The sequence below is a fragment of the Theropithecus gelada genome, chromosome 5 (genome assembly GCF_003255815.1).
Source record: "Theropithecus gelada isolate Dixy chromosome 5, Tgel_1.0, whole genome shotgun sequence".
Taxonomy (NCBI): domain Eukaryota; kingdom Metazoa; phylum Chordata; class Mammalia; order Primates; family Cercopithecidae; genus Theropithecus; species Theropithecus gelada.
This window is the reverse complement of record NC_037672.1, coordinates 105158068-105302246: the sequence shown is the minus strand read 5'-3', so window position 1 is coordinate 105302246 and position 144179 is coordinate 105158068. Positions and strand designations below refer to the sequence as shown.

Genomic DNA, 144179 nt, shown 5'->3' with positions numbered 1-144179 from the left:
CTTGATATATTCAGGTGCAGTACCTTTAATGAAATAATTCCTTCTAAGTAAATTTAGATTGAGTTATAGTGATCTGTTTCCTTTAATACAACAGTTTCTCTTAAGATTAGCATAGTAGAATCTAATTTATGATTAGAAGGTGAAGGAAAGTTAACACTAGGCACTGTATGTTAACCAATGAGATAACACAGAGTACTACTGTTCCTTGATAGAAATAAATTCTTATGGGAACCAGAGACATGCAAGTCTGCCTGAATTACAATACTTCCATTAAATATGTGTTATATGCCAGCATTTGTCCTGGAATTGTCAGATGAAAGAGAGATCAAAAGGTCAAAACTGAAAAGAGTGAAGCCAACATGTAAAAAGAAACACAAAACAAAGTAGGCAACCTCATGATAGCCTCCAAACACTTAGATGCAAGAAATAGGAAAAAAATGCCCTCTTTCTTCCAGTTTTTCCTTAAACAACATTATTAACTTTGCACTTCATTGGACATAATGTTATTTAGTACATCTTTTTGTATTCTCTTGAAATATGTTACTGTAATTCCAAAATTAAAACTTACGCTTAAATATTTAAATTCCTATTAAACAACTCTGCTTTAATCATTTGTATATACTAAAACATCCATATGAAATAATTTGTGTGAATATCAGAAAGTTATGCCCAGTAAAGTTAACCAAGAAGAATGCAGCTTTAATGTAAGGACTGAAGAACTGTTATTTAGGATCCTGTGCATCTTATGCTGCTAGGCTGCTCAGCCTAGAAAAGGGAAACTTCTAAAATGGGGAAGATTCTCACCATTATAACATAGTCTTGCAACATCTGGGCTTCTGAGTGGCTTGCTTGAAATAAATGTGTGCGTTTTTCAGGACTCTGCATCACAAAAACGCAGGATATTATAACCTACTCAGTATTTTGGACATCCAAGGAAAAAAGGACTAGAAGTTATGGGAAGGTTGAGAAAAGGGAACCAGAAAGGAAGAGGATGAGGAGGAGAAGGAGAAGAGAAGAGGAGGAAGAGCAGGAGGAGAAGGAGTACTGTATTCACTAGTGCATTTTACCTTCTGCAGGGTAAATAATTAGTACCCCCAAGCTTGTAAATAACAGGATGGTGTTCTCTGACTAAAATTGGGCTCATTTTTATGTTAGGAATTTATGATTTCCTAATTGCTATTGAGATTCGTTGCAGCATAAACAAACAGATGTGCTTTTAATTAGATTAGTCTCTTACAAACAAATGGATGTCTCAAGTTCAATCCAATTCTTTCTTAGTTACTTATCGTATGCAAGCATTTTAATGTGTTTACTGCAAAAATATGTACAATTAAATTGGTTTCTCTGTGATTAAATATTTTATAACTTCCTTTATTTGATCTTTAATTTTTACTGATAAAGAGGTACAAAAGTAAATGAAGGACAATTATTATAATAAACGGTGAAATTATTTAAGTCTCTGTAAAAAAATGATATTTAAAGTATTTCCTCTAAAATGGGTCATTTCTGAAATAGACATATGTGTTTATAAATGTAATCTAGGTGCAATACATTGTTTATGTAGTAATTTTTCCAGAATAGTTAATATATGTTTTGTTTAACTATTGCTGCCTAATAAACTACTTCAAAACTTAGTGGCTTAAAACAACAAGCATTTTCTCATCTCACACAATTTTGTGCATTGGGCATTTGGCTTGGACATACAGAGAGGGCTCATCTTGGATTTGCTTGATAGCTACTGGGACTGGAACATCCAAGAAGGCTTCTTTACTCCCATGTCTGTCACTTCAGCTAGGATGGCATGAATGATGGCGTCTGGCTAATGCTCAACAGGGTCATATATCTGGGACTTTGGTTCTTTCTGCAGGGTGGGTTCCGTGGTCTTTTCCAAATAGTTTGAGAATCCCTTTTTCTCCATGTGACCTCTTCATGCAGTTTTTCCAGCAAGGTAGCCATACTTCTTAAGAGGCTGTGAAGCTTGAGTCTGGAATTGACATACAGTCACTTCTGCCACATTCTGTTGGCTAATAAGTCGTCACAAGGTCAGCCTGGATTCAAAGTAGGTGAGGACTACACAGGAGTATGAATGCCAGGATGTGTGGCTCATCAGGGGTGGGGGGTAGCTGTGGAGACTAGCTACAATACATATGTCCCTTGACAGTGTGGTTTCCTGGATCCTCAACTATATACTTAAGTGTCTCTCAAGATGTATGTTTTATTTAATATGAGGCTTAAGAAATGTTTTTCAGAAAAAGAGCACTTGTATTATAAATTTGAGAGAGAGTATAATCTATAGCCCTTCACTTGGGCTCATTGGCATGCTAAAAGTGGTAAGAGTTTTGCAGCATAAAAATCTGTTTAATTTGTATAACACAGCATTCCTCAATTATTTAAGAGTATAGAACTGTGCCTGGCACTTAGTAATCGTTCATAAATATTTGTGGAATGAAATTTATAACAAGATCCTTTTTCACAAAATGCACACTGCATTCCCAATGAAGTGGTGTTTCCACTGAAGGAACTTTGGGAAAACTGGTCTACTATGGAATAGAGTAGTATGTGACTCGTTTTCTTCCTGACCCATGGCTTCTATCTGGGTGCTTCCTAGTGAATTGGTTGTTGCACTTTAAATGACATGATCCCATCTCCTGGTCCCAGGTGACAAGACCCAACTGAGCACCTGACCCAAAGGCAGCCCTCCTTAGCCCAGCCAGCAATGATAAGGAAGCCTAGCACAAGATCTTTCTAAAAGGGGGAAGATTCTCACCGTTATAAAATAGTAATACAACACCTGGGTTTCTGAGTGGCTTGCTTGAAATTAATGTGTGGATTTTTCAGGACTCTACATCACAAAAACTCAGGATACTATGACCTACTCAGTGTTTTGGACCCCCCAAGGAGAAAAGGACTAGACATTATAGGAAGGCTAAGCAAAAGAGAAGGAGAAAGAAAGAGGATGAGGAGGAGAAGGAGAAAACATGAGTAACTTAAATTGGAATGTGGTAGGGAGACCAAATTATATATTCTGTTTTGAGTAGTTTGAATTTGAGAAAATCAGTCAATTAGTTGGTAGGGGTAAGACCAATGGAAGCAGAAGCTAAGAGTAACTGAGTTTCCATTATATGCAGTCTTAGGGTGCTCTGCTTATTTTCTGGTTGTGTGGCTGCTGAAAACACCTCCTTTCCCCTTTTCTTCCCCCTATCTTTAGAATAAAACTCCATTAACTAACATAACCTGTCTCAAAATCTTATCATGGGAAAGAGTCTAACTGTACATAACGTCAGGAAAAGAGGTATATGCACTCTTATTCAGAGTGAAAAAACACTCCTTCAGTTGTTTAGCTCGGGGAGAAGTGCCAATATTACATGTCCCTTCACCAATGTGCAAGCCCAGTGGGGACTTTACTGGGAAACTCAACTACAAGTCATGCTGGTAAACCAGGTGGTTAGGCAGCTTTTTCAACTGCTGGAAGAAATGCTTTTGTCAACAGCTGTGGGAAAAAAAAAAAAATTGCTCTAGATGAGAATTTTTCTTTAAAGGATCTCTGAAATATATGCTGAAAATTGTAGTTTTGAGCATGTTACTTGCTCTAGATGACTGTCGGAAAATAATGAGAAAAGTATTTATTTATTTAATTAGAAGAAGGAGGTAAGGAGTGGAAAGAGAGAGCACATGGACACCCATGAAGCTGGAACTGTTGTGCCAATGTTAGCTAATTACCCAAAAAGAGCTATCTAGGGAACAATGGAAAACTGGGAGATAGGTTCTGCTGGCATGCTCCCTAGTCTGAGTCTATGGTGAAGTCAAAAAGCAACCACTCTCTAGGATATTTATTAGAAAAAGGGAGCAGGAAATATCACCCAGATAATTCATTTTAAGTCCACAGAAGAGAGAAGAAGCAATAGAATACTGATATAACACCATGTCAATCACTGGCAGGGCTGCATTAATGAAGTTGAGATACCAGAGGTAAACAGAATTTGCCAGCTGTTGTTGTTTGAAAAGGTTCAGTGGATGTTGAGCATTTGAGGATTTAACAAGAGAGAAGTGTATTTGCATTGGGCTGCCAGGATTCATTTTTTTTAAAAAAAGTAGTCTTTTTTTGGGACAATTTTAGATTTATAGAAAAATGAAGCAGACAGTACAGAATTAATACATACCCCCAAGCCCAATTTTTCCAATTTTTCCAAGACTAAATTACATTGTCTAAAGATACATATTTAAATGGTGAAACTTAAAAAATAAAGCAAGGAAATTATTACTATAAAAAGTAATAGTATTTAAAAAGGCAACTTCAATTTCTAGGCAGATAAAGAAAGTAGCAGGGATGGGACATACTCTTCCACCTGAAACAACTAAAATAACCTCAACAAAAATGCTATGTGGAACGATGGTTTTCAGACTTTGAATAACAGGCAATGAAGAACAATGATCCTTGAGAGATGAGAAAACAAATGAGGTAAGTCCTATAATTGCCCCAGCTTACTAGCTGCGGAGAGTTTTCAGGCCATTGCTATGGGAGGAGGAGCCTAGACAAAAACCAGCAGTTACCCTGAGTTAAGGATATGAAGCTGGGAGTCCAAGAGATAGGAGAAAGTACCAGCGAAGAGGGAGCTACCACAGAGAGAGCTCCAGAGATTACAGAAAGGCCACCTGAACACAGACAAGTGAGAAAACTAATGCAGGCCAGAGAAAACACCACCTAGAAGGAGCAGAAGGAAAATGTCTGGAGCTCACAACCAGCAGAAAGAGTTTGTGTTCCCACCAGCCAGAGTGCAAAACCTTGGCATTGGGCAAAGTACTCAAGAGGGTGTTCTGAGTAATAGAGAAAAATTAACCCTAAACAAAAAGCTGCTCTGGTACCACCTAATGATGCTACAAACAAGATATGAATGGATCAAACTATTTCCAAGTAACTTAACTGTGACCCAGAACACAGCTCAAGAATATATTTTTAATAGAGTACAGAAACACGCAGTGTTCAACAAGGTAAAATTCACAATATCAGGGGATTAATAAGGAGGAGGAAAGAAGAGAAGAAAAAGAGAAAGATATGACTCTAATGAGAAAAATGAATCAATACAAAAAGATGTAAACACGTATAATGAATAGATAATGACATTAACACAGTTATATTTCATAAATTCAAAAGGATGGGGAAAGATTGCTCATGTTAAATAGAGGCATGAAAGAGATTTTTAAAAAGACCCAAGTTGAACTTCTAGAGATAAAAAATAAAATGTCTGAGATGGGATGTGTAATTTAAAAAATCTAATAATAAGAGAATGAACTCAGTGAAAAATAGACAAAATATCTAATCAGACCCTTAACCAAAGAAGATATATAGATAGGAAATAAGCACATGAAAAGATGTTCAACATCATCAATTATTAGGGAAGTGCAAATTAAAACCATAGTGAGAAACTGTTGCATATGACTACAGTGAGTAAAAAGACCAACCATATCAAGTGTTGGTGAGGACTTGGAGCAACTACAGCTCTTATATGTCACTGTGAGGAATGTTAAATTGTACAACCACTTTGGAAAGCAGTTCTGTCAGTTTCTACAAAAATTAAACATACACCTATCATATGGCCCAGTGATTCCTCTCCTAGGTTTACCCAGGGAAAAGAAAGCCAATGTCCACACAAAGGTTTGTATGTGAATGTTCATGGCAACTCTATTTGCAATAGCCTCAAACTGAAATGACCCAAATGTCCATCAAAAGATGAAAGACTAAACAAATCATGGTATATCTGTAAAAATACTATTCAGCAATAAAATGGAATGAACTACTGATACACATGAAAAATATTGAATGAATCTCATAATTACGCTAAAAGAACCCAGGGAAAAGAAGACATGCTGCATCTCATTACTTACTACTCAGTTACTTTAACATATAGAAATTATTAATATTAAGACAATGTTTTATATAGAGTAAGGGGTACAAAGACCATTTGTGGTTTTGATTAAATTACTATTCTCAGATATTACTAGCACCTAAATTAAGAACCTAGAATAATTTTAGAGCAGAAAGAATATCCAGATAAATTGATCCACCTCCACCCCTTGATCTTACAGATTAGAAAGCTGAGGTTCATGGAAGTTACATGGTTTACTCAATGCCACATAATTGGTAGAAACCTAGAATTTTAGGAAGCTATTTCCACTCACAGTGAAGATCTCCTTTAAATTACAGGCAAGACATAATTTAAAAATACATTTTTTAGTAACCTGGCCTTATAAAATTCATTATTTGGGGAAATTTTTCTAAGAAAAAAAAAGTGACTATGTTAACCATAAGGAAATACTTCAGATGAAATTAATAAGTGATATTTCAGGTTTCCTTGAGCCCTATTCCTCTTACCTTGCTTTTATTCAAGTAAATTTCCTTGTTGGAGAAGATGTACCTCCACAGTTTTGCTGAGTCGTTGGTAAAATGAAACTGCTTGACTAGAGGGGTAATTTTCTCACAGATTGACCTAGAAATCTTCTGGCAAGTCCCAGAGACTTGAATGGGTAGGCCGCATCTCCTATTCCATCACTTTAGGCATGGAGTAGGATTTCAAGATATGAATCATAAGGTGACACAAACATTCAGACCTTAGAAGCATTTGTTATTGGTTTCTCACAACAGAAAGTGAAAATGTATTTCTCCTCTCCTACCAGCACCACCACACACACATACTTATTCTCATATCCCTTCAACTTTTCCATCTAGTTATATTGCAATCTTGTTAAGGTTTATATTCATAGTTTACATTATCATGACCATGTATGACTTAGAACTGAGCTATGCAGTAAAACCATTATTACCTTTCTTTTAGCAAAATATTTTTCCTCTGAATGTTTGTGTGTACATATACGCGTGTGTGTACGTATTTATAGTTTTCCTTGCGGAATTCTTTGTTGTTTTTTCTATTCTTAAGAAGTAGTAACTTCTTGTGTAAACAAAGAGAAACATTACAGAAATATACCCATGCTATTTTTTTTTTTTTAACAAATACTTCATGAGCGGTACAGGAAACACTGCTGGTGCCCACCTATACCCCCTTAATTCCTACTATCATGGCAAATATCATTCTGACTTCCACCTGTGAGTAGTTCCATTTCTTTGCATGAGGGTTTCCTTTGGGTCCAGAGTCTTCTTGACCTATGTGCATGCAATCCAAAAATACCAGGGAATGAATATTCCCTGAGAGTAGTCCTTGACTAACAACTGAAGAGCGTTGCATAAATACTCCAACTCCCTCTCCTCTTAGGTAATATACTCTGAGGCACATATTCAATGCTGTTTCTTAGTGTTCCCTAGTGGGATTAAGCTTCAGTTTCCTATGATGTCTTTTTCTTGAGTCAGTGTCTTGCTCGGCCCAGGCTGGAGTGCAGTGGCGTGAACTTGGCTCACTACAACCTCTGCCTCCTGGGTTCAAGCAATTCTCCTGCCTCAGCCTCCCGAGTAGCTGGGACTACAGGTGTGCACCACCATGCCCAGCTAATTTTTGCATATTTTGTAGAGAGGGGGTTTCTTCATGTTGGCCAGGTTGGTCTCCAACTTCTGGGCTCAAGCAATCCGCCTCCCAAAGTGCTGGGATTACGGGCCTAAGTCACAACGCCTGGCCCTAGGATGCCTCTTTGATGAAATGCTATTGGTTTCCTTCCTGTCCCTATATCACTTTCCTACTCCAATAGTGGAAACTTATAGGATCACCTCCCAAACAAATTATTGTACTAGAATTCTTCTCCCCAGGCCTGCTTCTTAAACAATCCAAACTAAGACAATTAATGCTGTGCACAGCTAATTATGTCACATTATAAGGCACAAGATATTTGGCATCTCAGTTTTAGAGATGCTAAGATTGATCAGTGGATGCAGGCAGTATCAGCCTGATCCCCTCATCATAAAATTCTCTTTCCTACCTTTCACCTAATACTTATTAGCACTCACTGATGATCATTGCCTATATCTGTTAATATTACTTCATAAGGTATTTTAAATGGTGTTTTTTAAATCCAGTATTTTTCAAAAAATTAGCCGACGTGGTGGTGGGCGCTTGTAGTCCCAGCTACTTGGGAGGCTGAGGCAGGAGAAAGGCGTGAACCCAGGAGGCGGAGCTTGCAGTGAGCCGAGATCGTGCCACTGCACTCCAGCCTGGGTGACAGAGCGAGACTCCGTCTCAAAAAAAATTTTTAAAACCCAATAAATAAAAATAATAAATCCAGTATTTTTTTCTGCATTAGCTAAAATTCTTCTGTCAGCACAAACTTTTCCTTTATCAACTATTTGATTCCCCTGAAATATAGTTTGTACAGAGAGGGTAGGATAAATGTGTCCTTTTTGATGACTTTAAGTAGTTACCATGAATTTAACCCTGAACTATTGCCTGTTGTCTCAATCATTTTTAATATGATTATTCCTAGTGAATACTCTATCAATTTCATTTTTTTTCAAACAAGGTTTCTGAGGGCTTCTGACCTCTCCGAGAGCCATCTCACTGATCACCCTCTAGAACTGGGACACAGAGTCATCCGGGGATTCCCTTCCATCAGTCTGTGGATTCCCTTCAGCTGTCTCCAGCGTAAAAATTCTTGTTTTCTGAATGCCTTGCTTTCATTTTTTGTGGAACATGTTCCTGGAACCAAGCCGGGTCAGGCTGTGTTTTCTCGCGGCCCAATAACGAGAAGCAGACAAACTAGGAAAGAAGGGAATTTATTGTTGTAACCAGATACAGGGAGAAGGCCGGAGATAATTCCACCAGACCAACTCAAAGTGTTACAATTTTCTTCGTGCTTATATAGGTTGGGGTTATGTGCCTACATGCAGTATAGCGTTTGCCTAAGTCTACTGGTAACTAATTTTGTTTCGACTAGAAGATCAGAGGCAAAAATGCTTGCTAAGTCTGATTAAAAGGGCCCCAGTACCTTCAAGGCCTGTCTACTATGGTACGACAGTGATGACTTCTATCTTATCTTTTTTACAGCTTAGTTTGGAGATCTGCCTTAGGCTCTCCAGTGAATTTATTCAAACAGCTGCCTCTCTTGCCTTGACTCGTCTCAGATTTCATCGACCCGAGATGGGTCCTGGCACTAGGAATGCAAGACTGTCTCTTTATTTTGGTTTGCTCTAGGTTAGGGAGAAGTCTTGACCGCATGTTTCATTTCTAGCTTTGATGTCTGGGCACTGATTTCCCTAGGCTTAACTATTTATTCAGTGTTAAGGCAGCTCTGTGGAAATTAGTCTGTGTAACTGAAGTGCTATGCAGGCCTGTCTGTGTGATTGTCATAGAGACTTTTCTGTGGGATTATCAGGGAGAATTGACCTGCCACAATCCCCACTGTCAATTTGTGCATGATTTTTGTCATGCTTGTGCCAGAGGAGCTGCTGGAGTGCTGGACGTTGTGATCATTCTGGCTCTTTCCTGCTGAGAGGGGTCGTCATCAGGGGTGCTTGAACTGGGGTTGGAGTGGAAGAGGTCCACCTGTCCTCTGTTCATTTCGGGGTCTTAGGGGCAGTGCCTGTTGAAACATAACTGCATGAGTCCAAGGAATGTTCTGAAACAGCACACAGTAGCAATACATTCCACAGCATAAAGTGACACCTATGCCTAGGATAATGGCTAAGAACGTCAGAATTTTCTGCCACCAAGAGGGCCTTCCACCAAATCATGATGCAAGAGATCACTTAGTGACAACTCTGGGCTGGAGACGACCTGAATTTGCTGGTGCATATCTTTTAATGCCAGGGAGATGTTCCCAGAGTTATCTGGAATATACACACAGCATTCAGTTTTGATGAGGGCACAAGTTTCCCCTTGAGCTACAGTAAGGATGTCCAAGGCCATTCAGTTTTGTAGAATAGCCTTCTGCATGTGACACATTTCAGGATTTATTAGAGAGATGCTCTGGAGGCTGTCATTCAGAGTCCTTTTGGTAAAGTTAGCTGGGGCTTCTATATGCCATATAACAGTTCCTAGCCCTACTGAGGGCGTGAATATTGCAGCTAGATGATCGTACTAATGAAAGACTGACTTAGTCCACCTATTAATCATATGTGGAAGACTGGCTGGATTTTTTTTTATTTTTTTTGTACCCACCAGCCTTGTGCTCATGGGAGGCCTAGAGTGCAGCATCCTAGCCAGCCTACAGGGAGCCATGGCCACAAATTGGTGCCACAAAGCCACTGAGTCCTGTTGGGAGCATACTGGGCTGTTGCTCCCAATATTTAGGCTGGGCAGTTGAGACCAGTCTGTGGCAAATACATCCCTTTGCTGGAGTGCTATAATATGTTGGCACCGATCTGGGAGAATCCATCCCATAACCCATGTGGCATTGGGCCAGTGGTCAAGGGAGTGGTTTCATTGTTCCCAACACAAGGGGGCTAGTTGACTCGAGTGCCCAGTAGAGGTGGTTAACCGTATGAGCCCATCCCAAATTTGGAGAAAGCCACTCTGGTATCAAACATTTTGGGGTTTAAAAGTTTGCATGGGCACTTTTGGTTCTAACAAGCTAGTGCTATAACTTTGTCTATTGTTTTGTTAATCAAGAATGACTTTTCATGTCCTGGGTCATTTAAAGTTATGTTTATGGGCCATTCTGACATGTTTGCCCTAGTCACTCCTATCATTTGTGACCCAGGCCAGTGTTTTAAATCCAGGAAGACTTGTAAACGTCTCTAATCTTTCCCTCGTGTAGGTGAGACCCACCACAGTAAACCTGTGGTGCTAGAAAGGGGTAACAGGCCACAGACCCAGTAGGAATCCTGCTGGAGGCTGTCTGCATAGTCCTGTGCCCATTGTGGAAAGAGGTTAGCAGTGTGTGCAGAAACAATACTAGGTATAAAGAGAAAGAATAGGATAAAAGAAATTCTTATCATTTTCTGAATAGAAACTTCAGGCCCTCTAGGGGCTCTGCCTCCCATTGAGTGGTTGCAGGTATTCCCATGGTGGAGTTCTCGGGTGACTGGAATTTCTTCACCCACACATGATGAACCCAAGGCTGGATGCCTGCTAGTGTCAGTGCCGAGTCAGTGGTGGACAGCCCGTCATAGGGCTCTTTCCCTTTCTCTTGTAGTTGTTGGGCAGGACCAGCTTCCTTCCATTTCTTCCGCAGCACGTGATCACCAGACTGGAGCGGGTGGCGGGCTTCCGCGAAGTCTATGACGTTTCTGTTAGAAGCAAAGTTATGCAAAGGGTTAAGAGTTTGTTCCAAGTGAGTGGCATAAGTTTTAACAGTTAGTTCCTTGTCTGGAGACATTCTAGCCACCCGGGACAAGTTGGCTGCAAAAGGCCTCCTGGAAAAGATTTCATAGGGACTTATTTTGATCCCACTTCTGGGAGCTATTCTTACCTGGAGCAGAGCAATCCCAAGCAACTGAAGCCACTTTAGCTGTGTTTCCTGACATAGCTTGGCGAGGGTTGTTTTTAAGGTATGATTTATTATTTCAGTTTGTCTGGAGGATTGAGGCCTCCAGGCTGTGTGTAGCTCCCATTTTTCCCCTAGTACTTTACTTACTTGTTGGGCTATTTCCTATGTGAATGAAGGTCCATTATCACTCTGGATAATGTCAGGAAACCCATATCGAGGAATGATTTCCTTTAGCAGTACCTTCACTACCTCCGTTGCCCACTCAGAGCAGGATGGGTATGCCTCTACCCAGCCTGAGAAGGCGTCCACCAGAACTAGGAGATATTTGTAACCTCCTGGGGCAGGTAGCATTTGAGTAAAGTCAATTTGCCAATTCTCTAGGGGTTGTTTCTCTCTCCCTTGCTGTCCAGGCTGTCCTGTATTATGGTCGTTGGGCTCATTTTTAACACAAAAGTGGCATCATAGGATTATACTTTCTAAATGGGCCCTCATTCCTTTTCTTTTCATATACTTCTATACAAAAGTTAACGAGACATCTTGCCCAAAAGGTGTGCCATCATGAATATATTTTAGTATCGGGTGAAGGAAAGACCCGTGTCCTAGGTCATTTAAAGTTGTGCAGCCATTCTGATATATTTGCCCTAGTCACTCCCATCATTTGTGACCCAGCCCAGTGTTTTAAATCCAGGAAGACTTGTATATGTCTCCAATCTTTCCCTTGCTTAGGTGAGACCCACCATGGTAAACCTGTGGTGCTAGAAAGGGGTAACAGGCCATAGGCCCAACAGGGATCCTGCTGGAGGCTGTCTGCATAGTCCTGTGCCCATTGTGGAAAGAGGTTAGCAGTGTGTGCAGAAACAATTCTAGGTATAAAGAGAAAGAATAGGATAAAAGAAATTTTATCTCTGACACCCAAACTAGGCCTTTGCCATTCAATTTCCAGCCATTTTTCATCCTGAATAAACCCTTTGTCTTTGGTAGTCTTTTAATCCTCAAGACTGTACCTGGGTTTGAAGGCTGCCAAATCTATTTGGGGAATTAAAGGAGCCCGGAGTTCAACATTGGAGCTGGCCAGGTGCCTGGCTGTGTAATCTAAGAAAGCATTTCCCCTAGCTACTTCAGAATTGTTGCGCTGATGGCCTGGGCAATGCATAACAGCTATTTCTCTTGGGGCCTTTATTGCCTCTGGTAGCTCTAACACTTGCTTTGTGTATTTGATTTCAGTATTGTCAGGCTTCGGTAGGCCCCTTTCTTTCCAGATAGCACCCTGTGCGTGGAGTATTATGAAGGCGTTTTTGGAATCAGTGTACATGTTGGCACTCTTACTTTGGGACAGTTGCAAGGCTCTAGTAAGGGCGATTAACCGAGCTTTCTGTGCAGAAGTCCCCGTTGGGAGATTTATTGCCTCTATTCCCTCCGAGACTCACTACAAAATAGGCAGTGTTCCTTCTTCCATTAATGGCTAAACTGTTCCTGTTCCTGAACAATGTCCGGTTTGCACATGAGAGGGCTGCGTCCTTCAAATCTGGGGGGCTAGAAAACACTTGATCAGTAGCTTCTAGGCAGTCATGTATTAGTTCCTTTGGTTCCCCAGTAGGTGGCAGCAAAGTGGTGGGGTTTCAGGTTCCAGGGGTCTGCAGTTTCACTGCAAGGTCATCAAGCAGGATAGCCTGATACTGGCCTAATCTGCCTGCCGTTAACCAATAACCACCTTTTGTTCTAACAACGCCAAGACTTAGTGTGGCACAGAAATCGTGGTGGGCTGACCTAGATCAGCTTCTCAGCTTCCTTGAGCAACAGGCAGGTGGTGGCTACTGCCCTAAAACAAGGGGGCCAGCCCCTAGCCACGGTATGGAGCTGCTTTGAAAAATAGGCCACTGGTTGTAGTATTTCTCCCAGGTTTTGTGTTAAGACCCAGAGTGCTAGACCTAGTCTTTCATGCACATAAAGTTGGAAAAGTTTGTGTGGGTTTGGCAGTCCCGGAGCCAGAGCAGATATTAATTTATGCTTAGTTGTTCAAATGTGATTTAGTGTTTGATTTCCCATGGTCTGCTCCTTTTAGATATAGCTGCTTTACTATTAACCCATAATTGGGACTCCAGATTTTACAAAATCCTGCCATTCCTAGGAAGCCCTTTAGTTGCTTCCTGGTTGTGAGCGTTGTGATGGAGGCAATTGCACTCGCCTTTCCACCGTCAGAGCTTTAGTTGATCTTGTAACAGAAACCCTAAGTATTCTACAGTTTGCTTACATATGTAGGCCTTCTTACTTGAAACTTTATACTCACAAGCTGCCAAGTGGTTTAGGGCCTTTACAGTGTTTTCTTGACATTCTTGTTTTGAGGTGCTAGAAATTAATAACTCATCCATATATTGAAGTAGCACCCCATTTTCTAATTGCAAGCCTCTCAAGGCTTGAATCAAAGTCTCTCCAAATACAGCTGGGGAGTTCTTAAACCCTTGAGTTTAAAATACAGTCCAGCAATATTGAAACTGTGCAGCTGTCTCCGGGTCTGTCCATTCGAAAGCAAACAATAGTTGGCTTTTTATTTCCACTGGTATGCAAAAGAAGGCATCCTTTAAGTCTAACACTATAAACCATTCGTTATACTTAGGTAGTAAAGCAAACATAGCATATGGGTTAGCCACAGTGGGGTGAATGCCTTCCACAATATCATTAATTGCTCTGATATCTTGCACAAACCTATACTTATGGGAATGAGGCCTCTTTAATGGCAGGAAAGGAGTATTGTATGAGGACTGACAAGGCCTTACTAAGCCATATTGCCAAAACCAGATGAATACCGGCTGGATAACTTCCAAGACTTCCTTCTTTAAGGGGTATTGCTTTTTTCCGGACAGGCTGGGCCCTTCCTTCAGTTTGTTTTTTATTGGACTCACATTAATTTCCCTCCCAGGTTGATCTGATACCCAGACCTCTGGCTTCACCTTGTCGAGGACTTCTTGAGGAATTGCCTTTGCCTCAGGGTATGGGGCCTCAGTGCTCGCCAGCAGTGCTTGCAGCCGCAGTCCATGCTCTGGAGGCATTTGAAGGCACAGCTGACGTTTCTCTGGGTGGAAGATGATCTGAGCTTCTAACTTGCATAGTAGATCTCTGCTAAGTAAAGGTATCAGGCAGTCTGGCACATAAGTGAATTGGTGAGTTATCAAATTGTTGCCCACTTTACATGAAAGGGGGTGCAGGAACTGTTCTGATTTCAATTGCCCACTTACTCTGACTATATTGACAGAAAGTATCAGAAAGCTTAGTGATTGGTGTATTAACTACTGAATAACGAGCACCAGTATCAACTTTACCCGAGGCTCCTTTGGGGAAATTTTGGTGTCAGTTAGAGTTGGAGCTGCTGGGAGTCTTGGGCACCCTCAATCTTCCTCGGATTCATTTTTGGGTTTGACAGCCATAAGTGACCTGGGTTCCTTCTGAGTTAACTTGGGGCAGTCTGTCTTCCAGTGTCCTATTTCCTGACAGCAAGGATACTGGTCCTTTTCTACTTTCCCTTTCTGCCTTGGGGGTCCTTTTTACTTTGGGTTTCCTCCTGCAGCTGCCAGGAGTACAGCTGCCTGCCGAAGTGCCTTGGTTTCCTCGGCCTCCCTGCTATTATGTACCTTGAATGCAATGTTGATTAATTGGGACGCTTCATTCCAATAGCCCCCTCCACTTTTTGTAGTTTCTTCCTAATATCTGGGGCACTTTGCCCTATAAAGGTCATATCCACCATTCTAATTCAGGGTCCTGCAGGTCTAACTCTGTATACTTTCTATATGTCTGAGAGATCTGTTCCGTAAATTCTGAGGGGTCCTCAATAGGTGTCTGCTAAAGTGCCTGTACTTTGTTCAGACTTTCAGGTCTTGGCACCCTTGATCCAATGCCCTTTAGGATGCACTTTCTATAGTGTTCCAGATGATTCATCCTAGCTCCACCTGCCTCATTAGGATCCCAATTTGGGTCAGTTGGGGGAGTTGCCTCTTTAGGGTCCGGGCTATCATTGGGGCTTTCATCATGAAGGCACCGTGCCTCCTCCTTTGCCTGTCTAACACTAGCCTTCTCTCATCTGTTGTGAGGGTGATGTTTAGGAGGGCTTGCACATCAGCCCATGTAAGGCGATGGGTGGCAAAGATAGCAGTACACAATTCGGTCATTTTCTGGGGATCCGCCCTGCAGGAGAATTGGAATTTTTCCAATTCAGTAAATCAGACATGGGAAAGGACTATATGCCAAATAATATCCTGCCGGCTCCTTGCTTATGAACTCCCACAGGATATTGTTGGAGGGAAAATTGCCCTACTCCAGGCTCAGTATCTCCCTGGTCAAATTTAGTGCCTTGTCTAGTTTGGGAGGAAGAGACTATTTTTGCAGCCTCCTCCTATTCCAAGGGTGAAGGTCCTTCCCCCCTTTGAGTGAATGGCGGGGCATTGACTCCCTCTGGGTCGTCACTTACTGGGTTAAGCACATTTAATACTTGTTGAGTATCTAATTCCTTTTCTCCCTCTCCCTGGGACTTGAGACAAACCTTGTCTGAGCGCTGCACCATTAGCTTATTCCCTTTGACTTCTTGATTATGCGGTAACACAAACGCTTGTGTATAAGGCTCCTCTGCCTGTCTTCCCTGACACTGACAAAACTGTTCTGATAGATAGTAAAGTAGCTTAAAGATCCAAAAATTGGCCACCATTCCCCAGATCCCAAAACACATGTTGGCTAAGCCATATTACAATAGTAAATCATTTTATTTTTAGTAATGGGAGAGTATCCATACTGTTTCCAATCTGACAGGATCTTTCCCAGAGGGCTCCCTGGGGGAAGGGAGCCGCATTCCCTATCTTAGATTCAACAAGGCTATGGGTACAGACACAGAGATAGTTTCAGATAGACACGGACACAGAGATAGTGTCAGAGAGACACAGAAGGAAGTGCACCTAGGTGAAAAAGGCCTGCAAACCAAGTAGCAAACGCGTGTACAAAAAAGACCTATTATCTTCCTAATGGTACTGAACAAAAGGCTTAATAGCCCAGATAAGGAAATAATAAATGGTCCGGTTTTCACTGACCCTTTGAGCATGTCTGCGCCTGCCAAACTTCCGTTCTATCCCAGTGATGAAAAGGATATGCGGTTTTGTCCACAGGACAGCCCTCAGTAGAGTCCCCAGGACAATCTTACCCAGTAACTGCTGGGAGTTTCCTCATGACTGTCTCCTCGCAAACTGCCAGTCACCAAACGCAGCACCATCCTGGCGGCCTCCTGGCTGGCTTGCCAAAATTTTTGTTCCTGGAACCAAGCTTGATCTGGCTGTGTTTTCTCGAGGCCCAATAATGAGAAGCAGACAAACTAAGGAAGAAGGGAATTTATTGCTGTAACTGGATACAGGGAGAAGGCCGGAGATAATTCCACCAGACCAATTCAAAGTGTTAACAACTTTCTTAGTGCTTATATAGGTTGGGGTTATGTGCCTACATGCAGTATAGCATTTGCCTAAGCCTATTGGTAACTTATTTTGTTTCCACTAGAAGGTCAGAGGCAAAAAATGCTTGCTAAGTCTGATTAAAAGGGCCCTAGTACCTTCAAGGCCTGTTTACTGTGGTACCAGAGTGATTATTTCTATCTTATCTTTTTTACAGCTTATTCTGGAGAGCTGCCTTAGACTCTCCAATGAATCTATTCAAACAGCTGCCTCTGTTACCTTGACTTGTCTGAGATATGGGTCCTGGCACTAGGAATGTAAGGCTGTCTCTATTATTTTGGTTTGCTCCAGGTTAGGGAGAAGCCCATGCAAGCCTCCTACTGACCATATGTTTCATTTCTAGCTTTGATGTCTGGGCACTGATTTCCCTAGGCTTAACTGTTTGCTCAGTGTTAAGGCAGCTCTATGGAAATTTGTCTGTGTGACTGAAGTGCTATGCAGGCCTGTCTGTGTGATTGTCAGGGAGAATTGGCCTGCCACAGAACATATCCTCCAGTATTTCCTTGAGAAAGCATAAATAGCAATTCCAAATTCTAACTGAAAATACTTTCAGAGCTCTGAAGGTATTGGTCCATTTGTCTTCTAACTTGCAGTATTTTTCTTGACAACTTCTAATTCATTTTTATTCCTGACTCTTTGTTCATGAACTCTTCCTCTCTTTGGAGCCTTGTAGAGTTTCCAAACAATTTCGAACTATTGTATAACAGTATTCTGAAACTTCATGGTGCTATGATTTTTCCATGCTTGATTTTATCTGCTGAGTTAGGCATTCAGGGAAGCATTTCAGTTCTAGGAAATTTCATTAAATAATTGCCATGGTGATTTCCTTCTGTGAGTTTTCTCTCTTTTTTTTTTCTTCCTAGAACTTCTAATACTTGGATGTTAGATTTCTTGGACTGTTCTTTTCTTTCTTTTCTAAAAAATTATACTGTATTTCCCATCTCTTGGGATTTTTGCTCTGCATTCTGAAAGACATATCAACAATTTCTCCCCATTCCTGCTATCATATTCGAGAACCCAATTTTGTTTACTGAATATTTATGGCATTGCCATTTCACTGATAAATCTTTCAGCATGTATCTCACTAATATGTTTTGGCTCTGTGTCCCTACCCAAATCTCATCTTGAATTGTAATCCTGACATGGAGGGAGGGAAGTGATTGCATCATGGTGGTAGTTTCCCCCATGCTGTTCTCATGATAGTGAGTTCTGACAAGATTTGGTGGTTTTATAAGTGGCGGTTTTTCCTGCTGTTTGTTCTCCTACCTCCATGTAAGACGTGCTTGCTTCCCCTTTCATCATGATTGTAAGTTTCCTGAGGCCTCCCCAGCCACGTGAAACTATGAGTCAATTAAACCTCTTTCCTTTATAAATTACCCAGTCTTGGGTATTTCTTTATAGCAGTGGGAAAATGGACTAATATACTCTCAAATGACTTGTTTAAAAAATATAATAACACTGCTGTTTCTCACACCAAAAAAGTAAGTCTTTTATATCGAGTTCAGAAACTTCAAATTTCCCATATAGTCTCATAAATTTTTTTAAAAAGTTTTTTTGTTTGGATCAGTGTTCAAATATGTTTCAAATGTTTCAATTGCTCCATTTTTATTTTATAATCTTATTTTGTTCTTTAGTTTTTCCTCATTTTTTTTTCCTATCTTTGAATTATTGAAAACTTAGGTCATTAATGATGTAGTTTTCCAGAGTTTGGGTTTGACTAATTGCATTTGTAGTGTTTTCACCTCTTCCTCTTTCCTCTGCATTAAATGTAAACCTATAAATTGTCCTGAAGACTTGATTAGAACCAGATTTGATTTGACTTTTTCATGATTTTCATCAGGAGACAAAAAGTTAGTGTTCTTTATTTTCATGATATTTGCAGCCATTGAGGCTGTGATGGTTAATACTGAGTGTCAGTGTGATTGGATGGAAGGATGCAACATTGATCATGGGAGTGTCTGTCAGGTTGTTGCCCAAGGAGATTAACATTTGAGTCAGTGGGCTGGGGGGAAGACAGATCTACCCTTAATTGAGTGGGCACCATCTAGTTAGCTGCCAGTGAATATAAAGCAGACAGAAAAACGTGAAGAGGCAAGATGGGCCTAGCCTCCCAGCCTACATCTTTCTCCCATGCTGGATGCTTCCTGCCCTTGAACATCAGACTCCAAGTTGTTCAGTTTTGGGACTTGGACTGGCTCTCCTTGTTCCTCAGCTTGCACACAGCCTATTGTGGGACCTTGTGATCGTGTAAGTTAATACTTAATAAGATCATATATATATGAGTTTATTAAGTACAAATATGTATATGTATATATATGTATATATCCTATTAGTTCTGTCCCTCTAAGAGAACCCTGACTAATACAGATTTTGGTACCAGGAGTGGTTCTAGAGGAACAGAATATTAAGGATGGAGTTCTTTCATTGGTTTTGGGGTTTCTGGAGTTGGCTGCTTAATATGATTCGACCCAAAAATGCTAAGGACTCTATTTCTAATAGTATGGAGAACACCAATAGTCCTTGGCAGAAACTGTTTAGAGAGTTATGCAAAATAAATGCATTTGACACTCCTCATTCACCACTTGTGAGAGGCAAGGAGTTCAGTGACTATACATAGTACCCATGACCATATGTGGAACACCAAGGAACATAATGAAACTGGCTGGTTGCTCCTAAGTTCAGTGGACAAAGTGATAAAAGAAAATGATAAACTCAGGGATTCTGTCTCCCAGCTTCAGAAGTAGATACTGAGCCTCAGATCTGCTAAGATTGCCCTGAGTGAGATTCTTATCTCCTACAGAGAAACAGCTGAAATTGTGGAAAAAGAGACATAAACTCTTATCATGCGAGTGGCTGACCTGCAACGAAAGATGCATGTAGAGCTTCGCCAGGTGCCTGCTGTTAAAGTGAGGGCATTGACTGGAAAAGAATGGGACCCTGCAACTTGGAATGGGGATGTGTTGGAGGGGCCCTGATGAAGCTGGGGACACTGAGTTTGTAAACTCTGATGAACCTTTTTTGCCAGAAGAAACAGCTTCCCCATCTCCAGTAGTGGCAACATTCCCTCTGTGACCTATGCTGCCATCAGCTTTTCCACCTTTGACTGAGGAGATAAATCCTGCGCTGCCTGAGGCAACAGTGATGGCCTCCCCTGAGGCAGTTGCCAGTCAAGATAATATTGGTTTTCCTCCGAAGCCACCCCCAGCACCTCTGTTTGCCTCTAGATCTGTAAATAGACTGAAGTCCCAGTGGCCCCCTAGAGGTGAGGTTGAGAGCGTGACTCATGGGGAGGTGCGCTACATTCGAAAAGAACTGTTTGAGTTCTCTTATTTATTTATGTATTTATTTATTTATTTTTATTTTGAGATGGAGTCTGGCTCTGTTGCCCCGGCTGGAGTGCAGTGGCACGATCTCGGCTCACTGCAAGCTCTGCCTCCCAGGTTCACGCCATTCTCCTACCTCAGCCCCCCAAGTAGCTGGGACTACAGGCACCTGCCACCACTCCTGGCTAATTTTTTTGTATTTTTTAGTAGAGATGGGGTTTCACCGTGATAGCCAGGATAGTGTGGGGAAAACAAAGAGAGATCAGACTGTTACTATGTCTGTGTAGAAAAAGGAAGACATAAGAAACTCCATTTTGATCTGTACAAAGAAAAATTGTTCTGCTTTGAGATGATGTTAACCTGTAACTTTAGCCCCAACCCTGTGCTCACAGAAATATGTGCTGTATTGAATAAAGTTTTATGGGATTTAGGGCTGTGCAGGATGTGCCTTGTTAACAGTACGTTTGCAGGCAGTATGCTTAGTAAAAGTCATCGCCATTCTCCAATCTCTATTAACCAGGGACACAATGCATTGAGGAAAGCCGCAGGGACCTCTGCCCAAGAAAGCCTGGGTATTGTCCAAGGTTCCCCCCACTGAGACAGCCTGAGATATGGCCTCATGGGAAGGGAAAGACGTTAGTGTCCCCCAGCCCGACACCCGTAAAGGGCCTGTGCTCAGGAGGAATAGTAAAAGAGAAAGGCCTTTTGCGGTTGAGATAAGAGGAAGGCCTCTGTTTCCCGCAGGTCCCTGGGAATGGAATGTCTCAGTGTAAAGCCGACCCTTTGTTCTATTCTGAGATAGGACAAAGCCACCCTGTGGCTAGAGGCGAGATATGCTGGCAGCAATACTGCTCTGCCACTCTTTGCCATACTGAGATGTTTGGGTAAAGAGAAACATAAATCTAGCCTACGTGCACATCTGGGCCCAGTACCTTCCCTTGAACTTATTTATGACGCAGATTCCTTTACTCACATGTTTTCCTGCTGACCTTCTCCACACATCACCCTGTTAACCCTGTTCTGCCACACTCCCCTTGCTGAGATAGTGAAAATAGTAATCAATAAATACTGAGGAAACTTGGAGACCGGTGCGGGTGCAGGTCCTCACATGCTGAATGTGCCGGTGCCCTGGGCCTACTGTTCTTTCTCTATAGTTTGTCTCTGTGTCTTGTTTCTTTTCTCAGTCTCTCATCTCCACCTGATGAGAAATACCCACAGGTGTGGAGGGGCAGGCCCCCTTCAGATGGTCTCGATCTCCTGACCTCGTGATCAGACCGCCTCAGCCTCCCAAAGTGCTGGGATTACAGGCATGAGTCACCACACCTGGCCTGAGTTCTCTAATTTATATAAACAGCAATCTGGAGAACAAGCATGGGAATGGATATTAAGGGTGTGGGATAATGGTGGAAGGAACATAGAGTTGGATCAGCCTGAATGTATTGATTTGGGCCCCCTAAGCAGAGATTCTGCATTCAATGTTGCAGTTCAGGGAGTTAAAAAAGTTCTAATAGTTTATTTGCTTGGTTAGCTGAAATATGGATTAAAAGATGGCCTACTGCCAGCGAGCTGGAAATGCCTGATCTCCCTTGGTTTAATGTAGTGGAAGGATCCAAAGATTTAGGGAGATTGGGATGGTGGAGTGGATTAGTCACTTTAGAACTACTCATCCCAGTTGGAAGGATCCGGAAGATATATTCTTGACCAATGCCTTGTGAAATAGATTTGTGAGGGCAGCGCCTGCATTTTTGAAGAGCCCTGTAATTGCTCTTCTCTGTATGTCAGATCTAACAGTGGGAACTGCAGTCACTCAATAACAAAATTTAAATGTAATGGAAATAATTGGATACTGAGGTGGCAGGGGCCAAGTGGTGGCACTCAACTGTCAAAGGCAAGGTGGGCATAGCTAACATAATGGATAGCAGAGGCAAAGTGGCAATCAGAATGCAGAATGGTCTGACGTGTGTAGAGCTCTGGCATTGGCTAGTTAATCATGGTGTTCCTAGAAGTGAAACCAATAGAAAGCCTACTGCATTCCTACTTAAATTATACAAACAGAAAACTTCTAGGTCGAATGGACAAAAGACTAATTTGAATTATAAAAACAGAGAATCATGCCCCTCAATCAATTTCCAGACTTGAGCCGGTTTACAGATCCAGAACCCCTTGAATGAGGGGGAGGCCGGGTCCCTTAAGGAAGGACCCCACTACATTACTGAGAAATTATACAGTGAATCTTTCTCCCATCCTTCCCCAGCGAGACTTCTGGCCTTTTACCAGGGTAATTGTGCATTGGGGAAAGGGAAATGATGAGATATTTGGGGGACTACTGGACACTGGCTCTGAGCTGACATTGACTCCAGGGGACCCAAAACATCACTGTGGTCCTCCAGTTAAAGTTGAGGCTTACAGACGTGTGGAGGAAAAGTTAAATATTAATCTGAACTCAATTGAACATGGACAGAAACAATGGTCACCAAGTCCCGGAACAGATTGCATGAACCTCTTGAGGCGTTTATCTAGCATTGTTTCAGACAAATCTGTTCCTGTATGTTAGTTATTGAAAAACAAAAGACAATCGCAAAAACAAGTTGACCTTTTTGTGTTTCTTGAAGCCAGGCACGAAGGGCCCTCGTGACTGGGCCTCATACCAAACAACTCGTTACAAATGAGCTAGGGTCCCAGACCACACTGAAGCTCCACAAGACCCCTCCTTGTCTGTGCATAGATGGGTGGCCAACTCTGGAGCCTAGGCTGTTGCTTCCCAGTCTGGTGATGATTTCTCCATAGTCTGGTGAGTGTGTGTGTGTATACACACATATATATACACACACAGTTATAGATACATATATGCATATGTATATGCCCTCTCCCTTTCCTGCTGTGATTTGTTTATTATAGCTGTATTGCCATATACTTGGAATAAAGGCTGTTTACACTTAAAAGTATTGTGTGTGCGTTTTCTTTTCCCCTCGTGCGTTTCCTGTAAAGAGCAGGAGGTTAGTAATTAATGGAGTTTTAGCTCAGGTCCAACTTACAGTGGGTCCAGTGGGTCCCTGGACTCATCCTGTGGTCATTTCCCCATGCCAGAATGCATAATTGGCATAGACATACTCAGTAGCTGGCAGAACCCCCACATTGGCTCCCTGATTGGAAGGGTGAGGGCTACTATGGTAGGAAAGGCCAAATGGAAGCCATCTGAGTTGCCTCTACCTAGAAAAATAGTAAATCAAACCAAAAAGTAAATTTAAAAACTAGTAAATCAAAAACAATATTGTATCTCTAGAGGGACTGCGGAGATTAGTGCCACCATCAAGGACTTGAAAGACACAGGGGTGATGATTCCTATGGCGTCCCCATTTAACTCTCCCATTTGGCCTGTGCAGAAGACAGATGGATCTTAAAGAATGACAGTGGATTACCGTAAGCTTTACCAAGTGGTGACTCCAATTGCAGTTGCTGTACCAGATGTGGTTTCATTGCTTGGGCAAATTAACACATCTCCTGGTACCTGGTATGCAGTCATTGACTTGGCAAATACCTTTTTCTCCATTTCTGTCCATAAGGCCCACCAGAAGCAACTTGCCTTCAGCTGGCAAGGCCTGCAATACACCATTACTGTTGCTACCTCAGTGGTGTATGAACCCTCCGACTTTGTGTCATAATTTTATTTGGAGAGCTCTTGAATGCTTTTCGATTCTGCAAGATATCACACTGGTCCATTACATTGATGACATTATGCTGAATGGATCAAGTGAGCAGGAAGTAGCAAACACACCAGACTTATTGGTGAGACATTTGTGTGCCAGAGGGTGGGAAACAAATCCAACTAAAATTCAGGGATCTTCTGCCTCAGTAAAATTTCTAGGGGTCCAGGGGTGTGGGGACTGTTAAGGTGTTCCTTCTAAAGTGAAGGATAAGTTGCTTCATTTGGCCCCTCCTACTACCAAGAAAGAGGCACAACACCTAATGGGCCTATTTGGATGTGAGAGGAAATACATTCCTCATTTGGATGTGTTACTCTGTCCCATTTATCGAGTGACTCGAAAGGCTGCCAGTTTTCGGTGGGATCCAGAAAAGGAGAAGGCTCTGCAATATGTCCAGGCTGTTGTGCAAGCTGCTCTGCCATTTGGGCCATATGACCCAGCAGGTCCATTGGTGCTTGAGGTGGCAGTGGAGCTGTTGACAGGTCTCACAGGTGACTCACAGTGGAGGCCTCTAGGATTTTGGAGCAAGGCCCTGACATCTTCTCCAGATAACTACTCTCCTTTTGAGAGACAGTTCGTGGCCTGTTACTGGGCTTTGGTGGAAACTGAGTGTTTGACTATGGGTCAAGTCATCATGTGACCTGAACTGCCTATCATGAACTGTGTGCTTTCTGACCCATCTAGCCATAAAGTGGGTCACGCACAGCAGCATTCCATCATTAAATGGAAGTGGTATATTTGTGATCGGGCTTGAGCAGGTCCCGAAGGCACAAGTAAATTACATGAGGAAGTGACTCAAATGCCAATGGTCCCCACTCCTGCCACCCTGCCTTCTCTCCCCCAGCCTGCACTGGTGGCCTCATGGGGCGTTCCCTATGATCAGCTGATAGAGGAAGAGAAGACCAGGGCTTGGTTCATAGATGGTTCTGCACGATATGCAGGCACCACCTGAAAGTGGACAGCTGCAGCACTACAGCTCCTTTCTAGGACATCGCTGAAGGACAGTGGTGAAGGAAAATACTCCCAGTGGGCGGGACTTCGAGCAGCGCACCTGGCTGTGCACTTTGCATGGAAGGAAAAATGGCCAGATACGTGATTATATACTAATTCATGGGCTGTAGCCAATGGTTTGGCTGGATGGTCAGGGACTTGGAAGAAGCATGATTGGAAACTTGGTGACAAAGAAATTTGGGGAAGAGGTATGTGGATGGACCTCTCTGAGTGGTCAAAAACTGTGAAGATATTTGTATCCCATGTGAGTGCTCACCAGTGGGTGACCTCAGTGCATGAGGATTTTAATAATCAAGTGGATAGGATGACCCATTCTGTAGACACCACTCAGCCTCTTTTTTCAGCCACCCCTGTCATTGCCCAATGGGCCCAAGAACAAAGTGGCTATCATGGCAGGGATGGAGGTTATGCATGGGATCGGCAACATGGACTTCCACTCACAAAGGCTGATCTGGCTACGGCCACCACTGAGTGCCCAATTTGCCAGCAGCAGAGACCAACACTGAGCCCGCGATATGGCACCATTCCTCAGGTGATCAGCCAGCTACCTGGTGGCAGGGTGATTACATTGGATCTCTTGCATCATGGAAAGGGCAGAGGTTTGTCCTCACTGGAATAGACATTTCCTCTGGATATGGGTTTGCCTATCCTGCATGCAATGCTTCTGCCAAGACTACCATCAGTGGACTCACGGAATGCCTTATCCACCATCATGGTATTCCACACTGCATTGCCTCTGACCAAGGCACTCACTTTACCACTAAAGAAGTGTGGCAGTGGGTTCATGCTCATGGAATTAACCAGTCTTACCATGTTCCCTATCATCCTGAAGCAGCTGGGTTGACAGAACGGTGGAATGGCCTTTTGAAATTACAACTACAACACCAACTAGGTGACAATAGTTTGCAGGGCTGGGGCAAAGATCTCCAGAAGGCCATGTAGGCTCTGAATCAGCATCCAATATATAGTACTGTTTCTCCCACAGCCAGGATTCACAGGTCCAGGAATCAAGGGGTGGAAGTGGAAGTGGCACCACTCACCATCACCCTAGTGATCCACTAGTAATATTTTTGCTTCCTGTTCCTATGGCATTACATTCTGCTGGCCTAGAGGTCTTAGTTCCAGAGGGAGGAATGCTGCCACCAGGAGACACAACAATTCCATTAAACTATAAGTTAAGATGGCCACCTGGACACTTTGGGCTCCTCCTACCTTTAAGTTAACAGACTAAGAAGGGAATTAGAATGTTAGCTGGGTGATTGACCCAGACTATCAATATGAAATCAGTCTACTATTCCACAGCAGAGGTAAGGAAGAGTACACATGGAACACAGGAGATCAATTAGGGTGAATCTTAGTATTACCCTGTGATTAAGGTCAATGGGAAACTACAACAGCCCAATCAAGGCAGGACTACAAATGGGCCAGACCTTTCAGGAATGAAGGTTTGGGTCACTCCACCAGGAAAAAAAAAAAAAAAAAAAAAAAAAAGCCACAACCTGTTCAGGTGCTTGTGTTCAGGTGCTTGCTGAAGGCAAAGGGAATACAGAATGGGTAGTAGAAAAAGGTAGTCATCAGTATCAGCTATGACCACGTGACCAGCTACAGGAACGAGGACTGTAATTGTTATGAGTATTTCCTCCTTCTTTTTTTAAAAACATGTTTGTGCATGTCCTTTTCCTTTATCATGTGACATAAGGTTTATTGACTTCATATCAGCATTTAAGTATTGCTAACTTTACGTAATAGTATGTGGGTTGGGGACTGCATTTCCAGTTGTACAAAGGATAGTTCAGTTATGTTAGACATAATTATGACCTTATTATTGTCTTATTTGAAGATTATGAATGATCTCAGGAGATGTGTATGGGTTCAAGTTGTCAAGGGGTGGACTTGTGATGGTTAATACTGAGTGTCAACTTGATTGAATTGAAGGATGCAATATTGATCGTGGCAGTGTCTGTCAGGTTGTTGCCCAAGGAGATTAACATTTGAGTCAGTGGGCTGGGGAAGGCAGATCCGCCCTTAATCTAGTGGGCACCATCTAATCAGCTAACAGTGAATATAAAGCAGGCAGAAAAACGTGAAGAGGCAAGATAGGCCTAGCCTCCCAGCCTGCATCTTTCTCTCATGCTGGATGCTTCCTGCCCTTGAACATCGGACTCCAGGTTTTTCAGTTTTGGAACTCGGGCTGGCTCTCCTTGCTCCTTAGCTTGCAGACAGCCTGTTGTAGGACCTTGTGATTGTGTAAGTTAATACTTAATAAACTCCCAAACTCCCATTCGCATGTATGTATCCTATTAGTTCTGTCCCTCTAAGAGAACCCTAATACAGAGGATCATTGTCTTTATCCATGACTTCAGTAGAAGATGAAAAGTGCTGTTATTAAAATTATATCACTTCTTCATTATTTATTAGTGGTACTTCTGTAAAGAGAAACGTCTCCTTATCAACTTTTTGAGTCCCTGACAGTCCAGGGAAAGCAGAGTGAAATGCTTAATTCATCCCCTTTATTTACCAGTTTTCAAAATAATGAGTTGGTTTCTTAGCATTCTCTAAGAGTGACAATAAATTTTTTTTAAAATCATCATCATTACAAACACCTAGGTTTAAACATATTTGATATGTTTTAATATTTTGTAGTTCTAGTCCATTTAGTGCTTTAATTCTCTCATCTTTGACATGGAAAAATTTCTTTAAATTGGTTTCTGAGTCCTTTTGACATAATCCAAGTAGCTTTTGATAGTCTTTTGTTATGTTTCCTGTTTGACAAGACGTTTCTGGTTCATTTGCATGACCCATATCTGGAATCACGAATTTGGATGGACAGTATCAATGTAAACTTATGATATATTTTACCTTAAAAAATAGTCTTTTAACTCTTAGGAGAAATAAGGTCAAACTCACAGCGGTGATCACTCCGAGGGCCAGATCGTTATAACTAAATACCATTTCCCTCTAATAAGAACCAGAACTCAGAGAAATCGCTAACTTCAGATGTGGCCCTATTTTCTCATATGAAACTTGAGATCTTCCAAGCTCATTCTTGTTATTGGTAGAATTTGGAATTACATTGAAATTCTGTTCTATATATGAACCCCAGATTAAAAATTCCCTAGAAAAAGCTGAAGGGAACCATTCACATTTCAAGTAGTCAAGTAACAAGCTCAGATTTCTGTTTCACAAATACCACTCTGACAGCAGGCGCAAGAATGGGGTGTGTGGCGGGGGTGTGGAGAGCAGCTGTACAGGTGGGAGGATGTCCAGTGAAGGGGCTTAGTGATAACTCAGATTGGATATGCGGCGGTGGGCTAATTTAAGACAGTAGCAGTGGGGTAAATAGATGGGGGGGCTGATTTGCTAGTCACTAACAGGCAGCAGCCTCGGGTCTTGGTGATGGTGGTTGATTTGCTAGTCACTAACAGGCAGCAGCAGCAGCCTCAGATCTTGGTGATGGGCGGGGGGCGGAGGGCGGCTGTGTCACAGAGGGGCAGAGCTGCAAGCAACTCTCTTGGTACCAGGGGCAAGCTGCGGAAAAGAGAACTCAGAGTTATGGGGGGTGAAGGGAAGACAGCACCTGGAGGAAACTCTCTCATGCCCCCAGCTCATCCTCCTACGAACTAGCCCTGGAATAATTAGGTAAATTTGAAAATGCCCTCCGTAGGCGGGCGTTCTATTCGGGGTTACCTGCGGCCTCCCCGGTCCTGGATTTCAGCCCTCCAGGGATTTCCTGAGTAGCTATTAATAATACAGAATCACCTTTCCGGCGTAGGTCGGTAAGAAGCACTGCACAGAAATCTGATGCGAAGGGAGGTCTCCAAGTGGAGAGGGAGGTACCTTATAAATAATCACTAATCCCGTTGAGATATTAATTATTGATGTCAAGAAATCGGGCTTTTACATCTTTTTAAAAACTGTATCCTGAGGCCAGGCGCGGTGACTCACGCCTGTAATCCCAGCACTTTGGGAAGCTGAGGCGGGCGGATCACGAGGTCAGGAATTCGAGACCAGCCTGGCCAACATGGTGAAACACCGTCTCTACTAAAAATACAAAAACTAGCCGGGCGTGGTGGCGCACGCCTGTAGTCCCAGCTACTCGGGAGGCTGAGGCAGGAGAATCGCTTGAATCCGGGAGGCAGAGGTTGCAGTGAGCCGAGATCCTACCACTGCCCTCCAGCCTGGGCGACAGTGCAAGACTCCGTTTCAAAAAAACAAACAAACAAAAAACGTGTCTTGAGTACAATTTTAAAGTGAAGCGTTAAAATGTGGAGACTGAGCTATTTAGTAAATCAATTCTTCCCTTTGCAAAGCTGTAAAACATTTAAAACATCTGGCCAGGGTGACAGGGGCACAGAACGGGCGGACAGGAGGCCGTCAGCCAGCCTATGGAGGAGTAGCCAAAGGGGCAGGAGCCCGCATCAGCATCCTCCCAACCAGCCTCTGCTGAGTGAGTGCCGCGCGTGGCGAGCTGCGCACTCCCCATGCCGCTCTCCTGGCTGCTGGTACTCCCTCTTAGAGTTCTGCGCTAGCTCAGAGATAGGCTGGGAGCCGCAGAGGTGCGTGGTTTCACCACTGCATCCCAGGCCCCGACCTTTCATCGGGATCTGGAAGGAGGAGCGCCGGGCGCGCTGGTGCCGGCGCGAGCGCTGAAGCTCCGCCCCCAGCTTCTACCTCCGGTTCTATCCCGGCGCTTCGCCCTTCCCCGCAGACCTCTGCCCCGGACCCATTTCCGAGGCGCGCCGCATGCGCCGCGCAACCCAGGCCACGAGCACGGGCGCGTGCGCACGTCAGCGCGCGCCCGCCCCGACGCGAGGAGGCCCCGCCCTCCAGCCCCGCCCCGCTCGCTGGCCTGCCGCCTTCTGCTACTCTCCCGGCGCAGAGAACCCCGGCTGCCCAGCGAGCTCCGCGGTCATGGAGATCCCCGGGAGCCTGTGCAAGAAAGTCAAGCTGAGCAATAACGCGCAGAACTGGGTAAGTGAGGGAGGAGGGCGAGACGGCGAGGAGCGGAGAGGCTGTGGGAGCAGCTCATTACGGAGCCGCCGCCTCTCTCTCGCCTCCTCCGCATCCTTCCAGGAGCGCGGAGGTGGGTGCCGGGACCGCGGCGCCTCCGGACTGGGGCCGTGAGTGGTTGTGAGGCAGAGGGGCCTGGCGCAGGGTGGGGGTCTCGCCCTGGCTTGGCGCAGCGTGCTGTCCGGGCCACCGTTCTTGGGAAGAACGCCTCCCCTCCCCAGCGCCTGCGCTCAGGTAAGACCCCCAGGAAAATCCTTCACACGTGAGCTGGCGGCTGCTGAAATCTCCGGGCGCTGAAACCTGCAGCTGCAGAAAGTGGAGCTTCCTGCATCCCTTGGAGTGGCCTGAAGATCTGCAGAGGAGGCGGAGGCGGGCGCCTTCGACGCGTTCTTGGTTTTTCTTGGCTTTGCCGGTGCGGTTGGCCCAGGTTTGGGTCCATCTCCATGTCTTTCCATTTCTGAGTTTCAGTGTGAAGGGAGAGTACCCAACAATGTGGTCATTCATGGGTTGAGACTGCCCTGAACTGAGGTTCTTTGTGTCTCTGTGTTAAATCGGAATGTTTAACAAGTAGGAGTGTTAAAGACTCCCTTCCTGGTGACAGTCAGGTGTGGGACCAGTCCTTTATAACGTTTAGTAACGACTGCCAGTTGACTTTGTAAAGTGCTGTGTCCTCATAACGTTGCTTACTTCCTTAATTTCTCTGTGATGAGAAACAGCCTTATCTTTCTTTGTAAGTGTGGAGCAGGGGAGGACCCATCTTTGGAGTCTGGAAAGGAACTGGTTTTAGGTTTAGATGGAAATGTAATTTCACAGTCCAATGAAATAATGAGGTTTAAATGCAATGTCTCCCAAAACGTTACTTGCCCTTGATGAATCAAAGAAAAAAAAAAAGCAATTTCAGGCAAATGTTCTTTGGAAGTCATTAATTTACCACATCTGTTGTTATTGTTATCAAGAATTGTCTGCTGGTTCCTCTCTCCTTTTATTTAACTCTATAGATGGTAAGGAGGGGAAGGAGATTTAAAAGATGAATTAGAACCGTGGAAAGAGCACTGGACTCCTGGCCTGGTCTCTCTTCCCAGCTTTGCCATTTACTGACTGTGTGATCTTGAAGAAAGTCACTACTTATTCCAACCTCAGTTGACTTAAGGGTATAATAGTATGTACTTCACGGGATTGTTCTGATGAACAAAGAAGACGGATCATGAATTTGAAAGTGCAGTGAAACCACTGCCTTGAAACTGAGACTCAGTTTCGCTCCTGTTACCTTAAGGTGTTTCATGGTTAGGGAAATAAGGTTGACTAACTTGGGGTATTTACAGATAATTTCTGTTACATTGTCCATTTATTTACTCATTTATTTATTAACATTTGCCACATGGTGCGTATTCTATGTAGAGACTTGTGCTAGACATGTGGTGAAAAATGTGGGACTTAAACTGCTTGCCTTCTGGTAGTTCATGGTCTGTGTTGGGGTTGTGACATTTGCCAACTGGTGACTATGTCTTTGTGGTCCACAGTGAGTGGCGTAAGACAGAAGTTTTATTGCAATTTAGAGGAGAGATTAGTTTCACCTGGGCGTTTTGGGAGGGTTTATGGAGGAGCTCAGATTTCTGAGTCAGAGGGGAACTTCGTGGAGAAGTGTTGGGAATAAAAATTACTATTTTTTTACTCCAGGAACATTGACGACACTTGTTTGACTGCTCTGGAGAGTTTTTGTTGGGAAGTGGAGGTAAGATTGAATAGGGAGGCTGGGGCTACGTGATGCTCTTATGTTTGGCTGCAGAGAAGACTTAATTCCATGGGAGATTTTTGATGGGGCTAGAATTTTAAATTTTCTGATCCTTGTAAATTTTTTCTCTCCCTCATGAAACACCCGTCGTCTCTCCCTCTCTCATACTTAAATCAGGTTAATAGGCACAAGTGTGAAGAACCCATACACCTTTAAAATTCCTATCACAGTATAAAATTGGTAATCCAGGAAGAATGTTCTGCTGAAGAAATCTAGACCCGGTAGGACCCAGATGGGGAAGCCCTGGAGACCAGACAAGGTTATAGTAAGGTTTAAATGAATTAATAGATTTGAAGCCTGCCTGGCACATGAGCACTATTTATGTTCTTGTTAATTCATCCAGTGTGAGGGGCTGAAGGGCTGGGGTAAGGTGGCAGTGGAACTAGAGGAGTAGCTGCATTAAAAACATTTAAGGAAGAGTAGAGAGGACCGACTAGATATAGGAGATGAAAAAGGGAGAAATTTTTTTTTTTTTTTTTTGAGACGGAGTCTTGCTCTGTTGCCTAAGCTGGAGTGCAGTGGCGCGATCCTGGCTCACTGCAAGCTCCGCCTCCTGAGTTCACGCCATTCTCCTGCCCCAGCCTCCCGAGTAGCTGGGACTACAGGCGCCCGCCACCGCGCCCGGCTCATTTTTTGTATTTTTAGTAGAGACGGGGTTTCACCGTGGTCTCGATCTCCTGACCTTGTGATCCGCCCGCCTCGGCCTCCCAAAGTGCTGGGATTACAAGCGTGAGCCACCGCGCCCGGCCTAAAAGGGAGAAATGTTAAAAGATGAACCTGAAGTTTTGGTCTGGGAAGTGGAGAGAAAGGTTGTTACCTGTGTGGAAATGGGGAAGTAGGTTGGGCATGGAGGTAAGGGTGATGTTAGTTAAACACAAAGGAGAGTTTAGTGTGTGCCAGGAACGGTTTGAAATGTTTTACCTATACTAACCCGTTGAGTTTTTGTTACATTTCTGAGGGTGAATATCATGAGAGAGTGATTAAAAGCTGGACCGTGGAGCTGACTGCCTGGGCTGACATCTGGACTCCACTATTTATTAACTATGTAACTTTTGGCTGGTCACTTAATTTCTCTGTGCCTCTGTGTGCTCATCTATAAAATGAAAATGATAGCCTCACAGAGATATTGTGGCAATTAGACTTAGCTCTTACTATTATCATCCTCTATTACAATTAGTATTTCCATTTTATAGATGACAAAACTGAGGCACAGAGGTGTCATGGAGCTTGTTAGTGGTGGACCCATTTTAAACCTATTGCATTTGAGGGACAGCCTTAGTAGAGATAGTTTTAGAGGAAATATGAGCCATGTGTATAATTCAGCATTTACTAGATACCACATTAAAAAGTATAAAGTAACAGGTGAAATAAATTTCAGTAATATGTTTAATCTACTGTATCCCAAATACTATCATTTCAGTATGTTTTTCAATGTTAGTGTAAGTTCAACACTATCATAATTAATAAAAAGTTATAAAAGTATGGAGTTTCTTTTTTTTTACAGTTAGTACACATTTCACTTCATACTATCCACATTTCAAATAGTAGGGACATGTGGATAACATAGTTACAGAAATGAGTTGTGCTGAGGTTGGAAGTAAAGGTTTCATGGTTAAATTTGAGTTAAAGAGTATTAGGAAAATAAATGGTGAGACCAAATATTAAGCTTTGAGTAATAGCTCCTGTTAAGGATTAGGTAAAGGAAATGTACTCATGGGAGACAATAGGCAAAGAGATGGGAAAATGTAGTCTTTCAGCTCTGGGAAACGGTTAGAATTATAGAAAGTTAAAGTTGTCCATATACCTGTGGGAATAGTGAAGAAAAACCAAGAAATTGACTTACTCTTGGAGCTGCCTCTTACTTCAGTCTGATAAAGCATCAGATATAATGAATATCATTTTCTATCCAATTGAATCTTTCTCCAGTGGGACCAGTTTTCATCTGCCCTTGGGGATGTGTTAGTTGGACTGAGGGAAGTTTGGGACACTCAGTTCAGGCCCAGATGTCATTTACCGATTTTGTAGAATCATATTGGGCTGAGTCCCTTGTTGGATCTGCCTTACAGTGGAGTAGGGTGCTAAGAGATGTTTTTGAAACCGGGCACGACATTAAGAAGCATATACAGTCTCTCTCTGGTTTGCTTTTCCATTCCCCTCTTACAACTCCCTGAATTTCCATAGCTCCAGCCCAACTTTCCATCCTATATCATACATCCTCATGGTTTTACACAAGCCTTTCCTTCTCCCTGGGATGCCTGTTACCCTTTATCAGGGGCTGAAATGTTAACAGCCTTGGACCATTTTACCTTAACTGTGTGAAATGTGTGGCCCTCATAGATACATATATTCACTTGCTCATGGGCTGAATTGTTTGTGCTCTTCTGCATTATGTTGCGTTCTCTCTGCTAATATGTATCTTGTAATCATATTTCATTATAGATGTTTTGTATCTATACCAAACTTTTCCTGATATAACAGAATTGGGGATAAGGGGCAGGATGCAAAGTAGCTCGGTAGCTCTGATATTGAAATCCTTAGATAATTCATTAGTATCTTAAAAAAGCTTAAGTAAGAGAATAAGCTCCGTATGTGGGAGGATTCAGATTACAGTTTTGTCACTTACCATCTGGGTGATCTTGGGAACATTATTTAACCCCTCCATCTCTCAATATCCTCGTCTGTAATGACATAATAAAACATACCTCACAGTGAGGCTAATGGTGCATACCATGTGGGATTATAGTGAGGTTTAAAGAAGTTAATATATTTATAAAACTATGGTTCCTGGCACATGAGTACTATTCTTGTTCTTATTATTTATTAGTTCATCAAATATTTAACATTTACTTTGTGCCTTTGTTCCAGGTCCTGAGGATGCAGTGGTAAAAAGACAGAGAAGGGTCCTGTTTTAAGGATATTACGTTCTACCTGAGAGAGAGTTAATTAAACCAAATAAATGAATGAAGTAATTCCCCCTTTTACCAATTCTATCTTTCCCAAACAGCTTGTCTCCTTATATGTGGATCTTTTTCATAGAAGGCCAGCAGCCCCTTGTGGATTTAGCTGAACACTCAGATGATACAAAAATGAAATAAGGACACCGAAGTGGAACACACAGCCAAACAAGAGGCCAATATACTTGTCCTTCAGAGGATTTGCCTGGGTGTGGTCAGGGGCAGGCATTGGTCTTTTATTTCCCCCACCCCCAGGTTTAACAGAGAATTATCTTTCTACCCTGGCAAGATGATACTAAAAAATTGCCTGATGAAAAGGGAAACTTAAACTTCTACCAACAACAGCAATAAGACGAATGATAGTAAGGTCTAGATCTGTGTTGTCCAGTTCACGATCCACTTGTGGCAATTGAAATTTAATGAACATTAAGTAAGTAAAAAATTCCGTTTGTTAGTTGCAATAACCACATTTCAAGAGCTGCATATGTGGTTAGTGGCCACAGGAATTGGACAGTGCAGTATAGAACATTTTCATCATCTCAGGAAGCTCTGTTGGACAGTACAGATCTAGATGAAGCTTTGTGATGGCTGCCAGTTTTTTTTTCTACTTATCTGTGTGTTTATGTATTAGGGTATTTTTACTCTGTTCCCAAGAACGGGTAATTTCTAGAGTCAGTGGCTACTTTGAAATTTTAGTTTTGGGCGGTTTTGCACCTTGGCTTCTGGTAACGTGTCCAGCAGTATTAGCCTCCCCTTAGTGTAGTTGCTTCTTCAGATTTGAAATGTCAATATACTTCCCAGCCTAGGTGTGTTACATTGAATTTTGAGGAGTAGTTCTCTACTTTAGTGGTTCTCAATCATGTGAGATTTTACCAGCCCTAGGGGGCATTTGGCAGTTCTGGAGACATTTTAGGTTATTCTACTTGTGTATGGAGGGGGATAATTCTTCTAACATCTATTGGAAAAGATTTCTTAAAAAACCTAAATGTCTAAATTCTTAAATCTGAAATGCAAATGTAAAATCCAATTAAAAAATCCAATTGATGTGGTCTTTTTTCCCCCCATCAGCCTGGAAGTTGCCATTTCTTACTCTGAGATGGATTGGTTACTCATAGCATACCAATAACAAGACAGGAAAACCCCAATCCTGAATTGTTTTGAAATCAGATTAAGTAATTAGTTCAAATAAAGGGAATGACTTTTCTTTTTGGTATTCATTTAAGTGATAGTAAAGAGAATGTTCTCAGGGAGACTATTGCAGTGGCTAGAGAGACATCTGCAATGGAGTTTTGCTGTAGGGGAGAAAGATTGGGCTCAGTTCCAAACACAATGAGGAAAAGTGGGAATTTATGGTGAGGGAGCGGTATGGGGGTCAGTGGATGGAAAATTACTAAGAGAGGAAACATTAAGAATTAGGGAGTATTCTGAGTAAAACGATTTAACAGGGTTCTTGCTGAAGGCAGGCAGGCCAAGGTGATCAGGCATCATCTGGGGGATGGTGCAGCTTGAGTTCGGTCAGCTATCAAGGATGGGGGATTTCTGCTAAAATTCGACTCTTGAAGACATGCCCAAGGATAGGGGCCCAGTTGAAAAAGGGTTCAGAAGGAGCCTGCCTAGTTTGATCAAGGAGAGAAATCTTGCCAGTGATAATCGTTTCTGTGACATATCTTTTCCTAAAGACACAGTTAAATTTTAACTGAATAATCATGGTAGAAATACCAGACATTGTGTAGAGAAATTCAGTGTCTGTCTTTGGATGAATGCAGCCATTGCGCAGGCTGTTTTCTCTTGTTGTTCTCTCTAGTTACGTTGATGCTTGCAGACCTTCCCTCTGCTTTTGTCTTTCATATTTTTTTTTCTTTTTTTCTTTTTGTTTGAGACAGTCTTGCTCTGTTGCCAGACTAGAGTGTGGTGGTGCGACCTTGGCTCACTGTAACCTCCACCTCACTGGTTCAAGTGATTCTCCTGCCTCAGCCTCCCGAGTAGCTGGGACTACAGGTGTGTACCACCATGCCAAAGTAGTTTTTGTATTTTTAGTGGAGACGAGATTTTACCATGTTGGTCAGGATGGTCTTGATCTCTTGACCTCGTGATCTGCCTGCCTCAGCCTCCGAAAGTGCTGGGATTATCACTGTGCCCGACCTGTCTTTCATATTTTTAAGTGTACAATTCAGTGGTTTTTAGTATAGCCAGAGTTGTACAGCCATCACCAGAATCTAATTTTAGAATATTTACATATCCCCAAAAAGAAACCTTATACCCATTAGTAGTCGTTCCCCAGGCTCTACATTTTCTCCTAGCCCCTGACAACCAATAATGTACTTTCTGTCTCTATGGATTATGCTGTTGTGGGCTTTCCTAGAAATGAAATTATATAATCTATGGCCTTTTGTATCTGGCTTTTGTCACCTCAGATAATGTTTTCAAGCTTCATCCGTGTTACAACATGTATCAACCAGCCTTACCAAGATGGTGAAACCTCGTCTCTACTAAAAATACAAAAAAAATTTGCCATGCATGGTAGCATGCACCTGTAATCCCAGCTACTCGGGAGGCTGAGGCAGGAGAATCACTTGAACTAGGAGGCAAAGGTTGGACTGAGCTAAGATCACGCCACTGCACTCCATCCTGGGCAACAGAGCAAGACACCTATTTTTTTTTTTTAAATAGTTCATTCAATATATGGTTGAAGAAAATCCCGTTGTATGGATAATAATACATCTTTTTTTTTTTCCCGCCCCGAGATGGAGTCTCGCTCTGTCGCCTGGCTGGAGTGCAGTGGCACAATCTCGGCTCACTGCAGCCTTCGCATCCCTGGTTCAAGCTCTTCTCCTGCCTCAGCCTTCCGGGTAGCTGGGATTAAAGGCACATGCCACCATGCCCGGCTAATTTTTACATTTTGAGTAGAGACAGGGTTTCACAATGTTGGCCAGGATGGTCTCCATCTCCTGACCTCATGATCCACCTGCTTCCGCCTCCCAAAGTGCTGGGATTACAGGCGTGAGCCACCACGCCCGGCCACATCTTCTTTATTCATCAGTTGGTGGACATTTAGGTTGTTCCTACTTTTTGGCTTTCATGAATAAATACTATGAACATTTGTGTATAAGTTTTTGTGGATACTTTTATGTGGTTTTAATAGTTAATTTCAACCTTTGAGGTGGACATTAGTGTATTTTGGTTCCCCAGTCTCTGAACCTCCCTTGTATGTGTGGTGAATGCCTCACTGTGTTTGTGGTAGGAGACACAGTCTGTTACAGATTAGTGATTTCTTTATTTACCTATGTGTAACTAGTTCCTTTTACGAAATGTTTTTGTTTTTGTTTTTGTTGTGTCCTGAGTGTCTAGAAAGGATCAAACAACAAATAATGAATGAACAGATAGTCCCAGGCCCATTCTGACTTCTAGGAGTGTCTTAGGGCCAAAATTCCCAGCTGAAGGTAATGGAATGGAGGGCCTTTCCATTAAAGGTACGGATATAAAAACCTATTACATATTTAAAAGTTCTTTAATCTTCAACAGAATAGTTGGAGAGCCGTAATGTGTATGCAGAGTGTATGCATGACAGATGGTAGTGATGAGATAAACATGCTAGTAACTCAGTCCTGATTCAGGAGGTCTGTAGTAGGGCCTGAGATTTGCTTCCTAACAAGCAGCCAGGCCATGCCAGTGTTGCCACGCAACATATTTTGTAGTAGCAAAGTTTTAAGAGTAGCCTTTTCAAGTTGTTTTCTCAACACCCTCCAGGGTTGTAGGATCTTCACTTGCTTTTTATCATTGACTTATTAATATTTACAAGATTAATTTCAGTTATCAGTTAATTCTGTGAACTAAAGGTTTTAATTATCAAGAACTCTGTGAACTAAAGATTTCTTTTCATTGTATTCTACGGTCTCTTATCCATATTGTTACTATCTCTTCAGTTTTATCCATATTGTGTCTTGGGACATAAAAGAAAGGTACCTGTTGCCATTTCAGGGATTTCTCATTGGAGTAATACACTGTTTAGCAGTTAGTTTAGGGTGGGTGGTAGGATGGATGAAAGATGTTGAAGTCCAGAGTTATGCTTAGTATTTGGTATATGCTTTGTGTCTTTATAAATTTCGCTTAAAAATGCACAATTCTTTATAACATCATGAAAAATTCACAAAATCTGAAATTCTCTAAATAGCATCACAGAGAAGTTGATTTTCCTTATAGGCAAGTGGATAAAATAACAAAATGGCCATGTGGAAATTAGGATGTGTCAAAAAGGGCCACTTGTGTGGTTGACGAGGACAGAAGTTTGTAGTATGTACAGAAAATGCATACTACAAATATCAGAGGCCATGCAATGTTAGCCTAGTGACAGGACTGTTAGTCATTTAGTTCTAAATGTAGAAAGTATTAAATGGTGTTGGAAAGAATTGTTCCATTTCTGCTAGATTTAAGGTTTCCAAGTATCAGTCATCATTTCATTTGCAAGATACACAGAGAAAACAAACCATACTTTAAATGTCTTGTATCTAACATTTATGAGTACTAACTAGAAACAAAGGAGGTTGGGCATTGTGGAAAATATGGATAATTGTAACTCACTGTAAAGAACATGGCTGTGCTTTGGTCAAGGATAGGCCGAGGTAAACATCCAGAATGACTCAGCGAGTCTACAGCGCAGGTGTTTAACTCCACTTGTTATCACAGTCGTGTAGCCGTGCCATAATAAGACTCATCATTTGGCTCTAAGTCACTATTGTCTGTAAAAGGTATAAGTGCCCTACTGACATTGTATGGGTGCACTTGCCCCCAGAGAAGGAGAGAGAGCACTGGAGCTGTCCATCTTTGCAGATGGATAGGAGTGAGCCAGGACACAGCTCGGCTCGCTCACACCCAGAGAGAGAGAGAGAGATTTAAGATGCTGACCCTGAAGGGAGAGCTGGCCGCGTAGCTGTGTGTGGGAGCTGCTGGAATAAGCAGTCGAGACAAGGCAAACAGTGTGAGAGAGCTAATGTGAGTGGGCTGCTGATGAGAGAGCTGCTGAATAAAACTACCTTCCACCTCCCTATGCCCCTGAGTGTTCTGTTAGCTATGTGCTCATCCGCTTACTCCCTTTGGACCTCAGCATGAACTGGAACCTGACCCCAAGCAGGACACTCATAGTCCTTGACCTACTTTCCTGAGGAAGTAAAAATATATAGGCACAAGAAGATACCTGAATGTATTAATGGTACATAAATAACAAAAGAATGATATGGGCAGTAAATGTTACAGGGACTTCCTAGGTACACATACTTACACCGAGCCAGATTATATATATATACACACACACACACACATATTTATGTGTGTATATGTATATGTATATATGTGTGTATATATACGTGTGTGTATATATATATTTCTACAAAGCACCCAGACTATGAAGCAGTAAGCTTGGTTTCTCCTGTGTGTGGAAACTAGGGCACAGAAGACTCAGTATAGAAATATACTTTTTTAAAAAAATTCCAACCCAGGGAGCCAAGAATAGAAATTTAGAGGTGAAAGGAACTCAGTCACTCTCAACCCTTAATGAGTCATTAATGTCATGTTTCCTCAGCAGAATTATAGAGAGGATTTGGCTGAAGTGGATGCAGAAGGAAGGAAAGGGGAAGTAGAAGTAGAAGTGCCATGCAGAGTCTATAAATTCAGTCATAAGTGTACCACTTTGCAATTCTGTAACCACCCAATGTGTTCCTTTTGCCTGCTGCCCACAGGCAAATTTATCAAGACAGGGTAATTTCAGTAGAGAAAGAGTTTAATTCATGCAGAGCCAGCTGAACAGAAGACTTTTATTATTGGACAAATCAGCCTCCCTCAAAATTTGGAGGCCAGGGTTTGTTAAGGATAGTTTGGTTGGCAAGGGAATGGGTGCAGCTAATTCGTTGGGGATGTAATCATAGGGTTGTGGAAAATAGTCCTACTGTGTTAAGTCCGCTTCTGGGTGGGAGCACACAGGTAGTTGGTAGGTCCAGGTGGAGCCATTGGTAGTCAGAAATGCAAAAACCTGAAAAGACATCTCAAAAGGCCAATCTTAGATTCTACAGTAGTGATGTTATCTGCAGGAGTAACTGGGGAAGTTGAAAATCTTGTGACTTCTGAAACAGTGACTGGTAATCATTTATGTTTACACGTTAGGAGAATTCAGGCTCCTCTCATCTCCTAACCTGGTGGTCTTTTATTAGCTTTAAAAGATGGTTTACTTTTGGGGAAGTACTATTATCATTTAAACTAAAAACTAAATTTCTCCCAAAGTTAGCTTGGCCCAAACCCAGCAATACCTAAGGGCAGTTTGGAGGTTCAAGGCAAGATGGGGGTTGGTTAGATCAGGTCTTTTTCACTGTTACAATTTTCTCTCAATTTTTCAAAGGCTGTTTCAATTCCGGTAGTTTTATAAAAGTGCTGTTTGATTTACTCTGAAAAACTGGAAGGTAGGACAATGTGGCAATTTTTTAAAGTTTATTTTTTAATATGAAAAATACCGTTAAAAACTTTAGCCAAATTAAATTTAAAAGAGTTTGAGCAAAGAATGATTTGTGAATTAGGCAGCCTCCTGAGTTGGTGCGGCTGCATGGTGGAAGATTTATGGACAGAAGGAGGAAAGTGGTGTACAGAAAATGGAAGTGAGGTCCAGAAACAACTGGATTGGTTATAGCTCAGCATTTGGCTTATTTGAACGTGCTTTGAACAATTGGCCACATTTGATTGGCCAAAACTCAGTGATTGGCGCAAGTGTGGCTACAGTCTGTTTATTATCTCCAGCTAGGTTACAGTTTACTACATATGGAGAAACCTTTGGGCTGAACTTAAAATATGTAAAGAGGAAGTGCTAGCTTTAACTTGATTTAACAATATCAAACATACATAAACAAAAAAATCTCCTTATATCCAGAGTACTACGTTTGCTGCCAGAATCTTTTTAAATGTAGGAGGCAAGAAACTGAGGGAGCATTCTTTTTAGAGATTAAAACAGACGGTCTCTACTTATCCTGTCTGTATTTTTTCTCAACCATATTCTCAGCAGTTATAGTTTGACAGATAATTTTTATACATTCTAGCTTGATTTGATAAGAAAAGCAGAAGATATTTTACAGGACCAAAATCAATTAAAATTCATTAGATACATGTTTCTTCTTGTCTAAAAAGCAAAGTAACTTGGAAAAATCCTCAAACAAAACGACCAAACCAAACAAGTTCTACCAGTATAGGCAGCAAAATGTGTATAGCACCTTCCTCAATTCCCTTTTAGCAGAGACCTTAGCTCCCTTTTCCTCCTTAGCCAGTATTGATGGGAGCTAAAACTAAAGAGGTGCCACTGCTTCTCAAGATATACAAATGTCTACTTCTGAAGCCCTTTTTTTTAAGTTCTTGGAAGTGTAGAACTGGTAAGTTGTATTTGCTTCATCAGTTTATTGAAAAGAAATGAATCTAGAGACTCATATTACAGTTTTTTTGTAAGCGATTATTAAATATGTAAAAGTATTTTATTGGAAATAAAGTATTAATAATTGTATAAATAATTATTGTTAATGAGATGAGTAGATGGAAAGGGGTGCAGCTTTTGTGGCATACCTATTGAAAGAATTGTCAAATTATCCCTTTGGTCCCAGAGGATTTTTTAGGCACTGGTAATGATAATAAGATTCAGATGTGTGGGAGATGGCATTCCTGCTGTACAGGATTGTGAAGGGGAAGATAGGAAAAGAGACCCTTAATCTCATGGAAGTTGAAGATTTGGATAGAAATTTAATTCCTTAAAAATCAAATCTGTGTTTTGGTGGAGGTCAGCAAAATGATAGAATGGGGCTTCCCAGTGCTTGTCTTCCCAAATAAACATTAATTGAACAATTATTCTTGCACAGAAATACCTTAATAAGAGCTAAGGAAGCCAGGTGAGAGATGACAGCACCTGCATGTAGCAGAGAAATCAGAAAAAACACATCGAAGAGAGTAGAAAGAACAGTTTTACATGATCTATATCACTGCCCCCAGCCTGCCACGTGAGGCAGCACAATGTGGAGAAAGACACCCTTTGCTTAGAGGAGGGAGAGGGCAGTGAGCATAAGATTTTGTCTCGGAACCCAATACCAGGCCCACCCCAGTGAAACCCAGTGCCAGGCAGGTCCCCACAACCCCAGACTCCAGGCTTCTACCCATGGATTGAGCCTCCAAGCCTATGCTGGTACTAAGCAGGATTCTGCAGCCCCAGGTTCCAGCTCCTCCGACCCCCACCACCAGGCCAGACCCAATTGACTCAAGTTTTAGACTTGTCTTAGGGCCAGGCTGGCCCCAGTGTTCCTAGGCTTAGAGCTCCCTTTAGTACCAGGTTGGCTCCCGCAGGTAGGCACCTGTGGATACAGGCTCCAAGCTGTCCCAGCTTCAGGCCTTCTCCAGGTTTCAGACCAGCTGAGAGCCAAGTTGGCCCACACAGCCCTGGGTGTCAGGTCTGCCCCAATACAAGGCCATTCCCTGTGGCCCCACCCTCCAGGCCGGCTACTGCAACCCCATACTTGAGAGACCCAGGGTTTCAGTACCATCCCAATACATCTCAGCACTGGACCAGCCCCCATGGACCCAGGCTGTAGGACCATTTCTGTGGACCCAGGTTCCAGGCCAGCACCCACATGCCGAGCATCTAGGCCAGCCCCCATGGCTTCAGAGCAGGTCCTATGATTCTAGGTAGGCTTCAGACCAACCCCTGTAGACCTAGGCCTCCACATCTGCTCCAGCACCAGCTGAGCTCTGCCTACCTGCTGACCCAGATACCAGGCCAGCCTCCCAGAGGACTTCAGCAGCAAGCCTGCTTGTGCACCATGCCAGATGGCCTCCCCAAATTCTCTGGACAGGCTGACTGGTGAAGTGCTTCCCAGATAAAGCCAGCCTACAAAGACTGGAATAAGTTCCTATCTCTTCATTGTACAGATATTGGTATAAGACAACAAGAAATGTGAAAAAACAAGGAGACTTAATACTACCAAAAGTATCACTGACCTTTCAGTGGCTGACTCAAAAGAAATGGAGATACATGAACTGCCTGAAAAAGAATTAAAAAATAATTGTTTAAGGAAGCTAGCAAACCTCAATAAAATAGAAATAATTCAGTGTACTCTGGAAAACAGTAGATGAGCAACGTGAGAAATTTAACAGATTGAAATTGTTTAAAAAATAAAAAATTATAAAGCTGAAAAATGTAATGAATAAAATGAAAAATACAATAGAGAGCATCCATAGAAGAACTGATCAAGCAAAGTAATCTGTACTTGAAGACAGATTTCTTACATAGAGGAGGAAAAAGAAGAATGAAAAGTAATGGAGAAAGCTTACAGGATTTATAGGACAGTATCAAAAGTACAAAAAGTCGAGGTATAGGAGTTCAAGGAGAAGAGAAAGACAAAGGGTTACAAAGCTTATTTAAATAAATAACAACAGAAAACTTTCCAAATCTGGGGAAAGGTATAAATAAGTACAGGAAGATCAAAAGTTCTAATCAGATTCAATCCAAACAAGACTATATCAGGACATATAGTTAAACTGTCAAAAATAAAAGAGGATTCTGAAAGCAGCTAGAGAAAAGAAGCAAATCACATATAAGGGAGTTCCAAAAATGCTAGCAGCAAACTTTTCAGCAGAAACTTTATAGTCCAGGAGAGAGTGAGGTGACATGTTCAAAGTGTTGAAGGAAAAAAACCCGGTCAACCAAGAATACTGTATTCAACAATGCTGTAATTCACAAAGAGAAACATAAAGACTTGCCCAGACAACGCTAAGGGAGTTCATCACTACCAGACATGTCTCAAAAGAAACATTAAAGGGAGTTCTCCAAGCTGAAATAAAAGGATGCTAATTAGTAACAAGAAAGTATAAAACTCACTGTTAAAAAGAAAATCCACAGTCAAGTTTGGAATTAATACTGTAATTGTCGTGTCAATAATTTATATCTCTAGTGTGAACATTAAAAGACTACTAACAATAGTGACAATAATTTGTTAAGGGATGTCTTCACTGTCGAGTTCTATCAAACGTTTAAAGAAGGATTAATGCCAGTCTGTATTAGTCTGTTTTCACACTGCTATAAAGAACTCCCTGAGACTGGGTAAATTATAAAGAAAACAGGTTTAATTGACTCACAGTTCTGCATGGCTGGGGAGGCCCCAGGAAACTTACAAACATGGCAGAAGGTGAAGAGGAAGCAGGGCACATCTTACATGGTGGCAGGAGAGAGAGAACAAGGGCGGAAGTGCCACACTTTTGAACTATCAAATCTTGTGAGAACTCACTATCATGAGAGCAGCATGGGAGGAAGCGCCCCCATGATCCAATCACCACCTACAATGTTGCTCCCTCCACACATGGAGATTACAGTTTGAGATGAGATTTGTGTGGGGACACATAGCCAAACCATATCACCATTTTTTCTTAAACTCTTCCAAAAAACTGAAGAGGAAATACTTCCAAATTTATTTTATGAGGCCAACATTACCCTGATATCAAAGCCACAAAAGGACACTAGAAGAAAAGAAAATCACAGGCCAGCATCCCTGATGAACATAGATGTGGAAATCCTGAACACATAGTAGCAAACTGAATTATATGGCACATTAAAGGATCATTCCTTGTTACCAAGTGGGATTTATTTCAGGGATGCAAGGATGGTTCAACATAGGCAATTTTTTTTTTTTTTTTTTTTGAGATGGAGTTTTGCTTTTGTCACCCAAGCTGGAGTGCAATGGCATGATCTTGGCTCGCTGCAACCTCCACCTCCTGGGTTCAAGCAATTCTCCTGCCTCAGCCTTCTGAGTAGCTGGGACTACAGGCGCATGCCACCATGCCTGGCTAATTTTTGTATTTTTAGTAGAGATGGGGTTTCTCCACATTGACCTGGCTGGTCTCAAACTCCTGACCTCAGGTGATCCACCTGCCTCAGCCTCCAAAGTGCTCGGATTAGTGGTGTGAGCCACCATGCCTGGCTAACATATGCAAATTAATAAAGGTGATGCACCACACTAACAGAATGTAGAGCGACAAACCTATGATCATCTCAATAGATGCAGAAAAATTATTTGAAAGAATTCATTAACCTCTTATGATAAAAACTCAATAAATTAGGAAAAGAAGGAATGTACTTCAGTGCAGTAAAGACTATATATTTCAAGCCCACAACTGACATCATACTCAATGGAAAAACAGAAAAAGTTGAAAGCTTTCCCTCTAAGATCAGGAACACAACAAGGGTGCCCACTCTTACCACTTCTATTCAGCATAGTACTGGAAGTCCTAGACAGAGCACTTAGACAAGAGAAATAAATAAAAGGCATCCAAATGGAAAAGTAGAAGTTAAATTGTTCCTGTTTGCAAATGACATGGTTTTAAATATGTGGAAAACCCTTAAGATTTCACCAAAAGACTGTTAGAATAAATAAATTCAGTGAAGACGCAGAATACAAAGTCAACATTAGAAAACCAGTAGTGTTTTTATATACTAACAATGAAGTACCTATAAAAGAAAGAAAACAATCTCATTTATAGTAGCTACCAGAAAAATAAAATACTTGGGAATACATTTAACCAAGGAAGTAAGATACCTGTATACTGAAAACTGTAAAACATTGATGAAAAAAATTGAAGACAGAAATAAATGGAAACATTATATGTGTTCATGGATTGAAAGAATTAATATTGTTAAAATGTCCATACTACTTAAAGGGATCTACAGATTCAATGCAATCCCTATAAAAAGTCCAAGGATTCTTCACAGAAATAGAAAAAGCAATTCTAAAATTTATATGGAAAGCAATTGTAAAAATCTTTATGGAACAAAAGATCCCAGATAACCAAAGCAATTGAGCAAAAATAACAAAGTGGGAGGCATTATTACATTACTTGACTTTAAAACATACTCTGAAGCGGTAGTAATCAAAACAGCATGATACAGTCGTAAAAACAGACATATAAACCATAGAACAGAGCAGAAAGCCCAGATACAAGTATATGGATTTATATTTAATTGATTTTTGGCAAAGGTGCCAAGGATACATGATGGGGAGAGGACAGTCTCCAATAAATGGTGTTGGGAAAACTGGATATCTGCATGAAGAAGAATGAAGTTAGACCCTTATCTCACCTCATATTTAAAAAAAAAAACTCAAAGTGAATTAAAGATTTACATGTAAGACCAGAAACTCTAAAATTGCTAGAGAAAAGTAGGGAAAAAGTTTTATGACACTAGTTTAGGCAGTGATTTTTTTTTTTTTTGGATATGACTCCAAAAGTACAGGCAACAAACATGAAAATAGACAGATGGGAGTACATCAAACTAAAAATCAGCTGTACAGCAAAGGAAGCAATCAACAGAGTGAAGAGACAACCTACAGAATGGGAGAATATATTTCCAAACCATACATCTGATGAGGGGTTAATATCCAGAATAGGAAGCCAAACAACTCAATGGCAAGAAAACAATGCAATTAAAAAATGGGCAAAGGATCTGAATAGACATTCCTAAAAAGAAGATAGACAGATAGCCAACATGTATACGAAAAAAGGCTCACCTTCTCTAATCATCGGCTCAACTTCTCTAATCATCAGGGAAGTGCAATTAAAACCACAATGAACTACCACCTCACACCTGTTAGCATGGCTATTATAAAAAAGACAAAAGTGTTGGTGAGGATGTGAGAAAAGAAAATCCTAGTATGCTGTTGCAGGAATATTAGTATAGCCATTATGGAAATCAATATGGAGGTTCCTAAAAAAATTAGAAGTAGAACTACCATATGATCCAGCAATCCCAGTACTAGGTATATAATGAAAGGATGTGAAATCAGTATGTGGAGTAGATATTTGCATTCTCATGTTACTTGCAAATTGCAGCACTATTTGCCATAGTTAAGATATGAAATCAGCCTAAGTGCTCATCAGTTGGTAAATGGATAAAAAAAGTGGTGTATTTACACAGTGGGATACTATTCAGTCTTGAAAATGATAAAAATCCTTTTGTTTATCACCACATGGATGACAAAATATTAAGTGAAATAAGCCAGGCACAGAAAGAGAAATACCATATGATCTCACTTACATGTGGAATCTGAAAAAGTTGAACCTGTAGAAGTAGAGAGTGAGTGGTGTTTATCAGGGACTGTGAGGTTTGGGGTGGAGTGGGGGTCGAGGAGGATGGTTGGAGGAGATGTTGATTAGATGGTACAAAATTTTATTTAGATACAAGGAATAAATTTGAAAGATCTATTGTATAACATGGTAATGATAATAACAATGTATTTCTGAAAATGCTGCTATGGACATGTATATACAAGTTTTATTTGGTCATATGTTTTCATTTCTTGTGAGTATAATGTAGCCGTGGGATTGTTTGGTCATATGATAACTCTATATTGAGCATTTTGAGGGGCTGTCATTTTCTAAAATGACTGTACTGTTTTATATTCCCAACAACCAATGTATGAGGATTCCAATATTTCCATATCCTCACCGGTACTTGTTATTATCTGTCTTTATTACAGCTATCCTAGTGGGTGTGAAGTGGTATCTTACTGTGGTTTTGGTTTGCATTTCCCTGGTGGCTAATGATGTTGAATATTATTTAAATAATGTGGCTTATTGACCATTTGTATATCTTTTTTGGAGGAAAGCCTGTTCAGATACTTTGAGGCCTGTGTAATTTTATGCTTTTTTTTTTTTTTTTTTTTTTTTTTTTAAGCAGCTTTGGGAGAACATGAAGTTACAACCAGTGCATTCTACTTTATTCATGTCAGAAGTAGCTATCTCATGATACCCATAGGCATCTCTTTCACACTGTCTTTGGGAGTCTACTCAAATATCACCTTCTTAGCATTTCTTGATCGTCCTCTCTATAAAGAGGCACTCTTTCCTCATCTCTGTTTGCTTTTTTACCCTATTTTATTTTTCTGCAGTGCACTTACCACTCTCTGATGTTGTAATTAAGTTTTATTGGTTTACGTTGTTCCCCAGTGGGATGTAGGCTAATTGAGGATAGTGGTCTTGTTTTGCTCACTTGGCATACTAGTAGGGCCTCAGTAGATACTGTCTGAATGGATGAATGAATAAATGAATGTGGGAAAAGACTAGGCTCTGGAGTCTGCCACTCACTAGTTTTGGAATCTCAAGCAAGTTATTTACCGTTTCTCGGATTTAAAATCTTCATCTGTGAAACCTTAGTAGGAAGAGTACTTATGTCATTGGGTTGCTATGAGGATTAAATCAGTTGGCATGTGTAAAGCAGTAAACACTATGCCAGTACTCTAAGGAAAAAAAAAAACTGTTTTATATTTTTCTTTGCTTTTGGCATGTTGCATGGAGTTTTGTGTGTTTGCAAGGAATATGTGTTTGCCTTTTAAAGGACTCATGTAAACTAGAATTTTTTTTTTCTTTTTTTTCTAGGGAATGCAGAGAGCAACCAACGTCACCTACCAAGCCCATCATGTCAGCAGGAACAAGAGAGGTCAGGTGGTGGGGACCAGAGGTGGCTTTCGTGGTTGCACAGTTTGGCTAACAGGTATGGTCAAGAGAGATAAAGCAATTTATTTTAAAAATAGTGCATATAGGTGACCTTGGACTAGGCATAGGCATATTTAAATTTCAAGCTCTGTTCTTGTATTTGGAGCATCATGACGTATAACTGACATAGTTGCTTAATAACATTTCTTGTAATTTTTTTTGTTCTTTTATAGGATTGCTGTTAAATAAAGGTAAAAACCACAATGCACCTTAAAACTACTTTTTCATAGATACTACATTACATTCTACACACTTCTGAGTGCAAATAAGATCCAGATTCTGCTCTAAGAAGCTAACAGTGAAAACCGTATACGTCTTAGTTTATTTTATGCTGTTATAACAGAATACCAGAGACTGGGTAATTTATATGAATAGAAATTTATTTCTGATAGTTCTGGAGGCTGAGAAGTCCAAGATTGAGGGACTAGCATCTGGCGAGGGCCTTCTTGCTATGTCTGTAATATGGCAGAAGGAGTCACATGGTGAGAAAGAGCAAAAGATTGAATTCACAGCCTCAATCCCTTTTATAGATGGATTATTCCATTAATGAGGGTGGAGCCCTCATGACTTAAACACCTCCATTAGACCGCATCAACACTGTTGCATTGAGGATTAAGTTTCCAACACGTGAACTCTGAGAGACACATTCAAACCATAGCATGGTATAACCAGAAAAAATGAGTGGTAAGAATTTTCACAAAGTGAATTTCTATTATTCAGCTTTTGTTTGTCCTTTGATTGTTTCTATTGTGTTGGTTTCCATAGAGTCTGTCCTTTGGTCTAGTCATAGCAGGCTGGTGAGTGACTGAATTGATACAGATTTTGAAGTAGCTTTAAAAATGATGGATGCTTTCACTTCTATGAATTATATTTAAAATTTTGATACATTTTGCCACATTGCCCACTAAAATTTTATCCCAATTTACTCTCCTACCAGCAGTATGGGAGGGTGTTTATTTCCCAGTGTCTTTGTCAACAGTGGTTGTTACCAGTTCTTAAAAATTTGTGTTGATTGGCAAAAAAGTTACTGTTTTTTTCATCATGTTTCATTTTTAGACAGGTCTGTTTGTTTTTGTATGAAAGCAGATACACTCTCACATTCTTCCCATTTCTTCATTCTTAATTCCAGACAGTTGTTAAATTGTTACATTTTTATTGCCAAGGTTTATAGTACTTAATGGGTCAGTAGTTGGTAGCTCACCATTGGTTCTTTTACTATGACATGTTCACTCACAAGCTCTTTGTTTGAATGGTCTTAATTGTCTGTATTTCCTTGTTAAATAATTTTTGCAAGGTGGCCTTCCATTAGGTTCTGAACTCCTGGAGGTTTTATGTTTGAGAAAGTCTGACTATCTTTTATGCCAACTTGGCTGGGTAAAATATGTATTTGGTTCATACTTTCTTGGTCTTGGAATTTTAAAAACAGTACTCTGTTGTCTTCTGGCATTAAATGTTTTTGAAGAAGTGTGAGTCTAATAAGCTTTTTCTTTTTAGGAGCTTTCCTTTTTTCATCTGGATGACTAAGGAATTATTTATTTCCCTGTAAAAATACAGGGAAATAGAGGCTTTTGTCTTTCTCAATTAGGTCCTTATCTGCAGTTGATTTTTGTGTATAGTGTGAGGTACAGATTCATTTTCGTTTTTTTCCATGTGACTGATCACTTGTCCCAAGAACATAGATTGATGAGGGTATCTTTTTTATCTGATCTGCAGTGTCTGCTCTGTTATCAGGTCTCCACTTACGTGTGGGCCCTCTACTCTGTCCCACTGATATATTTGTCTGTTCCTCTGTTAATGCCACATTTCTTAGTTACTATATTTTTATAAGTCTTGAAATACAGTGGAGTAAGTCCTCTTACCTTGTTCTTCATCAGCAGTGTTGCCTTTTTTTTTCCATTGTGACTTCCTTTTTTTTTTCTTTTTTTCTGGCTGTTAGTGTTGTGTGAATCTTGTAATAGATTTAACCAATTCCCCAGAACTCTGTTGTTATTTAGTTTCGGATTGCATTGTATCTAAGGTTAATTTCGGGGGAAAATTGATCTTTAGAATATTGGGTACTCTTTCTCTTAAACATAGTATTTTCCATTTATTTCATCACTAATGATACTTATAAATAAAGCTTATCTGATTTTTTGGTACTTACTCTATGGTCTACTATGTAATAAGTTTTCAGTCATCACCTTGCCCTGACCCTATGCCTTCCTCAATTGGGACAGGATGGCTACAGTTGGCTGGAGTTGGTATTTCCCTTCCCCCAGGTCAGTTAGGTTCCAATAAAACCTCAGCAGTTTAGGCTTTGGTTAAATAGTTTCTCCTGAGTTCAGTCCTTGTTAAAAAAAATCTGGTGCTCTGGTATATTTCAGAATGGACGCACTTGGGGATTTTTCTTCAGTACTTACTGTGAGAACCTGATTGAGCTCCTGGAGGTGAAACTCTCAGTGTTGTGGGGACCTCCCTGTAACTAGGTTCCTTTGAAATTTTTAACTCTCAGACTTGTCCACACTGAGCCTTAATTCATTCCTCAATTATAGTTTAGGTTTTTCTGTGTGACCCTGGTTCCCACAGCACTTTTCCCCACAGTGAGTTTCTCCTCCAGTCAATCGTCACTCCCTGCATTTGCCTGTCTCCCCATTCATGGGGGCAGTGGTTTGCCCCTTGTCCTCCCCTCATTGATGGATCCAAGAAGAGTTATTCTGTTCAGGTTTTTACTTGTTCGGATGTAATGGTGACTTTCAAGCTCCTTCCATGTGGACCTGGAAAACTTGTAGTTTTCATAAACGTGTATTTGAAAAGAATATGTATTCCCCTGTTGTATGCAGTATTCTGTATAATAGATTAAACTTGTCAGTTGTGGTGTCAAATCTTCTGTAGCCTTCATATGTATATGTTTTTTGATAATGATGTTGGACATGGAAGTCAAGATTTGTTTTTTTCTTGCAATTCAGGTGCTTAACCTGGATCTGCCCAAGGTATTGAGTGATTTTTGTATACTGTTTTGCTAGACATGGTTCACTTTTTATCAGATTTTATTTTAGGGAAATTTTGTTGTTTTGTGTTTCTACATTGGTTGGTATGTTAACTTCCCAGGGCTCTCATAACAAATTAACCACAAAATGGGAGGGAGAAATTTATTCTCCCACAGTTCTAGAGGCTAGAAGTTTGAAATTAAGTTTGTGGTGAGGTTGATTCCTCTGGTAAGTGCTAAGGGAGAATCTGTTCTGTTCTCCTCTTAGCTTCTGCTGGTGGCTGGCAGTCCTTGGTGTGTGGACGGATCACTCCAATCTCTACTTTTGTCTTATAGCCTTGTAATAACACCAGCTGTTGGATTTAGGGTCCACCCTAATCCAGTATGACCTTCTCTTAATTTAACGTTGATTGTGTTTGTAAAGACTCTATTTTCAGATAAGGTCACCTTCTGAGGTTCTGGGTGGACATGAATATTTGGGGAACACTATTCAACCCAGTAGAACTGGTTTCTATTCTTCAGGTATACCAGTTATCCGTATCTTAGATTTGGATTGCTTATCTTGTATTACCAATTTCCTCTGACTGCTCTGTTGACTGTAATTATTAACTGAAACTGTTTATGTCAGTAATTCAATTTCAACAGTGCTTATTCTTTGTTTCAAATTAAATATGCACTTAAAACATATAAATACACATGTAGGTATGAACAGACACGTTTATTATAATTTAGGTTGTTTTTGTTGTATAAAAGTTTAGAGTTTCAGATTTTTTTTCCCTGATACTTGGTGCTCAATTGGTGGTTAAAAACAATTCAGAAGAAATCAAGAACAGCCTCTTTCACCCAGCCACCGTCCCTTTGTTCCACTTACTGTTACTGTGTAACAATTTGCCTAAAACCCAGTGTTGTAAAACAATCGGCATTTAACTTTGCTTACCATTTTGAAGGTAAGGGATGTAAGAGGGCTCAGATAGGCAGCTTTGCTTAGGTCTTGCTTGGTTGTTGTCATGCTGGCCTGGGCCACAGCCATCTGAAGTTTCAGCTGGGCTGGATATCCAAGATGACTTACTCAGATGCTGCTGGTTGTCAGCTGGGAGGTTAGTGGGCTGAGACTGGCTGGTACACCTGCTTGGGATCACGTTAGCATAGTGGTCTCGAGGGATTGAGTCACTGGCATCTCCCAAATTAAGTGACCAAAGAAAAGCTGCATAGCATTTTCTGACCTAGCCTTAGTAGTCACACCGTGTCACTATTTCACTACATTCTTTTGGCTACAGGTAAGCCCTAAAGCCAGCCCACATTTCAGGGCAGGGAATTAGTACCTCTTGATGTGACAGTAGCAAGGCACATTGTAGACACTTGTAGGATGGGATATTCAGTTGCAGCCATCTTTGGAAAATGCAGCTGGCTACAGTCATTAATATCGGTTTTTAATGTATAAAGCAACTGACACTATATTGATGCTCTCAAAATATCCTCCTCTTCTTTTTTTTTTTTTAAATTTTACTTTAAGGTCTGGGATGCATGTGTAGAACGTGCAGGTTTGTTATATGCATGTGGCATGGTGGTTCGCTGCACTTTTTAACCTGTCATCTGGGTTTTAAGCCCCACATGCATAGCTATGTATCCTGATGCTTTCCCTCCCCTCCCCTTCCCATCCCCCCCCGCCCTCCCGATGACAGGCCCCGGTGTATGTTGTTCCCCTCCCTGTGTCCATATGTTCAGCTCCCGCTTATGAGGGAGAACATGCGATGTTTGGTTTTCTGTTCCTGTGCTAGTTTGCTGAGGATGATGGCTTCCAGCTCCATCCGTGTCCCTGAAAAGGACATGATCTCATTCCTTTTTATGGCTGGCATAGTATTCCATGGTGTATATGTACGACATTTTCTTTATCCAGTCTATCATTGATGGGCATTTGGGTTGGTTCCATGTTTTTGCTGTTGTAAATAGTGCTGCAATAAACATACATGTGCATGTATCTTTATAGTAGAATGATTTATATTCCTTTGGGTATATACCCAGTGACGGGATTGCTGGGTCAAATGGTATTTCTGGTACTAGGTCCTTGAGGAATCATCACACTGTCTTCCACAATGGTGGAACTAATTTACATTTCCTACCAACAGTGTAAAAGCGTTCCTATTTCTCCACAGCTTCTCCAACATCTGTTGTTTCTTGACATTTTAGTAATAGCCATTCTGACTGGCATGAGATGATATCTCATTGTGGTTTTGATTTGCATTTCTCTATTGATCAGTGATGCTGAGCTTTTTTTCATATGTTTGTTGGCCACATAAATGTCTTCTTTTGAGAAGTGTCTGTTCATATCCTTTGCCCACTTTTTGATGGAGTTGTTTCTTGTGTATTAATTTCCTTATAGATTTTGGATGTTAGACCTTTGTCAGATGGTAGATTGCAAAAATTTTCTCCACATACGCAAATCAGTAAATGTTATTCCATCACATAAACAGAACCAATGACAGAAACCACATGAATATCTCAATAGACACAGGAAGGGCCTTTCATAAAATTCAACATCTATGTTAAAAACTCTCAATAAACTAGGTATTGATGGAACATATCTCAAAATGATAAGAGCTATTTTTGACAAATGTATAGCCAATATATTACTGAATGGACAAAAGCCAGAAGCATTCCCTTTGAAAACCAGCAAAAGACAAAGATGCCCTTTCTCATCACTTCTAGTCAACATAGTATTGGAATTTCTGGCCGGGGCAATCAGGCAAGAAAAATGAATAAAGTGTATTCAGATAGGAAGAGAGGAAGTCAAATTGTCTCTGTTTGCAGATGACATGATTCTATGTTTAGAAAGCCCCATAGTCTCAGTCCCAAAACTCCTTAAGCTGATAAAGAATTTCAGTGAAGTCTCAGGATACAAAATCAATGTGCAAAAATCACAAGCATTCTTATACACCAACAATAGACAAGCAGAGAGCCAAATCATGAATAAACTCCCATTCACAATTGCTACAAAGAGAATAAAATACCTACGAATACAACTTGCAAGGGATGTGAAGGACAAGGAGAACTACAGACCACTGCTGAGGGAAATAATAGAGGACACAAACAAATGGAAAAACATTCCAACTTCATGGATAGGAAGAATCAGTATCGTGAAAATGGCCATACTGCCCAAAGTAATCTATGGACTCAATGCTATTCCCATCAGACTATCATTTGATATTCTTACAGAATTAGAAATAAAGTACTTTAAATTTCATATGGAACCAAAAAAGAGCCCTCTATTTTTTTTTTTATTCCAGTTAGCCTTCTGTACTACCATGAATTCTTTCAAGAGCATTGGTACATTAGACTTCAGTATTTTATATCTTGCTTTAGAAGTATCTTGGTTACAACACTCACCAAGTTGGCAATAATTGTGCATAAATGTACTCTTTCCTTCTCCCCCTTGTTTACTGAGTAAACACTGTTAGTATAGGAAGGTGAGTTGAAATGAGGGTGTTCTATTAAGATTAATTATATTATAAATTGGACTCTCAGATAGTTGTATCAAGGTGGTTTGTGAGTGCTGATGATCTAGGAAAATGGAGGTACCTTTGTAACATTTCTTACTTTTGTCCTTTCTTTTTCTTCCCTCACCAGAAATAGTTTGGGCATATGACTTTTTCTTCCCTCACCAGAAATAATTTGGGCAAATTTGGCATGCTGCTTTAGAAAAGTGGTAACGAGAGGACAAAGTGAATTCCCAACCATGTCTGCTAATAAAGTTAGTTAAGCCTTTCTGAAGTTTATCAGTGATTTCTGATACCTTTGCTCATAGATATTTCATTAAAACAAACTCTTATTATGTTTAAACTGTAGGTGTTTTCCTAGGTAAGAGGTAAATCTTAAATAGAAATATTAGATAAGAACATTACTGAGAGATTGCTGTGCATAATGAATGTATTTAGTCCTGTGATTAAAATTTTTTATATCTCTTGAGACCAGGAGTTTGAGACCCGCTGGAGCAACATATTGAGAATTCTGTCTCTACGAATAATAAAATAAGTTGGATGTGGTGGCATGTGCCTGTTGTCCCAGCTATTCAGAAGGCTGAGGCATGATCTCTTGAGTGCAGGAGTTTGAGGCTGCAGTGAGCTATGCAGCCTCTGCACTCCAGCCTCGGTGGCAGAGCGAGACCCTGATTCTGGGAAAAAAAAAAGTTTTACTACATAGTTATGCTTCTAACTTTACACATGGAATCTGTTTGGACTGTTTAATTTTAGGCTTGTCTGGAGCAGGAAAGACTACTGTGAGCATGGCTTTGGAGGAGTACCTGGTTTGCCATGGTATTCCATGCTACACTCTGGATGGTGACAATATTCGTCAAGGTCTCAATAAAAATCTTGGCTTTAGTCCTGAAGACAGAGAAGAGAATGTTCGACGCATTGCAGAAGTTGCTAAACTGTTTGCAGATGCTGGCTTAGTGTGCATCACAAGTTTCATATCACCTTATACTCAGGTATGTGGTTTTTGTGCCATTGCCTTTCTGATTACATTTACTAAAAATACGGTATCAGGCAAAGCACATACTTTAAACATTGGTGTGTGCTTTGAGGCTAACTCTGCTTCTCCCCAGCTACCATCTCTTTGTTCCTCAAACATAGGATTAAAATAACCTAAAACATTTCTATGCTGTGACTTTCTAAGTAAATCCGGTTTTGATAAAACCTGCTTTTAAAAAAGCCCTGAAGTATAACACAGTGGTTGAATTCAAGCCAATGACCAAATTATTTCAAGCTCGACTTTTCGACTTAATAAACCTATAGTGAATGCCTCACAGATGTCATACTCCGAAGAAAATCTAAGTTTCTTAACATGTGCCCTACCATGGCTTCTTTGCTCAGAATTCGTTGTTCTTAGCTTGCATCATAGTTCCTCTTATTTTAGAGATTGCAGCAACAACAAACCATGTTTGTGTATTTCTCTGAAAAAGTTATGTCATTTCTTATATCAGGATTTTTGTTTCCTCCCTGCCTGGAAAGCACTCTTCTCCCTCACATTGTCAGCTGACTTCTAGCCATACATTGAGACTTAGGTTAGGTACCTTAACACTTTATTTTATTTTCTTCAACTTTTATTTTGAGTTCAGGACTATATGTGCAGGTTTGTTAAATCAGTAAATGTGTGCTATGGTGGTTTGCTGCGCAGATCATCCCGTCACCTAAGTATTAAGCCCAGCATCCAGTAGCTATTCTTCCTGATGTTCTCCATCCCTACCCACAATAGTCACCAGTGTGTGTTGTTCCCCCGATGTGTCCATGTGTTGTCATTATTCAGCTCCCACTTACAAGTGAGAACATATAGTGTTTGATTTTCTGTTTCTGTGTTAGTTTGCTGAGGATAATGGCTTCCACCTCCACCAAGTCCCTGGAAAGGACATGATATCATTCCTTTTTTAGCTACATAGTATTCCATGATGTATATGTACCACATTTTCTTTATCCAGTCTATCATTGATGGGCATTTAGGTTGATTCCATGTCTTTGCTATTGTGAATAGTGCTGCAGTGAACATACTCATGCATGTATCTTTGCAATAGAGTGATTTATATTCCTTTGGGTATATACCCAGTAATGGGATTGCTGGGTCAAATGGTATTTCTGCCTCTAGGTCTTTGAGGATTCACCACACTGTCTTCCACAATGGTTGAACTAGTTTACACTCCCATCTACAATGTAAAAGCATTCCTTTTTCTCCCTAGCTCACCAAGATCTGTTGTTTCTTGACTTTCTAATAACAGCCATTCCAACTAGTGTGAGATGGTATCTCATTGTGGTTTTGATTTGCATTTGTCTAATGATCAGTGATGTTGAGCTTTTTTTCATATTGGTTGGCTGCATGTATGTCTTCTTAAGAGAAGTGTCTGTTCATATATCCTTTGCCCACTTTTTAATGTTTTTTTTTCCTTGTAAATTTGCTTAAGTTCCTTGTTGATCCCATTCTGTAGGTTGTCTGTTCACTGTAATGATAGTTTCTTTTTCTGTGCAGAAGCTCTTTAGTTTAATTAGATCCCATTTGTCAAATTTTGCTTTTATTGCAATTACTTTTTATGGTTTTGTCATGAAATATTTTGCCTGCGCCTGTGTCCTGAGTAGTATTGCCTAGATTTTCATCTAGGGTTTTTATAGTTTTGGGTTTCATATTTAAGCCTTTAATCCATCTTGAGTTAATTTTTGCATATGGTGTAAGGAAAGGGTCCAGTTTCAATATTCTGCATATGGCAAGCCAGTTCTCCTAGCACCATTTATTAAATAGGGAATCCTTTCCCACTACTTGTTTTTGTCAGGTTTGTCAAAGATCAGATGGTTGTAGGTATGCATATGTTATTTTTAAAAACTCAGTTCACTGGTGATACTGATAGTAGCTGTAGTGATAATAATATTAACATTTATTGAACACTTTACTGTGTTCTGGTAATTGCTAGAGTGCTTTTCTGTGAATTAACTAAAGTAATTCTTGTCTCCTAGTGGGGAGACAAGGAAACAAGGTGTGCATTGCCCAAGATCACACACTATACTTGTAGAAGAGCAAGGGTTTGCACCCAGATAGTGCATCTCCTGAGCTTAGATGCTATGCTGCCTCAAAACTCCACTGTCTCCTTGACAGCTGGGACCGCGTCTTACTTGCTTTGTAATCTTGATGCCGAGCCTGGCTCTTGGACCATACTATATGATTAGCGTTTGTTGGACAATAGCATACTCCCTTGGGAAGCCCTGATATCAGTGAATAAGCGAGTTAGTATAGAGGTGAGAGGCAGGGTCTTTGGAGTTGAAACTGCAAAGAAACAAAGGGGCTGAAATCTCAGCTCTGCCAGTTATTGCTGCTGTGGCCTTGGCCAGCACGCTTAACCTCCCTCAGTTCAAGTAATGCCTGCAACATAGGGTTGCTCTGAAGATTAGGTAAGTCATGTATTTAAAGCCTTAGCACAGTGCCTGGCATGTAATAACTATTCAATAAATGTAATAAATTATATTAGCACAATTCTAGTACTGTATCATACATTTTGATGGTTACTTGGACTTTTTTTTAAAAAAAACAAGATTTGACCTGTAAGAATTATGGATAAGTGTTAGATTGAGTATTATTTACGCAGGTTCACTTAATTGAACCATGGCAGGAGTCCTAAAACATTCTGTAAAAACCATTTCTTGAAACGCTTGGATCATTGCCAATATGTCAGTTTAAAGTGTTTAATTAATAGAAGCATAGTAAGAGTTATTTAGAGTTCCTGAATCCTTGGATATACACAGTTTTCATAAAAATATGATACTGGCATTCTTATACCTTCTGGTGGGAATCTTGCAGCTCTCGGAAAGGGGGAGGTCTATAATACCCGTTATGGAGAGCTGTCAGCAGACACCTGGGTCTCTAAGAGTGTGTGCTGATCTGCTTTGTGGCCTCCTTGATTGCATAGTATGGAGCAAAATCTTTGTTGACCTCATCTGTAAAGGCACTAATAATGAGGTTTGGACTATGTTTAGGGCATCTGAAAATCCATGAAAATATTTGGATTGAAACATGTAATATATAGGACATGTGTATTTTTCTGTACAGTCACGATTATATTTGTTCATTCAAGAGATGTTTATTGGGTATTTCCACGTCAACCACTGAACTGGGCATATTGGTTCTAAAAATAAACCTGATAGTTCCTATTCTTAAGGAGTTGGTAGTCTGGTGGGAATGCAGAGATGTGAAGAGTTACAGTATCTTGAGGCAAGTGATGAAGTAGATATATATAAAAGGTGTTATGGAAGATTCACAGAGGAGCTGCTGCTAGAAATGAGTCATGAAGGATGAATCAGAGTATACTAGTTAGACCAGAGGGAGAAAACTATTTCAGACAGAGGAGACAGTACAGTATGCTCAATGGAATGTGAACAGTTTGTTTTTTTGGGAAACTGTAGGTAAGTTGCTGTGACTGCTATGAAAGACGATTGTGAGGGGAGATGGAGCTGATCGATTTGCAGAGGCTAGGTGGTGACTTCTGGACTGTTCAGAAAGAATTTTGCCCCAAAAGGAGTTAATAGTTTGAGATTATAACAGAGATTGGTGTCATTGGGTTTGCATTTGAGTGAGGTCATCCTTGAAGCCTGGAATGAGAATGGTCTGGAGGTAAGAGACTAACCAGGAGGCTTATGGTAGCACCAGCTCCTTCAGGGAAGAGGGCGTGAACTCGAGCAGCAGCAATGGGACTGGTAATGATGGGAGCATATTTAAGGGCTCTTGAGGTTTGAGTAGCATCAGCAAAACCTGGTTCCTGCTTGATTGCTGATTGTTGGGGAGGGGGGTGGACGCAGAATGAAGTATAGTGCTTTCTGAATAAAGGTTGGTATGATTGAGTTATGAAGTACAGGATAGGAGGGGAGGACATGCGTATTTCATTTTTGGTGGATTATGTTTGAAGTGCTAGTGGAGTGTCTAAGTGGAGATTACCACTGGGCCATCTAGGAAATTGGTTTTAGAGTTTAGGAAAGTTGTGTAGGATTGAGATCTAGATTTAGGAATCATTAACTTTATTAGTTGAAACCTAGATGAGGATGATTAGATACAGAAGAGTATATAATAAGATGAGAGCCATGGATAGAAACTCGGTGACACTTTCCTTTAAAAGAATAGTTAGAATAGTAAGATCATAGCTTAATTGCTGTTCCAGACACTGACATTGTAAAGCTAATGAGATGATTTTAATATACTGGAATAAGATCTATGATCATATATAGTGAGTATTCTGAGAACCCCGAGAAAGCAAGGGGCCTCATCAGCCTGAGCATGCAGGGAAGGCTTCCTGGAGGAGGTCACCATGGAGATGTGCTGTGAGGAAGCACATTGGTTTATCCAGAAGAGAGGGGTTGAGTATTTGCTGGTAGGGGTGGGATTGTGGCGTGGGGAGGCCTAAGGTAGAAACAGCCTGACCAAGCAAGTATTATTAATAGAGCATCAAGTGCAAGACTGAGAATGGTGGTGCCAGGTATAGGGCTGATGCCTCACTTTAAGAAACTTGGATTTTACCCCAGTGGTGGCAGGGAGTCTCTGAAGAGTTGAGTAAGATGGTCAAATTTGCATCCTTTGCCACAGTGTAGACTGTGGCTTTGAGCATATCCAAGTTAGAAGCCAGAAGACCAGTAATACGTTGAGGTTGTTCAGACAAGAGATTTGAGGTTGAACTAGGGAATAGGGAAAGATTGCAAACTGGATTGGTGTAATATTTAGAAGTAACATCTGTAGGACTTTGTGACTGAATTAATGTATGGGAAAGGGAAGGAACCAGTCTTAGTATTGTGGGTGTGGAGTGTGGTCTTCCTTGATTTGGGAAGTATACGAGAGAATGCAAACTTGAGAGAAAAGGGACTGGATTTAGTTTTGGACATGCTTAGTTTTTGGCACCTGTGGTATATGCAGGTGGACACAGGAAGAATTGGACATGTGTGTTTAATTTCAGGACAGAGTTCAGGGTTCAAGCTTCAGTGTTGATATATGTGTTGTAGTTTATACTGTGAAGGCACTTGAGAGAAATGCGCAAGAACTATGTAAAGTGAGCAGTGGGCTGTGGCGGGAGTGTGGGCAACTCCAGTGTTAAGGGATGGGTGAAGTAGGAGGAGCCCAGGTGGAGTCTGCCTAGGAAAGATCAGGGAATAACATTATAGGCATCCATAGGCATAACAGTGGGAAAGCAGCAAAGAGGCCTGGTGTTTTAAATACTGAAAAGTACCTGTTGTTAAGGAAAAGTTTTTATATGATTTGTTAGTTCATTGTGCTAAAAATTTTTTTTAGAGACAAGATCTCACTCTGTCACTGAGACTGGAGTGTAGTGACTATTCACAGGTACAGTCGTAGTGTGTTACAGCCTGGAACCCCTGGGCTCAAGTGATCCTCCTGCCTCAGCCTCCCCAAGTGTCTGGGACTATAAGCATGCTGCACCACTGCCCTTAGCCATTCATTTGTTTTAAATGGATGAAGGTACTTGTACTTGTTTGTTACTGGGGAGCAGGGAACCCAGCAAAGGGGGAATGCTGAAGATTTCAAGTGGAGTAGAGAGATTGGGTTGAACAAGGTCCTGTAGGAGGCCATGAAAGGGAAGGGAATTCCCAATATGTGAAGGTAGAAGTGGCAGGGAGAAAAGGATCATTAGTATGTAGATAAATTTGTATGACAGAGAAGAGATTTTGTATGGCAGAGACGAGATTTTGCTTGAAAGGGAAGAGATTGAGATCTTATGCTTGGGGATTTGTTGTTTTTTTTTTTTTTTGAAACATGAAGTATGGCCATCTGGTTAGAGTGGAAGTAGGTAAGAATTGTCAGAGGGACCAAGGAAGGTGGCAAATGCTAAAATGAGCTGTGTGGAAAAAGGATGGTAGAAATTGCAGGCACCAACTTTGAAAATATTGGCAACTACTCTTTGGTTAATGGAGTATAAATGTGGAACAAAGGGAGAATTAGGTTTTGAAGACCAGAAAGAAGAAAAGATTGACTTAGGAAGGAAACATTGTTCCAAAGGACAGAGTGGGGAGGGTTTAGAGGGAACTACAAGGGTGGTTACTAGAGATTTGGGAGTTAGGAGCAGAAAAGTTAAGTTTTAGGAGTGTTAGAGAGGAGAAGTGGCTGCAGGGGGCTTCTATTGGCAAAGAAACTAGCCTCAGGATTCTGAATGAATCTTTCTTGTGCAGTTGTTTTCATGCCAGCTTAGGCTGGGTTTGAATGTGACATTAGAGAGAAGCTTGATGACACCTGCATTCAAGCTGGGCTTTGACTCAGGATCCATATAGAATTTGGGTGAAAGAGTTTGTGGTGCATTCATTGTTTTCCTTCTGTAACTCCCCAGTATTCTGGGTTAGTAGAACAGTATGCCTTTTAAAATTGTCACGAGTAATAGGAATTAACCTAATAATTTCTTGGAGTTTTTTTCAGTTTATATTTAAAAACATAAATTTTGTCTATTTCCCACTAAATTAGATGAGAAGCACTTTTTACTCATTTGTAGTATTAACATAGTACCTTTTTGATTTGTGTGATCATTTTTAATTTTTTTTAATTTTTTATTTTTTTAAGGATCGCAACAATGCAAGGCAGATTCATGAGGGTGCAAGTTTACCGTTTTTTGAAGTATTTGTTGATGCTCCTCTGCATGTTTGTGAACAGAGGGATGTCAAAGGACTCTACAAAAAAGCCCGGGCAGGAGAAATTAAAGGTCAGTAATACTTTCTTCCCAGTTTCACTTTGCTTAGGATATTTTCTAAGAGATTGGAAGTGTTAGAGTAACTTGGAGCTTCTTGAGGAGAGAATGTAGTCTTATTACACTATTCTATCTCTCAGGCATAGCAGCAGTGCCTGGTGCTGGGCTAAATGAGTCTTGTTGATCCTTTTGGAATCCTGTTCAGTAGCCAGAGTTGGGGCTCGGGAGTTGGTGAAAACCTACTTGAGAAAATTAGGTGCTTAACATTAAGTTGGACGTCAGTTGCCTGCTGCAACCAATTCTACTTTCTTTGTTCCAGGGAAAATGGAGGAAATCCCATAGCTATTGGAAAAAATGCCTGAATGATAAGCATCTTGATGACGAGGATAATGCCTTGTACTTTATTACAATCCTTGGAATGGTCCCTTATTCATTTCATGTACCATTGTTGAATTAGATTGAATTAATGTATCACTGATTCTATTAAAATATATACAGCTGACCCTGCACATCTGTGGGTTCCACATGTGTAGTTTCAACCAAGCATGAATTGCAAATATTCCAGAAGAAATAATATAAAATAACACAGCAATTAAAAAATAGTATAAATAACAAATATAGTATAACATCTATTTATATAACATTTACATTGTACTAGGTATAAGTAATCTAGAGATGATTTAAAGTATATAAGAGAATGAACATAGGTTATATGCAAATAGTACACCATTTTATGTAAGGGACTTGCACATCCGCACATTTTGGTATTCACAGGGAGTCCTGGAACAAATCCACATGATTACCAAGGGACAGCTCTACACCTCGCTTTTTAGGTTTTATGGTCCGCTTCCCAGAGTTTCAACTGTGGTGGACATTTAGACATTGAGGGAGAAATTTAGAACCCAGCTCTGCTCTGGCCTTTGATATCAATCATAGTATTTATCTTGTAGACATTCCTTGACTTGTTCTGTTCTATTATTGTTAACAGAAACAAAGGACTTGCTGGATTAAAAAAAAAAAAAACAACAAACAACTAAAGATAGCATTGTTTAGGAATCAGTGAGTCCTGCAGGTAACTTTTAAGTTTGCCTTCCCAGCAGGGAATGTGATAGCCTGAGACTGTCACAGGAACTCCCAGGAACTCTCTCGATGATAGATTTTGGCATTCAGTTTTTGGCCCTGAAAAGAAAAAGAGAGAGTGGGAAGGAAAATGGTAGTTATTCTGGGTTCTTCTGTATTTGGACCTGGGAATGCTTTGGCAGTTGGGTCAAGTTCCATCTGCTGTGGTAACATTAGTTCCATGGGCAAGACTGACCTCCAGTAATGTGACTATGGAGAATCAGTTCCTTGATGGGGACTCCTGCCTGTCAACCCTCTACCCCATTAAGCTGTTACTTTCTTGACTCAGAAAGAGCAGGCTGCTTGACCAGAATAATTTAGGACAATTGGAGGAAAACCTGTTTAACCCTTCAACTCCCATATTACTCTCTCAATGGCCAGTTTTCAGATCAGTCTTTGTGTAAATTTGGCACAGAAAAGCAAAATGGTGGATCCTAAATAAAGTCTAAACCTTTTACTTATTTTAATTGTAGTTGGTTTTGTTGTTTTTGCACGAATGGATTGGTGAGGGAAGGTTTGTCATCCTGGCTGGAGTAAGCTGCTTGTGAGCAGGGAGATCATAGTGAATATTTTTGTGTGTTTAGAATTTAGCACAGTACATCACCCAAAGCATATACCTGTGACACACACAGTTAATGCTTGTTGGATGGATAAGAAGGTGGAGTGGGAGTGGAATATTCAACACACATTTGCCAATGCTTTGGTGACAAAAAGAGTTGAATTCTTGTAAAATATTTGAAGAGATTTATTCTGAACCAAATACGATTGACTGTGGCCCATGACACAGCCCTCAGGAGGTCCTGAGAACATGTGCCCAAGGTGGTCAGGGCATAGCTTGGTTTTATACATTTTAGAGAGGCATGAGACATCAATCAAATACATAAAAGAAATATACTTGTTTGGTCCAGAAAGGTGGGACAACTCAAAGCCAGGTTGTCGGGGGGCTTCTAGGATATAGGTGAGTTTAAACGTTTTCTGGTTGACAATTGATTGGGTTTGTCTAAAGACCTGGGATTGATAGAAAGAGAATGTTCAGGTTAAGATAAAGATTGTGGAGACCAAAGTTCTTTTGAAGTCTTACAGTGGCTACCCTTAGAGCCAATAGATGACAAATGTTCCCTGTTCAGATCTTAATCTCTCTTGGGAGGGTCTGGAAGAAAAAAAAAACAGTTTTGTTAATAATGATTCTTTAAAGATACAAATTTCCCCCCACAAAAAACAGCTTTGCAGGGCCATTTCAAAATATGACAAAGAAACATGTTTTGGGGAAAATGTTTTGATTTTCTTCTTGTCTTGCAATGTTATGCCAGAGTCAGGTTGGAAAAGAAGTCATGATATATAGGGTTAAATAAAACCTATCTGATGAAAATTTATGGTTTGTAGGGTATGACTTCCCAGGCCCCTTAGATAGGAATTGGGGCAAGATAAAAAATGAGAGTTTAGTCCTCAGCTTTCTATTTGCAAGGTATATATTTGGTGCCAGGTATTCAAAGATGAATAAGACCTTGTCCACAATGCTCTTGAGTCTCTTACAGTTTGTACTGTATAACTGGGAGTGTGTTTGTATTAGTCCAGTTTCTTGTTTACTTTCTCAGTTATTGACTGTATTCCCCTGAGTAGAGGTTGATAAAATGTTCCTTAGGTTAATGTGTGTGTGTGTGTGTGTCTGTATGCATACACTGATACTTAGGTTTGCCAAGGTGCTGGAGTTCCTGATTGTAGAGTCACTTATTTTTTTAAAAAGCTTTTACTTGTAAATGGTGCTTAACAAGTTCCCTATCAACTCTGTTTCAAAGCTGTAATGGTAAACATTCCAGGACAGACAAGATTGTGTATATTCACAGAGCCTCAGGCTGTTACAGACCTTTACATGACATTTATTGGACAGTCAGTATATCCTTGTGTCATTCATTATGTTATCTCAATTATTTTCATGATGACTACTTAAGATAGTTTTTATTACCTACTTAAATGTTTTTCCTCAGAATTTACATTTATCATTGTAATCACTTATGGATAAATTATCTAGTAGGAAAACTCCAGGGCTTCTAAAATGTTAAGCCACCTCTTCTAACCCAGTGCTTGTCAAGCTTTGCTGCATGTAAGCATTTCCTTGGGAACTTTTAAAAATCCAGTGCCAAGGCTGTACTCCAGACCAGTGAAATAAGAATCTCATGGGGTGGGACCCAGTAATTCCAGTATATCGTCGCATTTGAGAATCAGAGCTTAACAATTAGTGTTCTTAACCGGATTTTTTTTTTTCCCCAGCCGTTTTCTTGTGACCCACTGCTAAATGGGAATACTGGTAATGCAGAAATTTTTTCTTGAGTTCAGGACTGCAGGGGATGCTTAGAAATAGGAAATAGAAAAAAATGAAATAAGTGGGCTGTAGGTTTGTAGTATATATTATTGAACTCTTTTGCTAGCTGCATTTCTTAATATTAATGGTAATGATTTTAAATTCATGCATACCATTCTAACCTAAGAGTGACCTAGGCTTTCCAAGATAGACAAGCCTTGAATGACTTACGTGTGAGGTAAGGTCAGGGGTATAAGATAGGAATAGCCTATCTTTAACTCGGCTAACCCTCTCTGGGAAATTGTCATCTATTTGCTCTTTTCTTAGCAGTTATATGGTAACACATATACCATAGGAAAAATCTAAATAGTGGTTATTACTGAAATTATATTTGATTGTGTAATTTATTTTGTGATCTATTTACTATCCTTATTTATGTCTAGTTTAAGCAGATAGTAGTGGATTTGACTTAACACTTGTTATCTGATGGCAGAAGAAGCCTGCAGAGCTTCAATTTGTCCACGGATAATTCTTATGAATATACTGGACAGATTGACTTAGTGTTTGTTTTTGCATTTAGAAGAAAATAATCTTGTCAGGTTTGGTTTTATGTCCATGTCCTGTAGAGAAACTGAGATGCTTCGAATCACCTGGTATTAATTCCGTACATCTTCACAGGCAACTTGGGCATTTTTTTAAGACAAAAAAGAAAGAAAAAAGGTGACAAAAGTAGTAGAATTGATTCTTACTATTTGTGGATTCGATATTTATGAATTTGCCTACTTGACAAAATTTATTTGTAATCTCCACATCAATACTCCTGGCACTTTCACGGTCAGTGCAGCACGTCCGACACACCTGACACAGTTCCCAGCGAAAATCGACAAGGCAGCACTTTACCTTCTGGGTTTAGTTCTCAAACCATAAGCAGTTTTTCTTTGTGCAGCCTATTTGGTGCCAGATTTTTTACATTTTTATGCTATTTTGGGTAGTTTTGCAGTTTAAAATGGCCCCCAGTAAAGGAAAAAAAAAAAGTTTAATTAGAAATCTCCCAAGAAAGACACTTCATTACTATAATCCTGTGACTTGGAGGACAGCGCAGATACTAACTTCAGTGTAGCAGAGGTCTGCGCTGAGAAAACAAAGCAATTTTAATTTTATTTTCCATCCTACTCTGTTATCTGGTACCTTTCACAGGTTTCACTGGGATCGATTCTGAATATGAAAAGCCAGAAGCCCCTGAGTTGGTGCTGAAAACAGACTCCTGTGATGTAAATGACTGTGTCCAGCAAGTTGTGGAACTTCTACAGGAACGGGTAAGAGAAGATGAAAGAAGGAATCATCAGAGAAAAATTACATCTCTCTCATAATCTTGCCACTCCAAAAAAAAATGGTGGTGTTAATGTTGAGTAACGTTTATATTTTAAATGCTTTGAAATGCCAGCGGTGTTCTGTGTCTGTATGTCAGTGTGAGGTGTTGTGGGGAACACCGTGAATGTGCGGTATATGAAATATCCCCATCAGTATAAACCTCAGGAGGCTTAGGAGTCAAACAGTCTTGTACTTTACCAGCAATTTTACCACAGAAAAATACCTAACAGAAAATCCAGCCATGATTATTCAGTCCTGTGACTTGATAGTGTTATATTTTTCAATTTGAGGTATACAAAGTAGTTAAGTTTTCTTAGACATTTAGAGCGCCCACATTTTCCTTGTGATAACATGCTGATCTCCTTATGGGTGGATTCTAGAGAGGGACCTGTGGAGGATGTAAGTTTCTAGGACATAAGGACCTTTGGGTGCCTGGACATATGGAGGCATGAAGAGGCTTGATGTTCTCCAGGGTACTCAGGCCCACTAACAAGTGCAGGGTTCCTTCAGACTTTAGTCTGGGTTTTTAGAAGTTTTCTTTCCCTTGTGCTTTGTCCATACTACCCTCAGTCCCCTTTCCCCTTTTCGTTGGAGGGTCACATAGTTCACTGTAGTTGGAGAGGATCTGGCCTCTGTGTGGGTAGAGGTCTTGGGTCAGTGATTACCCTGTCACCTTGTCATGCATCCACCCTTTGCTGTTCAGTCCTGACCTAGGGGTACACAGAAAATGAGGTATCATCTTTCCTCATTCTGTCCTAACTGTGGGTTTTGGAGTTTGAACCTCCTCTTAGTCTACAAAATCCTGTAATAAACCTCTTTCATCTAGTGTATCTTATAAACCTCTTTTATCTAGTCTGTCTTACTGGATATATTCGACATACAACTTTAAAGAAATTTCTTTGTCTGAATATATTATAAACATTTAGCCTTTGATTTTTTCCACATTATATCTACCAAGTAGATAATGTGGGACTTTGCTTCCTATTTTATTTTATCCAAATATTGTAGCTGAATAAATATAAATAATGTAAATCGATATATTCTGATGTTTTTCTCTGTATTTACTGTTCAGATATCATTATTTGCAGGTCACTGAGACATTCCAGGAGGTTTTATGCTTCGTCATCTCTGCCTTCTAGGTTTCTTTTTAAATGACTTCTGCACTCTTGTTCTAATCCTATTGTTCTACTTTTAGCTTCCTTCTCATCTCTCCAAAGCTGTCCCAGCATCCATTCTTTCATCATCCATCATCAACCACACATTGATTAAAAGCCCACTACTGTAGATTTTACAGTCCTAGGTGCTAGTAATGCAAAGATTTATCAGCTGTGTCTCCATCCTTGAGGAATTTACATTATAAGTGATAGAAACAGACATAAGAGTGTTTAACTCCTTGGAAGTGTGTTAGAAATCATGATTTCAGTTATGTCCATGGCATACTGGGAGGCACAGGGGAATGAATTTGGAAAGTCTTTTTATCAATCTTTCTCATCTGTTTGTTCATTTTTAGAAAATACTTTTACTGGGCATAGAATTCTGCATTGACAGATTTTTTTTTTTCTTTTAGTGCTTTAAAGATGTTCCATTTTTTTTGTTTGCTTCATTTCTGATGAGAAGTATAATGTAATTCTTTTCTTTGTTCCTCTGTGTGATTTTTTTTGCGTATTTGAATTTAAGATTTTCTGTTACTCCTTGGATTTTAGTGGGTTTAATATCATGTGTCTAGGTCTTGTATTTAATTAAGTCTTTTTTCTTCCTGTTTAGAATTCCCCAACCTGCTTGGGTAGATACATATTTTTTTCATTAGTTTTTGGAAACTCCTGGCCATTATCATGTTAAGTATTTCCTTTGCCTTTTTCACTCTTCTTCTGGTACTCTAGTTACCCATATGTTAAATAATATATTGTCCCACAGTTTTTAGATGCTGTGTTTCTTTCATCCCTTTTCTGTTAACATTTTAGCTTTGATAATTTCTAATAACTGATTTTTAAGTTTGCTGATTCCTTAACTGTATCCAATCTATTCATATGCTCATAGAAGGAATTTTAAAATTCTAATAATCATTAAAAAACAATTCTCATTATTTGACTTTTTTTTTTTTGACAGTATTCATTTTTCTGTTGAAATTCTCCATCTCTCCATGCATGCTGTCCACTTTTTCATTAGATCCTTTAACTTAATCCCAGTTAAAAAGTACTAGATTGAGGATTGCTTGAACCTGGGAGGTGGAGGTTGCAGTGAGCTTAGATTACACCACTGCAGTCCAGCCTGGGTGACAGAGTGAGACTCTGCCTCAAAGAAAAAAAAAAAATCCTGCCTTATGGTTTGAACATGTGTGTTATTTCTGAATCTCATTTTGTTGAGATTTCTTTGTCATATCTCTCGACAGTGGGTAGTTTTTCTTGCTTTTTGGTGTATCTTGTAATGTTTTGTGAATGCTGGACATTGTGTCTAGATGTACAGTAGAGATTGAGGTAGTGTTTATGTCATGGGCATGTTTCATTTTCTATCATACTGTTATTGTAGTAGGTTGATTTAGCCCTCAGCTGGATTTGGCAGTCCTTATTCCTTATGAAGTTATTCTTACTGCATCACAGGCTTCAAATTTCTGCAGTGGTGGGCTCTTCTACCTTGTACTTAGCGTGGGGCCTGGCCTGCTCTTGGGTTTTTCTTAGTGTTCCTCCTTCATCCTCAGTGTTCCCTGTATACCTGTACCACAGAAGGAGTCTTCTTCCTGTTCGTCTCTCAGCAGCATACTGCTGTGGCTTATCACTTGGTGGTAGGCTCATGACTGGGAAGTGGTGATGATTCTCAGTTTCCTGGCCCAACTTCAGTCTAAGGCGTGACCTGTGTGCTCCTGAGTCTTGAGGTGGGTTTTTCTCAGTGCTTCTTCCTCTCCCTGCGTAACAGCTAATCTCTGCTTTCACCCTGGGAGGCTTGGAAGGGAGTTTTCTTTTCCTCACATGTATTAGCATGTTTTGTATCTGTTTTGTACTGGCTACCTGGTTTGTATGAATGCAGGATCTTGGGCCCAAAAGGATTTCCTTCATCTCCTTCTTTTTGGCAGACCATATTTGCTTCCACCCCTCCCCCAGAAACAGAGGACCCTGGGAAGGTTTGAGGGTTTCCTTTCCTTTTTCATTAGCTTAAGGCTTTTGTGGTTATGAAAGAAGGGTCTGGTGAGTGAGCATAGGTTTTTGCCTGTGCCCCACTGAGGAAGACTCTTTTTAGTCTCTAGACCTCCTCCTGATTTATGTTCTGAGCACCTGCCATAGGCGTGCTTGTGAGTGAGTTCAGGACCCCTTGTGTCTGGTACCCCCGGTCCTCCATTGTACTAAGCCTGTCACACTAGTCCACACTCAGCCTTTAAAAGTTTTAAAGACATTTTAGCTCTTTTCCTCTTACCTGCCTTTATTGTAGCCACCTCTTCCTCCCATGTTCTACTAAAGGTAAGCAGTTCATGTGCCTGGTCTTTTCTTGGTGGGACTTGTCACTTGGAAGCAGTTCATCTCACTGCTTTTTTTCACCTCAGTTCTGCAGTGGGCTTAAGAAAGTTTATGATTGTAGATTGGCTGGCCTTTTCATTTGTTAGGTGATGCTCTCTTTTGAAATCTGTTTTGTTATCAATGCATTGTTTATCCTTTCTCTTCAGTTTTACTCCGTTGCTGTTGTATATCGTTTTCTTAGAAATTTGTATAAAATTCTATTTCTAGACATAGATATTAAATCCATCTCATTTTTATTGAAACTATAGTTCTAGTATTTTTCCTTTTCATTTTGATTGTAGTTTTGTTTGAGTTTTTTTGTATACTGAGCCTGTCTTTTTTTAATTTGAAATTTGCCATATCAGTGTTACAAAGTTGACTCTCTGTATCTGGGGTTCTATATCTGTGGGTTCTACATTTGTGGATTCAAACAACCATGGATTGAGAATATTCAGGAAAATTAATACAACAATGAAAAAGAATACAAATTTTAAAAAGAATACAATGTAACAACTACTTATATAACGTTTACATTGTATTAGGTATTATAAGTAATCCAGAGATGATGTAAAGTGTATGGGAAGATGTGTGTAGATTGTATGTGAATATTGTGCCATTTTATATCACTTGAGCATCTGTGGATTTTGGTGTCCTCAAGGGGTCCTGGAACCAATTCCCCTCAGATACTGAGGGATGGCTATACAGTTTTATTATTTGTTTTGATTTTTAAAATATCTAGTTAGTGATTCGTAAGTGTTTTATAAAATCTCAGAAAAATGTACATATTTAATAGATACCATTTTATATAATTTTATGGGGCTTATTAATTGTTGACTATAAATTCCAGATAGTTCAGACATGTTTATGGGATTATTAAGCTTGATTTGTGTTGGATGCCACAGATTTCTCCCACCTTCTTCCCATCTTTCTCGCTTTAAATTCGTAATCACTTCTTTGGGGCCCTATTTAGAATAGTATCCTTTGGGTTTGACACTTTACCTATGTATAANTTTTTGTATTTTTTAGTAGAGACGGGGTTTCACCGTGTTAGCCAGGATGGTCTCGATCTCCTGACCTCGTGATCCGCCCGTCTCGGCCTCCCAAACAAAATCATCTTTCTAAAGTGTAGTCGAAGCATTTCCCTTTTTTGCTCTAAAACACTTACTGATTTTCCCATTGTTTATGGAATTGAGACGATTTGTATGCCAGGTGTGGTGGTTCACACTTGTAATCCCAGCACTTTGGGAAACTGAAGCAGGAAGATTGCTTGAGGCCAGGAGTTCCAGACCAGCCTGGGCAACATAGTGAGATCCTGTCTCTGTCTCTGAAAAATTTTTTAAAAAAGTAGTCAGGTGTGGTGGCATGTCCCAGCCACTCAGGAGGCTGAGGCCGGAGGATCTCTTGAGCCCAGGAGTTTGAGGCTGCAGAGAGCTATGATTGTGCCACTGCCCTCCAGCCTGGATGACAGAGTGAGACCCTGTCTGAAATAAAAAAATGAAATAAAATAAAATACATCACTGAAAATAAGATAAAATAAAGAGGAGAGATGATTTGTGTTCACAATTCTTCATAGTTTGGTGCTATTGCTTGTCTTATCTCTGTGGTCTTAGTTAATGCCTTTCTCCTAATTTATTTGTACCTAATTAATGATTATGCTAATTGTTCTTCCTTTCATATGGATACTAATCTATATTATGCCTGCTAGACAATCTGATGATTGGACAGTTTCATTGAAAAAGAAGGATAGATAAGAAATTAACATTTGCTGAGTCCTTATTATAAGGGACATATATATATAGTATGTTGTCTTTTAAAATAACTTGTTCTGTTTATTTCAGTTGGAGAAATGGCCTTTTTTCCTAATTTAGCTTCCAACTATCTCTCACCTGAATTACTGTGGTAGTTTTCCAAATGGTCTTTTTGTTAAGCTCTTTTCATATGTTGTTTAGTTTTATTCATACAGTAAACATTTGAAGTGGTTCAGAGAAATGAAGAAACTTGTTCATGGACATGTTGGATTCTGCATCTAGAATTTCAGTCATTTTCTTACACCTCTGGCTTTTACTTTCAGGAGTGTTCTCCTTACACTTAAGTGAGATGTAATTAAATCTACATCCAGTAACGGATTCTGATTGTGTTCATTTAGGAGAGAGAAATTTTCTTTTGAAAAACTGTTAATTTTTATCTTAAAGGTGGGTGGTGACAAAAGAAGAAATGCAAATGCCTACTTAATTTGATAGCTTTCTTTTGGTATCACCCTCCTTTTCAATATTTGTTACATGGTTTTCTGAATAAATGACTTCACTTCCCAATGAAAGCATGCGTATTTCTCTGTTGTACTTAGTTGATTTTTTTAGTTAATTTAATCGATGGCGCTATATGTGGTAGGCACTTTTGTGAACACTGGAGATGTGGCAGTGAATTAAGCAATAAACATTCCGGCCTCATGGACCTTAATGTTTGGTCTTCACCACTGTTATTTTGTTTATAGTGTATAGACTAGAATGACCATATATAGATTCATTTATTTCTCTTCTATTATACTATGATGTAGAATTTTAAAATGCAATTGAAGGAAGAAATACACATATACACACAACTATATCTGGCATTTATTTTCTTTTGGTTGTTTTTCTCACTAAGTTGAATCCCAGTGGGCATTAGGGCACATGGAGAAACCAGTGAATACCTGACATTCAGCTCAAAGTTTATCCTTAGAGATGCCAGTTGTGCATTTGCCCACTGTACTTCATTGCAAAGTGACTTGCTATAATGTGTACTTTTCATATCAAACTCCCTCTATCCAGGGGTAGCAAATTCAGTTCATTCAACTTCATTGTTATCACAAAGACATTTGCTAGGTTTTCCAAAGGTGGGCTATGGGAGGACACATAGTACAATCTAAATATAGATGGGGAGGTGAAGGGGATGAATATATCACGTACCATGTTGCTTTAAAGCAAGGAATAATAACTAAATCTATGTAGCTTTAGAGTATGTGTTTGGAGTAGGGAGGTGAAGGTTAGGGGTCCTAGATTAACCAGCATTATGTAAAAGAATATATAAACGTGTGTGCTGAAAGAGAATGCCATGGGCAGTATATTAGGGTTCTCTAGAGGGACAGAACTAATGGAATATATATACACACACATATATATACATATATATACACATATATACACATCATATATACACACACATATATACATATATATATGAGTTTATTAAGTATTAATTTGCATGATCACAAGGTCCCACAGTAGGCCATCTGCAGGCTGAGGAGCAAGGAGAGCCAGTCTGAGTTCCAAAACCGAAGAACTTGGAGTCTGATGTTTGAGGGCAGGAAGCATCCAGCATGGGAGAAAGGTGTAGGCTGGGAGGCTAGGCCAGTCTCTTTTTTCACATTTTCCTGCCTGTTTATATTCTAGTCGTGCTTGTAGCTGATTAGATGGTGCCCACTCAGATAAGAATGGGTCTGCGTTTCCTAGCCCACTGACTCAAATGTTAATCTCCTTTGGCAGTGCCCTCACAGACGCACCCAGGATCAGTAGTTTGTATCCTTTCCATCCAATCAAGTTGACAAACGGTATTAACCGTCACAGGCAGAGATGGAGACCATCAACAGTAACTTATCAGTTGAACTCTTACTATGTGTTAGGCCCTGTGTTAGGTACTGCAGTGGCATTGTTGCATCCAATTTACATTGAAACTGATAAGTATTTATAATTATCTTCATTTTGCTGATGAGGAAACAGATTCCAGAGGTGAAGTTATTTCTCCCAGATAGTTCAGTTAGAGAGAGTGAGGTTTGCACACAGTTCTGATTGATTCTGCAGCCTACACACTCATGTTTCTACTACACTGCCTTTACTAGTATCCAGATTCTTTCCATTTCTAGTTTATTTCTGAAATAGAATCTTTTCTCTGACTCTCTTTCACATTCCTTGATCAGTTGTTCCCTACCTGTAGTTGGGATTAAGAAATGGAAGCGGCATGGGCATTTTCTTGACCTTAGAAAGATTATTTCTTGAGTACTTTTAAAGTACTTGAACAGATCAAAGACAACACTATCTGGGTTGGAAAGAATGTTCATTAAAGAAATAAACTGCTCATACCTGTGCCCAGCTAGTGTGAAATGCTTGTTCTGTGTAAGTGCAATAAGAAAGGTGTTTGTGGGTTATCTAATTTTCCTTGGAAAGAGGCACATTTTGCCTAGTGAATTATGATTTATGTAAGTCCTAAAACATAAATCTAAGTGGTAAAGGGTTATACTATATATAATGACAACTTTGTTTCTAAAATAAGCTAAGTACATTTTGTCCCCTTTTCAAGCTTAGTTTTGTAAGACTTTTTTTTTTTTTTTTTTTTATAATAAAACCCTGCTGTTTATTAGACACAATGACTAATAATATAATTTCAGAAAGTGGTAAAACTACATGAAGGAAATAAATTAGGGTAGCAGAATTGGAAATTACTAGGAAGGGGGAGAATCTATGTGCTCAGTTAAAGCTTCAAGTAAGAAAAGTCATTGGACCAATTATAAAGGTATTTAAGAAGATAAAACAACAATGTGAAGATCTGGGAGAGAAGTGTCCCTGATGCAGGAAATTGCAGGAGAAGAGAATGATTTTGTACCTATATCTAGCACTCAGAAAATTCAAACTGGAAACGTTTTACCTCTGCTGATCAAAGAACCTAATAAAGTTAGAAAGAAAGTCACTGTGGCTGAAGAAGAGTGAGCAAGAGGAAAACTGGTGATTGGCCAGGACAGCCTTGAAGTGACCAGAACATTTGGGGCCTCCCAATCCTTGGTAAGGATATTACATGTTATTTTAATTGCTAAGGGAATGTTTGGGTGATTTTCATCCTTGAATAATACGGTATTATTTAGATTTTGAGAAGAAATTAGACTAAGAAACTTAAGTTTCTGCCATATAAATATTTGTTAATATATAGCAATTTAAATTAATTTGGTCTTTACTTTGAAAAGAGAAGTCTTTTGACATCATGGTAGCTAATTATCAGTTTCTTTGATCAACTTGAATGAATTTTCAATTGTCTGAGAGCTAAGTATAGATATAAAGTCAATGATTTGACTTTGTTATTGTAACTTAGATTTTGTAAAATTGTATTTGTAGTTTTACCTAGCACAACAGGAGCCACTCATCATCGGAATCTTCAGACATTAGATATTATATTTTGAAGAGAATTATACCACTTTTTCATTTTCTAAATGACAGGATTAGGAGTTTTAGCTGAATATAAATGTTTTAAGGTTGATACCAAGGAGTAGTTGACCTTATTTAAAATACTGTTTTTAAGTCTTTTCAAACAGTAAGAATATTATAATGGCTCCTTGAGAAAGTGGCTTTGCAAAAAAACTTGTTGTTAAGAGGTGTTACAGAGTTCAAAGAAAACTGTTTCAGTTTTTTCTTCCTCCAATTATATGTATGCATATTTGTCCATTGTTCTAAGTAGCACATTTTCCCCACATTTGAACATCTTTGAAATAGGGATGCATCTTTCAGTTAATTGTATTATTTTGTTTAAGTGGAGATGTTTTTTCTTTACTCATAGTGCATAAAATAATGGTGTTTTTACATTCAAAGATGTCTTTAAAGAAATTTGGTGTCTTTTTTCTTTTTTTTTTTTTTAATTTATTTATTATTATTATATTTTAAGTTGTAGGGTACATGTGCATAATGTGCAGGTTTGTTACATATGTATACTTGTGCCATGTTGGTCTGCTGCACCCATCAACTCGTCATTTACATCAGGTATAACTCCCAATGCAATCCCTCCCTCCTCCCCCCTCCCCATGATAGGCCCCGGTGTGTGATGTTCCCCTTCCCGAGTCCAAGTGATCTCATTGTTCAGTTCCCACCTATGAGTGAGAACATGCGGTGTTTGGTTTTCTGTTCTTGTGATAGTTTGCTAAGAATGATGGTTTCCAGCTGCATCCATGTCCCTACAAAGGACGCAAACTCATCCTTTTTTATGGCTGCATAGTATTCCATGGTGTATATGTGCCACATTTTCTTAATCCAATCTGTCACTGATGGACATTTGGGTTGATTCCAAGTCTTTGCTATTGTGAATAGTGCTGCAATAAACATACGTGTGCATGTGTCTTTATAGCAGCATAATTTATAATCCTTTGGGTATATACCCAGTAATGGGATGGCTGGGTCATATGGTACATCTAGTTCTAGATCCTTGAGGAATCGCCATACTGTTTTCCATAATGGTTGAACTAGTTTACAATCCCACCAACAGTGTAAAAGTGTTCCTATTTCTCCACATCCTCTCCAGCACCTGTTGTTTCCTGACTTTTGAATGATCGCCATTCTAACTGGTGTGAGATGGTATCTCATTGTGGTTTTGATTTGCATTTCTCTGATGGCCAGTGATGATGAGCATTTTTTCATATGTCTGTTGGCTGTATGAATGTCTTCTTTTGAGAAATGTCTGTTCATATCCTTTGCCCACTTTTTGATGGGGTTGTTTGTTTTTTTCTTGTAAATTTGTTGGAGTTCTTTGTAGGTTCTGGATATTAGCCCTTTGTCAGATGAGTAGATTGCAAAAATTTTCTCCCATTCTGTAGGTTGCCTGTTCACTCTGATGGTAGTTTCTTTTGCTGTGCAGAAGCTCTTTAGTTTAATTAGATCCCATTTGTCAATTTTAGCTTTTGCTGCCGTTGCTTTTGGTGTTTTAGACATGAAGTCTTTGCCCATGCCTATGTCCTGAATGGTACTACCTAGGTTTTCCTCTAGGATTTTTATGGTATTAGGTCTAACATTTAAGTCTCTAATCCATCTTGAATTAATTTTCGTATAAGGAGTAAGGAAAGGATCCAGTTTCAGCTTTCTACTTATGGCTAGCTAATTTTCCCAGCACCATTTATTAAATAGGGAATCCTTTCCCCATTTCTTGTTTTTCTCAGGTTTGTCAAAGATCAGATGGCTGTAGATGTGTGGTATTATTTCTGAGGACTCTGTTCTGTTCCATTGGTCTATATCTCTGTTTTGGTACCAGTACCATGCTGTTTTGGTTACTGTAGCCTTGTAGTATAGTTTGAAGTCAGGTAGCGTGATGCCTCCAGCTTTGTTCTTTTGACTTAGGATTGTCTTGGAGATGCGGGCTCTTTTTTGGTTCCATATGAACTTTAAAGCAGTTTTTTCCAATTCTGTGAAGAAACTTCATTGGTAGCTTGATGGGGATGGCATTGAATCTATAAATTACCTTGGGCAGTATGGCCATTTTCACGATATTGATTCTTCCTATCCATGAGCATGGTATGTTCTTCCATTTGTTTGTGTCCTCTTTTATTTCACTGAGCAGTGGTTTGTAGTTCTCCTTGAAGAGGTCCTTTACATCCCTTGTAAGTTGGATTCCTAGGTATTTTATTCTCTTTGAAGCAATTGTGAATGGAAGTTCATTCATGATTTGGCTCTGTGTTTGTCTGTTATTGGTGTATAAGAATGCTTGTGATTTTTGCACATTAATTTTGTATCCTGAGACTTTGCTGAAGTTGCTTATCAGCTTAAGGAGATTTTGGGCTGAGACAATGGGGTTTTCTAAATATACAATCATGTCATCTGCAAACAGGGACAATTTGACTTCTTCTTTTCCTAACTGAATACCCCTGATTTCTTTCTCTTGCCTAATTGCCCTAGCCAGAACTTCCAACACTATGTTGAATAGGAGTGGTGAGAGAGGGCATCCCTGTCTTGTGCCAGTTTTCAAAGGGAATTTTTCCAGTTTTTGCCCATTCAGTATGATATTGGCTGTGGGTTTGTCATAAATAGCTCTTATGATTTTGAGGTACGTTCCATCAATACCGAATTTATTGAGAGTTTTTAGCATGAAGGGCTGTTGAATTTTGTCAAAAGCCTTTTCTGCATCTATTGAGATAATCATGTGGTTCTTGTCTTTGGTTCTGTTTATATGCTGGATTATGTTTATTGATTTGCGAATGTTGAACCAGCCTTGCATCCCAGGGATGAAGCCCACTTGATCATGGTGGATAAGCTTTTTGATGTGTTGTTGAATCCGGTTTGCCAGTATTTTATTGAGGATTTTTGCATCGATGTTCATCAGGGATATTGGTCTAAAATTCTCTTTTTTTGTTGTGTCTCTGCCAGGCTTTGGTATCAGGATGATGTTGGCCTCATAAAATGAGTTAGGGAGGATTCCCTCTTTTTCTATTGATTGGAATAGTTTCAGAAGGAATGGTACCAACTCCTCCTTATACCTCTGGTAGAATTCAGCTGTGAATCCATCTGGTCCTGGACTTTTTTTGGTTGGTAGGCTATTAATTATTACCTCAATTTCAGAGCCTACTATTGGTCTATTCAGGGATTCAACTTCTTCCTGGTTTAGTCTTGGAAGAGTGTAAGTGTCCAGGAAATTATCCATTTCTTCTAGGTTTTCCAGTTTATTTGCGTAGAGGTGTTTATAGTATTCTCTGATGGTAGTTTGTATTTCTGTGGGGTTGGTGGTGATATCCCCTTTATCATTTTTAATTGCGTCGATTTGATTCTTCTCTCTTTTCTTCTCTATTAGTCTTGCTAGTGGTCTGTCAATTTTGTTGATCTTTTCAAAAAACCAACTCCTGGATTCATTGATTTTTTGGAGGGTTTTTTGTGTCTCTATCTCCTTCAGTTCTCCTCTGATCTTAGTTATTTCTTGCCTTCTGCTAGCTTTGGAATGTGTTTGCTCTTGCTTCTCTAGTTCTTTTAATTGCGATGTTAGAGTGTCAATTTTTGATCTTTCCTGCTTTCTCTTGTGGGCATTTAGTGCTATGAATTTCCCTCTACACACTGCTTTAAATGTGTCCCAGAGATTCTGGTATGTTGTATCTTTGTTCTCATTGGTTTCAAAGAACATCTTTATTTCTGCCTTCATTTCGTTATGTACCCAGTAGTCATTCAGGAGCAGGTTGTTCAGTTTCCATGTAGTTGAGCGGTTTTGATTGAGTTTCTTAGTCTTGAGTTCTAGTTTGATTGCACTGTGGTCTGAGAGACAGTTTGTTATAATTTCTGTTCTTGTACATTTGCTGAGGAGTGCTTTACTTCCAATTATATGGTCAATTTTGGAGTAAGTACGATGTGGTGCTGAGAAGAATGTATATTCAGTTGATTTGGGGTGGAGAGTTCTATAGATGTCTATTAGGTCTGCTTGCTGCAGAGATGAGTTCAATTCCTGGATATCCTTGTTAACTTTCTGTCTCGTTGATCTGTCTAATGTTGACAGTGGAGTGTTGAAGTCTCCCATTATTATTGTATGGGAGTCTAAGTCTCTTTGTAAGTCTCTAAGGACTTGCTTTATGAATCTGGGTGCTCCTGTATTGGGTGCATATATATTTAGGATAGTTAGCTCTTCCTGTTGAATTGATCCCTTTACCATTATGTAATGGCCTTCTTTGTCTCTTTTGATCTTTGATGGTTTAAAGTCTGTTTTATCAGAGACTAGGATTGCAACCCCCGCTTTTTTTTGTTCTCCATTTGCTTGGTAAATCTTCCTCCATCCCTTTATTTTGAGCCTATGTATGTCTCTGCGTGTGAGATGGGTCTCCTGAATACAGCAGACTGATGGGTCTTGACTCTTTATCCAGTTTGCCAGTCTGTGTCTCTTAATTGGAGCATTTAGTCCATTTACATTTAAGGTTAAGATTGTTATGTGTGAACTTGATCCTGCCATTATGATATTAACTGGTTATTTTGCTCGTTAGTTGATGCAGTTTCTTCCTAGCCTCGATGGTCTTTACATTTTGGCATGTTTTTGCAATGGCTGGTACCGGTTGTTCCTTTCCATGTTGAGTGCTTCCTTCAGGGTCTCTTGTAAGGCAGGCCTAGTGGTGACAAAATCTCTAAGCATTTGCTTATCTGTAAAGGATTTTATTTCTCCTTCACTTATGAAACTTAGTTTGGCTGGATATGAAATTCTGGGTTTAAAATTCTTTTCTTTAAGAATGTTGAATATTGGCCCCCACTCTCTTCTGGCTTGTAGAGTTTCTGCCGAGAGATCTGCTGTGAGTCTGATGGGCTTCCCTTTGTGGGTAACCCGACCTTTCTCTCTGGCTGCCCTTAAGATTTTTTCCTTCATTTCAACTTTGGTGAATCTGGCAATTATGTGTCTTGGAGTTGCTCTTCTCGAGGAGTATCTTTGTGGCGTTCTCTGTATTTCCTGGATTTGAATGTTGGCCTGCCCTACTAGGTTGGGGAAGTTCTCCTGGATGATATCCTGAAGAGTGTTTTCCAACTTGGTTCCATTTTCCCCCTCACTTTCAGGCACCCCAATCAGACGTAGATTTGGTCTTTTTACATAATCCCATACTTCTTGCAGGCTTTGTTCATTTCTTTTTCTTCTTTTTTCTTTTGGTTTCTCTTCTCGCTTCATTTCATTCATTTGATCCTCCATCGCTGATACTCTTTCTTCCAGTTGATCGAGTCGGTTACTGAAGCTTGTGCATTTGTCACGTATTTCTCGTGTCATGGTTTTCATCTCTTTCATTTCGTTTATGACCTTCTCTGCATTAATTACTCTAGCCGTCAATTCTTCCACTTTTTTTTCAAGATTTTTAGTTTCTTTGCGCTGGGTACGTAATTCCTCCTTTAGCTCTGAGAGATTTGATGGACTGAAGCCTTCTTCTCTCATCTCGTCAAAGTCATTCTCCGTCCAGCTTTGATCCGTTGCTGGCGATGAGCTGCGCTCCTTTGCCGGGGGAGATGTGCTCTTATTTTTTGAATTTCCAGCTTTTCTGCCCTGCTTTTTCCCCATCTTTGTGGTTTTATCTGCCTCTGGTCTTTGATGATGGTGATGTACTGATGGGGTTTTGGTGTAGGTGTCCTTCCTGTTTGATAGTTTTCCTTCTAACAGTCAGGACCCTCAGCTGTAGGTCTGTTGGAGATTGCTTGAGGTCCACTCCAGACCCTGTTTGCCTGGGTATCAGCAGCAGAGGCTGCAGAAGATAGAATATTTCTGAACAGCGAGTGTACCTGTCTGATTCTTGCTTTGGAAACTTCCTCTCAGGGGTGTACTCCACCCTGTGAGGTGTGGGGTGTCAGACTGCCCCTAGTGGGGGATGTCTCCCAGTTAGGCTACTCAGGGGTCAGGGACCCACTTGAGCAGGCAGTCTGTCCCTTCTCAGATCTCAACCTCCGTGTTGGGAGATCCACTGCTGTCTTCAAAGCTGTTAGACAGAGTCGTTTGCGTCTGCAGAGGTTTCTGCTGCTTTTTTGTTGTTGTTGTTGTTGTTGTGTAGCTGTGCCCTGTCCCCAGAGGTGGAGTCTACAGAGACAGGCAGGTTTCCTTGAGCTGCTGTGAGCTCCACCCAGTTGGAGCTTCCCAGCAGCTTTGTTTACCTACTTAAGCCTCAGCAATGGCGGCTGCCCCTCCCCCAGCCTTGCTGCTGCCTTGCTGGTAGATCACAGACTGCTGTGCTAGCAATGAGGGAGGCTCCGTGGGCGTGGGACCCTCCCGGCCAGGTGTGGGATATGATCTCCTGGTGTGCCTGGTTGCTTAAAGCGCAATATTGGGGTGGGAGTTACCCGATTTTCCAGGTGTTGTGTGTCTCAGTTCCCCTGGCTAGGAAAAGGGATTCCCTTCCCCCTTGCGCTTCCCAGGTGAGGCAATGCCTCGCCCTGCTTCAGCTCTCGCTGGTCGGGCTGCAGCAGCTGACCAGCACCGATCGTCCGGCACTCCCCAGTGAGATGAACCCAGTACCTCAGTTGAAAATGCAGAAATCACCGGTCTTCTGTGTCGCTCGCGCTGGGAGTTGGAGACTGGAGCTGTTCCTATTCGGCCATCTTGCTCCGCGCCCCCCCTGTAAGACTTTTGAAGACTTTTTTCCTCACAATAACCAATTTGTTTAATCTCTGATATCATCTGGTATCCAGTGATTCAATTTAGTTTTGACCCTAGCTATCTGGAGTTAGCTCAGCCCTCACAGGTTAAGGGCTCACTCCTATACACTGCCCTATTTTAGATCCCAGCCCAAATGGGTGCCCAGGCTACCCACTTTCTTGCCTGGCTGATTATGAATCCAAGGTTTCCTACCTCCCTACCTTGTCCCCACACCAGGTTTGATCATTGGCTAGGACAACTCACAGAACTCAGTAAAATGCTTTGTTTGCTACTCCCAGTTTCTTATAGACTCAGTAACAGCCAGATGGAAGAGATGTGCAGGGAAGGGGTGGCAGAGCTTCCATGCTTTCTCCATGATCTTCAACCCCACCCCCCACCCAGTACCTTCGTGTGCTTACCAACCGGGAAGCTCTCTGAACCCCATCATTTAGAGGTTTTTATGTAGGCTTTAAGTTGCATGTTTGATTAAATCATAGGCCATTGGTGATTGAACTCAATCTCTCTAATGCCTTTCTGCTCCCCAGAGGTCAGGGGAGAAGAGTGAGGCTGAAAGTTTCAACCCTGTGATGGTGACTTGGACTTTCTGGTCCCAGCCGCCATCATGAAGCTGTCTTCAGCCAAGAGTCCTCTCCTCAGCACTCCAGAGACACATTGATCACTTAGGGGATTTCAAGGGTTTTAGGAGCTCTGTGCCAAGAACTGAGGACAAAGACCAAACACTATATATTTCCCATTGTATACCACTTTTTATTAGAGAGAAGAAAGTACTATAGTCTGGGACTTCCCAGAGAATGAAGGTGTTTGAAAAGCACTGTCTTCATGGAAATAATAGTGGTAGGTAGAGTTTGCTTTTATCTGTTGCTCTGTATTCCTTTGGAGAAACTCTTCGGAAGTGAATTGTAACTGGAAGAGTTTAATGGTCTTCAGTAAGATACAGTATTTCATTGTCCAAGAAAAATGTTTTTAGTATGCTGTACAATGGATAATATGGGATGATGGGTCCTTTGGTTACCATGGGTACTTTACATAAAGTTAAGAATTCTCTGTCATTTTCTGGGTTGCCTTCTCTTTCACTGTGACTATGTAATATAATCGGGATAGATAAAGTGTCATTCATATAAAGACTGCATTTCTCAGCGTTTTCTCACAGCATCTTCATTTTCTTTGTTTGGTATGTATTTGTTTAAGAAAATAGAAGACACTAACAAATCAGGATTTTTTATTTTCCTAGACCCTAAATTGGTCACTAGATGGCCTGCTAGTATTGCATTTTAACTTGGCTTGTTATGACATAAGGAAGTAGACTTCTTGCTGCTGGTTTTAATCTAAAGTGATATTTTAAATACTGTTTTAAAATCTACCAGGAACTCTAGATTTACTAGTGCTATAAATTATTTAAAGGTTTGTCTTTTTAAGAAATGGTGGTTTAGTGCGCTAAGTGGGTTTTATGCTGCACATAAAAGCCAGACTTTGCAGCTTAGTTTTAAAGTGTTGCCAGAATGTCGTTTGGTGTTCATGCTTTGGATGCATGTAGTTTAGATAATACAAATTTAATAGTTACATAAAAATATGAATGTGCCCTTGTGTTCAAATCTGTTGGGCAGATTTGGCTCAAGAAAAAAGTACAGAAAGTATTTAAAGGAAAACTTAAAATGTGGAATCATTGTATTAACACGTTCAGAGTTCTTTAGGAAGATTAAAATGAGAGGCGAGAGCTACCACTTTCATGTAGTGCGTGTTGTTTGCCCTGCCTGCCAGTTTCCAGGTGAAAACAAAAACAGTTGTCTGTTTCTAGATACAACATATGTTAGATCTTAGGCTGTCAAAGTCAAACAAAAAACGTTCTGGGTACCCTGTGTTACATTTTAAAATTAAAATAATACTTATAAATTTATAATATCTCTAGACTTACAGGTTACAGAATTCACCTCTCATTAATAGTAGAGTGTAGGTCGTTTACTGATCCCCTGCTCAGGAGGACTCCTAGGACCTCCCTGAGCCCCCTTCAGTGCTGGGTGACTGGAGCTTTCAGATTGGAGGTGAGGTGTCCAGGTATGTGCAGACTTTTTCCTGGCCTGGCTTGGGATCTATTTGTGTTTTAAAGGACATTTCATGAAACAAAGGGTTTTATATGTACAAATTGAAGAAGAGCACATTGTTTCTAATAGCTCTGTCTGTGGAAATCCTAATGAATCCCAAATAAAGTGGATAGCTCATGTGGCAGGGACTTCAACTTTCTGTTGTCCAGATATCTTGTCTCACTTTGAGGTGGTTTTGCTCCTTTCAGATGTTTAGTAGTGGTTTTGGAAACTGAGATTTGTCACTGGAATGTGCTAGAAGCTGGCAGCATCTGCATGTTTAAGATTCTTTTTATATTCCTGTTAGAGACTGAGTCCTTTTGTCTTTACACATAGAATCTGTATATAACACATTTCCACAGACTGAGCAGATGCTCCCAGTTCCTCTTGATTTATGCTATTTTTGCATTAATTCCCAAAACATTCACTCTATGTATCTTTTTTAGAAGAGAAAAACAGTAGCAACCTTTTGAATGTTTATTTTGGCATTGGTTAGGTATGAGAAGAATTTTGTATTGAAGTTGTGAGGCTAAAATCCATTTAAAAATATTGTTGGTGTGAATTTTGAAAAGGGAAGAGTTTCATGAAATGCTTCTAATGAAAACGTTATTTTGACTCAAAAACAAAATAATGAAAAAATTTCCTTTCTTGAAAAGAAAGTGGTTATAACCTTTGTTAATACATGTAAAGTAGCACATTAATAAAAAATTTATGCTCAATTATGAATAACTTTATTAGTGCACAAAACATTTCAGTAATTTGATGGGGCTTACAGTATAGATATTGTCGTTTTCGTGTTCAAAATAGTTACCTTGGAGACAGATTTGATCGCAAATTATTTGTACATTTTTTTTTTTTAACTTGGGGATGTAGTTGGAAGGTGATGGTAGACATCTAGACATCATCTATGGAAATATTCGTTAGTGCAGAGTTCCTATTTGGGACATCTCTTCAGAGGAAGCAGAGACGCACCTGAGTGTGCTCTAGGCATTGTGGGGGCTTCGGGGTGGAGGGAAGAGAATAGCCCCAGCCCTGTGCCTGGAGCATTGCGTTGGGCCATGCACACTGCTGCTGGTCTTCAGTCTTTGTGAGCTGAACTAGGGATGCTGGTTTAGGAAACCAGCTAAACATGCCTTGTTGTAGCCAGTAAAAATCAGAAGATGTGTCTGCTGCATGCTTTCCTCTGCTTCTCTAGGATTGTGACAATTTTCAGCAGTAAACCTAGGGGAGACTAGTCAAGCCCCATAGTCAGCGTACAAAAAGATATCGCATCCTTACAATAATATACATTTCAAAGATGGCAAAGAAAGTTTTATATAGAGTTTTTCTTATCATTGAAGTTGAGAATGAGATTCTTCTCTTCTCTGGAGTCCTTTGTCATTTGTTCCCAGGCTGCGTATCCTGCTAAGGGATACTCAGTAGTGGAAATGGAGGTTCTTGATTATTCACAGTGGCAGGGTTTGGAACAGTCGGTTGCAAATTACCTACTTGTCTTTAGTAGAACTGTTTAGGCCTAACTGGAATATTGAATATCTTTTATTTTTCTCTAGAACCTTGGCAACGCATTGAAAGATCACGTGCTGATTAAAAACTTGGGAATTATGTTTAATAAAATCATGAAAATAAGAAAAATTTGTGTGACAAAATACTTAATACCTTAGTTTTCAATATTTCTCAACTATATGACCTTGGAAGATATAGTCTAGTTTCTTGGGCTTCAATTCACTCGTCTGTGAAATGGGAAATAATTAAAGTGCCTGTCTCAGGATTGTGCAGAGGATTCTATGAGTAGATATATGCCGAGTGCTTAAACAGTTCCTGGCATGTAGCAAATGTAGTCTAATTATTGAGTATTCTTTTTGTGTTAAGTCCATTGAAAGACAGTATTGCAGGGATTTGGGTCAAGTCATTGACCTCTCTTGGGCCTCGATTTCCTCTGTAAAGAGGGGATAGCAGTAGTTTCTTCTGCCTTCGTAAGTAGGACTGTGTGAAGATTAATGGATTAAAATTCACCTGAAGCCCTTAGAACAATGTGTGGTGGTGTAGTCAGTTCTCACTAATGTTATCCTCCACTGTTCAGGTACTTTGAGTCACTAGATTGTCACAACAGCCCTGTAACATGTATGTGTGTATCTTTCTGTATTTTTTTTTTTAAACAACTGGGGAGATACGTTGTAAGATGCTTAAGATTGCACTCTTAGAATTGGAACTCAGATCTTAAATATAAACAGCCTCTGCCCTCTTTTTTTACTTCATATTCTTAGTGATAAGAATATTGGAAATAACTGACCTATAGACCCCTGTTGCTTTTTGTATCTTGTTGGTTTTGAAGATGTTATGCCCCTGAAGCTTTGTGATTATGTAAATATGTAAGTGTCAAGTGAAACCGTATCATACTCTTCCTCACAAAAGTCCTAATGAGTGCCTGACTTTTTGTGTAACTTGTTATGTTTAGTGTTTTCTCCCCCTAGTATAGAGGATTTCAATTCTTTACTTTGTAGCTGCAGAGAATCTGTATGCCTCAAGGCATCTGTGGAGGCTTTACATATCCAAGAAGCTAATTGAACATACGGAATGTATGTGTAGTTCACTTAATGCACATCATATTGTCATTCCAGGAAAAATTGACTCTAAATTATTATTTTCTACTTGAAATAATAGGCTTTGTACAGACTGCTAAACTACCATTTGTCCTGTGATGTGCCTATGGATGGAGACCAGATCAAAGGGAAGATAGAAAAATGGCAATGATAACCATATCTGGGATACAGGGTGATTTGTTTTTCTCATTCCCAAGTTCTCTTTGCTGCTATTTTATAATTTAAAATAAATGTATTAAAATAATTCTGGAGTTGGAAGATAAGCTGTATCTCATGCTGGATTTAAGGAAGAGTCCTTTTTTTCTTCTATATGTGATTTCTCCTCTTGGTATTATGTATAAACTATGTATATTTACTTGTCACTGCTTTGAACTCCTTGGCAAAATTTAAGACATGCCCTCTATAGTGTGGGTTCATTAGAAATAATCTGCCCTATTAGTACCTGGTTGTATCATTCATATTTGTATCTACAAAGAGCACACAGAAGCAGCTGGTGGAGCATTCTTCCTTCACCATTATTTTTTAATGCCCTCATGTGTTATTTACCCTCAGTAAACACAATAGTTAGCTTTCAGCTATGGATGCCTGCTGGAAGCTTAATTGCAGAAGATTTGGCAGGTATATGAAGTGTCTAATGCTGTGCTGGGTTTGTGCCTCACACACTTTTCTGCTTTCCTCCTGTGAACAGTGAGACCCTGGAGGGACAAGGGGCCTCCAGAAAATGCCGTTCATGTCTGCACCCGAGGAACAGCGCAGCTGGCTGAATTTGCTATTGTGTATAGCAGTGTTTATTTCTTATCTGTCTTTTGATTTTAACATTTCTTTTTCTTTTCCTTGATGTTTGTTCTTCTTTTACTTATTTATTTTTTAATTATTAGACAGGACAGAGACTTTGAATTTACCAGTAGGAGGAGCCTGATTTCGGCACATATTTAGCCATTGCTGAACTGTCTCTTGTTCTGTCTTTGAGGAAACAGGATGTGTGAGAAAGTAGGAGAAATGTAAGAGAATAGTTCTTTTTAGGTTTTCAGAACCCATAGTTGTTGATTGGTTGAGTGGTAGCACCTAGGTCTTTCATGAAGTCATGTGGCTTTGATCGACGTATCTGCCTTTTTTTTCCTACTGAACATATCATGTAAGACCAAATATAAATTGAAGTTTCTTTCTAAAGAACATCTATTCCTCAGGAAAAATAGTGGAGAGTGTCCTTAAAAATCCAGTTCTTTCATCTTGAATTAATTTTTTGTTGTTTGTTATTGTTTTTTAAAAAAGCAGACTTTTTTAAAGAGAAGTTTCAGGTTCACAGCAAAATTGATGTCATGTAGTTGGAATCATATAGTCTGTACCCTTTTCAGATTGGCTGCTTTCACTTAGCAGTTCTCACTTAAGGTTCTTCCATGTTTTCATGGAGCTCATTTCTTCTTAGTGTTGACTAATATTGCATTGTCTAGATGTTCTACAGTTTGTTTATTCACCTACTAAAGACACATTGTTGCTGTCAACTTTTGGCAATTCTGAACAGAGCTGCTTTAAACACCCTGTGCAGATTTTTGAGTGGAGGTACGATTTCATCTCATTTGGGTGAATATCAAGGAGTGAAATTGCTGGTAAGAGTATATTTAGTTTTGTAACAAACTGGCAAAATGTTTTCCAAAGTGGCTGTACCATTTTGCATCCCCACCAGCTATGAACGAGGGTGCCTATTGCTCCACATCCTTGGCAACATTAGATGTTGTCAGTGTTTTGGATTTTGGCTATTCTGATAGGTGTATTGTGCTGTCTTGTTTTGATTTGCAATTTCCTAATGATGTTGAACATCTTTTCATATGCTTATTTATAATCTGTATCTTCTTTGGTAAGATGTCTATTCAGGTCTTTTGCCCAGTTTTAAATTTTGGTTGTTCATTTTCTTATTGGTGAGTTTTAATTGTTTATTTTGTATATTTTTGGATAACAGTCCTTTATCTAAAGATATGCCTTTTGAGCATATTTTTCTCCCAGTCTTTGGCTTATCTTCTCATTCTTTTGAGAATTACTTTATTTCGAATAACAAAGTGTTGGACACATCTATGAAAAGCCCTCCATCAGTGCCAGTTTTTCATGGTTGTAGAGGTTACCTGACAGATGTGTTTAAAGTGATTAGACACATTTAGTAATTATGCTTAGGGATATGTCAAGTGTTGTGAACAAACCTTGTAAAGAGCTCCTAATGAGCAGTATGTAAATGGTTATGTTGTTTTCACAAATATGTACTTGTAGTATAAATGGGGAAAAACACCATCCCAGTGTTTTATAAATGAGTACATGGAACTTGGATAAAAATTCCAGGCTGCATTTCATGTGGGATCAAAAAGTTCTGATTTTCAAACCACAGTGGTGGAAGTAAAGCTGACATTCTAGAATACTGTGTTGTGTGGGTAAAAGGTGGCTTTCCTGACAGTGGTGATAAAGGTATATATAAAAGCTGGAATAAAATGGTTTCATGATATGGTAAAGATAATAAGTGTGATGGTTCAGGTGGTTTTTGTTTGCTTGTTTCCAAATTCTTTTTGTTGTTACCTCTTACTTGAGACCACCTCTCATTTGTAGTTGCCTGATTTTGACATATGTAGTATATTTTAGGAATTTATTATTTCCCAGTAGATAATGGGACATTGTGCTTAATTACTTCTTGTATGTGGGATACTATCTGCTTGAGAGTATTGATTGAGGGGAACATAGCACTCACAGCCTTCTTTTAATACTACTTTTTGGTTTCATTTTGAGAGATTTTCTTCATTAAGATACCTTTGGTGAACTCTTAATTCTTGAACCAAACATTTAAATTGTACTCCTGTTGTTATGTAGGATATTGTACCTGTGGATGCATCTTATGAAGTAAAAGAACTATATGTGCCAGAAAATAAACTTCATTTGGCAAAAACAGATGCGGAAACATTACCAGCACTGAAAATTAACAAAGTAAGTTCTTTGTTGCTTTTCACACCAAGTGATACAGCCTTATGTACAGTAGTTTGTTAAATTTGTGACTTACAGCAGTATTTGAGGCCTGGGGTGGTATTAGCTGGGGGGCAAAGATGTTGTAGTATATATCACAATTTCTAAGGATGGGGAATGTGTTTAATTTGTGCAACCACGTTCCCAAATTACCGTGATTTTGATTTGCTTTGAGTAATAATATTTATTTATTTTGAACTATCAAAGAACAAATATTATATGAGATCTTTAGGCATATCAGAAATAATGTGTCCTAAAAGGTCAAGAAATACTAATCCATACTTATTAAGTAAACATTCTCCCCTTCAGACATATTTTCTAATCCCTTGCCAAAACTTGACTCTCTCCATCTTATATTGTTAAGAATAATTTTATTGTGTATCTTAGCTCTGATGATATCATTAGCTGTCTTTCCCAAAACAACTGCTTAGTTAAGCATGATGAGAATGGAAACTATAATTTATCATTTTCAAATCTTAGAGAATTTTAAGTTTTATAATTTATGTATACTTTAAAAAAAGGGAGATTAAAAGTATTTGGACTGGAAGCTGGATTCCCCATCCTTTCTTTTAATATAGTAAAAACCCAAAATACCCAGGGAAGTGCCACATCTGAAAGTAAGGAGAAAGGAAAACAAAACAAAACTTCTAGGCTTGAAGAAAGACTCTTTAAGTCGTTACCGAAATCCCTGATGGGAGTAAATTATATTGGTGCACTTTGTGTGTGTGATTGGGTCTCTGACCAGAAACCAGGACATCCCAGGGAATGACAAGAAGGGAGAACACAGAGCAGAGCAGCTCAGGAAGTGAACTGTTACAAAAGAACAACAGAATTTGTTGTTTACAGACTGCATGGAGTGAATACACACAGACAAAGGCAGAGAGAAGGAGAATGAATGACTATAAATTTACATGTCAGATTCTAGAATCCAGAAAGACAGTAGATTTTTCTAAATGGAATGTTTTTTTCAATTCATTGGTTCTCAAATTTCTTCAGTTGGCAGAGCATCTGGAAGGCACACTGCCATTCTTTGTACCTCCTCACATGCCCTGTTTCTAAGTATGGTAGCATTGGAGTTAGGGCTTCAATATAGGAATTTTGAGAGGACACAGACGTTCAACCCCTAACAGATACCATCTAGAATTGAATTCCAGTAGAAACAAGTAGTAGCCACCATCAAAGGTTTTGGAAAAAAAAATTTCTCCATGAATACAATTTTTTTCCTGTGAATTGAAGCAGGAGAGTACTTTACCAGTATTTGATTTTGCAGTGGAACACATTGGCAAACATACTCCGGGAGTAAAGAGTAGGCTGCATTTTACTGCACACCACTCGGCCAGGTGCTTTATCTTTCTCAATGGAGAGCCACTGCTGTATGCCCAGTTAAAAAATGAGCATATCCAGCTTACGTTAACGATAAGTACATTGTTCATTGGTCCTTTAATTTTCTGATGGGATATGCTAAAAATCTCAAAGTTCAAGAAATAATAGTCTTGCAAAATGAAGAGTACTCTGTCATGGGTAAAAGAGACTTTTCTTGGAAAATATTTTATTTAAATTTTCTCCTTTTTTTTTTTTTTTGGAGACAGAGTCTCGCTGTGTTGCCCAGACTGGAGTACAGTGGCTTCCCTTTTTTTTTTTTTTTTTCTAACAAGACCACAGAACAGAAGGTACTTAATTCTATACACATTTTTTTAGAATACAGAGAATACAGTACTTTATGGTCACTTTTTTTGCAAGTCACTTGATGGACCAAGGCTCTTCTTATTGTATGTCAAGTGACCTCAGCCAATATTTCCGTTTTGAAGTTTAAATGGTCTTAGCTGGCCAGTGGGGTGATGCCTGTGTCTTTCCAACAAGATTTTGTTAATCTTGGAAAGATTCCTTGCTTCCTGGCTGAGCAAGATGTTCCAGGCTCACTTTGTACCCTCTAGTCCTATAATTGGACTCAGCCTTTTCTCCAACCAGCCCTAGTTCCTTTTGGAGATCATAAGCCGTGTGCTTAGGTGCACTGTAGAGGTACCAAACTGTCAAATAAAATGCAGCTTTATAGATAAAGTTGAAGTCTTCTCTGTGAAATGATTATGCCATCATTTTACATTTCCCTGATGATTTATGAGCACAACCATCTTTTGCATACATTTATTGGTCATTTGAGTTTCCTTGTCTCCTAAGGCCATATATTTTTTTTATTTTTTATTTTTTTTGAGACATAGTGTCAGTCTACTGCCCAGGCTGGAGTGCAGTGGTGTGATCTCATCTCACTGCAACCTCTACCTACTGGGCTCAAGCGATTCCTGGCTCAAGCGATTCTCATGCCTCAGCCTCCCAAGTAGCTGGGACTACAGGCATGCACCACCACACCTGGCTAATTGTTTGTATTTTTAGTAGAGACTGGGTTTCATCATGTTGGCCAGGCTGGTCTTGAGCTCCTGATGTCAGGTGATCTGCCTGCTTTGGCCTCCAAAGTGCTGGAATTACAGGCGTGAGCCACCTCATCTGGCCATAAAGTTTCTCTTGGTTAGGGACAGTGGTTATCAAAGTGTTAGATCATCACTGTTAGCATTTTCTGGGAACATTTTAGAAATACAGATTCTTGTTCTCCACAGCAAGCTGACTGAATCAGAAACTCTGCAGGTGAAGCAATCATCATTTTAGCAAGCTTTCCAGGGGTTTGAGGTAAAGGTTGAGAACCACGAGTTTAGGAGAGGCTGTCATTATTAGAAATATTTGGAGGCCTAATGTTATTTAAATTTAATAGGAAAAGGAAATGTTTTCCTAGTGCCCTTATTCTTTGTTAGTTTGGTATAATCTATACTCATCCTTACACTGTTTGTTTCCATTGCTTTCAAAATTAAATTCCTGAAGATCATCACTGCTTTTGCTTATATATACATGCAATAGAAAATTTTGCTTTACTTTCAAATTTACTAGGTGGATATGCAGTGGGTGCAGGTTTTGGCAGAAGGTTGGGCAACCCCATTGAATGGCTTTATGAGAGAGAGGGAGTACTTGCAGTGCCTTCATTTTGATTGTCTTCTGGATGGTAAGACATTTTACATTCAAAATTATATTATATATGGCAGAGAAATTGTGTAGTTGCAGAGATTTGTCACTGTTTACAAATAGTAGTAGGGAAACATCTTAGTAGAGGTAGCTTTATAAGACTAAGTTATATCAGTACCAAACACTTTATTTAAGTGAATCATGATACCTCATTTTTGTTTTTCCCTTTCCTGACTCTTACTTATTTTAGAGAGAAAGGGAAATCTAGGGATCAGGGCTGAGGATGGATTGTAAAACACATACAGTTATTCTATGCTGTTTTTGCCTGATCACTGTGGAAAGCTGCTTCCCACCCAGGGCATGTGTGTGCTGCTTTTTGTGGTACTGAAGCTCATGCTTGAGCCTTCTAATGAGGAATTGTGGAGTCCTAGTTAAGGAATTCTGAAATATGTGGCTAAAAATGTGGTCCTTTCTATTCTTTTAAAATATTAACAAAAAATTGTCAAAGAAGTTGATGTTGGCCAGGCACGGTGGCTCACGCCTGTAATCTCAGCACTTTGAGAGGCTGAGGCGAGTGGATCACTGGAGAAGAGTGGATCACCTGAGGTGGTGGTTTGTGCCTCTAATCCCAGCTACTTGGGAGGCTGAGGCAGGAGAATCGCTTGAATCTAGGAAGTGGAGGGTGTGGTGAGCCAAGATCATGGTGCCACTGTATTCCAGCCTGGGCGAAAGGACGAGACTCTGTCTCAAAAAAAAAAAAAAAAAGATGTCCAACATATTATCATTATAATCCAGCAGCCTTTAATTTTGTGTTGTATACTGTTGGTAAGATTAATTTACTACCTTATGAAAATATTTTTAAATGTCACAGAACCCTACTATAATTGCTACCAAGTTTTTTTGTTTTGTGACTTCTTTTAACTGGGTGGTGAAATAGATATTAGAAAACATAATTCCTAATCATTCTTCTCAAGAAACTTTATCACAAGAACATAAAGATTAAATAATACATTTTGATTTTCTTCCTTGGAACTAATTGCAAAGTCTTGTGGACTACCTCCTTTATAATGATTTAGTCTTGGACTTGGTGCAAATCTACCTATTCATTTTCCATGTTACACTTTACCTAGTGGTAGTAATTTAAAAAGCAGCCAAGCAGTTTTCATTACTCTGGTTGACATACTTTGTTCAAAGAATGTCCAAAAATATGATTTCTTTAGTATATAAATAGTCCAGATGTGAATATGAGAGCACATTTTTTTATTTTTCTAACCTATAGATGATGAGTAGAAAAAAGATGTTTACAGCTTGCAAGGTTGCATGCTGAGACTGTGCCTTTAGTATCACTGACAACACATTTTGGTTTAAATGCAACCATTACTGTCTTTATTTCTTGGTTAGTGATAGCTGATATCAGTTTGAATTTGACTGTATTAAAAAAAGACTTTTTGGATAGTTCTGTCTTCCTATCTCAAGGATACTCAAGTATACTTAATCAGCTTGTCACATAAATTATAGTTATTATGTCATCCTGTTATCAACAAGGATGTAAATTTTTCCTGAAAAGGCCCAGAATCGTAGTTCTTTGTTTCATATATTGGAAAATTGGAAGTGCACAATATATATTTAGTGATTTTAGGCTTAACCAGCTGATTCTTTCTTGTTAAACAGTTTGTTTTACTTATGTAATTCTATACCAAAATGTACCCAAAGACAATTTGATTCTTTTAATTTTTGCTTTTTTTTTTTTTTTAACTTCTGAGCTCATTGCTTATTCTCCCTGTTCCTTATAGCTTGTTCTGTCTTTCGTTTTTCTGTGCCAAGTACCAGTTGAATACTGTCACTGGACCCACAGCCTTTTATTATTTGAAAAGTGTCCCCTGAAGTGAAAGGTGGATGTAAGTAAAGCCTGTTGAGTAATCCAAGCTGTGTGCTTCATTTTCTTTTGTGCTCTGCAGGAGGTGTCATTAACTTGTCAGTACCTATAGTTCTGACTGCTACTCATGAAGATAAAGAGAGGCTGGATGGCTGTACAGCATTTGCTCTGATGTATGAGGGCCGCCGTGTGGCCATTCTTCGCAATCCAGAGTTTTTTGAGCACAGGAAAGAGGAGCGCTGTGCCAGACAGTGGGGAACAACATGCAAGAACCACCCCTACATTAAGGTGCTGGAAAAACCTCGCGCATTTTATCTTGATTTGCCAGTGACGTTTGTGCTGAAATGTGGGCATTTTCTGTGTATTGACTTTTCATTGGAATTGTTAATATTTTGCAGAATAGAGAGTGGACCTTAGATTAGTGTGATGAGTGTTTATGCTCTTGTCATTTTGGTCCAGATAAATATTTATTCAGCAAACATATTTTAAATCTCTATTATATACATGGCACTGAGCTAGGTGCTGATGCTGGGAATGCAGGGCCAGGGACACCACTGGCACAGTGTTTCAGCTCTTGGAGTATACAGTCTTGTCGTATGCTTAGGCGTGTACTTATAATGAGCATGTGAGGTAGAGGCTAAGGGAGCCCTCACCAGGGTGGTTTGTGAAAGCAGTGAAATATAATTTCTCATCAAAGTACCTCATTTATTATGTGTGTATGTTGTATGTGGAATGTTATTGAAGTCAAATTTCTGTCAGTTGTTAGGTGTGTTAAGGTGGACTGAGAAAGAAGCTGGGCACGTTGTTGGCACATAAGCCAAAGCCTCATGGGGAAAAGGAGGGCTGGAGCTGCCTTGCAAAAATGAACAGGTCCTGGAGGGTAATAGCTCCTCCTTTCAGATGCAGGGAAAGAAAGTAGTAAAATTGTAAGAAATTTGAGGTGGTGTGGAGACTGGAAGGCATGAATTTTTATCTAACTCAATGATCATTAATTCTTCAAAAGGTTAGGATTGGAGAACACAGAGTGTGGGATGACTGAGGGCTACAAATTGTTCTGTTAATCAATGTACAATAATAATGAAAAGAATGTTTTTGTTACTTGAAAAGGTATAATTATTCATATTGCTTTTGTTTGCCTTTCATATGTAAAGATAGTTATTTCACAAGTTTTCTGGGAAATCACAAAATCGATTCTAATTTTATAGCATTTCTAATGTCAATTTAGTTGATAAGTCAGATTTACCTCATTTAAGATGAGAGTAGCTTACAATGACTGTGTTTAGCTTATATGAGAGAAATGTTTTTACTTATTTTGATCTCCGTTTCCATTAAATTTTTTTTTCTTCCTATTAGATGGTTATGGAACAAGGAGATTGGCTGATTGGAGGAGATCTTCAAGTCTTGGATCGAGTTTATTGGAATGATGGTCTTGATCAGTATCGTCTTACTCCTACTGAGCTAAAGCAGAAATTTAAAGATATGAATGCTGGTAAGACATGGATTTAATTACCTAATAGGGGTCGGCTTGGAGAGAAAGTTCTAGAAGATTTTTTCTAGTGCTTACTAAAATGTAAAACAATGATGAGTACAGGTAAATATAGCAGTGGAATATGTAAAGAAAGGTAGTCAATCAAAACCTGTGTAGTTTCATTATAGTGGTATAACTTGATTTGACATTATTTTGAATACTCTGGAAGCTAGATGCTAATATAGAATTTACCTTTCGTTTATTATAAAACTCACATGTTAAAGCTGAATGGAACTATAGAATATTATTTGAATAATTCACTCATATAAATATGCTTTTTATGTCAGAATGTTTTACATGACATATATATATACACACACACATATATATATATATGAATGTCATGTATCTCAGAATGTTTTACGTGACATTCATATATTGGAAGTGCACAGTGTATATATGGTGATGTATCACAGCAAATAATGATATATGAGCATCGTATCATACCATTGTAGCAATGAAACATGACCATGATTTAAACAACAGAGAAAGTTGTTTAAAGCAAAAATTAAAAGAAACAACACTGTGTGTAGAAATAATTCTCAAAACAATTCATCAAACTGTCTTTGGGTACAAATTTTTGGTATAGAATTACAGAAGTAAAAGAAACTTAACAAGGAAGAATCAGCTGGTTAAGCCTAACATCACCAGATATACACTGTGTACTTCCAATATATGAATGTCATGTATCGCAGCAAATAATAGAACAATGGAACTTTTACCATGTTCACTTCATTTAAAAAATGTTTGTGAATCTTTATATGCCAGTATGCCATGTGCTGAGGATCCATAAATAAGTACTCTAGGAGCTTATGGTATAGAAGAGAGAGACATTAAACAATAACAGAAAAAGTTGTTGAAGAGGAGAATAGAGAAGCTGCAGATGCTGTTCTTTATAATACTGCTTTCTATATTATAAAGCACTCCAGGACAGGATTTTTATATCAAACTTCCTGCTATTAGGTCTTTGACACAGAGGGGGGTAAATGATGTGCTTACCTTGATGCACCCATACTCTTTCTATACCTGCAAATTGAAGATTCTGTATCAGGGAACAGCATTCACTGTAGATTTGGGGAGGCTTTTTTAAGCCTTAAAATTTGAAGCATCCTGCAGTTGTGCTCCTAATTAATTCCCACCCACTGCAGAGATGGTTTGGCCCTAAGCACTGGTGCTGCTCTCTTTCATATTTTCTGTGTAGAAATCAGATGGATGTGGCTGAGAAAGGGCAGGTGAATGTGTTTGCCTTTTTGGGGTATATAGCTGGCCACCAAGCCGTGTTTGTGAACCAGAAACCCTCATTCCAAGCAACTGCAGAACAACTGGGAAAGAGCAGGCATTTCATTTGTGTTTGTGTTAGTGTCAGTGAACTCCAGAATGCTCCTGGTAGGCATTCAGAGTTCTGTGTTCAGACTCTGCTTCACCACCTAGCAGTTATGTGTTTGTGGGGAAATTACTTTTCTCTCTAAGGCTCATGGACAATTGATGAGGATATTGATGGTACCTAAAGCATAACATTTTACTTTAAAAAGTGAAATGAGATAAGATGTGTAAGGGACTTTAAACTGTACTGTTATGTAGTAAGAGATTAAGTTGTTGATATGGTTTGGCTGTCCTCCCAAATCTCATCTTGAATTGTAGTTCCCATAATCCGCATCTGTCATGGGAGGGACCCAGTGGGAGGTAGTTGAATCATAGGGGTTGTTTCCCCCGTGACAGTAAGTTCTCAAAAGGTCTGATGGTTTTATAAGGGGCTTCCCCTTTTGCTTGGTTCTCATTCTCTCTCCTGCCACCATGTGAAGGAGGACATGTTTGCTTCCCCTTCCACCATGATTGTAAGTTTCCTGAGGCCTCCCCAGCTGTGTGGAACTGTGAGTCAATTAAACCTCTTTTCTTTATAAGTTACCCGGTCTTGGGCATTTCTTCAGAGCAGCATGGTAATACAGGTGCCTTAATTTTTGTTGTGTGAACTGAAGCTAGACATTATTCATGTGAAGGTTAGAGCAAGAATATCTGTTTATACCTAAGCTCTGCTGTAGACTGCTGAAATTTGAAGTGTTATGAATTTAATAAAATGGGTTAAGAACTGGAGGCCTCAGATGGGCCACCCACTCTTCAGTGCTCCGTAGTTCCTACCTAGTCTGCTTAACTCATTCACATTTCTTTCTTGGCTCCTTTAGGGTTTTTGAGTGTGGGATCCCTTTTTACCCTTTTATGCTTTACTCCTGAATTTGAAGCAAATATTTGGCTTAAATTACTCATACAGAAACTTCTTTGAGTGCTATACTTAGTGCTGCCTGTATAACAGCTCATTTCTCTTCTTTTTGGCTAACAAGTTTTAGGCCCAATATACAGGAATGAATAATGACTGATATAAGTTAATAATGATGTCCCACTCTTTTTTGTCAGTGTGTGATTTAAGGGTCAGTGCATTAAGTCATTTCTGGCCATTGAGCTCTAAGGAAGAGGGTTTTCAGGAAAGATTCTCTTTCCGACAGTTTGGCTTATGCCAAACAAATTCTGTTTTTTCACCCTTCTCTTTCTTCCTGTTTTGGATGTTTGGAGTTCCTGCAACCATTTTATATTCATGAAAATTCCAAATATGCTAACTTTTGTCCTTATACTGTGAGTTTCTCATCCAACCAGGGAATCATTTATCTCCAGATTTCTTATTCAAACAGATAGCATATATTCAAATTATTTAAGATACTTCTAGTTGGGTTTTCTGTGATTTGCAACCAGAAGCATCTGGTAGTTTATTATCTGTACTCTTCAGTTTTCTGCTGGTGAACAGAAACATGTTTAATGGAGGACTTGCTGTGACCATGTTATTTAAATTTTTGCCAAAATTTGAATTCATATCTGGAACTGATGTTAGTAAATTAGTTGTTGGCATTGTTGAAAGGGTCTTATCAAGGAATTGTTCATAATTAGGGACTTTCATATTACATCTGTTTCGCACTCTTCTTTGTGAGCCAAACATTTTAAGTCATTTAGAGAATGTGTTGCATAATGAATGATTGCAACTTTGTTTAAAGTAGCTGAGAGCCAGTTATTAGCCATACATCAAACAACACAAATTGGAGTGTTATTTTATTTTTCCATTTTTATACTGAGGCAAATAAGCAACAGACCAAGGAGTTTACTTTGTAGTTCTTGTTCACTCTTTTAGGAAGCCAATAACAAGTCAGTTCTGATGTGTTCAGGGGAGAGAAAGCAGGGAATTTATTTATTTATTTTCTTAATCTAGGATTTCTTTTCTTACCTCTTCCTCCTCCTCCTCCCCTCATCTTAGAAGTACTTTGATTACCACATCTGGGCTACTGTCCTGTGCACAGCACTATCAGTGTGACTGTTCTTAGACCACTCTGTAGCTGGGAAGGATTGAGAAGTCTTTAATACCCACATCGGTGATTGCAAGGTAATATATTTCCAGATGGCAAGTTCTTTGAATTACCGATGATTGACCAATGTCCTGGAGGGGAAGAATGCGTTTCACTTATGCCAAGTCAGAGCCTGTTAGTGTTTATTAAACATAGAATATTGGTGTCCTGCTGATTGCAAAGGGAAGAGTTGACATAATTTCTTTCAGACTAGTGTGTGGTAGTACAGTGTTGAATAAATCTGAGAAAGCTTTATAGAGTTGCTGAATTACAAACTACATTTTAAGTGAGTAAATGGAGACATCAGAAGGATGTTTTAAGTAAAGTTAGGGATGGTACATGAGAAAGCTGAGTCAGAAGCAGATCTGTGTTTGGCTCTGAAGTGGATAGTGGATCTCAATGATAAGTGGCAGCAAGCCAGAGAGCTGAGATTGGGTGAGGGGAACCTGTGTCAGTCAGCTCCCAGCAGGAAGCAGAAGGCACACTCAGATGAGGCTTTGAGCATAATTCAATGAAGCGAGTATTTAAAGAAGGATGGTCAGAGTTAAGGGAACCTGCAAGGAGTTGCTGAGATGTCCAGGGACTAGTGGCATTAAGCAGCGTTAGCCAGTCCCAAAGGGGTGAGAGCAGGAATCTGTGTTTCTGAAGCCAGGTGGGAGCTGTAGCTGTGGGAGGGCCGCTGGGCAGAAGCTGTTTGAAGGGTCACCGGCACAGCCAGAATCACAGTGCTGAGGCAGTTGATAGTGGGGAGAAGAGCTCCCCCAAAACTTTTCTCCGTCCATCCTCTGGTTGCCTGCTAATGCCTCCACCCTCGAGGCAGGAGGACAACAGCCCCGTCTAGGAGAAGCCCTGAGGGACCCCTGCGCTCCCTGCCCCAGGACACCAGAGAATAGATGGGGAGGGGAATGGCAAATAAGCAGCACAGAACTTTATATACTGGCACAAAGCTTTATAGTCAACATCTTACTTTAATTTGGAAGCATTTTTAGTCATGAGAATAGAAAATAGTTCATTGCTGCCATGCTTTAGAGTATGAATTTACCAGTTTGTGAAAAATTCTAATATCTTTATATTTGTTCAAGGGATCCATCTCTCATTCCTTTATTCTCCCCCCTCTCTCAAGCAGTTTGAGTAAAAGAAAGACTGTGAGTTTATGATAATCCCAAGGAAGGAGGAGAGATCAGATTGCTTTGTTCTTCCAGGTCCCTTCACAAAAACTCCCACAAAAACAAACATTAAACACACACACAACTCTGGCAACCCGTTCCATTGTCTTGTTTAGCTACTGTATTGATTTAGGGAAAAACAGAAATGTCTGTTCTTGGAGCTTTGGGGTATAGAGGCAGATAGAAACCTTGGGTGGGAGGGAAGAAAGGAATTATTAATTACTGCTCTATGCAGTGCAGTCTTACAGTGAAGTTAAGATCTTACAGTGAAGTTAAGAGGAAAGAAGCGAGAAGATTTGTAATTCTGTGTTCAGTGGTTGGGGTGGATACTAGGGCTCTGGCTGTGGGCTGGGATGTGAAGCACAGTTCTGGAAAGTCTGAGGAAGGGTGACTAGGATTTAGGAGCACTGTCTTGCTCATCATCTCATTCATTTATTTGCTGAGCTTCAGATGTCTTTGGATACTCAGCTTGGAAAGAGTAGAGTCTGGGTTGCTCTGCACCGTGCCACAACAGTCCTTGCTGGCAATGCCTCTAGATGAAGCAGTCTGTAGCTTGTCCTACATGTTTTCAGGGAATGCTGATATCTTCATTTCCTTCCTTGTCACACATATGTGCTCAGGAAAACCTTCTTCACTTTCTTCTTCCTCTTCTACCTGCTGGAAGGAAAGGGATCAGACTTCAGTTGTTTCCTTAGTGTGTTGGCTCCTGGACTAGATGATAGGAAATCCAGAGGAAAGGGAGAGAACTTGCTCTACTGGCAAGTTCCTTCACGTAGACATGCAGTACAGGAGAAGGAATAGGCTTTGGAGACCAGACCCAAATTTGGCTTGAGATGTGACAGTAATATGAAAGGTAGAAGAATTGAGGGAAAGGGGTAGGTAATGAGCAATGTATATTGAAATAGTTTTTGTAATGCGTCGGTCCGGTGAACCGGAAGGAAGGACTTAGAGATGTGGCTAAGAGAAGCCATCTGTATGTGTGCAGTAATTGAACCCAGGTGTGGGGGTAAGCTTCCTGAATGAGTCTGTCAAGAAGGAATTTCATAGGGCCCAGCAGTAAGCCTTGTGACTCCAAGAGAACCACAAGATGTCAGAAACAGGTGGTTAGACCAGAATAGCCAAGCAGAATAGACGTGTCATATGTTTGATTATAGTTGTGTAAAAATGTGTGCAACAAAGAGAAAAACTAGAAGATTGCACAAAACAAAAGACCATGCTTTCAGGACAGTGTGTTTATGGATGATTTTCTCATCAAATTTTATTGGGTTTCATGGTTTTTACTTTAAAAAAAGCATAGAGAGGCAGATGAGATATAAAAGGTTGGTGCCACAGTTAGAAGGCCTTAAGTGGTGTAGATTTTTGTGTCAGTCAGTAGAGAGGTAAGGACCACTTAAATCAGTAAAGTGCCGTTTGAATTTGGCTCACATTTCATCCTCACTGTTGATGGAACAGCAAGGAATTGGTTGAATCAATGAATCCAGTCCAGCAGTCTCATGTATAGGTGAAGACACCCATTCTTTCCTTCCCTCACTCTCTCCTCCACACTGTGGTAGTGCCGTCACCAGTCTTGTGGTAATAGTGTGGAGGAGTAAGTGAAGGAATCTTGTCATGTCCTACTGGAGTTGAGGGAACTATATTCCTTTTAATGTGTATTTACTCTTTTAGGTAACGTCTGTGCTCCCCTGCTCTGACTAGACTGCAAGCCCCTGGAGGGCAGGCCAATTTCACTACTTCCTCAGGCTCAGCATGTCTCCAACTGCATTTGCATCCTGTCCCTGGTGGATTTCTTCCCTGTCACTGGCTGTTGTGTAAAGTTGGATAGGGGAAGAAGACCTGTTTGAAGACAGATCTTGTGAAGAGATGAGGAAGGCTGAGTGTGCTGGTAATTAGTGTGCTGCAAATGAGATGTAGGGAACAGAAGGGACTCATTACATGTGGAGGACAGGGCAAGAAAGGAAGGTGGGTAATGGTGAATTGCTGGTGAGGTGCCTGTGGAGCACTAAGAGGCGGTTGAGGAGACAGTAGTCTGAGTTTGGGTAGAGTTCTTGTCAGAAGACACAGTTTGTAAATCACTAGTACCTAGGGCTCTGCTCAGTGACCTCAGGCACCTGAGAGCAGAGTTGGGAGGGGCTTGACGGGGAGGGCGGCGCCTGTCCTTGCTGTTGTCATAGTGTGGCTTTATTCACTAGTGTGTAGACTGTGGTCTGTCAGATGAGCCTTCATGAGATGTCCCCGTTATTCTTTGAGCACTTCCCTTCTTAGTGGTACAAAAAGGTGTTCCAGCTCATGTTGTACTTTCCTTGCCCCAGCTAAAAGCTGCCATTTGCCAAGGAGCTCTTGTTTATTTAAGTGGGGGATGGTATTTAGAACGTAAAATTTGGGCTTTTGTTTTGCTTCTTGCCACTGGGTAGTCACTGTTTGTAGGACCAAACGATGGTCCTACAAAAAAAAAGAAAAAAAAAGGATAAAATGAGGAGAGGTGTGTGTGTGTATTTCTGTAGTTCTAGTGGTCAAAAGGGATATTTTGGGATCTTTTATGTCCATATGTATAAAAAAATTTGAAGTACATTGAAAAGGATAGAAAAGTGTTAGGTCTATATCCATTGAGAAGGATAGAAAAATGTTAGGTCCACATGTAAAACAAACTTTGAAGTACATTGAGAAGGATAGAAAAATGTGAGGTCCATATGTAAAACAAAATTTGAAGTACATTGAGAAGGATAGAAAAATGTGAGGTCTATTTCCCTCCTCCCATCCCAAAGCAAAGTAATTTTAAATGCTTGTATATCAAGACTTTTCTGTCTTTTGTACCTAATGTCGTATCAGCTATTTCCTTTGTGAAAACCAGCCCTGTTCTGTTCATGTATAAAGGTAACGTGAGGAACTTCCAAGAGTAGTGATCATGCTGTAAATCTTGGATTTTACATGATGTGGCAAAACAAAAACAAAAAATTCCAGTTAAGTAGGATGCCACAGTCTTCCTGTGATACCTTTTTGTTATGGTGATAGAAGAGGGTCAGAATTGAGAGTAAATTGGAGAAAATGTACCATTTGGCTTACAGATTGTTAGAGGAGAGAGGCTGTTCCTCTCTCTGAGTCGACCTTGGATCAGCATGGCATGATGCTTTGTCAGGTATTGTGAGGGCGGCGAAATACAGAGCTCCTCTAACTGTATTAGAAAGGTCTCCTGCTAGCAAGCACCAGGTAGGAATGAAGCCAGGGTTGTAAGCAGGAGATAAGGAGTTAACCAGTTTCATCTGTCTAGTAGTTTTCATTGTTTTACGGGATATTGTTGTTGCTAAACTATAATCTAGAATTCAGACCTTCGATCATAAAACAAAATATGGTTCTAGTCGAGCAGAGTAATCGTAAGTGAGCATGTTTGGACAGTAAGTAAATTTTTGAAACTACAAATATATGTCTCTACCTTTCTGTCTCCCTTAGTAAAGCATTATCTTAGGTCCTTTGGAGGGATTGATCTGATGGGTAAGTGAGGCACAGACAAAAAATTTATATCTGTGGTAAGCAGTGGATCCACGATGTTAGGATCAGAAAGTCTGATGATTGCTCTCATTTCCCATGAATGCAAGAAAGTAATTCTTATAAATCCATGATTGCTATATTACATATCCTCAGATAAGTATGATTTACTTAATATTGTATAGTAGAAGTATAGGTCACGTTATCCTAGAGTAAATGGTCAAAGCAGTACATTTTTTTTTTTTTTACCAGTTTTCTGATTTCTGAGTTTGCATATGTTTGCTTAATCCTGAGTATCAAGTTTTAAGAAAAATTGCGTATCCTTTGGAAGGTAATCTGTTAGAAGCATGCTATTCTTAACTCTGGAAATTCTCTTTTCAGATGCTGTCTTTGCATTTCAATTACGCAACCCAGTGCACAATGGACATGCCCTGTTAATGCAGGATACCCATAAGCAACTTCTAGAGAGGGGCTACCGGCGCCCTGTCCTCCTCCTCCACCCTCTGGGTGGCTGGACAAAGGATGATGACGTTCCTTTGATGTGGCGTATGAAGCAGCATGCTGCAGTGTTGGAAGAAGGAGTTCTGAATCCTGAGACGACAGTGGTGGCCATCTTCCCATCTCCCATGATGTATGCCGGACCAACAGAGGTAGACTGCTTGTAAGATTTTCACTGCAGCAGTGTTAAAGCCACTCTTACCAACACAGCTAGTATCACCATCCAATTGCTTTTTCTCTGCTGTGTAGGCCTGTTCCAAACATTTAGCATACATGACATCCTCTCCTGCTCATTAGGGGTGTTCCCTGGATGTTAGGGACAGCCTTGAGAAAGGAAAGGTGGGGAGAGGTTTCACTTGCTCTTGTGGGTCTTAGTGCCAGTTGTGAAGGAGGGGGTGTTCCCTGCAAACAGGGCTGGGTGTGTTTGGGAAGTTATGCCACAAGCTCCTCTTGTAATTGCTGGCCACATTGCAGACACAACAACAACACTGATCTTGTCCCGTTACCAAAGTTCTAGGTCTTTGTTAAAGAGGGGAGCTGGGCAAAGCCTTTTTGTTTATATTCTTCTCTGTGTCCTTGTGTTTTCAGAGATAGGCACATTCCTTTCCTCTAGGTATAGGATGGGCACCTCTGGGATGAGGGTCTTTTGACCTACTTCAGGGGAAGATCTGCTACATTTTTATGACTGCCTTAGGGGAAGGTGAGAGTGGCTTGGTTTTTTCTGCTGTTTTCTCAAATGCCAAGGTGCCATATTTTGGAGTAGTGTGTCCTGAACCGTATCAGTATGCTAGCTGCAGCAACTCCTTCCCTGGCCTCAGATTCAACTCTGCTCACTACCTGCAAGAGCATGGTCTAGTGGAAATAATACAAGACTGTTGCCGAGCAGTCCAGGCACAGTTCTGGGCCTGGGTTGCCACCAGCTGGTTTGTAATCTCACATTAGACTTCTTGAGACCTCTCTAGACTATGTTTAAGTGCACAGTAAGTGGAATAGGTAGGACTAAGGGTTCTTTAAGATTCTGTCCCATTCTGATCAGTTCCTAATTTGTCTTATTTTCTTTTAACTTCACATTGACGTATACACACACACACACACACACGAGAAAGTATACATGAAAAAGTATATATGATTTGAGTTGCAGACGTATTAAAAGAAAAAGCACATCTTTCATAGATGCAAGTAAATGAATTTTTCCCATTGGAACAGTGGCATACAATCAGCTTCCAGATTAAAAAAAAATTTTATCAGCACCCAGAAGTTTTTCTTCTTGCCCCTTTCTGTTCACTACTTGTGCTCCCCATAGGAGTCATCAGTACCCTCACATTAACATCATAGGCCCAATTAGCTTGTCTTTAAGATTGGATACCCTGGGAGCAGACTCTGAGAGTGAGGTGAGAGTTCAGGAAGTCTCTTAGGGAGAACTCTTGGGATCAACACCTCTGGAAGGGAAGAGAAAGGAAGGGAGCAGGATTCTGTAGAGGGGGAGGTCGAGCTACAAGTCAGTCTCAGTGGAGGCTTTAGTTGAGTCCGTGGGGAGCTCTGGAAAGGCCCTTCAGAGATGTCCAAAGTTGCATGGGAAATAGGCATTATACCTCAGTGTTTCCAGGGGTTGGCTGCCCATGGGAGGGGGCTTACCTTTGGGTGCTGCTTCTCCTTTCAATAGAAGCAATTTCTGAGCGGGGTGACAGCTGCTGGGTGTCTGCTGGCAGCCGAGAACCTGGAGAGCCCGCTCCCTTCCTGCAGAAGGCCTGAGTATTGCATCACAGCGTTAAGTCCAGCTGGTTTTTAATATTTCTGTAATTCAAATCATACCACATATGCTCTTTTGTGTCTGGCTTCTTTCACTTTACATTGTGCTTGTGAAACTCACCTCTATTGTTATGTAATTAGTGGCAGATTGTTCATTCTTGGGGCTGTGTGGTGTTTCGTTGTGTGATTATACCCAATATTGTTGATGGGCATTTGGGCACTTTACAGATTTTTGCTCTTAAGAATAGTGCTGGCGTGAAGATTTTAGTGCATGTGTTTTTATGGACATTTCTGTTAGTTATACCAGGGAGGAGAATTGCTAGATCCTGGGATATGTATTTGTTCAGTGTTAGTAGATTCTGCCAGTCAGTTTTTTGATGTGGTTGTACCAGTTTACACTTCCATCAGCAGTGTATTGCCTCATCAGTACTTGAGTATCCTTTTCATTTTAGCCATTTTGGTCCTTTAGTCCTGATTACTTAGCCAAGCACTCTGTAATACTTTTCTTACTTCTTAACCAGCCTCAAAAAATCTCCTCATTGAACCAGTTTCACTGAAATGGAGTCTTAGTAAATGCGTTGTAGTTATAAAGGATTGAGAAATAGAATATAGTGATAGTCCATATTTTATTGATTTCTTACTATATTTTTCAGACAATATTCTGAATGCTTTACATATGTTAACTAAATCCTTATAAAGATTGCTAGTTAATGTATAACTTATAAGTTATTTGTTTTAAGTTTTATGTTAGGTTTTATAACTTATAAGGATTAATCCTTATAAGAGGGTAGGTACTATTGTTATTCACAATTCACAGCTGAGGAACCTGAAGTAGGGAGGTTAAACTATGTTTGAGATCACATAGTAGTAGTAAATGGTAGAGATAAAATCTAAACCTAAGTAATCTGGCTCCAGAGCTATGTACTATAATTTCACATAATTTTTAATATTATTATATAACATTAAGATATTTTTAAAAATGTGTAGCCACATCTTTTTTGAAAAGACTAGAAATAAATTCTTATAATATCCTATAAGAGTTCCAAAATAGTGAGTTAGGATGGCCCTAGCAACATTCGTTAGAGGTGGAATCTCCAAACAAACTTATTTTTTTTTCAGAGCCTAGAGTTGTGGGTTGTGATATTCTTTGTATAATATGTATTCTTAATCTTTGTATTCTTACAATACCGGACTCGTGATATTGGTATTATCTGCCTATATTTCTGTTGTTGAGAGGAGCAAATAGGATCAATGTAAATCATGTAACATATTGCCTGGCTCATGACAATATGTGGCAATTGGGCTTCCTTTAAAAAACTGCTTTGCTGCAAATTCTCAGCATTTCTAGGATTCTGGCCCCACATCCAAGGAACTGTCTATATCTCCAGGCTGCTTCATAAGTCTATGAAGTCCTAGAGTTTGATTATGACAGGGAGCCTGGAATGACCTACTGCCTAACAGGTTTCATGTCAGAGCGTGTGTCTTAGCCCTGATTTGGGATATCCTTTGGTGTTTAATAATGTATAAAGCTAATATAAAGAAATTGAAAATACCCATTTTATGAGTGCCTATGCATGTGTCACTCACTGAATAGCTGCTTTGCATGCATTAGGTTACCCCACAACTTGGTGAGGAAGGTTTTATTCTTATTTTACCAGTGAGATTACTGAAGCACAGAGAGGCTAAGTGACTTAACTGTAGTCTGTCAAAGAAGACCAGAGCTGTACAGTGATTAAAGTAATAAAAACAGAACTTTATTCAGGAAGTATTGCAACAGGAGAATAAAGACCTCAGTGTAGAACTGGGCTCAACTCTGAATACAGCATAGACAGGTGGGGATTGATAGCCAAGGACAGGGTGGAGGTAAGTGGATGGAAAACTACTGAGAGGAAACATTGGAAGCAGGGGATTCTGGGATAAGTGGGATTTTTGCTGAAGGCAGGCCGGGATCATCAGGTACCTGGGAAGTGGGTGGAAGATAAGGAATTTGATCAGATAATGAGGGTGAGCAGATACTGAGAATAGAGGATTCTCAATAAACAAACTTGGGAAGATTTTTGCTACAGTTGGGCAATGCAGGCCTGATAAGGATGGACACCAAAGGTCAAGGCTTAGAGGGCTCAGAGGAGCCTGACTAGTTAGTGTCTGTCTAGGAGAGACGCAGAACTGGAACTGAAACTTGGGCCTATTTTTGTTTCCTTCTAGGGCTCCTTGCTGCCAGGAAGCCTCAAAGTAACTTTGGGCTTTGGCATTTGGAGGGAAGGCCAAGAAGTTAGTTGTTCTGGGTGCCTACAGAGCTCCCAGGTTTTCTAGGGAGACTAAGAGGCATGTTAAAGCTGTGTCTGCCTCTACATCTCTGTCTGGAGTGTGAATTGTGAGCGTAAGAGGTGTGGTTCTTTTCAGGAAGGCCCAGCTCTGATGCCTGAGCAAAAGGTGGTTTTTTAACTTCTGAGTTTGTGAAGAATAAGCTTTAGAAATTCTAGTAAACATCTTAATATTTCAGACCATGAAGTGTTTTAATGTTTTTGGACTGGCAGTACTTAGGCTGTTGGATTGCGCTACTTAGGAAAAGTATCTCTTTTTCTCAAGGACCTAACTTGTGTGTTTGACTTATTTGGCTTATTTGCAGCCATAAGTGAAGAATTTTTTTGTAATAAAAAAAAACACCCTCATTTTTGTAGCTTTTCCAGTGACATCAGGAAAAAGTCTGTCAGTAATGCTTATTTGCCAGCTAATAATAATAAAATAAAAACAATGACTCTTCCTTTAATCGTTTTCTGTAGGTCATTTAGAAGGCATTGGTACCAGATTTGTTTCCTTAGCACAAATGCTTTTCAGAACCATGAGCAGCTGTTAAGCCTATTTGGTTATCAACAGGATGTTCCTGATTTTCCAGTCTGTAAAGATTTTATGGCTTGAATCCCAAATTCCATTTCAGGAATGGAGGAGGCGAGGATGTGGAGGGAGTGTTAACTTTCTAATGCTAAAATGGTGTTATAGATACACATTTTGTCTTTCTGAGGTATTAATTGACTATGTAGGAAGTTCTGTTTGTCTCATCTCACTAAATACTAAGTCCATTTTTGTGAAGGATAAATAATACTTTCTAAGACCTGTGACATGAAAGTGTCAAAAGTAAGATGTTTTTGAGAATGTGGATATATGTTACTAACAGATATACCCTTGGTTTATGAAGTTTTAATGAGGATTACCAGTTGAATTTGGGGGAAAATGCAGTTGGAGGTAGAGATTATCCTTTGCCGTGAAAATTACCCATGCACTGTTAAATAACTCTTTAAAAGAAACTGATTCTGTGTAAGCGAGTGGATACCCTTCACCAGGGACAGTAGAACATACTATGACATGGATGCCAGTGTGCTTGTTTAATTAGTCCATACTTTACAACAGTATTTGGAGCAATGAGTAGGGTGTCTGTTAGGATAGAAACTTGTTCTTCCCTCTACACACTTCCAAGATCTCTAGCAACTGATGTTACTTCTTGAGATCTGAGTCTAATTATACAAGCCATAGACACCCAAGTTTTACTTGTACCTTTGACTCTCTTTGGGGGTCTTTGTTAATTTTGTCTTCTCATTTATCTTGTTCCAAAGTTTCTTGAGTAGTATGATACCGTTCACAATCTCTTTTCCAAAATCTTTAGGATTATGTATTACTTATTTCTCCTAATGGGTCTGGGATGGTACCCCCATGTTAAAGCACATTAATATTCCTGTAGCAAAGTGAATGATTTTTCTCACAAATAGGGTCGGCAAAAAGGCTGATTGAAACTTCCTCAGTTTTGATCAGGTTTTGCTACCAAGTGAGTTACAAAACTAGGTTTTTAGATTTCAGAAGTTTCGATAAGCAATTGTGGGCCTGTATCACAAATGCATTTAGAGTGTGTTGATTTACTTTGAAAGTAATTTTGGGGATCCCTGTAGTCTTTTTTATATACTTTTGGCTTATCTATGTCTTGAGAACTGAACTTATTTCATTAGGAAACATCAGATTTTGCAGGTGTTATAGGTTGCTTTTCATAGGGAAAAAAATGTCATTTTTTTTTCTCTTAATAGAGTTTCAGTTCAGAATTCGTTCTTGCTTGTTTCTTACTAAAGCAGTATCAAATTCAGATTTGTCTGTTAGTCTGATTTTTCAGGTTTTCAGCTGATTTCCCAGCTAGGTAATCTATACAGCTTCCTCCCTAAGTGTCCTTGACACAGTGTCAGTAGCTCAGTATGAATATGAATGTGTGGGTTTGGGGATCTCACAGACCCAGGTCCAAAGACTTGATCCTTCACTAGTTCATTTTGCAGCTAGGATATGTTATTTGAATTCTCCAAGTCCCTGTTTTCTTATTTGTAAAACAGGAATAATAACTATCTTATTGATTTGCTTTAAACGTTAAATAATATTTATAAAACATTTTGTACAGTGACTGGCATATTAGGAAGAGCTTGTTAATTGTTACCTAGTTTAATTTCCTCTTCTCACCCTAATGAAGGACCTCATGAAATATTTTCCGGTGCCTTATCACCATGGTTGCCTTCCTCTATTTTCTTAGAATAATAATCAGTGGGAGGGCAGAGAGCCTCTTGAGGGCCCCTGGGTTTGAGGGGCAGGAAGAAGAGGTGGAGGCTGAGCGTTTCCGGGCTTGCTGTCTCTACTCTGAGCCCCCACTCTGGGAGGGCTGATACTGTCCTCACCTGACTGGGGGTCTGGGCTCAGCCAGGGCAAGGTCACTTCCAAGAATAAAAGTAGTTTGGTTGCTGATTGTTCTGAAAAAAATGCAGCTCTTACATTTGAGGTATATCTTTTTGGAGATTGAGACATTATTCCTAAAGATAAAGGAAATTTGGGGGAAATTCTGTATATGTTGTATTGGACCTCATATATGAAATAAATAATTCAGACTCCATAATCTAGACTCCCTTTCAGCCCTTAAAATTGTTTGAGAGTTTTTGTAAGGTATGTTTAATTCTCTCCTACAAGATGAAGAATGAAACGTCTAAGTAACTTTCATAATTTTTGCATTGCAAACTAGAAATGTGACTCTCATGAGGCAACTGTTCAGTATCAGTACAGAGTAATAGAACTTAATAGAGGCACTTAGAATATCAGTTGTATTAATACAAAGAAGATCAAAAGCCACAGTATCAGGAATCTGTATGCTGGGAGGATGAGCGTTGCCTTTCACTTGCCTGTCTAGATTCTCCCAGTCAGCTTGAAGAGTTTAAAATAATTCCAATCTCTGGAAAATCAAGAGGCAGGCCACTATGATTCGGGAATTTCAAGAAAATGTATTAATGCTAGATAATATACAACCAAGATTAGAGATATTTTAATATCGAACTCATCAGATTAATTAAGGTATAGATTTTTTACACAGCAAAATTAGGTAATGCATTTGACTTCCTAAGGAATTTTTATAGCATTAACACAAATACATTTTTGACAGTCTAGAAAATAATATTCAAACATTTACTAAAAAAAAGTTTCTGAGCCTGATGTTCTTTTATAAACCCTTTGAGTATATAAAGTTGGCCTTAGAGAATGTTGACTTTAATAAAATTTATTACACTTAAATAAATGTAGATTTTGGTGTGAAGATACACAGAAATAAACTACTTAAGTGGGACTTAAAATTTAATTGTTCAATTCATTATTCTCAGTATTTTTAATTCAGAAAAATTGAAAATGTCATATATCTAATCTGCCAGATTTCTGGAACAGTGAACTTTCTCAACTGTTAGGTGTGGGGAGAGAATGGTTTAGTGGTAGTGGCATTATATGTAAGCGGTATAGTCCATTTTATAATTTTATAATGTAACTTTAAATTTGAAAAGTAGGTTTTTAATTTGTTTTTGTTTTAGAAACTACTGAAAATAAAATTTACCAAAGTCTTTGCCAGGTTTGGAAGTGGGGAGATAAGTGATGGACACTATTTTCAAATGGATTTGGAATGTATATAAACATCAGGTTTATAAAAAGGGGCATGAATTAAAAGGTTAAGAAACTCTTCTCAATAACGTGCCATATTGGGATGAATCTAGAACCATTCTAACTCTGAAGGATTTTATATTATAAATGTTGTGTGTGGAGATATGTAACTGAGGTTCTTATCTATCAGCAATCATTGACTTATTAGTCATGTGGTATCTTAACCTATGATGGATGGCAAGGAGAAGCCATTATAGAATTAAAATTTTCATAGATAAATCTTTTAAAGCATTGACTATAATTTGGATCAGAAACTACTTTCCTATTCTCACTATTGGATAGTAAACTTAACTAATTCTTACTGGTATGACTCACACTATGGAAATTAAGTAAAAATTTGAGTAAACCTTAGCGCCACAAATGTCCTTGGGAAGGAAATTTTGAAACAAATATCTGTTTATTTTAATTATAGTTATTTATTTTTAGTAACCCATATTCTGCCTTCCATTTTGATAAGACAATTCTCAAACCCTATCTAAAGGTGAAATGAGATAATTGTTGAACCTAAGTATTATTTACTTGAATTTGGTCCTCCTGGCCTCCCCTGCTTTTTCATTTTCTTGAATAAGGCAGTGTGGAAATTTTGTACCACATCGTGAATCAGGTCCACACTGGGGATGTCATTATTCTGTTTCCAGAGTGTAAGCCCTGCCTTACACTCCAGAGTGTTACCCATTTGGTCTCTTCGAATTCATACTTCTCATCACTCTCATTCCTCCTTTTGCTTGAGTTGCACGCTTCTGCTGTCGTTTTACTAGTAAGCGAATTCAGCGAGTGATTTTCCAAAATCAGATTCTCTAGGGCATGATGATTGTGATAGAGATCAAGGCCTAGAATGTTTGTTTCGTTTCTCCACAACGTTTCTATTATGTATTTTGTATTGTAAAACTGCTTCTTAAACTTCCTATATTATAAATATCTTATTTTAATTTAGATATTGATCTTTTTTGAAATGGCACAGTTCCCTGCTGTTTAGGAATTTAATTCAATAACAACACCCAATTGAAGGATCTTTGGATTAGTTTCTGTCTTTTGACAACCTGTAATGAATCCTAAAGTGAACCTTTTTGCATATTTGCCTCACAATATTTCTGGAATTGAAATTGCTTGGGGTTTTTGACATATTATCAAAATCTTGCCTTTCAGATGTCTTATACCCAGTTTTCTTTCACAGAAGCAGAGCAAAGTAGTATAATACTGTTTAAAAAGGTAGTCACTGTGCACTCACACACCTGCTTTGTCACTGACTTTGAAATGCTGGAAGCTTGAAAGTTTGTGACTGACAAGATAAACAGAGAAGCACACTTACTAAGCCGGGGTCTCTGTGTACCTATGTCACCAAGTCCATGAAATACCACAGCTTCCAGAAAATGCAACTGTTGTGCTATTTTGGGCGATAAGAATATTTTAAAGTCTTTATAAAGTAATGTTTATTATGTAATTTTTTAGTTTCATGGTCCCAGCATGTAGATTATTCTTTCTGTAGGGTTATTACCAGCATATAAATTTATGTTAGTGGTTTTATTTTTAAAATGTTAACTCACTGGTCACCTCCTATTGTTTCTCCTTTTTGTTTCCTATAATTGCCTCACTTTATCATAAAAAACAGTTTGTAGGAGATTGGAAGTATGTAGAGGAAAACAGTCCTTATTTGCTCCACCTGTTTCCTTTAATTATTGGCCTGCTTTTAAATGCAGAGGTCATTGAATTGACGTGTTGGATGAGCATCTTCTTGGCTTTGTTGATAACAAAAAGAATCATATTTGTGGAGATACTTTTCTCTTTAATTCTTTTGTTTATTTTAAACTGTACCCTAGTGAAAAAACATCAGCAAGTGTATACCATATTAATGCTTGGGAATAAAATACGGTATGAAAGATTAGATTTTTTTTTCCCTCAAATTTTTTCTCTCACTTTTTGTTTTTAGCAGTCATCTTTAGGGAACATGTCTTTTTCAGACAGTAGGTTTCTCTGGTCAAGGAACTGGAAATTGATGAAGTCTATCTAAGGAAGTGTATTCATGTTTTAGTCAACGCCAATAGAATATAAAAAAGTAGGAAAAATAAAACATTTTAGAAAAACTTTAAAAATACGTCTAGAATAGGCTGGGCGCAGTGGCTCATGTCTGTAATCCCAGCACTTTGGGAGGCCGAGGTGGATGAATCACGAGGTCAGGAGATCAAGACCATCCTGGCTGACACGGTGAAACCCCATCTCTACTAAAAATACAAAGAAATTAGCTGGGCGTGGTGGCGGGTTCCTTAGTTCCAGCTACTCTGGAGGCTGAGGCAGGAGAATGGTGTGAACCTGGGAGGCGGAGCTTGCAGTGAACCGAGATTATATCACTGCACTCCAGCCTGGGTGACAGAGCGAGACCCCGTCTCAAATATATACATATGTCTAAAATAGTGTAGAAATTTTGGATCTTGTGAATATTTTTCTTAAATTTAGCCATCTTTTAATTTTTTTTCCAACTTGTGTAATGTATACAAAATCTTATGGTTCATATACTTTGCAATACATTTAAGCAGTGTGAGTTAGGAACCCTATGCACCAAATTAGGTAAAATATGAACTACGTTTTAAGAAATGTATTTCTTTGTTTGCGTTTATTTTAAATGATGTGTAGATAACATATCTTGTTAATTATGTTGGTAAATTTGAAGCTTAATAAAATGTTCCCCCATTTACTTGGAAAAAGTAAAACATGGTAGGAATGTAAATTAATATTACTTTCTAAAAATATCTTGAATGGACCGCAAATGCACAGAATTGGATTAATCATAATCTGTGGTACGTGATGCCTTGTCATTAGCCTCTGAATTAATTACTCTTTTTAATTTTGATGATGTATGTATTTGTTATTTTTAAAAACTGTTTAATGGCCAGGCATGGTGGCTCACACCTGTAATCCCAGCACTTTGGGAGGCTGAGGTGGGAGGGTCATTTCAGCACAGGAGTTCGAGACTAGCCTGGAGAACACGGCAAGACCTTGTCTCTACAAAAAATAAAAAAATAGCCGGGCATGGTGGCTCATCCCTATGGTCCTAGCTACTTGGGAGGCTGAGATGGGAGGATTGCCGAGCCTGGGAGGCTGAACCTGCAATAAACCATTTTTGTACCACTGCACTCCAGCCTGGGTGACAGAGTGAGACCCTGTCTCAAAACCAATAAACAGACTATATAATGAACAACATAGAATTGCTACTAACCTGATAAATATGACTTATGTCTAACAGGTACTCCTACCAATCCCCTTCTCACACTGCCATTCCCATCATCCACTGCCCCCCACCGCCCAGATAATCTCTGTCCTGAATTTTGTATTTTTTCCCTTATCTTTACACACTTACACACACAGTTTTATTTCATGTACATATGCTTAAATGATATATTGTTTCATTTTACTTGCTTCCAACTTTGTGTTTTGGGACTTGCTTTCATTGCTTATGGCACTTATGGGAACATTTATGTTACTAAGATTCATGTGCTTGTGTATGACATATATGTCATATATGTGACATAGTATTTCATTCTGAAAATATGCCACAATTTATCTGTTTCCCATTGTTAAGTATTTATGTTATTTCCTTTTTTATTGGGTGTATTCTATTTTTGTTTTATATTGTTTTTGTGCATGTGAGCAAAGTTTCTTCTAGGAATGGAATTTCTGGATCCTGTGAAATGCAAATATCCAACTTGAAATGGTAACATAAAATTATTTTTAAAAAAGATTGTATCAGTTTACACTCTCACACTCTGAGTGATAAAACTGAAATGATCTGCAAGTTATTTGACAGTTATCACCTTTTGGGGGAGGTGATTTGATAATGTGTAGCTAAAGTGTTAAAATTGAATGGTTTTTGGCTATCCTTTTTCTTAAGGAAATAATCAGATCTCTTCATGTCCTACATCTCAGTATGATGATTCTGTTCTCTGTATACTACCCTTGTGATGATCTTGTCTCATCTCCTGGCTTTAAATACTTTCTCTATTGCTTATTTTGCTTAAGTGTCTAAGTCTAATTCACATCTCTTTTCTAAACTTCAAACCCATAGATCCAGCCACCTGAGACTTGAATTATCAAATAGTTCAAACTTACTTAAAATGTTAACTGCCTCATTTTACCCCTTTCATATCTGGTTTATCTATAGCCCCTCCCCATCTAAATTGATTACTGTACTTTGAAAAATCTTGGAATCGTCACTGTAAAATCTTGGAATCATGATTGACTCCTCTCTTTCTGTTATACTCCATGCCTGATCTATCTACAAAAATGCCGCTGCCGCCTCTTTCAAAATATATTTGAATTCTGCCATGGTTGTGATGGAGTAACTGATACTTGGCTTTGCCCTCATACGTTGGACTTGCCTTCTTGCTGAAAATAGTAATAAAATTAAGTATGTAAAACGCCTGTTTAAAAGAATTGGAAGATAGGCAGTGCAGGAAAATGATCCCTGAGAGATGGAAAACACACAAAATAGACCCCATCTTTACCCTGGTTCTCTGCCTGGAGACAATTTCCAGAGCTCAGCATGTGCAGTTGGAACCCAAGTAGAGGACAGTGGTCCTGTTAAGCTAAGGAAGCAGAGATTTTGGAGCTGCTGAAGCAGACATGCTGAGTGTTTACAGGAGTGGAGGGGCAACAGGAGTGCACTAGTGTCTGCATTAGGAGGGCCACAGTGAAGTGGTCACTGGGCTCAGACCATGGCTTTGAGATGGGTGAAGAACTGTGTGCATTGTGCTTGCTGCTGGAACAGAGTGCCGCCAGGTATTCCCATACACAGTCGCCACTGACAGATTATACAGCAGGAATAAGAAAGCAAAATGTAGCTTATCAGGACCAGGAAGAGAACCCTCTTTCTTCTACAGTGTCTTTCTAAAGTCCTGAACTGATAGAACTTAATGCTATGCTCACTGTAAAGGGAAAATGCTTAAAGGAGTTTAATCCATTATCGCAGAATAGGTACTGAGGGTGGATTTGGAATTGAGAGGCAAAAGATTGATGACTAACACAGAAGGCTAGACTAGACCTGCCCCACAGGGTCTAATGCCAAGCCTCAAAAACAGAAGAAGTGCCTGTAAATAACCTGCCTGCTAAAATCAAGTCTTCACACTCTGAAGGAAAACAATACAATGCAGACTCCTTAAATCGTCCACAAGTCCAGCATACAATAACAAATTACTGGAAGCATACAATAGCAAATTATTAGAAGCAGCAGCAAAATGTGATTTATAATCTAGAGTAAAAACTGTTACCAAAAACATACCTGAGATGATGCTGTTGGAATAAGAGCATTAATGCCTTTAAAAAAAATACATAGTCCTATGGATGGGGAATCTCAGAAGAATGAAAACTGTTTAACAACAACAATAACAACAACAACAAAAAAACCCCAGGAAATAATACATCTTGACCTAAGTCTGTCAGGGAGATAAGCAGGAAACTCTCACTGGTTCTCAGTGCCCATTTTGTAGGCAGCATGTCATCTTTTTCAGAGGGTGAATTTTCTTTAGAAACTCTGGTTAGGAAGCAATTCATTCAGCTGAGTTTCGCAGGAAATGTTTCACTGAGTAATAGTAACAACATCAGTGTGTGTGGCTGTATTTCTTGAGGGCCAGGTGCTATCTTGAGTGCTTTCAAATCTTCTATTAACCTTTGGTGTTAAGCATTATTCTCATTTTTATAAATTAAAAGACTGCATTTATGTAAGGAACTTACTTAAGGACACTCAGTCAGTAAGGGGCAAAGCTAGGACTCAAATCTAGGATAGCCTGACTCTTAAGGTCTGTATTCTTAACCAGATATACCATTGATGAAGGCTGACTTACATTCTCTTGACTACAAAGTATAATAACTTTTCAGTAGGTTATAAGTTGACTCACAACAGGTATTCTTGGAAGAGCTTCATGTGTTCTGTTTATTCATGTTTATTCAAAATTTAAAAGTATTCTCATTGGAGAACCATTCAGTAAAATGTAAATGAAAATCATTCAAGTCACCTGCAAGAGAATGTTGACTCATGGTTTTAATTTACTCATATAACCTCTAGAGGAAATCAAAGAAGCAATTAAATTTTCTAGTAATTGTACAAGACTAGAAATTAAAACTGGCCACTGCCATCAATAATGCTCTACCCCCTGGTAAGGTGCTTAATTTTTCTGAGCTTCAGTTTCCTCTCTGATTTTAAAAGGACAAAAGGAATTGGGTTAAATTATCTGAGCTTCCTTACATATTAAAACTAAGTCAAACATTTCCAGATTATTGACCTTTGGGTACTTGAATGTGATAGACATAGATATTTAATAGGCAAATTAGGTTTACTGAAGTTCAGAGAACTTAAACTGCCCTTTTAATTTCACTCCATATAAGTAGCTTCTAATTTGCATGAGGCAGAAAAGATTTTCCATTTAAGTGGAGTTGCAGAGCAATTAATTGAAGATAAAATTCTGATTGATCCCTTGATTACAGGAGTCTGAACTGAGAGGTCGTATGTCTATCTACTGTGTAGGGACTGAGGGGAATGATCAGAATTGTTGTGAAGAGCTGAATCTGAGGGTGGGTGGAAGAAGTAGTAGCATATATATATATATATGTATATATGGAACAAACATCTGTCAGCATCATACTTTGCCATATTGTTCATTCAGAACTATGATAGTTCCTTCCTAGTTCTAGGAACTAGGAAAGTGCCAGGGGGCTTTTTAATGGGCCACAATTGGAAGAACTTCATATCACTTTGGCAGTTATTCCTTTGGTCAGTACTCAGTCATATGGCCACACTGCAAGGAACATGGGAATTATGTTAAACTGTGTGCTCATGAAGAAGGTTAGAGCAAGGTACACAGAAACCTGGGAAAACTATGCAAGTGGAAAAAAATCAAGGCAATCTTTAACTCTAGGAAAAACAGTTGTACAAAAAGGGGATTAAAGTAGAGATAATAGTAGCGAACATTTATTGTATGCTTACTGTGTGCCAGGTGTTATTCTAAGCCCTCACATGTTTCGTTATTTTCTTAAAACTTCTATGAGATAAATACTATTATAATCCTCACTTTACAAATGAATATTGATTTCACCAAAAATATTGATATCACTGTACCTGTTGGAGAATAAGAACCTCATTAAATACTCAAATGTGGTAGAAAATCTAAGTGAGGTGGAAATAAGGTCTATGTTATATACTATGTAAAATTAAACAGTCAAAACAAAGTGTAAGCGTGCTGTTTGAAAACATGCAGGCAAACATCAGTAGAAACAACTGAAAAAGTTAAAACCCCTCAGGGTGAACAATTCAGGTGTGAGGTATGGAATTGCCCTCTTACTGTTGCACTTTCTAAACTATGTTGGTAAATAGATAAGTACCTGGTATGCAGGAAATTATCAGGAGACATAAAATGAAAACAAAACCATAAAAGATGATTTGGTTATTTATGTGTAGTGGTCATCATTTATACCTTATTTTAATATGGAACAGTGATGGTTTTATAAATTACTAAATAATAGAGCCTTACACTGAAAGGGAGCTAAGACCAAATTTCTAGGCCTGAGTTTATCCTAAACTTTATTGATCAGTCACGTAACCTTCACTTTCTTCAAATCTTAAGGAGACTGTTGAACTGGAGATGATCTTTTACTGTCACTTTAAGTTCTAAGGTTTCATTATTCCAGGTGTTAGACTAATTTTGGTTTTTTTAATAATAGATCTTACTAGGTCTGAAACTAGAGGCTTCAAGGCTAGTTTTGAATGCAAGCATGGCCGTTTACTCACAACCAATCTTTTTTTTTTTTTTTAAGCTAGTATTGGGCATATGTTACAAGATCAGTTATATATTAGTTATATGATTTTCTCAGTACGAGTTTTTGTAAGTACTTACATGTCTTTTTTATCCAACAGGGTTTTTTTTCTTAACCTGTTAAAGTATAATATACAGAAAAGTTCATAAATTATAAGTGTGTATATATCTCAATGAACTTTTACAGTGAGCACACCCTAATTACCAGTACCTAGATACTGGATCAAGAAACAGAGCATTACCATGATTCCAGAAGCTCCTTGCAGTTTCCTCCCTCCAGGGATCAGCCATTATCCTGACTTCTAACCTCAGAGATTAGATTTTGAGCTGTATAAATGGCATCTGGTAGTTGTGTAAAATCAAACATCTAGACACATGTACATTTACATATAAGTAATACATAAATATATATACATATATATCCATAAATATTTATGCTTTTAATCTTTTGGTTTGGGGGAGATTTGTTGTTTTTTGTTAGTTTTGTTTCTGGCTTCCCATGATGATACATCTAAATTTGTTGAGATTTCCTACTGATAATGATTATGTAAAAAGCATATGCATTTATTATCCACTTACTACTTCTAAGTACATAGTCATAAAAGCAAAGTTATCCAAAATGAAACTTTTATTCTAGGTCCAGTGGCATTGCAGAGCACGGATGGTTGCAGGAGCCAACTTTTACATTGTTGGACGAGACCCTGCTGGCATGCCTCATCCAGAAACAGGGAAAGATCTTTATGAGCCAAGTCATGGTGCCAAAGTGCTGACGATGGCCCCTGGTTTAATCACTTTGGAAATAGTTCCCTTTCGAGTTGCGGCTTACAACAAGAAAAAGAAGCGTATGGACTACTATGACTCTGAACAGTAAGTCTTACATTCTTTATACAAATCTTTGAAGTACTTTGTGGTCTAGCTGCACCCAGGGATTTAGCTTGTTGTCTAATCTTTACAACTGTACTGATGACAGGCTTTGTTGTACCCATGTCAGAGAAAGGTAAACCCAGAAAACTAATTTCCCAATATTCTGGAAATTAGAAGTAGAAATAAAACTTGAATCTAGTTTCATGGTTTCAGGAATTTTGTTTTGAAGTCTGTAAGGACAGTATTGTTATTTCTCTGCCTACTGTGTCTGCTGTAGCTTACTGAGCATAAGTAGTTTGAGGACTTAGTGATGATTACTCTGGTAAGCCCAGGAAATCTATGTATGGAGAGAGAGTTTAGCTAATATTTGTGCAATCACTATGTGACAGGCAATGTCCTAATTATTTACGAGTATTAAATTGTTTACAGGTTGTGTATCCCTTGTATGAAATGCTTGGGGCCAGAAGTGGTTTTGATTTTGGTTTCCTTCAGATTTTGGAATATTTGAATATTTGAATGAGGTACCTTGGGGATGGGACTCAATTCTAAACATGAAATTCATTTATGTTTCAAATATACCCTTATATGTATAGCCTGGAGGTAATTTTATACAGTATTTTACATAATTTTGTGCGTGAAACAATTTGTGTACATTGAGCCATCAGAAAGCAAAGGTGTCAGAGATGGAATTTTCCACTTTTGTCCTGTTGGTGCTCAAAAATTTTCAGATTTTGGATTGTGGATTGGAGTGCTCAACTTGTATTTTCTGTAACAATCTCTAAAGTAGGTGCTGTTACCTCCATTTTATAGGTGAGTATCCTGAGGCATACAAAGGCCAAATAGCTTGTATAAGGTCACAGGACTAGTAAATGGTAGCTCAGCATATGAAGCCAGGCAGTCTGGTTGTAGAGTCTGTGCTCTTAATCATTAACAGCACAGCTTCTGTCTTCAAAGATCTTAGGAAGAGCAAAAAACCCCAAGCTTTTAGTACAAATTATTGGTAGTATTGAACATTGTATTTGTCCATTTTCACAGTATTATAAAAAACTACATGAGACTGGATAATTTATAAAGAAAAGAGGTTTAATTGAGTCACAGTTCTGCATGGCTGGGGAGGTAAAGGGGAAGCAAAGCACAATTTACATGGCCCCAGGAAAGAGAACAAAGCGGGGAAGCGCCACACTTCTAAACCGTCAGATCCATGAGAACTCACTACCATGAGAACAGCATGGGGGAAACTGCCCCCATAATCTAATCACCTTCCACCAGGTTCCTCCCCTGACGTGGGGATTACAATTCAAGATGGAATTTGGTTGGGGACACAGAGCCAAACTATATCAAACATACGTGAGGGGACTTCAAACAGTTTATGGAAAATGAAATTAAAACATACAACTAAAAAATGTAAAGTTTATTTCTCAACGTAAGCTCCATCAAGATCAGGACACTTTTGTGAGTGATGATACCAGTCATTTAATCCATTCCTGAAGGAGGAGGGTATCTGGAGATCTGGAGACTAGGGATAAAAAAGAACCAAGCGTCCTGGGAATTTAACCATGTCAATGTAGTCTTTTTTGACTGAAGAAAAATGGGTGCCCCTTAAATATTTTTTAAGATTAGGAAATGGAAGCCAGAAAGAGCCAAATTAGGACCTTAGAGATGGATGCCTAATAGTGTCCCGTTGAAATTCCTGTAAAATTGCCCTTGTTTGATGAGAGGAATGAGCAGGAGCATTGCCATGGTGGAGAAGGACTCTCTGGTGAAGCTTTCCTGGGCATTTTTCCGCTAAAGCTTTGGCTAACTTTCTCAAAACATTCTCATAATAAGTAGATGTTATTGTTCTTTGGCCCTCCAGAAAGTCAACAAGCAAAATGCCTTGAGCATCCCAAAAAACTGTTTCCACGACCTTTGCTCTTGACTGGTTCACTTTTGCTTCGACTGGACCACTTCTGCCTCTTGGTAGTCATTGCTTGGTTGTGCTTTATTTTCAGGATTGTACTCGTAAAGCCATGTTTGGTCTCCTCCCTCAATTCTTACCAGGATCTTGATCCCACTTGTTTAAAATGTCCATTGACAGCTTTGCTCTTGTCTGCAGCTGATCTGGGTTTGGCACCAGTCAAGTGGAAAGTTTGCTTAACTTTAATTTTAATTTTAACTTTAACTTTAATTTAACTTTAATTTTACAGTCAGAATCGTGTAAGCCACACCAATCGAGATGTCTATGGTGTTGGCTTTTGTTTCTACTGTTAATTGTTGGTCTTGGGCATGGACAAGATTAACTTCTTCCTTGAAAATTTATGTGGTCTGCCACTATGGGCATCATCTCCAACATCATTTTGTCTCTTCTTAAATGTAAACTGCTGATTTCTTTGGGACATTATCCCCTTAAACTTTTCCTGACGCATCAGTGATTTCACCATTCTTTTACCCAAGCTTCACCATAAAGTTGATGTTTGTTCTTGCTTCAGTTTTAGCAGAATTCATATTGCCCTGATAGGGGCTCTTTTCAAACTGATGTCTTATCCTTCCTAGTGCCTCAAACTAGATCCCGTTCAGACATGTTATAATCAGTTAGTGTGAGTTTATTTTGGTGAAAAATTGAAATCCATGCATAGTTTTTTTTCATAATGAACATTTTCCATGAACCTTTTGGAGACCCGTTGTATCTGTCTCTCTTTGACTGACAGAATTGTATTAACTTTCATCTATAGGTAGTACACTCTGTAAGTTTAAAGTGGTAGTGTGACAGGTAGGTAGCTCTGTCCTTGCTATGTGACTTGAGAGTCCCGTCTTCTCTGCCCTGTTTCCATGTCTCTGGAATAAAGGCAGTGGACAGGGTGATTCACTCTTAGCCCAAAAGGTATAACTCTTTGCATTATCTAGAGCACCTAGTCATTTTTATATCTTAGTAGGTACTTGTACATATGAATTGTTTTGTGCTTGACCTTTATTTAGTATACCTGCTCTTTTAGTACAAATCACAATCCACATTCAGCAAGCAAACAGATAATTCAGCAAGCAAAACAGGTAATTTTTTAAATTTACATTTTTATCAGTATCAGCTCTACTGATAGGAACTAATTGGAAATTGACTATGGCCTAGTAACCATTAATCTGAAAGCTGCCATCCTTTGCCGTGATACTTCATAGTTGGTTCCCCATTTAGGAATAATGCAGCCCAGACCCTGTGTCCTCATTTGTGTGGCTCATTTTGTAATAGTGGAGACAGAAGAGAAAAAGAAACCTTTAAAAAATTGAAACAACATTCTCTTGTTTCTAAAATGGATGTAAAGTTTGTTGTCATTTGATTTATTTGAAATAAATGATAAGTTGTCTGGAGAAAGAAGTACTGTTATTACCAGTGGAAATTGGGGAATGTTAGGTTTCTCATTAATGACAGAAATAATTCTGGAGACAATGCATACTTTTAGATGATAGCAGACTTTTCTGAGAGGTGAACTGTAGCTAAAATACAGGAAAGTCTTATGAGAGTGAATGAACAGAAAAGGCTTTCATAACTGGGGCAGGCAAGTGTAAAAGGACTCCTGACTGTTCCCTATATAATTCAAGACAGGAGGTATTCTAGTTTATATTTTCTGAAGATCTGAAATGTGGCCCAGATTCTAGTATACTTCTGAACCACACCAAGAGAAAAATTTGCAACAAACTAGAACATTTTTACCCTTGTACAAAATTAGGTTTGTAAACATTTAGAAATAGTTCTAAATCATGTGGAGTTTTTTTGCCTTTAAAAGAAATATGTATATGTATGGCATATATACTATATATGTACACCTAGTACGATTTCAGTGTCTAAAAAGTGCAACTGTGAAAGTGGTGTGCTGAGAGTTGTAAAAGGATTTTTTCTACCAATGGACCTTTTCTACCAAAGGATGCCTTAAAATTTTTTTAAGAAAAAAAGAATAAAAATAAATTATAGTAAACTTGGAACTGTTTTACCACAAAAGGTGATTAAAACTTAAAAATATAAATTGATTATTAAGGGAAGTAAAAAAGTTTTGGGTACGCTTCTGCCCTTTTATGGTAGGCCATTGTCAAAAATTCTGATTTACTTAGTCTGGGGAGAGGCCTTATAATTTGTAGTTCTTCTAAAAGCTCCCTACCCTAAAACCACTAAAAAAGGGTAGAAGTGCCTTCCTACAGATCTATAAAACATACAATGTCAGGTGAAATGCTGGGCCCAGAAACCTTTTGCTTCTCACCTAGCATAAAATTTATTTAGTTTTTGTATAAGGGATTATGAACACAATCTTTTCTGAGAGTTAGGATTAACTTCCTTAAGTTGCTAATATAGTGGCAAGGGAGAGAAAGGAGAGAGAAATAAAATTATTCTGCTAGTGGCTAAATGCTTAAAACTTAGATGAATATCCATTTTGATGAGTTATGAAAACAAAACCAAACTAAAAAGAGTAGAGCTTTTTTTTACACTTACTTGTGCCGAAATGTTTCATTACTGTGGTCTCTGCATGATCAGTTGGTTTAATCATACGCAGGACCCTAAACCCCATCTGTATGTAGTTGACTGATGTGCTGGTAAGCCTTTGATAACTTTGATATTTGGTTAAATAACTGTGTAGTATTGCTTTAAGTTTCTCTTTTAATCATTCAGAAGCTAAATAATTACATCAGTCTCATAAGATTTTCCAAAGATGAATTCTATATTAGTTGCACGAGTGGCTCATTTTCTTGGAATTTTTGGGGAGTTACCAAATCTTAATAGGTAATAACTGGGGAAGCTTTAAAACTGCCTTAGTTTTCTAACTTTTTGTGTTTGTGTTCAAAAGTAATTAAGTTGATGGTAATACATTGGAAAGTGATTAAAATTTTGTGGAAAGGCGATAGCCTTTGATGTAGCGAGAAAAGAGTTATTAATTATGCACAGATGAGGTTGTCTTTTGTTTGATTAATGGATGTTACTTAGCACCAGCTTTTATGTAATTAATGAATTTGTTTTGTTTTTTATTTGATTAAATAACAATGTAAGACAAGGCTTAGGAGAAAAGAAACAAACTTCATGAAGATTTCAGGCAAAACATTGTTGATAGGAATTATGACAAAAATCATCTGTTTATATTTAGAAAGTTAAGGAGGTTCAAATTAGTTGTAATAGGGACTAAAGGAAATTTAGTTTTAGGACTACAAGATTAAAGTCCAATCTTTCAGATATTGCAAATAAACTTTTAGAGGTAATTCAATTATTTATATTTTTTCCCTCTATTATAAAGTAAGTCTTTGTATTAGGGTAGATAGATACAGAATTATTTAGATTAGTGAAATAGTAAACTCAAAAAGCAGAGTACACACGAGTGAGAGTGCCTTGTGGAAATTTGTAAATGAATGGGTAGGTGGACATAAATGCCTGTTGTCTGGTTATTTCCACATTTTCAATACAGTATTTCTTTCGTGTTTGATGCCAGAGTATACTTTAAATCATGTACTATTAGTGTCATTTTTAAAAAACACTCTGACTGTAGGCATCCTTCGAGGCTTTTTCAGATATACTTTCCATGGGAGAGCTCATCTGTTCCTGTGGTTTCTGTGGGGGTGATTTTTAAACCTGTACATCAGTGTTTCCCAGTCATATTAGTTTTTTGTTGTATAACAAAGCACCACTGAAAATAACACCCATTTATTACCTCATATATGGTTCTTTAGGGCAGAAGACTGGGTGTGCTTGACAGGGTTCTCTGACCAGCTTGGGTTCTTATCTGAAGGCTCTGAAAAGAATCCACTGTCAAGTTGAACCTTGATATTAGCAGAGTTCAGTTCCTTCTAGTTACAGAACTGAAGTCCTTATCTTCTTACTGGCTATTGGCTGAGGATTGCTGTCTGCTCCTAGAGGCTACTTTTGGTCTTTTTTTGTGGACCCCTCCCTCTCAGCAGTAGATCCTCCCTCATGTTGCATCCCTGTCATGCCTCATGTCTCTCTGACTTCTCTTCTGCTACAAGACAGGAAAATTTGAGTGAGTAGCTTAGGGCCACCCAGATAATTTTGCTATCTTAAGGTCAACTGATGAGTAACTTTAATTGTATATGCAAAATCTCTTTTGCCATGTGATAACATAGGATGGTAATAACACTGGGGGCAAAGGTCATTGGGACCATGTTAGAATTCTGCCTGCCACACTAGTGAACATTTCTACTTAAATTTCTTGCTTCTTTGATTTCTTTATAAATTTATTTCTTCTTTGGCCATTCCTTAAAATGACCAAAACCAGCTTTACCCTTTACCCTCATAATATCCCCAAATCCTACATTTCTTTAGTTACTTCTTATTCGCACTATATAGAACCTTCAAGTCCTTTATCCTTTTCCCTCACTCTTCATAGCCAAGTCTTATCAAGTTGACCACTGAAATGTTTCTTGTGTGAATGCTTTCCTTTCCCTTTCTTGCCACAGTCTTTGCAATACACAAGTATTTCTGTTAGAGTATTGGGAAACTGTGTTTTCTGTTAATTCATACAATGCTTTGTTTTTATTAATTTTGATGTTTCTTCTGAATACATGTAGAGTCCGACTATAACTACATGAATTTACCAATGAGTCTCATCCTGTATTTGTCAATTTTGCACATACTTTATTGTAGGGAGTTTCTTCATGATCATTAATAGATAAGACCTAATTTAAACTCTATCATGTGGTCTTCTAGTATGCATTTGAATTATAATTAGGTATAGTATAACTATGTATATTTTTGAAAAGCAAATTATATATTTTACGTATACTAGATCTAGTATTGAGGTCAATATATTCTATTGAAATTAGTAAAAACTTTGACTTCACTTTGCATTATTCATTTATTAACTTCTTCTGGAGCCTTTACTATTTGCAAGCCATTGCTAGGTTGTAGGCACTATAGTTGGAAACAGGCAGATATTGTCATCTCCCTTATGGAACTTAAATTCTAGGAAAGAAGACAGATAGTAAACCACTGACCACACAATTAAGGATGGTAAGTACTTGGCAGAGGACTGTGGAAAACTCAGCACTTGTTTGAGTAAGTCTGAGGTACCAGGGATAGGTTCCTGGAGTAAGTGATGTTTGTGCTGAGCTCCAGAAGATGAGTCGGCACTCTTTTGATGAAGAAGGGAATAATAGTATTCTGGACAAAAGGATCTGTGCATGTCAAGGTCTAGGTGAGAAGGATCATAGAGGGTTGAACTGAGTGAGGTAGAACAGAGTCAAAGGAGGATGATGAGATATTCGGGGCCCAGATAAGGCAGTTATTGAAAGGTAGGAGCTGGAGTTGATAAGAATTTTTAAAAGATGGTGGTGTCACTGTGGATTGGTTATAAAAAATTCAGGTTTCTGGTAAAGAGGTAGGTTAGATTTACAGATTGCCTTTCTGAAGAAATTAAAAATGCTGAATTAAATAAAACATTTTCATAAAAGTATTGTGGATCTGACAAGATGATGATAAGAACTGTGAGGCCAAAACCAGTAAGTGAATGCTGAAAAGTCAGATAAGCTGAGTGCTGAAGCTGCTTTTGTCCTGTTAAACCTAGCAAACTTGAGAGTATTGATTTTCAATGCCTCATAGTATGGATGGGGACAGAAAATACAACTCTGGTCATGATCAAGGTGGAGAGCCCAACAGGAGACACTCCCATTCAGTTGAGACTCCCTCCTACCTTAATTAAGTGTAAGGGAGAACCTGAAGTGAACCCGATTCCTTCCCCTGTTCTAGGAGACTGTGAGCAGGACATTCTGCTTTAAGCTCGAAAGCTGGAATCTCTCCTCATATGGGCCAAACTTACATTACCTGGGTGATATTAAAACAAACAAAAAACCGTCAAGTCATGAAGTTAGTTTTTTGTGATTCTTGACTAGGCAGGCCTGTAAGCATTCAGCAGAAGCAAACATAAACTCTTCTTAGAGCAGCACATCAGCGTCCTAGGTCTCGACTTCCTCCTATAAATGTTTATATATACTTAATGAACAGTTTTAGTCAAAAATGACAAAGGATTCAAGGAAACAAAGTACCATAAGCAAGAAAAAAATGGAAACTATAGTTAGCAGAAGCAGACCTGCAGGGACTTCACGTTAGAATTACCAGATATAGGTTATAAAATCACCATACTTGTAGTGTTTGTAAAACCAAGGACAAGTGCGAAAGTATCCACATGGAACATAAAAGTTATAAAAGTGACCTAGGAGTTTAGAAAAGAGAAAGAAAGACAGGGAGGTGAGTGTGTAGGCATGTATCAGTATCATATGGGTGGGTTGCAGTGGGCAGATTGAAGGAAGTGGCTTGACTTCGAAGCATCTTCAGGAGGCACAGTCAGTAGGACTTGTAGTATAACTGTTATATTAAATGAAGGCTGTTTTGTTTTTTCTTATCAAATACATAAATCTACTCAAAACAGACAAGCAATTTAGTTCAGTGTCCTCCTTTGTAATTCCACAGGTAATGGGCAGAGTTTTAATAGAACTGGAGGTATGAAAGTGTGATGGAATTAGTGAAGAGTTCGTGTTTCACACACCATTGTTATTGTGTACAATTTTAAGTTTTCTGTACAGCAGATCTTTTGATTCCAAACGTGTTCGGATGGCAAGAGTCTGCTTCTACATTTTGTAAAGCAGTTAATAAAAGATTTTGTGTATTTTGCTCTCTTTAGACTATTTTATCTAATAATAGAAGATGGCAAACTTTCTTTAATCAGTAATGAAACAGATGACATGGAAATATGCATTATTTGTTTTATCCTTTCAATAGCCCCTCTTTTGAAACCATTCTAGAGAGGTGAGAAGCTTACATTTTCTGGAAACAAAATAGAAGTGATTTTTTTTCCCTTAGTGGTTAATACTAGGAATGACAGATGACACCATTAAAGAGATGTTGTTATGATATTTTTCGTATAAAACCCAGCAATACCCATATGCTGCTTTTAATCAACCATAGTATCTGGGAGAAAGAAGGGAGGGAGAAGGGGAGATATGCATGGAGTAGTAAACAGCAATTGAAACAGAGCAGTACTCTTGGGCTTGGCCCCCGGTGTAGAATTCTAATGAGCTGGAATCGACTACGTTGAAGACATTTTTTTAAATGCCAGGAAGCCAAAGTAGCTTTGAACCCAAAGCAGGACAAAGGTCATTTTCTCTCTCTCTAAAGCCCTGAGCAGGTTTGACCACTCTTGTAAAGTATCAGTACCAAAGAAAAGTAAAAAGAGCAAATGAGACAGTTCCCGAAAGAGTATTTTCCCTAGTGCTTATGTAAAGCAGTCCAGGTCTCCCCATACAGGTACCCTTGTCCTCCAGTGGAAGGAAAATAGGTCCCAGTCATTTGTGCTCACTCTGAAAAACCTCTCTTCCTAGAAAGTTTCTTCTTTGTGGCTAAGTGGGGTCCCCTGATTTCAGTGCATTATTGGGTGAATAAGCGGTAAATGGAATAAGTGCTCCCTAAGAGGTCAACCAGTTGAAAATATGTTTGAGAAAAATTATGAGAGCATTTAAAAAGAGAAAAATAACACCTGTGTCACCAATACTTTTTGTGTGGTTTGCTTTTATTCTCTTTATACATTCATCTAACACAGTTGTGCATAGTTGAGTTTATAATATAATAGAGTTTTGTGTCCTGCTTTTTAATTTACTTTTCATGAGCATCGTTCCATGCTACTAGAAGTTCTTTGTAATCATTTTAATGGCTCTTTGTCAGTATCTGGTACCATACTATGCCGTAAGTCTCACTGGTTGTAGTTGAATAAAGAAGTTTATGAAGGCTCCCCCCTACTCTGGAAAAGGCTTCCTCATCACACACTCATGTCCTTAGGTATCACTGTGGGCAGGTAGCATCCATCTCCTTGTCCCATTTCTTCCCACTCCTCTTAAAAACACAGAGTATAGTTTTTCTGTGTCTGTACCATCGGATGCCACTGAGATCCGGACATGATGTTGCCTTAGGCTGTAGACCTGAACTGTGTCCAGTCATTGACCTTCTTTCTTACCGTAAAGAGGTCTAGGAGGAAATAACTATAAAGCTCTATGTCTTATATAGTGATGTTTTGTTCTGTTACCTGCTTTTCTTTTTTCCTGTGACTTTGAGATTTCATTTTTCTTTTCTGCCCCTTTAGGGCGAGGGTGTAATTTATATTTTATAAAACTGTCAACCCAAGCTTGCTTTCTTATTATACCCATTAGCAGGGTTTCTCAATCTCAGGAGTATTGGCCTTTTGGGCCAGATAATGCTTTGTTCTGGAGAGGCTGTCATATGCATTGTGGGATGTTTGCCCTGGGGAAGGGGGAAGAGGATGGCAAAAATCATCTTTGTTGAGAAATTGAGTTGATTTTGCAGTACACTTTAGGACAGCCCTGGAAGTCCATTTGGCTGAATATTTAATAGGTGCTGCACTCTGGCCTTTATGTAGAAGACTGGAGTGTGGGGAGGAAAACATGACAAATGAGTGGCTTTTATTAATTAGATTTTAGATAATTCAATTTTTCATGTCTTTCAGTTGGTCTTTGGTTTGAAAATGAAAATTGTTAAATTTGTCATGTATGATATCAAACAGTGCTTTTTAGTCCCTGAAAAGAAAGCTGTAAATGTTTATCTGATTTTGAAGAGAATTTTTAACCCCAGTCTTAAAAATGCTTAGTGTTTTGATGTATACTGTGTTTGATGTAACCCACTTTCAAGTTAGATTAAAAAGTTAATTAGACTCAAAATAGATTCACTTATAAGTTACCACTATTATTTTTCATCCTATCAAAGAAGAAATTCCCTTTTGCTTCTCTGAATTGCTTGTTGCCTAGTTAGCACTTTTAAAAAGCTGGTCTAATTGAATATGAACCTTGAAAAGATATGCATGAAGGGCCATCTGCTGACCCTAGCTCTTGTCCATGTGAGCAACTTGTAATGGTGGCTGTGATGGCCATGTATGTGGAGTAAGAAACAGCAGATGGTTGTAAAGATTTAAAATCTTCAACAAGTGGCCGAGAGTCATTTCCACTTTGGAGTTAGTCAAGATGCTGGCCACATGTGGTTAGTATGTTATGAAGGGTTTCACATATTCTGCTCATTTGGATTTTTTCCCGCCTCCTTGCTGTTCTAACCTCCTCTCTTTTAAGAGCTAGCATTCTGTCTGCTGTAGATTATAAGAATCTGTAACCAAGTGGTTTTGAGAAGGAAAAAAGCAAACATACTTGTATTCCTTTTTCCAGGTGCCATAGAAGATTGGTTAACTAGTATAATGAAATGGCCCAAATTAGAATTTATTTGTAGTGAAAACCTAAGGTCCCATATTTAGTAGCCTTTCCTGCTACTGGCAGATTCCTGATTACTCACAGGTGAAGTTCAGAGATAATTTTAGGCCATTCCAGAAATTCTTCAGTTTTTTTTTTTAATTTAGTTATTTCTGTAAAATAGTGTCCATTTGAATGAAGATGTACTTGTGAAAAATATGATTTGATTATGGTGACTCTTGAGTCAACTCCTTGAACCTACATTCTGATAAAAAGTTAAAATCCTTATGTGCCAGAGATAGAAATGTAAGTATGAGGCAGAGGAAAATGTGTTTTCCGTAGCCAGGGTGGAGTGGAACCATCACCATGTGGAAGCGGAAACTCCCATTTCGTGTGATGAACAAATGCTTGTGGCATGCAGGGCAGATGGAGTGTGAAATAGCTTCAGGACAAGAGGTACCCAGGGACCTTGGTTTAAAATTGCAATTTCAGAAGGAATGCAAGCAGACTTCTGGATTTCAGACAGTTTGGCATTCCGGGGAAAGAAAGGACTTTAATTGGTCTGGTTTTTTTCCAAACAGTTAGGCAGAGCCATCCAGCAAGCTGCTGTCTTCTTTTTCTTTGCCTTCAAGAACAAGCACTTTATGCAAATGATAAGTTTTTCTTTTTTGAAACCAGAGTTTAAAATGTACATGACCGGAAAGCTCTAGCATCATAATTTTTCAAAATGAAGTTTATTTAGGGAGCCGATAAGTGAACCTCCTATGGAACTGAAACACATTCAGTCAGTATTTTGTTAAGTTATTCTTGACCAAACCAGTTTTTAATTTTACATCTGGCTAGAGCAAGCATTTTTGGATATAGTTGAAAAGCTATTTGGACCCCCTCCATAGCTACTCAACTCCCTTAACTTCCTGTCTAGGCTCTGCTCGCTAAGTCTTGTCCTGAGATGTAACCTCTCTGGCCTGGAGATAAAGTCAACTAACTGCATTGATGGATTATTTTATATATTCATTCGCACGCAGATTCTCCACACCCTCAGAAGGCAACCTGACATCTTTATTGAGAAAATTAAGACCGTCTTGCATTAACCACCACATCTTTTTCTAGCACCAAATCATTTCTCTCTCTCTCTCTCCACCCTGCCCCCACCTTCTCTTTCCTCTTTTCATCACTCCTGACCCTCCTCCTTGTCAAAGCCCTTCTCACTGTGTCTTCATCCTGGCCTTCCTTCTCCAACCTATGTTTCTCTTGTTTCTTTTCCTGGCACTCATCCTCCTCCCCTTTCTCATTCTTGCCACTTATTTTCTCCTGCCTATATAACTTGTTAAGCCTTCTCTGGTTTCCTTAAAAAAAAAAAATCACATCTTAACTCCATTGTGTATCTCTGCCATTTCACTGCTCCATCTCTTTCTTTCATCATCTATTAAAACTCCTCTATTAAGGAAGATTTAAATTCTGATTTGTAAATTCAGTATTTTGTTCCCTACTGTGGTCATCTTCCTAAGCCCTCTGTGACCTTACCATTTTTAAGTTTCCCTTCTTCTATGACTACATATAATCATCTTGGTTCTCTTTCTACCTTTTTGACAAATGCTTTGCCTTTTGGTGAGTTTTCTTTCTTTGGAGAGCTTCCCCATTTTCTCAAACTCAGTTTTTATTTTAGTTTTGATACACTTACAAATTGTTTCTAACTCCAGCTCTCCTGATTGTTTTTGAAATCTCTTCTCTCATAGCCTTGCTTATTTTCCTAGGCTCATTTCACATGCAGTAACTTTGTTTTTCTCCCGTTAAGTCATAGTCCTTTATGTAATATAAAGATGATAGTTTACTTTATTTTGAACTATAGTAACTAGCCCATCTGCATGGGCCCGTATATCATGGTCCACTTGACATTTCTTGCACATTGAATATGATAGAGGTGGGAGATACTCCCTACGTTTACAAACTCTCTGAATCAAACCATCTTGTTTTGAAGCAGTATCTGTTAATCTTTCATCTGTTAATGTTTATCCATCATCTTTAATAATTTGGTGTAGATATGTAAAATGTGTTTTACCTAAGAAGATGAGAGTTGAATACTGAGTTGAATGTCTACTTCCTGGTATGTCTACTTCCTGGTAATGCAGAGAATAGGGAGAATAGACAGGATGACTAGGGGAGGATGTCACATATCTCAATTAAAGTAGTAGTACCTTTCTGCTTAATAGGAAGGAGATTATAAAACACTGACACTGATTTTTCTTGTGACTGATTAAATGAGTCACACTAGTTTATATTCATATTATATATGTATAGCATTCCAGAATAAAACTCTTAGACATGTTTCAAAGGGGAATGGAGCATTTGTTAGAATCCTGGTTCCTCACTGGCAAGTTGGAAAGGCCAGAATTGGAGCCAGTAGTGAAGCTAAGAGGTAGAACTAGACCAGGAACCAAGTGTCAAGTTGATTGTACGAACTGACAGCAGTGGTCAGACAGAGGGGTAGGTCAGGTACAGGAGATGCTTGGAGACTGGTGTTAAAAAAAAAACAAAACAAGCCCGAGACTCATATAAACCCTATGAGCGGTTGAGTCATTGAGCACACAGATAACAAACATCAAACAGAAGAAACCAGAAGCTTGATATACCACCTAGATCACTAAGGAAATAATAACACTTCTTTCTTGTTCTAGAGCCCACCTTAGTGAGTGGATAGCCCACAAGCTCATAGCTAGACTCAGTGAACTGTGATAAGGAAGATGGTGGAAAGCTGACTAGTGTGGAGGTAAGTGAGGTCAGAGAGAAGACAGATCTGAAGAGGATTATTGATGAGATCATTATGAAGGGCGTGCTGAAACTTCTAATATGAATAGTCCAGATTTAGATAAAAGGGAATGAAGAAGTAGCCCAAACTTCAGTAACTGACATTTCTTATATTATGTATTTATGTGTTCACTTATTTATATCAGCACTCCTATCCCATCTTAATGCATGTTGGTTTTTTGTCTTAAGACCCTCTGCCACCCACTTCTAGGACCCATTCTTAATTTGTTACATTTGAATAAAACATTAATGTCTTTCAAAAAACAAAGGAGTGGCACAAATTGACCACAGTATTCAGTAAAGCTAACTTCCCCTTTTTGCCACAGTATAAAGATTAGTCACTGCGGGCTATGAATGGTGCTATATTGAACCAATACATTTTCCTATACATGTACCTATTTATCCCTTCATATTTCACCAAATATTTACTGAGCTCCTACTTAGATAATAAACCACCTTATCACTGGTTAGTTAATACTTATTGAATATGAATATATTTGATGTCCTTAGCACCATTCAGATATTTTTTTACTGCTGATGTCTGTCATTTACAGGTGTGTTAATAGCCATTATAATTGTTGTGGGGCCAGAATGATCACTTTGGATAGAGATTTTTAAAATAAGTTTTTACTCAGTATAAGATTATTGATAATAATTGATATTTTTGTTTGATTTTGATAATATTAATAATTGATAAAATGATCATTGTAGAAAACTGCAGAAAACATGAACAAAATAAAAAGCACTTGTAAGACCACTTCCCAGAGATAAACACTGTTTACATTTGGGCCTATTTCTTCTTTTTTTTAAACCCCCACAATGAGTACATAGGGTATATTTCTTTATGTGCTCATTCATTCTCTCTCTCCTCTCTCTCTCTATATTTTCTCAAAATAGCAGTGATATTTGTCTGAGTTCAGGCTGCTATAAAAAAATACCATACCCTGGAAGGCTTAGATGATAAACATTTATTTCTCACAGTTCTAGAGGTTGGGAAGTCCAAGATCAAGGTGCCAGCAGATGCAGTGTCTGGTGAGGACCCTTTTTCCTGGTTGTGGATGGCTGCCTTCTTGCTGTGTCCTCACGTAGAGGAAAGAGCAAGAATCTCCTGTCTCTTTCTTTTCTTATAAGGGGATTAATCCCATCTTGGGGGGCCCACCCTTTTGGCCTCATTTAATTCTAATTACTTCCCTAAGGTTCCACCTATGAGTTCATAGCAATGTTTGTATATAGTTTTGTGTCCTGGTTATTTTATTTATCATTAATCACATCATGAGCATCTTATCCCATCCTTACTTTAATGACTATGTAATATTCTACTCAGGACTGTACTGTAACTTATTTAGGATCTTTTGGCCTTTAGGTTATTTATAGTATTTTGCTATTGTAAAATGACTTTCACATAGCTGTCTTAGGCATAATATTTGTCTGCCTCTAATTATTTCCTTTTAGGTTTGTAGAAGTGTGATTATTAGTTAAAACATACTTGGCATACCTCCAGAAGCCAGGGCCACTTGGTAGTTTATGATTGCACTGGGTTCTCAGGTTAAGTCTATAAATAATGAAGAGAGGAAGGAACATAGAACTACCAACTAGAAGTAAACAGGCTCATGATCTGGTGACCTGAGCAATTCTGAATGCTTGCTGAGTCATAGTTGACCATCTAGGTCGATTCCCATATTTGAAAGAAGAGGATGAATTTAAGGTAAGCAATATATGCCATACCTATATGTGCTCTGTGCTTAGTGATTTGAGGGCTTTTGTGTGTTTTTGTATGTGTGAAGATGAAAAAAACTATCAACGCTACCTCTGTTGTGTCTTGTCAATTAAATAGTATTGATTATTGCTATTTACTTGCTGTTCCAGAAAAAAAAAAAAATTCAATTTTAATATTTCAGCATTAATTTAGCCTTTCAGGTTGTAACTTCCTTAAAAGTTTTCAATTTGTGCTAGCTAAATTAGATTTAGTGTTTTCTTGAAAAAAAAAAAGAAATCTAATTCTAGATTAGTGACTGCCAGGAGCTGGGGAGGAGAGGGCAGAGGGGCGAGGCAGGTATGACTATAAAAGGGCAAGCCGTGGGATGGGCGTGGTTTTGGAAGTGTTCTGTAACTTCACTGTGGCGGCTACATGAACCTACACGTGTGATAAAGTATAGTATTAAGTGTATAAGAAAAATGAGTACAAGTAAAATTAGGAAAGTCTGAGTAAGATTGGTAGATTGTTTCCACACTGATACCCTGGCTGTGATATGCTGTAATTTTGCAAGATGTTACCTTTGGGGGGAAACTGGATGAAGGGTACAATGGTGACTGGCTATATTATTTCTTAAAATTTCGTGTGACTCTACAATGGTCTTAATAAAAATTTCCATACTGTTTTTTTTTTTTCTGGTTCTGACAAATTTGAAATCAGATTTATATTCACAAGTACTATGTTCAGTATTTTTTTTCATTAAGCTTATCTAATATGAACAGAAGGAACAAATGCTTTTTAAAAATATAAGTTTCTAAAATTATGAAATAATTTTCTTTTTTTCCTCTCCTTTAGCCATGAAGACTTTGAATTTATTTCAGGAACACGAATGCGCAAACTTGCTCGAGAAGGCCAGAAACCACCTGAAGGTTTCATGGCTCCCAAGGCTTGGACTGTGCTGATGGAATACTACAAATCCTTGGAGAAAGCTTAGGCTGTTAACCCAGTCACTCCACCTTTCACACGTTACTAGTAACAAGAGGGGACCACAGTCTCTGTTGGCATTTCTTTGTGGTGTCTGTCTGGACATGCTTCCTAAAAACAGACCATTTTCCTTAACTTGCATCAGTTTTTGTCTGCCTTGTGAGTTCTGTTTTGAACAAGTGTAACACACTGATGGTTTTAATGTATCTTTTCCACTTATTATAGTTATATTCCTACAATACAATTTTAAAATTTTGTCGTTTTATATTATATTTATGCTTTTTTCAAGCTGTTGTATTAGTTGTAACCAGTAGTACACACATTGAATCTTGCTTTTTTTCCCCTTGAAAAAAAAAAAAATTACCAAACAATAAACTTGGCTAGACCTTGTTTTGAGGATTTTACAAGACATCTGTAGCAATTAGATTTTTTTTTCTACATGGAAAGTAGAAACTGCCTCCTTTCTTCTTTCCAGTCAGCTATTGATCTTTTCAGCTGTTATAATCTAAAGTATTCTTATGATCTGTGTAAGCTCTGAATGAACTTTACTCAATAAAATTAACTTTTTGGCTTCTTACTTATGTGATACATTTTATATTGCTTTGTTTCCACATACCCTTTCCTCCTTGTGAAAAAGTTTCTGATGGAAGAGGGAAAATGCAGGCATCTTTTATTACTGGAATCCAATACTTAGTTTCGAATATTGTATTACGGTGAAATTTTTGACAGCAGGAGCTTATGTTCCATTATTTAAGTGGGAAAATAATGAGGCAGTCTTAGTCCATCCAGAAAAAAGTTTCTTTGAATATTTCTCTAATATTCTTAAAACACCTGTATAACAGTTTCCAAGGATTTGAAACATAGATGGGTACATACTGCTTTAGTTAGGAAAAACTATGCTGTAGAAACACATCTCTAAATTTGTGCCATTTGATCATACAGGTTGACATTCTGTTCACCTTAGTCATTCAGGGTGAAATTCTCCCACCTTATGTTCCTATGTCAAAGGGAGGTTTTAGAGGGAAAGAGCATAAAAATTACACACCAACTCTTCAGTGTTTTGAATCAGAAGTGACACACATCACCTGCTAGTTCATCGGGCAAAACAGTTCACACGGCCCCACTCACGTGTAAGGAGGGTTAGGAAATGCAGACTTCTGTGGGTATAGGAAGACAAGTAGACTGGGAATATTGGTGACCATGAGTTGTGAGTAAGTACCAAAGTTGCCATTCTGTTCTCTATATTTGGAATTGGGGAGTAGGGATACGTTTCTTGTATTAGTCCGTTTTCACGCTGCTGATTAAAGACATACCTGAGACTGGGAAGGAAAAAAGGTTTGATTGGGCTTACAGTTCCACATGACTGGGGAAGCCTCAGAATCATGGTGGGAGGTGAAAGGCACTTCTTACATGGTTGGCAGCAAGAGAAAATGGGGAAGACGCAAAAGTGGAAACCCCTGATAAAACCATCAGATCTCGTGAGACTTATTCACTACCATGAGAACAGTATGGGGGAAACCGCCCCCATGATTTAAATTATCTCCCACCAGGTCCCTCCCACAACACATGGGAGTTATGGGAGTACAATTGAAGATGAGATTTGGGTGGGGACACAGAGCCAAACCGTATCACTCTGCCCCTGGCCCCTCCAAATCTCATGTCCTCACATTTCAAAACCAATCATGCTTTCTCAACAGTCCCCCAAGTCTTTACTCATTGCAGCATTAACCCAAAAGTCCACAGTCCAAAGTCTCATCTGAGACAAGGCAAGTTCCTTACACCTGTGAGCCTGTAAAATCAAAAGCAACCTAGTTATTCCTAGATACAATGGGGGTACAGGTATTGGGTAAATACAGCCATCCCAAATGGGAGAAATTGGCCAAAACAAAGGGGTTACAGGGCCCATGTAAGTCCGAAATCCAGCGGGGCAGTCAATTTTAAAGCTCCAAAATGATCTTCTTTGACTCCAGGTCATGCTGATGCAAGAAGTAGTTTCCCAGAGTCTTGGGCAGATCTGCCCCTGTGACTTTGTGGGGTATAGCCACCACCTGGCTTCTTTGACTGGCTTTAAGACCGTCTGTGGCTTTTCCAGGTGCACAGTGCAAGCTTTGTCCTCAAAAAATGCGCTTTTCTTTTCTACTGCATCGTCAGGCTGCAATTTTTCTGAACTTTTATGCTCTGTTTTCCTTTTAAAATGGAATGCTCTTAACAGCACCCACGTCACCTCTTGAATGCTTTGCTGCTTAGAAATTTCTGCCTCTGGATACCCTAAATCATCTCTCTCACCCTAAATCATCTCTCTCAAGTCCAAAGTTCCACAAATCTCTTAGGGTAGGGGCAAAATGCCACCATTCTCTTTGCTAAAACATAACAAGAGTCACCTTTGCTCCAGTTCCCAACAAGTTCCTCATCTCCATCTGAGACCACCTCAGCCTGGACCTTATCAGTATCAGCATTTTTGTCAAAGCCATTCAACAATCTTGTAAGAGATTCTAAACTTTCCCACATTTTGGTGTCTTCTTCTAAGCCATCCAAACTGTTCCAACCTCTGCCTGTTACCCAGTTCCAAAGTCGCATCCACATTTTTGGATATCTTTTCAGCAACACCCACTTGATAGCAGTATCAAGAATTTTATGAAAAGTACACTTTTTTTTTTTTTTCACGTGCCACCTGTTATGATCAGGGTTCTTGGTAGCAAATGATAGAAACTTACTCCAGATAATTTAGGCAGCAAGAGAATTCATGGGAAGGCTACTAGGTATTTTACAGAATTGATGAAAAATGCAAAAGAATTTTGCATTTTAAAATGGAATGCTCTTAACAGCACCCAAGTCACCTCTTGAATGCTTTGCTGCTTAGAAATTTCTCCCTTCAGATACCCTAAATCATCTCTGTGGCTTTTGCAGGTGCACAGTGCAAGCTTTGTCCTCAAAAAAATGCGCTTTTCTTTTCTACTGCATCGTAGCAATAAAGAATTTTGAGTAAGAAATCGGTTAAAAGTTTAGTTACTTAGGAGAAAATGTTTTGGCAAAACAGAAGACAAAAGTTTAAGAGAGTATAGTTTTGTGATTAAGAATTCAGATTCTGAAGTCAAACCACTAATTCCTCCTTGGCTTTTGACTTTCAGCTTTATTGGGCCTCAGTTTCCTTTTTGTGAAGCAAAAGTTATAGTCAGGAATTAAATGAAATACTGCATTCAAGAACTGTTGCTTTTATTAATATTTATTTACTTTTAAAATACAGTCTTTTGGCCAAGAAATACAGTGATACCAAAATTGACAAGACTAGACCTTGGAATCTTTGCTTCATAGTACCACTCAGCCAAGTGGTACATAGCCCACTGAGCCAAGTGACTAAATATAATGACAGGGATACATTCTGAGAAATGTGCCCTTAGGTGATTTTGTCATTGTGCAAACATCATAAAGTTGACTTAATCCTAGATGATACAGCCTGCTACACACCTAGGCTATATGGTATAGTCTGTTGCTCCTAGGCTACAAACCTGAACAGCATGTTACTGTGCTGAATACTATAGGCAGTTGTAGTACAATGGTAAGTATTTGTATATGTAAACATAGAAATGGTACAGTAAAAATACAGCATTATGATCTTATGGGACTACCCTCTGTAGGTATGTAGTCGGTCTAGGAATGTAGTCTGTTGTTTACTGAAACATCCTTATGGTGCACATGACTGTAGTGATACATGGTAGATACAAATTCAAAGGCAGTCAAAACACAGTATTCTTGGTTCAGCCGCACTTCTTTTTCCTTGTGTCCAACTTCTCTTGTGTTTCTTAGATTTTTTTAAAAAAGTGTATTTTTACAAGGGGAAAAAGCAGAAAAGTGGAAACATTTGTCTAAAGCAAGCATAGATAAATTCAAATGTAGTAGAAAAAAAATTTTAAAAAAGCACTTTGGGAAAGCAGAATCAAGTGTCTTTCAATATAGGTAGTAGAATATCAGAATTAGAAACATAGATTATTCTCAACATTATATTTAATTAGGAAGGTCTGCTTTAATTGTATTCATTGGTTATATTAAAGCTGCATTTAATAAGCATTATAATTTTCATATAAAAAATTCAATTTGATACTTCTCATTAAAGCATAAAATCTTACATTTAATCTTTAGAACTGAATTAACTAAAATGATGTTTCATGTGTTAGCTCATTATTTGTATAGTCTGGATATTAACAGGTATTAGGAATATGGGAATATGAAATAGAATTGTATACTGTTTCCCAGAGTTTTCCACACATATATTTTTTTCCCACTTCATGTAGTCAAAAGATCTCATGACTATGACTAGGATGATGACCAAAGTATAGCATAAGGTTTAAATTCATCTTGAATAAACAGCAAATTCTTAATAATGGCTAACATTTACTGAGTGCTTACTGCTCTTTTCACCAGCCATTGTGCAAAGTGCTTTGCATATGCTATTTTATTTAATGCTTGTAACAACACTGGGCACATAGTAAGGAATAGTAAGAAAGGAGTAAGAAGAAACAAGAGTTCTAAATCGAGAATTGAAAGAAAAATGAAAAGTACAATATAATTTTGTAGAAAGGGAAATTTAAAACTTAAATTTGACTTTAGTAAAGAGGGTCGGCATAAATGTATAAAAATCAAAATTCTCTGTATTAACAATAATTGACTACAAATGAAAATGCCCCAATGATAGCCATGCAACTTGTAAAATGCTTATGAGCAAAATTAAGAAAAAAAACCCGGGCCTGTTTGAATACAACTGGAAAATTTTAGGAAAAGACAGAAAACAAGGTCTGAAAAAATGGAAGGGTATATCATGGTTTTAGGTGAAAAAACAATATCATAAAAACGTCAATCTTTCTAAAATAAATAAATGGGGAAATTGCAATTAAAATCTCAATGATTTATTTTGGAAATTAGAGGATATTATTTTATTAGTTCATTTGGAATAATAAATACCAAGAACTGGTGAGAACGTTATGATGAAAAAGTGA

At 39.2% G+C, this 144179-nt stretch overlaps 1 protein-coding gene across 2 annotated transcripts; it reads left to right on the top strand.

The window, feature by feature from the left end:
- Positions 1-29550: 29550 nt before the first annotated feature.
- Positions 29551-139765, top strand: PAPSS1 (3'-phosphoadenosine 5'-phosphosulfate synthase 1). Of its 2 annotated transcripts, XM_025385131.1 has the most exons (13): positions 29747-29853; positions 31570-31624; positions 49069-49183; positions 56398-56633; positions 63224-63362; positions 67963-68081; positions 91015-91128; positions 94099-94210; positions 96129-96334; positions 97400-97535; positions 105985-106253; positions 122281-122510; positions 139060-139534. In XM_025385131.1, exons 3-13 carry the CDS (start codon positions 49072-49074, stop codon positions 139196-139198), a joined length of 1812 nt encoding a protein of 603 aa, XP_025240916.1. In that variant the 5' UTR covers positions 29747-29853; positions 31570-31624; positions 49069-49071; the 3' UTR covers positions 139199-139534. The 2 variants fall into 2 exon arrangements, with proteins under 2 accessions (XP_025240915.1, XP_025240916.1); XM_025385130.1 differs by lacking the exon at positions 31570-31624 and having other exon boundaries at positions 29551-29853; positions 139060-139765.
- The last annotated feature ends 4414 nt before the right edge of the window (positions 139766-144179 follow it).

What these genes read in the sequence shown, in the direction of transcription:
- PAPSS1 (XM_025385130.1), top strand. Translation starts at nt 29,626, where the DNA reads ATGCGCCGCGCAACCCAGGCCACGAGCACGGGCGCGTGCGCACGTCAG. An exon ending in GCAATAACGCGCAGAACTGG is followed by an intron (nt 29,854 to 49,068) that starts GTAAGTGAGGGA and finishes TTTTTTTTCTAG; the next exon opens with GGAATGCAGAGAGCAACCAA. An exon ending in CAGCACTGAAAATTAACAAA is followed by an intron (nt 91,129 to 94,098) that starts GTAAGTTCTTTG and finishes CAAATTTACTAG; the next exon opens with GTGGATATGCAGTGGGTGCA.